Below are 144,179 nucleotides of genomic sequence, written 5' to 3' on the forward strand. Positions count from 1 at the left end.
GCATGCTGATATTTTGTAATCCTAGCTTCTTGACCAGGTAATGCTCAATTCTATGTCAATTTTTAAAAATCCTGGTCTGAGCCCAGTAGATTGACTTCACAACTCACTAATGGTTCATGGCCCACAGTTTGAAAAGTGCCACTCTTAAGGTTTGCAGAAACTGCTTGCATTGTTTAAATGGTTGTTAAAATGTGTCATAAATTCTCCAGGAATTTAAGAGGGAAATGTGTAAGGAAGTGGAAGTTGGGTTAATAGAGGGTACAAGGTCATTAAGGGGTGGTACTTGCCACTTGTGACTCAGAAAAAGCCTTGAGAGAAGACACTTTTGAGCTCCAAAGTGGGACTCCAGCTTCAAGTAATGAGACAGTCCACTGGGACTATCCCCCTGAATAGATCAGATTTGGGACTACAAGGGACTCCCCTGGAGTGGCAGTATGGGCATGCGACACAGCTGGATGCCCTGAGCTGTTTTGTTCTACGATTTTTCTTAGCCAGAACCCAACTCCAACCTCTGAGCAGACTTCTTCAATTCTTTGGAGAGTATGGTGAGCAGACAGAGGCTTTCTTGGTCACGCTAGGGCCAGGCTAGTCCAAGCACCTACTGTGAGCAGGGCAGTGTCTGTGTATGTGGAGGATGTGCAGGAGGAGTGAGGATAAACAGGCCATGTACCCATTTATATAAAGTTAAATGACATACATAAGTAAATCATATATTTTTCAGGATACATTCATATGATAAAGACAAAATTCAGAATAGTGGTTGAGATTGAGAGAGAAAGATACAGGGAAGGGACACAGAGGGTCGTTCAACAGTTATGGCAACGTTTCATTTCCTAATCTGGTAGATACATGGCTGGTTGTTTTCTTATTTATTAAACATTAACAATGCAATGTAGACGCATTGTGTATATACATATACACACACCTATTAGGTATGTATGACAAAAAATATAATAAGCCATGAACCCTATGCTTAATGAGCTCACAGACTTAAGTGGAAGACAGCCATAATCACAATGAATATATTACACATGAGATCATAAGAAATATAAAGAATCAATTCATTCTGGCTAGACTTATGACTTTGGGTAAGTTATTTTATTTCTTGAATCCTCAAGCTTTTCAGATACATTTTACAGATAGATAGATGTTAGATAGGTAGATAGATAGTAGACAGACGATAGCTAGTAGACAGATGATAGATGACAGATATATACATATACACATATATAATAGGTTTATTGTGAGAATCAATTGATACGTGATGCTTGAGAAAATCTTTGACAAACTGTGAAACACTTTAAAAACGTGAGGTAATATTATCACTTTGGGCATATTTTCAACTGTGCATTTCTTCTGTGAAAGCACTACCCCACAGTTTTGGGCTCAAGTGGCAGTCTAAAGGAAACAGGTTGTAAGCAACTGTGAATTATTCTCAATCTAACAAATTTTGTGTCTAGCACGATAAAGATGCAAATAAAGACGACATTGGCTACCAGTGAATAGCTTGTGATTGTCAGATCAGGGACTTGGAGCTTAAGGGCTCCATTGGGACCCAGGACTCGGACTAGCATGCTACTGGGGGTAGGGGAGGGTGTCAGAGCTGAGAGGAGCGTGCTGTGCTTCACCTTCCCTGGGGGCTCTTTCGGTCAAGTCAGCAGACCCCTGCCGCCGTGATCACACTGGGCCCTCGCAGGTGCTGCGTCTCCCCAGTGCTCTGGTCTGAACGTGGACACAAATGCCTTCCCCCAGCTCTCCTCAGCCTCTGAAAGCACAGGAACACGCTGGCTTCTGATGCTGCCAGAGTAGGCTCTCTTTCAGGATCGCTGGACCCTGTCCTCTATTATATGACACACCTAACATCGGCCAGATGCCCAGCCCAGCTCTGCAGGTCCTGATTTCTGGCTCCTTGCCATCTCCTTTCCACCTTCAGGTGTCGGAGGCTTGTTCTCCAGAATAAGGTTAGAATTTGTTGTTAAGACCTAAGAGTTCAGGCTCAAGGACCCTACAGACAAACTGACGCCTAAACTGAGGCTCCGAAGATTCTCTCTCCCGGGATAGAATATGCCCCAGAGCTTGGGGGAGACTGAGACCCCAGGTTGGAATCAGGTAGTTTATCAGTCAGAGTCCCAGCTGGACAGGTGGCACACTCAAATGGGGTCATTGGAGGGGAGTTTCATAAAAGGATTATTTTCAAAGAGATGGCCAGGTATGGAGAAACCACAAGGGAGAATGCAGAACGCCAAGGGCTCATGGAGGCACTGGTAACAGAAGGTGCTCTTACCAGCACAGGCCTGAAAAGGGAAGGAAGAGCTACTGGTGCCTGGAGAGAGAGTCCTGTGCAGGGAGCTGCTTGATGGGAGCTGAGCTTTTCAATGGGGGAATGCAGCCAGACCTAGAGATCCCATAGACAGGGAACCCGGCAAATAAGTACCCTAAGTTCACTCTTCTCCCTCCCTCCTATCTCCAGCCAACTGGCCTAACCTAACTGGACATCACAGGGCAAGAGAACCCACTGCTGTATTCCAGATGGATCAGGTTGCAGGGCACAGAACCAGGTGGGTCTGGAGGAGCAACTGGCTCACAGCCTCGCTGTGAAAGTGGGGGCAGCTCGACAGGCCTGCAGAGCCCAACAGTCAAGATGGGGAACCCAGAGGGTACCAGGTAACAAAAACACAGTCAAACAGTAGATTTGGGAAGACTACCTTCAGACCACAGGGATTCAGAGACAAAAAGGCCATTGGGAGGTGAGGGCACATCCTGGATGGCTGAATTCAAGTGTCCCGTGTTTAAACCAGGACGAAGTTACATCTTTGCAGAGATATTTTTGGCATGCAAGAATCGAATTCATTTAGCAATTTCACTTGAAGCAGCAGGCTGAAATTTCCCATCAACTGCTTTCAAGGACACTTACAAGCAAATTTGTAGCAGACACTCCCTTATAAGCATCCTTGAGTGACTTAATAGAAAGATCTTCGTGCAACAATTCAGAAGACCTCAGTGATAGACTTCACTCTGCCTCTAACTCACTGGGTCCTTTAAATCACCCCCCTTCCCCTCTCTGGGCCTCAGTTTCCTTCTCTGTAATGTGAGAGGGTTGGCTATGATCTCTAAGATCCCTTCTGATTCTGGCACGCTAAGATTTTAATAGAAACTATACGATCAGGACAAGTCTTGACACATTGGTCTTGGCAGTAATTTTTTTGGATAGGAAACCAAAAGCTCAAGTAACAAGAACAAAAATAAACAAGTGGGGCAACATCAAACTGTCAATAAAAAGCTTCTGCACAGCAAAGGAAACAATCAACAAATGAAAAGGCAACCTATGTAATAGAAGAAAATATTTGCAAACTATGTATCTGGTAAGGGGTTAATATCCACAATTTATAAGGCACTCATACAACTCAATAGCAAAAAAAAAAAAAATACAAACCACAATTTTAAAAATGGTCAAAGGACCTGAATAGAAATTTTTCCAAAGAAGATATACAAATGACCAACAAGTACATGAAAAGATGCTCAACATCACTAATCATCAGGGAAATGCAAATCAAAACCACAGTGAGCTACCACCTCACACCTGTTAGAATGGCTATTATCAAAAAGACAAGAGATAACTAGTATCAGAGAGGATGTAAAGAAAATGGAATCCTTGTACACCATTGGTAGGAATGTAAATCGGTGCAGTTGTTATGGAAAGCAGTACGGAGATTCCTCAGAAAATTAAAAATAGAACTACCATATGATTTAGTGATCCCTCTTATGGGTATATATCTGAAGGAAATGAAAGAGGTGTCTACATTTCCAATGAAAGAGGTGTCTACATTTCCATGTTCATTGCAGCATTATTCACAATAGCCAAGATATGGAAACAACCTTAGCGTCTTCCAACAAATGAATGGATAAACAAATTATATATATATATATATATATATATATACATAATTCAGTCTTTAAAAAGTAGGAGATCTGCCATGTACAACAACATAGATGGACTTGGATGACATTATGCTAAGTGAAATAAGCCAGACACAGAAAGACAAATGCTGTATGATCTCACTCATATGTGGAATCCAAAACTGTCAAATTCATAGAGGCAGAAAGTAGCATGTGGCTACCAGGGGTGGGAAGGTGGGGGAATGTTGGTCAAGGGATACAAAGTTGCAGTTATATATAATGAGTATGTTCTAGAAATCGAATGTACAGCATGATGACTATAGTTAATAATACTGTATTGTATTGTATACTGGAAACTTGCTAAGAGAATAGATCTCGGGTTCTCTCATCTTACACACACACACACACACGAATGGTAACGATATGGAGAGATGGATATGTTAACTAGCCTGACTATAGTAATCATTTCACTATGTATATGTACATCAAAACACGTACTTTTTTTTTCTGGCTGCACCACTTGGCTTGCGGGATCTTAGTTGCCCGACCAGGGATTGAACCCAGGCCACGGCAGTGAAAGTGCTGAGTCCTAACCACTGGACCACCAGGGAACTCCCAAAACATGTACATTTTAAATACATATAATTTTAATTTTTTATAAAAAGGAGAACCAGTCATGATGATGTATCAGCACAGCCAACTTGGCAGTTACTATGTGATTCCATTTTGCAAGTTACAAAATTGTTTCTTTGAATTTGTTTCTTTCAATTTCTTTAAAATTGCTCAATTTCTCTAACGCAGCAAAGAGGCAAGAGAAAATAATTGCTTTGCAGTGGACTCATGCCCATGAAAACAAACCCGAGTGTACTGCTGCTAAAAAGAACCCAGTCTGCCACAGTTCCTATTTATTTGGTTTTGGAGCATTGGACAGAGCAGAACTGAGGGAGGCGTGATACACCGCACTGAGTCATCACCTGAAATGGCTTCCACCTCCAAGAGCCTCCCGCAGGCCGGGCTGCAGGGTAGGCCTCCTCTCACAACTTCCCCCTTAGTGCTATTTCTCCACGGAAGAAGACCCCTGCGCTCACTTCCTCATTACAATTCCTGCCCACAAAGTTCACTTCTCTCGTCTCACCTAGAAAACAAAACCAGCGTTTGAATGTGTACTCTTTCTCTGGTTCCTGGCATTAAATCTGACTTCCTACGAGAGGGATTTGCTGTGTTTCCCTGTCCACCTCCTCCTTTCTTAAGGGAGAGCACACTCACCTTCTTCCTTTAGAGATCTGCTCCTCCCCTGCTTCAGCCAGGCCGTAGATTTTACTGAGGCTGCCAATCACTGATTCTTGACCCCTGTCCGCACAGATGATGATGCAACCTGCGCCTGACCAATCACAGAACCCCATCCCCGGCCTCCAGGACTGAATGAGGAGACTGATAAAAGCTGGGGCGATCAGCTGGGACTTACAGCCAGTAAAGCAGGGGGGAGGAAAGAGACACCTTCTCATTGCCTAGGCATAACTGAGCTAAATAATATAAGCCAGGAGCTTCCGGTGGTCGTAGCTTCTGTGCCCTGTCCTTGCCAGGATGAAGCCAACTCAAGTAAGAGAAAATGAGGCCCGAGCACAGAGAAAAGTCAAGGTGAGTGATGGAGGCAAAAGGATGGGAGCCGGAGGGAGAGGACTTGACGATGTTATTTGTTTACTGGACACAGTGATCTCAGTGCCAGGCCCACCTTTCTTTTTTTTTTTTTTTTGCGGTACGCGGGCCTCTCACCGCCGCGGCTCCTGCCACCGCGGAGCACAGGTTCTGGATGCGCAGGCCCAGCGGCCATGGCTCACGGGCCCAGCCGCTCCGCGGCATGCGGGATCCTCCCGGACCGGGGCACAAACCCGTGTCCCCTGCATCGGCAGGCGGACTCTCAACCACTGCGCCACCAGGGAAGCCCCAGGCCCACCTTTTACAGGAGCCAATAACTCTTCTTTTTTAAAATTAAGCTAGGTATAGCTTGATTTCTGTCCCATAACCAAAGAAGTCTGAATAATACAGAAATTGATACCTGCAAAGGGGGACCTGTAAGTAATAATAGACTCTAAAACGTGCAACTGGCGAGGCAAGGTGGTGAGGAGCCAGGAGGATGGGGAGAGGCTGGCCTTCCAGGCCACGGGCTGGTAAGCAGCCTGGCAATATTTGCCAGCTGTGAGGAAAGGTCTAGGTCAAAAGATGTCAGGGTGTCAGAGTGGGTTGGCTCTGCGCTACCCAAAAGGATGCTTCCGTCAAAGCCGGGCTGTTTGAAAGCAGTAGGGAACAGCAGGGAGATAAAAGAGAGGTCCTTCTCCTTGCAGCAAGATTTCCAGGGTGCAGAGATTTTGATGATTCTTCCTTAAAGTAATTCAACAGCGGAAATCTGTCGTTGGGAAGAGGGGTACCCTGGGGAGCTGGAGTAAGAGGGAGAATCTCATCCTGAAACCCCACTGAGTGGAACACAGCCCAAGGCCTGTGGGGACCTTCATCACCTTGTGGAGCTTCAAGTCAGCTCAGGCCAGGAGGAAGAGTCCCCAGAAAATGGACCCTGTGGTGAAGAGCAGAGATCCCTCCACTCTGGGGTCCAGATTGCCACTGCTCAGTGGAATTCTCCCAAGTCCCCCAAGAGGTAGGACCAATAGGAGGACAGAAGGAATTTGCTCCTCTGCCAGAGAAATGAGTTTTTGCTGTCCCTGTGCAGAAGAATGGGATGTAGCTACTCGGCAAATGACAACTAACTGGAATTGTTTCCCCTTCCCCCTTTTAAATAGAATTTCACAAACATATATGGAGTGGTTCAATGTACCATTTAATCACAGGTGGCAAGAACGTGAGTATGGCCAATTGGCCTCTCAACTAGAACCTGATCAAACTATTGCTTTTTCAATTATTCAACACATAGTTACTGAGCACCTACTCAGATACTCTTCTAGACCCTGGAGATATGATAATAAAGAAAAACAACCAACCGAAACCAAATCTTGCCCTCCTCTTCCTTCCCATACCAAGAATAGTACCACCATCCAGGCAATGGGCCAGGCTCAAATCCCAGGAATCATTCTCTCATAACTGAGACCTTTCAGCCAGACTCCTCCTAAATTCATCCCAAATCTGCCCACTTCTCACCATCTCTACTGCTTCAGCCATAGCCCAGGACATAATCACCACTCAGCTAAATCATGGCAACAGTTTATTAACTGGTCCATTTGTCTCCACAGTCCACTCAGCACACATAAGTCACAGTGGTCTTTTCAAACAAAAATCAGTTCACATAGTTTTAAACCTAATAGATCTGGTGAAATCAAAAATCTAGATAGTTGTATCTATCTCAGTAATAAAATGAATGCTAGCTTCAGGAGGTATGTGCTTGTGAGACTCTCCTTGTGTACTTAAGGGGTCCATGCTGGTTTTGTATTTTCTGATGGTGGATAATGTCATGATGATACTACTGCCTCAAAAAATAAAAATAAAACCAGTTCATGTCCCTCTCTCACTTAAAATCCTCCAGTAGCTTCTCAGAGCAACCAGACATAAAGTCCAAACCGTTTACCTTAGTCTACAATGGCCTAGGTGATCTGCAGCTGCCTACCTAGACTCCCTTGTCTTGCTCTGTCTTCTCTCCCATTTACTCTCCCTTCAGCTCCTTCCAGCTTCTTTCTGTCCCTTAGACACACCAAGTGAGCTTGCATCTCAAGACCTTTACAAAATTTGCTGTTCTTCCTTCCTGGGACACTATTCCCCCGGGTCTCTGCCTCCCTTCCATTGTTCAAAGGTAACAGGATGGGGACTTCCCTGGTGGCGCAATGGTTGGGAGTCTGCCTGCCAATGCAGGGGATGCGGGTTCAGTCCCTGGTCTGGGAAGATCCCACGTGCCATGGAGCAACTGAGCCTGCGCACCACAGCTGCTGAGCCTGCGCTCTAGAGCCCGTGAGCCACAACTGCTGAGCCCACATGCCAGGACTGCTGAAGCCCGCGCGCCTGGAGCCCAGGCTCTGCAATGGGAGAGGCCACCGCAGTGAGAGGCCTGCGTGCAGCAACGAGGACCCGACGCAGCCAAAAATAAATTTATGAAAAACAAAACAAAACAGAGGTAACAGGATGTTCACTGGGACTTTTCCTGTTGTCCGGGAGTTCCAGCTAAAGCCCAGAGATGAGAACTGGAGAATGGCCCTTTCTCAAGACAGCGGCCCACCATGACACCAGGTTCCTTTCCCAGAGCTCATGGAAAGGTGTCAGACAGTCCCTACCACCCATCCCTCCTTTCTAATCTTCATGAGATGACGGGGAAGGAGAGAAGGAGGGGAGTTAGAGTAAGAATCATCTGCTTTGTGGGGAGTGCAGTGTTTGTGATGAGAGGTGACCTCCCCCTAAGCCAAATATTGGGGAGGCTCCAAAGAATCAGCAAGAGAGAGGGGTCCCTGAGAGAAGGGGAAATGAGCATGCTGTCCTCAAGTCAGTTAGCCTTTTCTAATTTGCCCTTGGACTTAGCCGAGTAAGGTAGAGGAAGATCGACTTTGTTTCAAGATGGGAATTGGGGCAAAAGGGGAGCTACCTATCCTCTACTGTTGCCCTGGTGAGATTCTCAGTTGGGCTAAGTGGACATTACAGAAGGTAGTTGGTCCCACCTCCTGTAGGAAGGTCCTCCAGAGGATTCACCAGCATTTGAGTGCCTGCCACAGAGAGGGTGTCAGTGGCCACTGTAAGCTAGAGAAATAGGAACAGCCAACCTAGAAAGGACGACAGCCCTGGCCAGGTAAGTAAAGAAACCCTTGTCCTGTTTCCTCTCCTCCCTCCCACCACAAACACACCTGAAGGGCTGAGCCTTGAAGAAGGAAGGGGAGAATATACCTCAGAACTTGATCAGACTCCTTCCCCATCTTCATTCCTAGAGGTCAGGATCTCAGCTCAAGAATGCTCTGCGTGAGGGCAGGGGAAAGGGAAAAGAGATTGAAATAGAGTTTGTGACTGAAGTCTTTTTTTTTTTTTTAATATATTTCTCTATTTATTTATTTATTTTTGGCTGCATTGGGTCTTCGTTGCTGCGCGTGGGCTTTCTCTAGTTGCGGCGAGCAGGGGCTACTCTTCGTTGTGGTATGCGGGCTTCTCGTGGCGGTGGCTTCTCTTTCTGTGGAGCATGGGCTCTAGGCACGCGGGCTCAGTAGTTGTGGCTCGCGGGCTTAGTTGCTCCGTGGCATGGGGGATCTTCGCGGACCAGGGCTCGAACCCGCATTCCCTGCATTGGCAGGTGGATTCTTAACCACTGCGCCACCAGGGAAGTCCCGTGACTGAAGTCTTAAAGTAGACTTTTAATACCCAAGAAGTCATGGACTCTTCCTGTGTCTCTCCCGGGCCTGTTTGCCCTCAAGGTGCATTTCTCACTCTTTCCCAATTCTGCCCTATGTTGGGGGTGGGAGCCTGATCCCTGCAGGCCATGCTGCCCAAGCTACTGGCTCAGATGACTTCAGACTACCTTTGGTAGGTGAGGGATTGGAAAGCAGGAGGAAGGAAGGAATCAAGGCATTTTTCTTCCCCCTATCTGCCTCTAGTGCAGTTTCTGGCTGTGGGCTCTTCTTCCTTTATGACTCCAGGCTCAGCCCGTTCCAACTTCTGCTGCCTGATGCTCGTTTCTAAGCTCTGGTAACACACTCTCCTCCCTTTGTCCCTCTTTTGATAATATCTGGTTAGTCTTACTGTGTCCTATTCTGTTCCTCAGCTTTCCCAACACTCATGTAACTAATTGTCTGCATCAGATTCCCTCTGTTTCAAATACTGAGAGTGCTTTTTGTCTTTTGGATGGACCTTAACTCATATACTTCCCCAGAGGTTCTATACTACAAAGGACTGTGCCCCAAATATAGTATGGCCAGGGATAGCATCTGTAGGAAGTCAAATAGTTCTATGTTTATACCTTAATCAAGACATCTCAATACACCAGTTGCTAACATCTCAACTCAAATGTCATCTCTTCAGAAAGCTATCTCAGCATCCCCCTGCCCAAATCACACCTCATTATTTTGTCTTCTTTTAGATATTTTCAGTACCTGATTTCATCTTATCTATTTATTTGTTTGCATGCTTATATTTCCCCTCCCACTGGAATATAAGATCTTCAAGGGCAATTACTCTTCTTCTATACCCCAATTTGCTCAATAAATAATAATTTAATGACCAGCATCAGGACCTGGTGGAGTGGAATGTACATCAGCCAGAGACCCTCAATTTGCAGCAGCTAGATGTGATAGCTGAATGTCACTTTGGTTGTCAAATCTTAAGGAGGGGGTGAGTGCATTTTTATTGTACGTGAGTTAATTGTATTGTACATATGGGGGAGAGAGAGAGAGAGAGAGAGAGAGAGAGAGAGAGAGAGAGAGAGAGAGAGAGAGATGGAGAGAGAGAGAGAGAGAGAAACCCAAGAGGGCGAATGTAATAGGCATCTTTCATTTTCATTTGCCAATTTAATTTTTCTTTCATCTGTAGCATCATCCTTTCTTTGAGGAATTGCTCCTATCCCGGCCATAAAACTATCTAAGAATGCAGAATTTGGGGAGATGAGATTTTTTTAATAATCTTTTACATTTCATTTGTGGTTAGAATATTAAGATTTTCTATGTATTTTTGCATCAGTTTTGATCATTACATTTTCATAGCACATCATTGATTATGATCCATCCATAGATGGACTTTTCCCCCTTCTCTGTCTCACTCTCCCCATTCCCTCTCTTTTGCTTCCTGGGATCACCTGCATCAAGTCTTGTCTTAGGCTGTGCATTTGGGGACACCAAAACACTCATCATCACAGTCTGGGACATGTTTGATGTGGATACAGAGTAGGATTAATGGTGGAACTTCTAAGTCAGCCTCCCTCCTGCTGGTGGGGATGCCTTGAAGAAGATTGCACTATGGATGAACACAAAATGCCGTACTATTTAAGAGCTGTGACACTGGGGACACCTTAAATATGAGAACATTGTGAGAAGAAGCATCCTTGCTTGAGTTCTGAGAAAGCACCATGGCATGGATTGGCAGAGATCTGTATTGGTGGCAGTGGACGGGGAAGGTGGTCTAGGTGTCAAGACACCAGAACAGGGTGGTCATGTCAGAGCCCATCTCTTCAAGACCAGCATGACTTCAGCACAGTTCTCAGCATCATAAGCTCCCTGCTAACTGCCGGTGGAGCACTGACACCGGGGAAGTGAGTCTGGCACAAGGGACATCTCTGAGTTCCCCTCTCCCAGCAGGTACCCACAGGTAGAAGATGAGTAGACCTGATTCCTGGGGAAAATATAAGCAAACCTTATATATTTGAAGGTAGAATTATTGAAGAATATTTGGGGAAGAAAAGGACTTTGTGTTAATTTCCCACCTAGGAGATCAGACTTATAATTTGGGTTTTAAAGGAAACATGAACCTATTTTATCATCATCGCAAGTTGGTAAAGTCTGGAACATATTTTACAACCCCACTATCAACAATTATTTAGTCCAACCTTTCCCCAAACTCACTCATTTGCCTACTATCTTAACAATATACCGTTTGTACTGCTAGTTACCTAATATTTTTCTTTAAACCAACATATTTTTAAAAACTTAAATACCCACTTAAGCTTCATATTGAATAAAAACAACCATGAAATTATTGATTTGGTGCTCCCTATATATTTCTAACACATATGAAAATAAGTATATAACCATTAAAGGAAAAATCACCTCAATCTAGATGTGGTACACACATTACAAATTGGGAAACACTGATTAGACCCAACTATAAATTACCCTGACTCTCTTATTAGATTTCTAGTGTATTACAATGCCCTCTACTTTGTGAGTGCCTAATTCTCTGTTCATTTATATTGGGTTATAATTGTTCCACTAAGTTTGTTTCTCACAAAGGGTACTTGGGTGTTATAATTTCGAGTCTTGACATTTCTGGAAATCTCTCTCCTTTGTTCTCAGTTTGGCTGCAAAATTTTAATGTCATAATTCTTAATCTACAGGATTATTTACACATTGCTCCATTGTATTCTAATTTTTAATATTGCAAACGAGAACTCCAATGCCAGTCTGAATTTCTTTCTGTACTGAAAATTTATAGGATTTTTACACTATACTTGAAATTCAGAAATTTTACCAGATGTGCCCTTGGGTGAATTTTTTTGCAACACTTCTGCCCAGGACTAATGAATCACTTTAATCCATAGCTAAAACTCTTTCAGCTCAGGAAATCTCCTTTCATTATTTTGTTAATTGATATTTCACTTCTTATCCATTCTTCTCTCTTATGCTATGACTCCTCCTGCTATATGAATATTGGGACATTATATCTATCACTCTCTTTTTTTTTTTAAATTAATTAATTTATTTTTGGCTGCATTGGGTCTTCATTGCTGTGTGCAGGCTTTCTCTAGTTGCGGCGAGCGGGGGCTACTCTTCGTTGCGGTGCGTGGGCTTCTCATTGCGGTGGCTTCTCTTGTTGTGGAGCACAGGCTCTAGGTGCATGGGCTTCAGTAGTTGTGGCACGTGGGCTCATTAGTTGTGGCTTGTGGGCTCTAGAGCGCAGGCTCAGCAGCTGTGGCGCACAGGCTTAGCTGCTCCACGGCATGTGGGATCTTCCCGGACCAGGGCTTGAACCCGTGTCCCCTGCATTGGCAGGCGGATTTTTAACCACTGTGCCACCAGGGAAGCCCTCTCTCTTTCTTTTTTTAATCTCATGAATTTATCTTTTTGTCTGTGTTCTGAGAGGATTGTATTAATTCTTATGAGTTTACTGATAATTCACTAAATCAGTTTTCAACAGTATATATGCTGCAGTCCTATTTTATTTGGGGGCTCATACAATCATGTATTCTATTTTCAAGTAGTGTTCCTTGTTCTCCTAGTATCCCATCTGATGCTTCTTTTACCCTCTGACATTTCACTGAAACACAAACTTGAATTTTTCAAGTTGGCTCCTGTTTTCTGTAATAATTCTTTTTGATAAAAGCCATTGGCTCTGATTGATCTGCTGGTTCCCTTTTTGAGACTGCTTAATCTCCTCAGATGACTGAGGAGATTCGTCAAATCAAATACATGTTGCTATTTATAAATATGAAAGCCTGTATTGAACAGGATCGATAGCTCTTCTGAGTGCTGGCAGCAATCGCCACAGGTCCCCATAAGCTTTCCCTCACGGGTCCCAGAGTATCTTTGCCTCCAGCCCTGGCTGGCATAGTGCTGTGGGCGCCAGCATCTGGACAGACTCACAAGCAGGCCCTGCCTTTGTAAGATATCCAATCACACTAGGTTCATTCTTCCAGAAATTCTCAAGACTTCTGCCTGGTTGATGTTGTTCTTCCTTTATAACAGTGGTGTTTCAGAGCTCTTTCTTCTTCTTATTTTTATTATTTTCATCATTTCAATGAGATTTGGGGAAGTTACTCTAAGCTCAAATTATTTTCTTGAAATAAAACCCGCGTGGCTTCCCATTAGACTGAGCCTGATGTAACTGGCTCTGTGGTGCCGGCCCGAAGACCTCCAGCTTCCTATGGCCAGTGTTTACATCTCTTTGCCTGAGACCTTTCTCTGGCAGCCCGAGCCCACTGCGACTGAGCACGGCAGGTCAGAGGTACTGGAATGTAATGCCCCTCTGCCTTTCAATGACTGGTGGATGTTGGTGTATAAAAACCACAGTTCCTTGTCCCTTAGGTGGGAAACTCTGAGGTGCCTGTTCTACACTGGATCCCAGAGTTCCTAAAAGGAGAGGATGATCTGGTCACCCGCAGTGGTGACTAGATGCCCCCTTTAAAGCCTGCCTTCCCTTCCCTATCTCACTTCCCCATTCCCCTACTGGTGTATCCTGGGATCACCTCCCACATAAACTACTGGCAAATGAATCCTCATCTAAGGAGGACCCCAAATCAAAACACTGACAGTGTGGGAAGTTTTTTTTAGAAAGTTCTGTCTCCTGGTGTAGAGAATGAACTGGAAGGGAGAAGCTGTGGGCCAGGAGATCAGCATGGAGATGTGAGACGCAGTCCTACAGAGGTAAGACAAGAGCCCGCTCTTCATCTCAAAGGAGCACCAACACATGCAACAAAGCAAGAGTGCCCCGAGATATTTTAAAAAACACTTTGGGGGCTTCCCTGGTGGCGCAGTGGTTGAGAGTCCGCCTGCCGATGCAGCGGACACGAGTTCGTGCCCCGGTCCGGGAGGATCCCACATGCTGCGGAGCGGCTAGGCCCGTGAGCGGTGGCAGCTGAGCCTGCGCGTCCGGAACCTGTGCTCCGCAGCGGGAGAGACCACAACAGTGAGAGGCCCGCATACCGCAAAACAAACAAACAAACAAAAAAACCACTTTGAGATTTGGAAGAAGTAACCACCATGGAAATATCCAGACTTTGCTGAACTTCCTCGCACCTACTTTACATCTCATTATTATTGTTGCTGTTATTGCTAAGAAAGCACTCAGAAAATAATTGTTGAATAAGTAAGTAAATGACTCCTAGGCTACTGGTTGGCTGGTGGCACCATTCCCCGAGAGAAGGATCAGAGGCGAAGGAGCAAGTCTGGAGGAAGGGGTAGGGCCGGCAATCTCCTATGAACATATCAGATAACAGGGCATTCTGGGTCCTGCTTGGAACTCAGGGTGCTGGGCAGGCTTAGGCAGGGGAATAATCAGATTATTTCACTGTCATTGTGCCACATGCTCCTGTCAATCAGAAGGAATATAGCCCCAGTGCCAGAGCGGAATCATGGAGCCTGTACTGGGCCAGATGATAACATTTTAGTTGTAGGGTTATGCGGAGGATGAGCAGAGGGGCAGGGGAGCCAGGACACCCAGGGACTTGGGACAGTGGATATTCAACAACAGGTACAGCTGCACTAGTGTGTACAGGTTGAGCCAGAGCTCTGGGCTTGAAGGCAGACAGAGAAGCCAGGCAGATTGGAGGACGCCATCCAGCAAGTCTAGAGAAGGGGCCCCCAGCTCATCTTGAGAGACATCTAGGGCAGGCCAAGGACAGTGAGTACTTACTCAGGGTCACAACCCCACTCCCAGAGCTTCTAACAACTTAACTCAGTGGAGAGTAGTTTCCTTTACTACCTCTATTTTACAGATGAAGAAACTGAGCTGCAGGGAAGTGTTGAGTGTAGGGTATGATTTTCAGTAACTTACAGATGATTACACAGCTAGTGGGTGGCAGAGTCCAAATTCAAACCCAGACAAAGGCCTGCCTACACTCGACTGCCCTGTAAGTTGGAGTACAAGATGGAAGACAAAGGGGAGATCAGCCAGTGGTGATCAAAGAACTTTGAGGATGCTCAGCGGTATCTTGGTGACTCAGGAGCTCAAGGAATAACCAGAGAGGTACTCCCCCAGCGCTGGGTTAGGCAGGGATTGCACACATACACTTGCCCCAACTGGTAAGGTCTTTGAGGAGTTGGAGGAAGAGGAGGTACACATGGGATTTGAAACAATCCGTGGCAGGAGAATAGGCTTGGTGGATTTGAAAAGTGGGGCACCATTTCTCCAAATTCAAACATGGTGCTGGCTACAAAAGCATTATTGAAGAAGTATCTCTGAATGGATGAATGAATAAACAAAAGACCTGCTTGATCTTTCTCAAACACAGAACTGATCCCCATCCCATATCTCAGCTTCTTAAAATCTTCCCAACCTGCTCCACCAGCAGCAGGATGAAGTCCACATACCTTATCCGAGAATTCAGGGCCAGCATCTACCATCACATCCCCTACACTCAGCCCTTCCCTGCTGCTGGTGCTGGAATCTCTTTCTCTCTCTTTGGTCTTTTTCTCAACCTCTTGAGCCCTATTTTCTGGTCATTGCAAACCTCCTCACATTATGGGTGGAGGAATTATTTCTTTTGCAAAACTCATCTTCGATGGAGCTGCCACCCATAGTCATAGACACACAACACTAGTGGGACCAACCAGAATCCTTTTCAGGAATTAATATAGTCCCAGAGGGGAGAGGGAGTCTTCTCTTTCCTTTGAGGCCACCCTCTGGGGTCTGGAGTAACCTAATCCTGGAGCTATGAACGACCCCTGGCACACGAAGGAATCTTGTTCTCGCTGAAGGGAAAGAAGACACATACAGAGAAAAGCAGAAGCAAGACAGACAGACACACACAGAGAAAAAGAGAAACAGACTAAGTGACGATGTTGCTTGAATCTCTTGGATTCCCTGTCCTTCTTCCTGGTTTCGTGAGCTAATACGTTCCTTTTTGTTGTTGGTTGTTTTTTGGCTTATGAATTTGCCTTGTGTTTCCCTCACTGATCGCTATTCAGCTGGACTGCTGCCACTCCCTGAGGTCCATGCCGTCTCCTACTTGCACTCCCTACAGGTTCAAGCAACATGGTCCAAGCCATCTAAATGCAGAGGGTGCAGGAAATTTGAGACTGGCTCTTGTGATCCATTCTCCTCGTTCCCTCGCTTCTTCCGAGGCACCACCACGCAGCCACGTTGACTTTGGCAGAGAGCTTGCCCTGGACTTCCCCCTTCATTCTGTGTCTCCCCCAACTCCCCTTCCTTCCCAACTTCTCGGCTCCTTCGTGCCTTCCAGAGTCTGCCTCCCCCATGGAACCTGGCCCCTGATGTGAGTGGATATGGGACAGCCACTTCTGTCTTTCTGCTTCTGGACAGGGGACCTTGGATGAGAGTCCACAATATGGACTCAGAGCAAGTACCCCAAGACCTCTTGCACTGTAAAGACCACTGTGGCCTCTCTTCCCTCCCCTATTATGCCTGAGAGTGCTAGCCTCCTCCCCAGCCTTGAAGGACATTCAGGGATAAAGTGAAGGCTGGAGACCTTTCAATCATTGCATTTCACTTGTGTGACAAGATCTAGGTGTGAAATACACCAGGTGTTCAGAGGAGGAAGCATGACAAAAGGTAGGCAGGTTCAGAGGACGGGGGGATGTCACAGAGGAAGCAGAGTCTGCATTGGCTGTTGGCAAGAGGGCCAGGCTAGACCTAGAGTGGCTAAGGCTTTCCCAAGACGGGGCAGGGCACGGACAGCAGCCTGGTAGGGGGGCCCATGTGGCTCACTTAAGTATTCACGAGGCCCTCAGGCTAGTGGCCTTTGGCAAATGACAGGAAAACTGATGTTCAGTGAAGGGCCTTGAATGCCAGGCCCAAGATTTTGACTGTCATTCTCAGAGTCTAACCAGGACTGGGGTTGATGCAAGGCCTCTTCTGGGAGGGCCGGTTGGTCATACCCTCCTTCGGTGCACAAAGAGGACTGAGAAGCCAGGGCATGAATGTCAACCGCCTTCCTGGGGTCAGCAAAAGGGGTCTCCCCTCTTTTTGGCTCCCCCAAACCCCACCACCACCCTGTGCCTTCTGTGGCCCACAGCCGCTGCGGGCTCTGGCTAAAACGGAAGGCACCTTCTTTTCATGACCTCAGCACCCCCTGCCCCCCTCCCCCCTCAGTTCCTGTCCATGCTAGGCACCCCAGCCACTGGGTAGGTGAGTGAGTCCCCAACAATCCCTTCTGGGGCTTTCCAACCTATAACTGTCTTCATCCCATGACTCAGATTTTCACTGCTCTTCCATTTAGGAAGCCCCTAAGTGGAGGTTCTGGGCTGTCTGCCTTTATTTGGTCCTCCATTTCCTTCCTACCTCAAGGACTATTAGGGTGGATTCACTTCGCTGAGTTTCTGGGCCAGCCCAGCTGAATGGGAGGAAATATCCCAGCATGCCACTTGCCTGGTGATTCTGTTTCTCCTGCAGCATCAAGCCAAGAGCCAGAGAGTCACAGCCTGGGAGCTGGGAGGGAGCGAATAGGCAGCCTTTTGCAGTTGCTTCTTGAAACGATCCTGGGCACTGGAGTGAGATGGACCCTGGGCCTGAAACCAGACCCACCATTCAGCAGCCTTGTGACCTGGAACAAGTGACTTCCTGAGCCTCAACTTTTTTTTTTTTTTTTTTTTTTCATTTGTGAAGTAGAGATAAAACTACTTACCTTGCAGGGTTATGAGGAAAGATAAATGGGACTTATGTTAAGTCTGATATTTAGGAACTGAGAGCTGATATTACTTATTTTATCCCAACCTCCTTGAGAGAAAAAGGCAGATTTGCCCAAAGTCATGTGTTGAGACACAGTTGATCCTGTTTGTCACACTGGGGCTCTTCTGCCCCCACTGAGTGGAAGACAACAGGCAGGAGCAGAGGAGCATGATGGGAAAATCTTCCTGTTCTCTGATCATCTCCTGAGGGGTAGCACAAGTGGCAGTGACAGGGTTAGCAAACCCACCCCAGGGCCGCTTCCACATCACTGGTGAAGAACAAAGGAACTGGGGGGAAAAAGTCAAACAGAAGAAAGCGCCTGGAAAAGATGTTTTTATGTTCACTTACATGGAAAAAAAAGAATCAAAGTGTACAGCATGAAGGTATACGTGTCTCAGAAAATTCATCCTCATGAACCTGTTTGTTGAATCGCAGTTATAATTCAAGCATTGCCAAATGGAAGTTATAAAATCAGGGTGGGGTGTGGGGAAAGGGCCACCACAGGAAAGGTAGTAATTATGTGCTATTTCTTCTCTAGTTTCAGATCATTGGGAGTTTAAACTTTTCCAGCAAGTCATTTATATAAACAGATACCATACTAAAATACGTTGTGTCAAAATATAAAACTCCTAAAGCAAGATGGCAATAATATTTTAGGAAAAAAACATTAAAGTCTGGTAATATCAGAAAATACAAATAGGATCATTTTGAGCAGTTCTGTTTCTCTGTATGAATAGCAGTTGCAAACAATGGATGTATATTAAAGAACAAAACATTTGGTCTGCACATAACTTAGAAAGGGATACACTTCTAAACACTGACTTTGTAAGAAAACATGAAGGACATCTTACACTCAACAACGGTTAAAAGAAGGAAATCACTTTCTGAAGGATGCAGTGGGCAGAGTGCCAAGGCCTTTGTTTTCAACTTGCTGTTAACCGTGTTGGGATGTGTTTACACTGCATGGGTTTCCTGCAGAATCTAGCACCAATAGATGGATCAGATTTTATCTTTGATCTGAGTCCTTTCTGTCTTCAGTTTTGAGTGTATTGAGGTATGTTTTCTTTGGTTGCTGTTGTGATGAATGTGTAATAAAAAACTAATATTTACAACGTTTAAACATTTTAGATTTCAGTGTCAACTCTTCACATAAAAAAAAAAATTGGAAAACTCTTAAGAATCATGGGAAGGTCATTACTTCCTCACATCTGTCATGAAACTGTTTTCGATACACAGAACAATTAGCCTATTAGCACAGCTGTATGCTTTCTGGTCCAGAATCTTCCCCGTGCTCAGCGGGGAGGCCAAGCCCATGACTGCCATGTCGGCGGTTCGCCACGCTTCACAGTACTGATCCACGAGACGGACTCCGTGGGTGCTGGAGCCATGCCAAACAACCTTCTGGGGCCTGAAAAGGAATTTTGTTGTGTTACTTTTTGAAATGACCCTTCTTTGTGGCATATCTCGGTGAGCAAATTGGCATAAGTCTAGTGAGTCAAGTCAAACTCCTGAACCCTCCAGGGTCTGACTGCACATCACCTCTCTGTCTTTATCACTGTTTCCAACTTTCTGAACACACTGCATTCCAACCATATCCAGCTTGTACTTGCTCTGAAATCATACTCTCTGCTTTCGTGAATCTGAACCTTTGCTCATGAGGCCCCTTAGTCTGGAATGGCCTCGCTTTCATTTTCAGTGATTCCTTCTCATCTTTCACAAGTCCATTAAACGCCCCCTCTTACAGGAAGGCTTCCTGATTCTCACCACCAAGGAATAATGACTCTTTCCTCTGTGCTCCTACCATCTTATCTGTTTCTCCATTTTCCAATGACAATATTACGTCTAGAATTGTAGCTAGTCTGTGTCTATCTTCCCACAGACTACGAGCTTTGAAAGGAGAGGGGCTGTGTAGGTTTATTACTGTGACTTCCAGGCCTGGCATTAGGCCTGGCATAGAGTAGACACTGAGGAAAAGTTTACTGAGTTGTTCTATTCTTAAAAGCATACATAATTTTCAAAGAATTAGAGTGTAACTCACAGTATAGGGTTAAAGAATCACCATGAATAGCATTACTTACCACTTATTAAGTGCCTACTGTATGCTAGATGTTCTCACACTTACCTTTTAATTCTCACAACAGTCTTATCCATATGGATATGATTATCCTGCCCATTTGACAGGTGAGGCAACTGGGGCTCAAAGAGTGGAAGTGCCTTGCTCAAGGTCCCATATTAAATTACTGGACCCAGGTCTCCTGGTTCCATGGCCAGGCTCTCTCCATGGCCCCTGGCTGCCTCATTGAGGCTTTACGCTGGCAGCACCCCAAAGGAGCAGCTGATAAGGGCATCCCATTGTTAGACTGTCTCCTAAAACTGTCTATCATATGATATACTTCAAGGGCTTCCACCTCTACTTACCAAGAAGGATCTGTCATTACGTCTCGGCCATCAAAGGAATATATTGGAACATGTGTATTGAACTGACCTCCATGGCCAGAAAAAATTGAGTCCCAATTATCAAAAAGTACTTGGCCCTATGGAGACAAAATGCCATGTTAGAATCATACAAACAGCCTGCAAATATTTATCCATTCTTCAAGGCCCAGAAGTCCCTAACCCCAATCCCAGATCCTGGACAGAGTGAGAACTCAGGAAATACTTGTGGTTTGATTTTATAATCTTTCCTTGAACCCTTTTGGCTTTACGGTCTTATTTCTTGAGGTAATTTCTTTTACTATATGTGTATAAAGTCGCCTCCCTATCAAAAGTGTGTTTTAGGTTTTTATCATTGCTATTTTTTTTTTTTTTTTTTGCGGTACGCGGGCCTCTCACTGTTGTGGCTTCTCCCGTTGCGGAGCACAGGCTCCTGACGCGCAGGCTCAGTGCCCATGGCTCACGGGCCCAGTCACTCCGCGGCATGTGGGATCTTCCCGGACTGGGGCACGAACCCGCGTCCCCTGCATCGGCAGGCGGACTCTCAACCACTGCGCCACCAGAGAAGCCCTATCATTGCTATTTTAAACGTATATACTGAGCTTCGAATTTGTGCCAAGCCTTGTGCTAACCTACAAGTGGATGATGTGGAGATGAACTTCTTACTCCTTTTCCTTCGGTTATTTGTATTCCAAGAATACAGTCTAAGTGGATGAATGTGGTGGAACAGAACCTTGGAAGACGGGATGGGAAGTGCTGGGTGTGGGGTCAGGATGGACTTGCCAGCCTCAAGGTTCCAAACTGGAGTACTGGGGTTCACAGGGACCAAAGGGTCTCGAAGCACCTTTGAGGTCTGGTTAGGGGTCAGGACCCAGGATGTGTGTGAGCAGCAACAGAGCTGCCCCTTGTAGCCTTAAAGAAGTAGGCTATTTCCATGGTATAACTGAGGGATGATGCGGGGCCCTGCCTTGCCAGTGAATGAGGGCAGAGAAATATCTGAGGGTACCAAACCAGGGTGCAGGACAGAGTGGCTCTGCCTTGGGACCAGGGCTCACCAGCTGTTCTCTGGTGCCCCTCAGCCAGTGCTCTACAGAAGGCATCCTCAGGTGGAACTAAGAGGGGGTCGAGGAAACTAATTCCAGTTTGTAGTGACTTTGAGTAAACTGCTTTCTCCCTGTGAGCCTCAGTTTCCTCAACTGACAAACAGAAAAGAATAACTCCCATTTTTATCGGGTGTATCTATTAAGATAATGGATATGAAGTGCATTGTAAACAAGCACAAAAGCTATATAAATGAAAGAGGTCATTACTATCCCTCCTGTCTGCTCCAAGGGTCATAAACCATCCAAACAGGAAGGGCCATTGTAAATATAAGGCAACTGAGGTCCAGAGAGGGAAAGTAACCACCCAAAGTCACACAGCTAATCAGGGCCTTGAAACAACATACTTCTGATGATGTCAGGAGTGGCAACTGCCTCTAGTCCCCGTGGAAACCAGTCCATCCAGGAGGCAATGGGAACGATATTTATTTTTACCTTAAGGTTCACTATTGGAAGGCTATATCTCTCTGCTTTCCTCACAACTGTAGAGAGATCTTGCAGATGGGAGGATAAGAATGCTTCGTAGGTGGACAACAGTCCTGCTGCCCTGGCCTGCTGGAAGCACTGAAAATCAGCTCGAATGTCCCCAGAAAATGGCGTGTTCAGAGCGACCAAGTGTAGCTGAAAAAAGTGAGAGAAAAGACGGTGCAGTTGAAGAATTAAAGCAAACTCCAACCCCATAACCTTCACATGTTCCTAATAAGATCCCAAACTTGCTGCAACGGAAGGCACGCTGGAGGTCACCTTACTCAACCTCTACCTGACATTGGAATTCTAGCCCCTGCTGGACCATCTCCAGGGAAGGAGAGCTCAGGTGTCCCAAAGCAGCCTGCGTCAGCAATCTGAACAGCTCTAAATAGTAGAAATTTCTTCCATATATGAGGAAAACAAAACAAAATAAAGCACTTCAGAGATCTGAATCCAGCCTGCAGGCAGGCCATCTGTGGGTCTGCCCCTCATTGAGTTTCTAGGAGGTTTTTAAGCTGGCTTTGGTCCTAGATCTCAGAGCTACATCAAGCTATCTGCCTCCTGCCCTTTCTTCCACCTCCTGAGTAGGCCTGGGGCTGATCATGAGGGACCAGAGGGAAAAGGCATTGAAAGGAGAAGGTCATGACATTTATTACTAAGACTGCTGGGATAGACCCTTTTGGAAACTAGGGGTCATACAGTAATTCTAGCCTCACATTCCTGCCACCTTTGTCAGGAGCCCAAATAAAAGCCATTCCATAATCTGCTTTCTCCCACTCTTTCTCTCCCCAAACCCAGCCTTCTTTTGCGGCCCTCTCTCCCAGCCCTTTCTGCTGTACCCTCGGAATTATACTCAGTACTCAAGGGGTAGTCATCTCCCTCCTCAATCTCATGTCAGGAGTAACTTTTATCTCATTAGCATAGAGCTGGTGCAGGACCCGGGCCCATGTTGCCAGAAAAGGAAAATATTGTTAAATATCTTAAACACGTCTTCCTCCCTCTTATGTGTCTGAAGACTGTGGCACCCGAGGGAAGAGGCCCTATGGTCTCATCACCTTTCTGCTGCCGTGTTTCTGGGGGCTACACCCAAGGGCAGTCGCAAGAGGCCCTGATGGACTGCGCTTCCCTGATACCAGGGGACACCTAGGAAAGGGGCAGCGGTGAGTGCAGGTCTCCCTGCCACACCTCCAACCCCACCACATCCACCTCTCCTTCTTTAAGGAGATGCACAGAGAAATGTCTGCAATGATGGCTGCTTCTGAATGGTGAGATTGGGGGCTTTTATGTTCTCATGTTTCTATACCTTTAACCGCTGGAACATTTCTATCATGAATAGATATCATTTTTATGAAGACAGTGACATTTCCACAATCAAACATTAAAATGGCTTTTTGAAGATGGTTGTAGTTGTGTAAAATTATAAGTGATTTACTATTTTCTTTCCCATTCTTTTTTTTTTTTGGCCGTGTTGGGTCTTCACTGCTGCGCACTGGCTCTCTCTAGTTGCGGCAAGCGGGGGCTGCTCTTCGTTGCGGTGCGTGGGCTTCTGCTTGCGGTGGCTTCTCTTGTTGTGGAGCATGGGCTCTAGGTGCGTGGGCTTCAGTAGTTGCAGCACACGGGCTCCGTAGTTGCAGCACATGGGCTTAGTTGCTCTGCGACATGTGGGATCTTCCTGGACCAGGGATCCAACCCGGGTCCCCTGCATTGGCAGGTGTATTCTTAACCACTGCACCACCAGGAAAGTTCCCTTCCCCATTCTTTTTATTCATTGTCCAAATTTTCTACAATGAATATGTATTGCCTTAGAATTTATAAAAAAATTTTGTAGCTACTGCCCTAACGTCTCCCCTCATAACTAAGCTTTCTGAAGGGTTACCTATACTTGCTTCTCTATTTCCTCACCTCCCATCTACTCTGCAACCAACCAGAATCTTGTTGGCATCTCTCCATGCTACAGAAATGCTTTTCTCTAGTTTCTCAATTTGAACAACACCTTTTAGTCCTTTCAGTGGGCCTCTTGGCAGCATTTGACACTGCTGGCTTCTATCTTGCTTGGCATTCTTTCTTCCTCTCTGGCGATGGCTTCCCGGTTTCCTTCTCGTATGTCTTCCATCAGTTCCTTTTTGTTTTTGCTCCTCGCAATCCAATCTCTTCTCACCATATAGATTCTCTTTTGGGAATCCTACCATCCCCAAGACAATTTCCATAGCTCTGCTGAAAACTCCCAAGTCTGTATCTCCAGACCAGACCCACTGCAGGGTTGCAGACCTTCTGATCCTGCTTCCTCCTGCTGCTCTCCACTCAGATATCCTACAGGTACTGCAGGCTCACCAGGCCCTACATCAGTTCCTGCTCGGTGGATGGCAGCACTAAAGGAAACGTGTTTCTGGTGTCCGCCAAGTCTATGCCTTCTTCTTTGAAAGTGTCCCCACAATACTTGCTAAACAGAGTGGCCTCAGGCCATTCAATTTCATTCTCTTGGCTGCTCTATTTTTTTGTTTTTACATTAAAAAAAAATTGGGGTATAGCTGCTCCACAATGCTGTGCTAGCCTCTGCTGCACAACGAAGTGAACCAGCCGTGTATACACATATCCGCTCCCTCCTGGACCCCACTCCCACCCGCCTCCCATCCCACCTACCTAGGTCACCACAGAGCACTGAGCCGAGCTCCCCTCACTACACAGCAGGCTCCCACCAGCCATCTATTTTACACATGGCAGTGCACATACATCAATCCCAATCTCCCAATTCATCCCCTCCACCCCTTGTGTCTACACATCCACTCTCCACATCTGCATCTCCATTCCTCTCTTGGCTACTCTTTTTTTTTTTTTAATAAATTTATTTATTTTTGGCTGCGTTGGGTCTTTGTTGCTACGCACGGGCTTTTTCTAGTTGTGGCGAGCGGGGGCTACTCTTCGTTGTGGTGTGCGGGCTTCTCATTGTGGTGGCTTCTCTTGTTGCAGAGCACGGGCTCTAGGCATGTGGGCTTCAGTAGTTGTAGCACACAGGCTCAGTAGTCGTGGCACGCAGGCTCAGTAGTTGTGGTGCATGGGCTTAGTTGCTCCGCAGCATGTGGGATCTTCCCGGACCAGGGCTTGAACCCGTGTCTCCTGCATTGGCAGGCAGATTCTTAACCACTGCGCCACCAGGGAAGTCCCTTGGCTACTCTTGATTTGACTGGGAGTAGGCAACTGACCCATGTAGACTACCTCTCCCAAGACTGAGGTGGTATTGAGCTCTGCAGCCGTAAGATCCCATAGAGTTGAGGCCAGGATCAGTGCCATGGCAACCCAAGGCTGTGCGCAAGCTTTGCAGATGTAACCTATGTCTGTGTGCTGGGGTGAGGGTGGAGGGGAAGCAGGAGGAAAGACCTTTGCAGAGGCTGGTCTGTAGAGATACTAATAGCAGGAACAAGAGTCCACAGGCCCTGTTGTACTTCCTGCAATTGAGTTCCATGAGGTTCCTGCAATTATCTGAATAAAATCTTCATTTAAGCTAGTGAAGAAATAGAGTGAGAGTTTCAGATCTAAGCAACAAAATGATCCCTGGAAAAAAAAATCTATCACCACTCAGTTACCCAAGCAGAAACCTGGGCATCATTCCTGATCGCCCTCATCCTCACTGCCCCATACCCGACCAATGACCAAATTGTCACTCCTGCCTCCTTAATTTCTCTCCCATCTGCCCACTTTTCTACATGTTCACGGCTGTGATCCTAGTTCAGATAATACAGTAACTACTTAACTGTCTTTGGGTCCCTGGTCCTGTGCCCTCTAATCCATTTGTACATTATAAGCAAGGTAATTTCTCTGATGCCCTTCTCATATTTACCCTTGTCTTCCTTAAAATCCTTCATTGTTCCCCCACTGCCCAGTGGAAAAGGCCAAAGCCCTTGGCCTGGCTTTCAGGTCCTTGATGAGTGACCTTGCCCTATGCAGACTATACTTTTCCCTTACCTGCCTTGAACTCTACTCCTTCAGCAAGACTGAAATACTTGGAATTAGAGAAATGTACAGCACTTGCCCTTGCCTGCCTCTGTTCCATACTCCCTCTGCCTGGGACTCCCATTCCCCTCCCCTTACCTGGCTCTCCCCTGTTCTCAGCTGTCCTTCAGGTCGTGATTTAAAGGTCACCTCCTCCAAAGAAGGCAGACTTCTTTGACCTTCCTAACACTCCCAGTGCCCTGTGTTTGCCTCACCCAAACGACTTCTCACACTGTATTGGAATTACCTATCTTTTATTTGCCTCTCTGGCTAGTCTATACGCATCTTGAGGGCAGGAACTGTGTGCCAAGCATGGGGACTGGCACATGACAGACACACTTTCGGCATCTGTACAGTAAATGCATGAATTGTACTTACTGCAGGTCTGTCATAATTAGCACTTGAAATAGACGCCAGTGGAAGCTGAAGGTGATGAGACTGTCAGGTAAAAAAGGAAAAAAAAAACAGTCCTGAATATGCATTCAATCTGTTCTTCACCGTACATTAAGGTACAAGTGCAATGTTTCTTGAAAAGCTGCTTTAAACAGTTTGTCACGGTCTTTGGACCACTCTTAACTGTGAAGAGTTTCACACATGAACGAAAAATTATCCTCGGAAAGGGAGTGGATATTCTCCAGACTTTTAGAAAGAGTGCTGAATCAAGGAAGAAGTCCATGTTTTACAACGAACTCATTCACTTAATAGAGCAAGGCACCTCTTGAGAGCCTCAGCTTCCTCACCTGCAAAGTGGGAATGCTATCACCTGCCTCAAAGGGTAGCTGTAAGGTTAAAATAGTGGACAACGCAAGCTGCTGGTGTTCTTATCAGGCAAGGAAGTCTCAGTGTCAAATATTAAAGGGCTCTTCTAGATTGCTTATGCCAACCGTGTTTTCACAGATCAATAAACTGAGGCCAAGAGAAGGGAATTCCCTTGCCCAAGAGGATTCAGCTACGACATGGGAATGGCAGGTCTCCAGCGTCTGGGTCCAGCTCTCCCTCCAGCTGTTGTGAGAACGTTCTGTTGGCACTTGGCAATTTTGGGGCTTCTGCCAGATAGTGAACCATGCAGAGCTGGCTGTCCAGAGTCTGGAGAGCTTGATACTGGATGCCAAGGGGATTCAGCAAGTGCTGGTGAATGAAGGAGTTAGAGGTAAGGCAGGGAAACGACTCACATTGCTGGAAAGCGCAGGGGGGGGTGGGCTGTCATCCGGAATGGGGATCAGTTCTCCCAGCTTTAAGGAAAAGAGCACGTTGAAAATGAAACGTCAACTAGAAACTGTTCGCCTATTTTCAAATCGGAAAAATGGCATTTACAGGAGTAGGATGTTATTTTTACAGGGTACTTGGAGGCGGTTTGTTAAAGAATTACCTGCAATTTTTTCCAACCATCTCTGACACGAATGAAAAACTCGGTGCTGTCCTTCAGGTAGATGAATGTCCCTTCTATGACCAAATGGGCTTTCTGCAACATGTCAGCCATGTTGCTAAATGCTGTAACCTGTCAGATAATTTCAAATTGCAAACATTGCGGTTATCATCACAGCGACGGCACAATTTGAAAAACTGGCCTCTCTGTAAAGTCAAATATGAGCCATCCCCTCACAGCCAGGGGAAAGTCTTATTGTGCCACAGAGAGATATATAACTTCATTAATAACCAGAGGACTTTCTTTCCGATAAAACGAAAACATGCATTACCTTGAAACACAAATCTCAATTACAATAAACAAATTAAGACAAAGAAGATAGTATCCTGAGAGTTCAAAGACATTTAAAAACTGTTAGCAGAGTTGGCTCTGTTGGACGTTGGTACTGGCAAAATCATGGGTACGTTTTCCCGCTTCCATTGGTGTGAGCTGCACAACGGCACCGACATCGTTACATGTGTTTTGTTAGCTCACGCTGCTGCAAATTGCTTTTCATTTGGAGTAAGAAATGTAAGCGAGTGAGTTACTCTACCCACGTCTTAAATCTTTTTTGCCTGGCTGGGTAGTTCCAGTATTAAATACACAGCAGAAAATGGGGGCCTGTAACTTCTCTGTCTAGAAAATTGCCAAAGATCAGACAGCCATCTCGGCCTAGCCAGGCACAGGCATAAAAGCTGGAAAAATCTATCGAGAAGTGTCAAGTCTCAAGGAAATATCAACCTTTTCAACTGAGAAAGATTATAAAAACTTAATTTTCACCTAGCTTTGAAGATGACTTTGTGATTAAAATGACTCAGGCATCCCCCAAAGGTACCAAATATCGAAATTCCATCTACTGTTGGACAGTTCTTCATCTGGCAGCCCAAATTTCCAAATAAAATCTATCAAAGACCAAAGAGCATTCCTAGGACTCCTGACACCCTAATGAGGTATTTGTCCCTTTTCTGTGCATCACAACGATCTCTGTGTGCCATATCCTGCTCCAATGATCTGCAGGGTAACAAGGTACAAGAGACATCCTTCGGTAGAATGGAGAAGGCTGCATTACCCAGGGGAAATGTAACCAGCACAGGGCCTCCTGTGAGGTTCTTTAAGCTCTTGTGCCTGTGTTTTTTGATGTAATATGATTGGCTCTTGTTACAGTTTAGTCAATTAACGATTGGAAAGGTGGAACTTAAATCATAAATGATTTTGTAGTCTGTATCTTTTTACTTAATAAGTCATCCAAAGAGATAATAAATACCCTGTTTGTGAAATTATACCATTTCTATTGTCATGGAGGCCTAACTCCAACAGAGAAGGTGTGCCAGCCCCTAAACACTGCAGCCAAAGTTCTAAGGAAACCCATCCAAAGCAGAAAGATGAAGACACACTGATGATAATACTGACCAGGTTCCTGGATCCGGGAAGCCCTGGCTGTCCTGGAGGGCCAGGTGGGCCTGGAATGGCCACAGCTAAGACAAAGCAGAAAAGAGAAGTTACAAAATAGCATACTCTCTGCAAAATGCCTCCGACGTTCAGCTGGTCACCGAGGGGAGCGTTCACCACCCCACTCACAGTGCCGCAAAGTGTTGCACCTCGTAGCCGAATCTTAGGAGCTCTGTGCCCAGCATATGACTCAGCCACATTGACTGGTTTGGGGGAGAACTGAGATTCTTGACTGTAGCCCTGGATGAAGTCATGCCTAAGACTTTCCAGTTTTATAAGTGAATAAATTCCTGTTATTTCAATTGTTTGTATAAGTCAGTCTGAGTTGAATTTTCTGTCACTTGCATCCAAAAATGCTCTGACTCATACAACTTATTTCTCTCAAGAGACAAACAGGTAATTACTGAACAGAGGAAGCAGGCTCAGAAAGAAGAAGAAAAGGTGCTGGGCTACAGGGGGGCAGGGTAGGCCAGTGACAGGGGCCCTGGCCGTCCAGCCAGGAGACTCAAGTTCCTGATTTGTCAGTTCTCAGCTGTGTGATCTTGGGGAAACAACAAGCTCTCTGAACCCCAGCTTCTTCATCGGTGAAATGTAAACAGGTACGTCTTCACTAGCCTGTGTTAAGAACTGAGAACACAAACTAGGAATGTGCTTTGCAAATTGTATAGCGTCCAACCAGAGATTCTTACCTTTTGAGGAGTCAAAATGCCCTTAAAAATCAAATCAAGGCTATTGCCCTCTCCCCTAGAAAAATGCACATATGCATATCTGCAAGTGTGTGCGCGCGCACGCACGCACGCACACACACACACACACACACACACACACACACACACTTCTACTTAGAATGTTAGTGGGATGATAGCTCCCTGAGGCACATCTTTGAATTTTCTAGGAGTTTATGGTTCCCAAATGAAGAGTCCTTACTTTAGGCAAACATAAAGAAATGTTATTGTAGCAATTCCTCTGCTCTCCTTCTACCTCTCTGATCTCCAATTCCCCCCCAGAATCTGCAAAACTCTTGGTAGAGTTAAGGATGTTTGTACAAGTCCCAGTAAAATTACTGTATGAGATTTTTGAGGTCACTGCAAATAAGCCTGTAGTCTGACACAGGACCTGAAAATTCATACACAGGTGGTGAATGTCTAGTGGAGACAAAGTCTGAGGACTTGGATTTGGACCCCAGCCATGCCTCTTCCTAGGATTTGTGACCTTGAGTCAGACTCAACCTTTCTGAGCTTTGGTGCCTTCATCCATAAAATGAGTTTTATAATCTTATGCATTTCATCTCCCTCCTGGGGTTGCTGTTAAGATTAAATGGGATAGGGGCTTCCCAGGTGGCGCAGTGGATAAGAATCCGCCTGCCAATGCAGGGGACACGGGTTCAAGCCCTGGTCCGGGAAGATCCCACATGCCGTGGAGCAGCTAAGCCTGTGCGCCACAGCTGCTGAGCCTGCTCTCTAGAGCCCACGAGCAACAACTAATGAGCCCACATGCCACAACTACTAAAAGAGCCCGCGCACCTAGAGCCTATGCTCCGCAACAAGAGAAGCCACTGCAATGAGAAGCCTGCATACCGCAACAAAGAGTAGCCCACGCTCGCCACAACTAGAGAAAGCCCAGGCGCAGCAACAAAGACCCAGCACAGCCAAAAATAAGTAAATTTAAAAAAAAACAAAAAGATTAAATGGGATAATGGATATGGGAGTGTTTTGTAAACTGTGAATTGCTATATATTATGTGAAGGGTAATCCTTTTCAATGGAGCAAGGAGTCCTAGGGCCCCCTAGTTTAGGGCTACTGTGGACAACAGAGTCTCTGAATCCTGTACTCACCCTGCAATGCCCCTTCACCCCTTGTAATTCCTATGTATCCCTCAAGGTTGTATAGGCACCTATGGTTTTATCCACCCAGCACCTTCTCTCTTTACAGGACCAGCATCCTCACTTGCTCCTGAGATCTTCCCCTTCACCTCTATGACCATTCAGGTCCAGAAGGAGCTGTCATGGTCTCATGTGATCCCACCTCCTGGCCACAGATGACTGGTCCAAGGTTGGGCATCTGGCCCAAGACAGGTCAGTCAGTGTCCTTCCCCAGAACATCCCCACCCCAGGGCTTTTCAAACTAAAACTGAGAAACAAGGTCAAGATTTCTAGATGACAGTGGAAGCTGTAGGTTGTTGGTATTTCTCGCCATGCAGAGGATATGGTTTATGGTGAAGAAGCGTGATGCTGCAGTCAGAGAGCAGCTGAGCAAGAGATGGCCAGAGAATCCTCACAGGGACTGAATCCCTGGTTCCGGCTGCACCTGAAGTCTCACTGCATGCCTGCCCCTCTTACAAATTGCTTGTTCACACCCTCCTGCACATCCAATAAGTTTCCCTATGCACTTGAGCTAGTTTGAGTTCCATTTCTGTCACTTGCCCCAAAGTCACCTCCTGTGTAAAGTTCTCCCGGATGCCCCAGACATTGTAGGTCTCCTCCCAGGTGTGCTTCCACCACACCTGGCTCATGCCAACCCAAACAACAAAAAATGATGCATTCATGCTATTATTGCTGCTGCTGTTATTTTCCACCATGGGCACAGTGGAAAGAACACAGGCTTCGGAGCTACTCTGATCTGGGTCCTAATTCCATTTATGCCACTTATTAGCTGTGTGACCTTGGAAAGGTTCCTAAACATCTCTGGGTCTCACTTTCCTCCTCTGTAAAATGTGGATGCTAATACTTTCCTTGAAAGGCTTTCTGAGAATCTAGTAAGATAATGTAATAGAGTGACTGGCAGAGTGCCCAGCACTTGGTAAGTACTTGATAAATGGAGATTTTCTTCTATTTCACCCATTTTTCATTTGAGGAAGTGAGGTACAAGGGGTGAAATTTTTACATAGAAGGGTAGAATCAATGCTGGTCCTTAAGTCCCTTAAGGCCCAGGCATTGACAAAGCAGCCAGGAAGCTTCCACCCACACGTGAAAAGATGTTCATCATTATTAGTCTTTAGGGAAATGCAAACCAAAACCACAATGAGATATCACTTCACATGAATGAATGATGACTAGAATAAAAAAGATATGATAATAACAAATGTTGTTGACAATGAGGAGAAATTGGAACCTTTTGTACACTGCTAGTGGGAATGCAACATGTTGCAGTCACTTTGGAAAACAGTCTGGTGGTTCCTCCAAAAGTAGAGTAACCATGTATATGACCCAGCGATTCCACTCCTGGGCATTATACTCAAGAGAACTGAAAACATATGTTCACATAAAACGTTGTACACAAATGTTCACAACAGCACTATTCATAGTAGCCAAAAAGTGGGAACAACTCAAACGTTCATCAGCTGCTGAATAGATAAACAATATGTGGTATCTCCATACAATGGAATATTATTCAGCCATAAGAAGGAAGGAAGTACTGATACATGCTACAACATGGGGGAACTTCGAAAACATTATGCTAAGGGAAAGAATCCAGTCACAAAAGGTCACGTATTTTGTGATTCCATTGATAAGAAATGTCCAGAATAGGCAAATCCAGAGAGACAGAAAGTAGATTCATGGTTTCCAAGATCAGGGGAAGATCAGGAAAAAGAGGAGAGACTGCTAATCGGTACAGGGGTCCTATTTAAGGTGATGATAATGTTCTGGAATTAGAGAGAGGTGATGGCTGCACAACCTTGTGAATATATTAAAAACCATTAAATTTTGCACTCTAAATGGGTGAATTTTATGGCATGCAAATTATATCTCAATTTAAAAAGAAAAACGAAGAGAAAGAAGGCTCCACCCAGGAAGCAGCCCTCTGTCGGATAGTGTGGCTCTGACGTGCCACCCAGGTGTGGTGACGCTGGGCACCACTCGCAGTACTGACCTGCTCCTAGGATAGCCGGAGGTCCTGGTGGCCCCGGGGGTCCCTGTGGCCCAGGGGAACCAGGTCTCCCAAAGCCAGGTGGCCCAGGCAGGCCAGGAGCACCTGGGGGTCCCTGGGGCCCGATGATGGTCTCCCCTTTCTGGCCCTGTCAAGTGCACAGTAACAGAAGGGAGAAAGCACCATTAGTCACTAGAAGTCCCATCTGTTCTTTTTGTTAGGACATTGATAAGAAGTCAGTAAACATCCTCTATTGTTATCATCATCCTCAGTCCTGGCACAAGCCAGGAGGTGGAAGACCTAAAGAGCGGTGGCCCAGTTGTTACGTTGAATGACAGCAGAGAAGCCTAGGGAGCCCTGGACTCAGAAGGGCCCCTGGAGCTCATCTAGTCCAGCCTCGGCATTTCATAGATGGAGAAACAGAGGCCTAGAGAGGGGCAGGGCTTGCCCGAGGTCCCAAAGCAAATCAGCAGCAGAGCTGGAAGGAGAACCCTGGTCTCCTGGCTTTGCTCAGTCTATGCTTATGGCGAGTTCCAGGTCCAGAATTTGCTCCTGGTCCCTGAGGGTCAATGATCTGATCATAGTCTCAGTGGAGGCATAATTTGAACTTCTCTTTTGTGATCTGGAGAAACTTCTCATCCTAAGAAGACCAAGCCGATCTACAGGCTCCTTCTTTGATGAAATTTCAGAAGAATCAAATAGCCCCCTAAAAACATCTCCCTCACCTTCCCTTCTGCCTCTGTTATCTGATGTGTTTACCATTAACAACTCTTTGTGCTGAGTTTTCCACCGCCGATGTGAATAAGGCACGGTGGTGGGTTACGTGGAAGCAACCTGCGTGCATGTGGCCTTGGCTAGCTCCCTTTCCTCTGTGGCCTCTGCCAGGCTCCCCACCCATTAGCAAGTATGGGGGAGAGAGGCCAACGCCCAAGGCCTGCCTGCAGCCTGTGGTACTGTGACTGGCCTTTGCTCCCAGCTGCCTCGTCACACTGGGGGGCTTCAGGGAGCGCCGTGACTCCCCGAGGAAGGGGTGTGGAGGGGTTGCTACTCACCTCCAGGCCTGGACTTCCCGGCAGGCCCGGGGGCCCTGACACAGAGAAGCCGCTGTCAGAGTCTCCTTTTTCTCCTTTGATCCCCTTGTCTCTGTTCTCCCCCTGGAAGCAGAGAACATCCAGTAAGAGTCAGATGAACCAGTCTCTGACATAAGCCTGAGAACTTGGAAACACAGGCCAGATGTTGAGAAATGCTCACCTTCAAGCTGTTCAGAAAATGTCTCAGGTAAGTTGGATCCACAGCAGGGCCTGAAAAAGAAACGCTTTTTAAAAATCCACAATCAATCTCAGAAATTCAAACACCAAAGCCTCCAAGTTGGCAACCATGATGAGTTCCTAGCAGAAGTGACCCCACGTTGGTTTAGCTGACAGAGGGGGCACTGGGCTTGGAAACGAGCACTAGTTCAGATCCTGTGACCCTGTGGCATCCTAGGCTTGTCCCTGGTCCTCTCCAGGCCTCGTTCTGCAGATGAAGCTGGAACGATCAGAACTTCCAGTCTCTCTTGACAAAGTTCAATCTTGCACACGTGTTGCCCATGACTGGGTCTCTCTGGAATTCCATAGAGCTTATGGACAGGGTGGTAATGTAATTAGCCTTACTTACTGGCTCAATTGGATTTCTCAGAAACAAAAATCAAGGACAAGATCCAGAACAAGAGTTGGGATACCTGGTGGTCCCTGCGCCCCCTGGTCGCCTTTTTCTCCTTTTGAGCCGGGAAGACCCCAGGATCCTTTCTCTCCTTTAACACCTGCCACCAAATACACACACATTAAAAAAAAAAAAAAAAAAAAAGAGTGGAAAATCACCTTCATTCTATATAAAACATTTTTGAGACAAGATTTGAAACTCAGCCCCTTGAGCTAAGTCTACTCAACAACAAAGGCCTGTTGAGGGTATAAAATCCTTTGCTACAGGATGGAGAGGCAGAGGTAGATGCAGCAGACACAATTCCTGACCTCGGAAAGCTCTCAAGGAGACAGACACAGTGAGGGTAGCGCGAGGCAGGATGGAATAAGTACCATCCTCAAGGTGCCAGCAGTGCATCATGGGAGCCCAGCAGAGGCTACAATTAACTCCCCTGGACGGCTTCATACACGTGGCCTGAGACTCAACACCAAGTCAAGCTCCCGGTCCCATCCCACCTAAGCCTGGGCAGCACGGTGGTGTAAGGGGAGGGGAGGACTCTCCGGGAGTGCCGCAGAGGACAGCTAATGGTGCTACTAAGTATTCCACTCGCAAAGTGCGGTACGCCACTCCCCACAGGACTTGTGAGAAGCAAACTCTTTATCTGGGAGAGGGGCTCAGAGAAAGCCTCCTGGGAGTACAGAGTTTGGGAAGGGAAGCAGTCCCCTTTCCCCACCTAGATGAGTGGGTGGACACTAGATCTTTGAGTTCCCAGGTCCCGAGAGAGATCAGCTGACCAATGTGTGCCTACACACTGGGGATCCAAGAAAGCAAATCGAGCTCCACCCCATCTCCTCCCCAAGGTCCACCTTGCACCAGGGGTAGGGAGAGCCTTGAATTGGATCTGAACAAGCAGTTTGAGAACAGCCTGGACTTTGTCACCAAAAGTGGCCAAAAGCCCATGAAGCCAGATACCAGCAGGGACACCACCACCTAAGCAGGCCAGGAGTGACAGAGCCAAGCCAGAGGTCAGTACTCGGGGAAAAAAAAAGGCCTTTCCCTGTTTAAACTGCAAGCGTTCAGACTTCTCAATCAAAAGGGGCACACATGGTGTGACAGCGTGTGTGGGGACAGGGAACCAGAGTCACTGCTTGCCTGCAGGCTCCCGTCTCCTGGCCTATCCCCACTCTAATGTGTGGTAGATAAGCTCCTACAGGCCATGAACATGCTGATGTTTACTAATCACTAAGAGCCGGTGCGTCTCACACTGCACTGTGTATACACCTCGGAGGGAGCTTGTGAAAATGCAGCTCCTGGTCTAGCAGGTCTGTGATGAGGCCTGAGATTCTGCATTTCTAACAAGCTTCCAGGAGGTGCTGACACTGCTGGTCCAGGAACACTCTGAAGCAAAGGCCTTCTGAGCTCCCACGGCCTCCCCTGCATTAGCTCTTGGCATATTGCATTGTAACGACTTTTTAAAGAGTTTCACCCAGCAGAGTCTAAGGGCCTGGGTGACAGGAAGAGCATGGGATCCATCTGTCTCAGCCCAGTGCATGGGATAGCACCAGGCAAGGAGAAGCTATCAGTGGATGTGTTATGAGCAAACTAACATGAATGGAAAAATGGAGTGCAGCCTGCTAGCTAGGAGACTCAGCCGAGATGCACAGAATAGGGAGACGGGTGACAAGCAAACAGAGGTGACCAGTCCCACAGCCTTTGTCCAGCTACCACCCTTCCCATGACACCCAGACAGATCTTCCTGACCACCAAGTCTACACCCAGCACTGGACAATTGGAAACCACCTCTGCAGAGATAGGAGGGTCAGGAAATGTCCCAGAGAAACAAGGTGAAGACAAGAGTGTGTACCATGAAAAGTGATGAGTTCTGAATTTCCAGGATACGTGGTACCAACCTAGAGAGAGAGAGAAAGCCAAGGTCATACACTGCAACCCTGTTCTGGTGTTTGCATGCACAGGGAGACACAGTCCCCTGTCCTGGGGGCGAGGGGTGAGGTCATGGAGTCAGGCCTTCCTTGGGTGTTGTAGCCCCCAAAGGCCCTGAGTTTCCCGGTATCCCTCAATGCAAGGCATCCCAGGCCTTCAAGTGGGGCAGGGTCGGGAGGTGGGGGCAGGGAGGGCATCATGTAGCTGAGCTGGGCTGAGACCTACTGGCCGAACAACTCTGCAGAAGGAAAGCCCAAAGCTTTAAGACAAAAAGTCATGGCAATTTTGGTCTGGTCAACTGTGAGTGTTCTAGCCCTCCCTTCTGATCAATCAGGATTGATTCATGTGAGAGGTCAAGCACTCGTGCAAGTGATGTACTCAAGCCACGAAGCTGGGCCAGCCATTAGCTTTGCTGCCATGTGTAATCAAAGATGAGCACACTGAACAGGAGTTGATGGTGGTGCTAATTAATAAAGGGGAGTTATCATTAGACTGGGGGGCTATTCTAGACTTCCCATTAAGTGCCAGGGGTCTGGAGTCCAAGCTATTCAAGATAATATTCCTTCACAGTTCATCCCCAGATTCCTGCATTTCTTTCTTTTTTTCTTTGTCTGTTAACACAGAGCCACCTGCCACCCTGCTTTTAATAGTCCACCTTCACCTTTTTCCCAGTTAACATGCAGAATCAGAATGATCCCTCTCACACCAGATCCCCCCATGCTTTTGGGTGCAGGGTCACAAGATGCTCAGGGGTCACCAAGAGAAGATGAGGGGAGGGGACAGGAATTTTCCAGGAAGAATATTTCTAAGTTAACAATAAAGGCAGCAGTGCCCAGCTGATATCTGACAGCTATGCTGATAAAGTTGCTCCACTCAGGGGTGGATTGTTAAGGGTAAAATGTTAAGGTATTAGAAAGGGGCTGAAATGAGAAGGGGCTTGTGAAGTGCTGGATGTGAGAGGAAGCATTGCTTTTTCAAATGTCCATTTTGAGAGCTGGTCAAGAAACATCCATGCCCCAGCCTGCATGGTGTCCAGACAGGCAACATGAAATCAAAACCCAAAATGCTCTGAGTTCATCTTTGGCTTATTTTAAGGAACATCATGACCCCCAAAGGCCATGGTCACAGCAAAGTGTCCTAGCACAGGTCACGGTAATTGCAGTAGCATTTTTACAACGCTCTTGAGTTTTTCAAGTACTGTCCCATGGCCGGTTCATTTGAAGCCTGATATCATGTTTGCTGGGAGGGGCTTCGGGCACTAACTCACGGTGGGACCTTGCCTCTCTGGGTTGAGGTCTCCCCTTCTCTATGGCTGGGAGGCAGCCATCTCCCAGGAGGGTCTCTCCAGCCCTGACGTTTTAGGATTCCTTTCAGGCCACTGATGTAAACGTGACCTGGTTAGCTGTTGTCCTCATGTAGTTCTGGGAGCCAGCAGGCCCCTTGGTCACCTTACGCAAGTGGGTCCTATCCTCTGCCTTCCATGCCAGAGTTCCCAGGCCATGGGATGCAGACTTGGGTGTCTCAAAGTTTAGACATGGACAGATGTCTGGGCAAACACTCAGCCAAACTGCGTCATTTTAAAGCCTCTGACCCAAGTCTCATCACCACCTCCAACAGGCATCAATTAAGAACCCACTTCAAAGAATCTTCTAAACTGTAATTTGCAAGCTCCCAAGAACAGAGGCCACGCCTGTCTAGTTCACCCCTGTGGTCCCTCACTTGTACTTGACACTTGGTAAGTCCTTGATAAATATTTGTTGGATGAATGAGAGAACAGTTATGCACAGTTCCATGACTAATGCCTGTGCATGGGGAGAGGCCCACCCTCCCTGGTTTTCCCCACACCTAATACGGGTGACACCCCGGGGACACTGCACTGACCAGCTGGATGACCAGCCACGAGTCTGACCCCTTGGGGTGCCTGTACCTGCTGCCTGGTGGTCAGGGGACCTGCATGATAGCCCCAGCTCTGTCCGTCCTGTGACCTTAGACAAGTCAGTGAGCTTGTCTGAGTCACAGTTTGTTTCCTCATTACAAAGGGGGAGAGAAAGTCCCTCCTCTCAGGGTTGTGTGCTGTGCAGTAATATGACAGTTGAGAAAGGACAGTCATAGATTTTAGCCCAAAGCTCCCAATGTAAAGAGCGCTGGTTAGAATTGCCTTTTTATTCTCATCTGTATTTTAAGGGGTCTATTTCCCCGCTTCTCATACTGCTCCAAGCATGAAGCTAACATGCTAACAAAAGACACTGCTTTTTGACTGCATTAAAAGACACACTCTGTCCACATGTGTGCCCTTAGAAGACCCAGTACATTTCAGTGCCACAATCTATTATCTAGAAACCTCGAGTCACTCAAGGGTCTATATGCAGGTGATAACAAGACATCAAAGAGGACACTGACAGACAGAAGGGGCTCAAGACAAAAACTCATCTTCTCTGAGTTGCTTTCTATGCCAAAGCCTTTCACTGCCAAGGCAGTGACTATACGCTACTTACTGGAGTTTTGCAGTGTGGCCGGACTGGAACTGGGAAGACGGCCTGTGGGAAGTGAGAATGAGAGGAGGGAATCAGGGCACCCGACTCCAGCTTAGGCTGGTCTGGGGCTGTCCCCCGCTCCTCCTTCAGGTCTCCCCCACCTCCCCACTGCCAACTTACTCCTTTGATGTTAATCACAGCTCCAGGTGGTCCTGGGGGGCCTGGAGGACCAGGTAGGCCAGGTGAGCCCTAAAGGGAGGAAAGAAAGGCCATCCCTGAGTTCGGGTTGTTATGAATGCAGAGGCAGCTGCAGGACACTTCCCCAGGGTTTGGAGACACAGTGAGGAAAGGAGGGTCCTCTAAAGCCAACTAACTCTTCCCATGGGTAGGCCAGTCTCTTCCCAGAGCACACCTATATCCGTGGCCTCGCTGCATCTTCACGACAGCAGAGCAAGTATCATCGCTGGCTTACAATTGGACATAATGAGGGCCAGAGAGGGGAAGTGACCTGCTCAAGGCCACACAGCAATTCATGGCGGAATGGAGACTGGAAGCCAGATTCTGACCCCAAGAGCAGTGCTCAGAGGATACTGAGCCCACCACCTCTATCGACGCATCCCTCATATGGAGCGGCGGGTGGAGTGAGGCCTTCCCAGGATACAGTGCCTGGGAGAGCCCCTCATAAATGTAACAATAAACGCCAACTCCTGTTAGATGGCAGAGTCACTTTCAGAGCCAGGTCAGCCTGGCCTTGACACCGTGCAATGTTTGCTCCGCCAAGCCTGGAGCCCAAGCTGGACCTGCAGCAGAAGCTGCAGGAGGGGAGGGGGAGGGGGAGGCTATGGCCACAGGTGAGAGGCCTCCGGCCCACGAGGAAGCTCCATGTGATCACTCAAGTGCAGGCACCGGTGTCTGCTGTACCTGGAGCCCCAGTAGGCTTGGTGAGTGAGTCGGTGCCCAGTGATTCAATACGATTGCATTTCTGCATTTCTAGGCATATAAAGCGGCGACCATGGGGTGGAAACAGAAGCAGCAACACACTTTGAGCTGCATTTGCATGCAGCAAATGGGGGACCTTCAGTGAGTCACTAACTTGTACAGGCCCTAGTTTCCTCCTGTGTAAAACAAGAACACCACTGAGTTTCTCTTAGGAGAGTTACTATCAAGACTGAGATCCTGTCCTCAAAAGCACTTTGTAGAGTGTCTGGTACACAGTAGGTGCTCAATAAATGCTGGCTTCCTTATTGCAGACGTGGGACCCTGTTGATGCTCCGGTGTCTGTCATCTTGTGAGGCCCTGCCTACACAGCTGATCGACCGTCTGTGTTCTCTCCAGAGCGCTCACCGAGCACCCCCAGCAACATGCGAAACCCCCAGGACTGTGTAACCCAGGAAGGATGGGATATTACCCGAGTCAGAAGACCTGGGATTTGAAACCAGACTTCTTGAGAAAGCCCAGATTGTGTTCTCCTACCCTCCCTCTGGGGTCTGGACAAGGAAGCCTATGCTCCACTAAGGTGGATTTGGTGGCAGGGACCTCCTGAGAGCAAGCCGGAGGACAGGGTTGGGCTGGAGGATCTTTGGAAGTGGCAGCAGAGGAAGAAGAATAACGTTCCTGAGCATTCTGTCCACGAGCCCTGCTCACTGGACCTGGCACTTGTCCGCCCCTCCTCTGGACACTGGCTCTGGGGCCGCGTCCCCGGGGCAGCATGGGGCTGGGTCTCTGGTGTGGCACTCACCGGCATCATGACCCCTCGATCTCCTTTGGCGCCTTTGAGGCCATTCAGTCCTGGGCGACCCTGAAACCCACAGGAGAGGCCTTAGTAAACCCACTGCCCGCAGGCCAGCCTGGCCCACATGTCCTCCCTCATATGCAATATGAGAAACCCCAACACCTACGGGTCGTCCAGGAAGGCCAAATTCTCCTTTGTGTCCTGGTGGTCCTTTGGGCCCCTGGAGGCAAAGTAAATACCAGATTAGAAAGAGAAAAATACTGTATGATGTCACTTATATGTGGAATCTAAAAAAGCCAAAGTTGTAAAAACAGAGTAAGATGGTGGTTACCAGGGGTAGGAGGGTGGGGGAATAGGAGAGGTGAGGTTTAAGGTACAAGCTTGCAACTAGTAGACAGCTAGGTCCTGGAGATCTAATGCACGGTATAGTGAATATGGACAGCAACGCTGTATTAATATTATAATCCTCAAACTGCTAAGAGTCTAGATCTTTATTCCAACCACAAAAAAGAAATGATAATTATGTGATGTGAGAGAGCTGCTATCTCCACAACAGCAATCATATTACAATATATAAATGTATCAAATCAACATGTACACCTTAAATGTACATAGTGCTGTATGTAAAATATATTTCAATTAAAAAGGAAAGAACAGAAACTCAAGGGCTAGGGAGATGGGGGGCATCCAGCCTACCTTTGTGGGTAGTGGTGACAATGAACCACTAATAGGAGGATGGAGGGCAAGGAGAAGTTATGAAATGTCCACCTGCCTGGCTCCTTTGTCCCCTGGCCTCTCTGTCCTCAGCTGGACCCACTTGCTCAGTCCCTCCTGCAGGGCTCTACCCTAGTCCAGACGCTGGACCCAACCCTCTCAGCCAGTCAGAGCTAACAAAGAAGCAAGAGGTCAGTAGCTCCTGGCCTTAGCTCCCAGGTAGCCATGTGCTGGGCCAGCTCAGAACGTGGACCTTTGCCTTAGGTCTTATGTCCCAGGGTTCTCCATGTCCCCCGTTGGAATAATGCAGTCCTGCTTCACTCCTCATGTCAGCCAAGCCCAATAACCTGCTTCAGGATTTGGTTCCTAACTTGCTCCCACCTGTCCCGAAGGACCAGAATCTTGGCCTGGCTCCCCAGTTCTCCAGATGAGCCCCTGCCCATGGACCGCATTCCAGTACTTGCTTCCTGTGTCCCCATGCTCCCAGAGCCACTGCCCTTTTCCAACCTCCTGCCGGAACCCTCATGCCTTCCAGTGTCTAGGATGCATACAATGTACCACCTCTTCCCAGAACAAGCCCTACTTCCAGTTGACACCTTTCCTGTTTTGTAACTGGGTCTGTCCTGTCTCCCAGGGGAATGACTGGTTTAAGCCTGGGGCCTATCAAGCCCCTTCTTCCTGCTCTCTCTCTATAAGTCTGTATTCAGACTTACTCTGAAGAATGGCAAATAGACTGTGTTGAGACAGGCTCTGTATGTAAAGTACCCAGACCAGGTTACTCTCAGGAAAAGAAATGCAAGTAGTTAACAGGCCACAGGCCACGTGGCGGTACGTTCTAGCGCAGGGCTTCTCAAACATCACTGTGCGCAAGTCACCTGGATCTCATCAAAATGCAGATCTAGCGGATCCGGGGTGGGGCATAAGGCTTTGCTGTTCCAGCGAGCTCCCAGGTGATGCTGATGATGCTGGTCCATGGGCCACACTTCGAGTAACAAGGCTCTAGTGTGGTAAGCTATACTCATCATGAGGGCCATAGACAGCCCATGTGACACCTTATGCAAATTACAAGAAGGTGCCCCCTTACTGTCTGTGCTTGGCAAGCTATGCACAGCTGGGCTTCAGTGGCAATAACTACCCTGGCCATCTGCAGCAGCTTGCCGGCCACCATTGCTAACAATTAGTGTTTCCCACCATACTGGGTATTAGTAAGTGTTACCCAGTGGTTAACACAAGACTCTCCCAGTCTGCCTTAGCCTGAAGCTAGGGCCAAGGACACCTCTCTAGGGCATCCATTCTGCCTGACTTAAGGGACCAAAGGCTTTAGAAGGTCCTTTGAAGGATGCACCTTGGAGGTTATGGGCCATTCATCAAGGACACATGCCTGTTAGAGAAATGTGAGGTCCTTTCTCCCCAGGCCTGAGATCCAGCTCAAACAAACCCCGCATTCAAGCCCCAGTGTGCAGTTCTCCAGCTCAAAACGTTTCAGAAGAATGAAGGCGTCAACTGGAGGCAGTGAGGTGTGCTGGGAAAAACCTGGACACAGAGTTTGACAGGCTGGGTTCAAATCCCTGCTGTGTCACTAACAAGCTGTATGGCAGTGGGCTAGTTACTTAACCTCTTTAACCTCGGTTTCCCGGTCTATAAAATGGGGGTTCAGACATTAGCCTCTTAGGGTGGTGAAAATGCAATGAGATGATCTGTGTTGAAGCATCACTATCTGACCCGTGGTGGATGTTCTCTGAGTTTTCTTTGTTCTTTGGAAAGAAATATACGAGGGACAAGTTTAGGGTTCATCTGGAGAGAACTGGTAGCTTAAAAATTGTTCAGCAGCCCCCCAAAATTATAGATTCCTGGAGCAGTAAGGCAAGAAGGACGCTATGATGTCATCTAGTACTCATTCAATACCCTCACTTATAGATGGGAAGACAAAAGCCCAGAGAGAGAAGAGGACTTGTTTGAGGTCATACAGCAAATGGGCAGCAGACCCAAGACCAGAAGCCAAAAGGCCCAGGTTCCCTGGGTAATGACAATCTTTAGCTGGCAAGACCCATACAACTGTGGGTCTCACCACCATCCACTTCCCCTCTCCTTCTGGGCACACAGCTAAACCACATTTCTGAGACCTATCCCCACCCCCACTTCCACCCCCACCTCCTGCATCAGAGGTCTGGCCAGAAGTGGAGTACATCATCTTCCATGGTCTCTTTCCCCTCCCCAACCTCAGCCTATCAGCTGGAAGATGCCATTGTGGCCCTGAATCCACCAGAGGGCAGAGTCACAGGATGCAAGCATCCTGGGTCCCAGAGTCACTGCCTGGAGGGGAGATGCCCAACTGGGAACCACCACAGTGGACTCTGCACAAGTGAGAACTAAGCTGCTATCGTGCTGAACCACTGAGATTTTATTTAATTGCAGTTAGCCTACCCTTGACACAGATACATTTTGCCACATCCTTTTTATTTTCACAGCTGGGACAACTCAATCTAGTTGAGCCAAAGTACGATAAATGCTTCAAACCCCAGTCCAGATGCAGGGGCAAGACGCTCTGGCTTACCATCGGTCCCGGGGCTCCACGCTCTCCAGGTTCACCCTAAAACAGGGAGACACGGACTTGTCACTCAGATGCACACGGTTTGTGACAGAAGCAAAGATAGGATGTAGAAGATGTGTGCCTTCAGGATCTGGTGACATAGTTACCTTTCGGGCCCTCAGCCGTTCCAGAGGAATATCCCCCGTCAGGATGGCGCCCGGCTCTCCCTTCTCACCCTGCAATTCAGAGAACCTTTTGATGAAGCCGGGCCTCCGCCTCACCGCCTTATCCAGAGGCTCATCGCCATGATTTCTCTGGCCTTCACGCTGCCTCTCCAGCCCCACTGCCCGACAATGACCTCTTGCTAGAACACTGCATAGCCTCCTAAGTCATTAAATGTTCTCTGGACTGTTCGCTCCATGTACCATCAGTTACTGTCCGAAAGCACAGGTTGGGGTCCTGCAAGCCCCTCTGGGGCTCCCTCTGCTGCCAGATCAGCATCCCCACTCTCAACCCTCCAGGAGTCAGTCCCAACAAGGTCCGTCCCACCTCTGGCTGTGTGGCTACCCCCTGAGAACCTCTGGTTCCTAATGTATTTGGTGGCTTGCTTTCCTAACAACTCGACTTGAGATCTGTTCCCACCTAGAATCCTTAGTCTTGTTAAAACATCTAAAATTGGGAAAGTGATGACAGCATGAGCAGTGGAGGCCTCTCCAACACAGGGGCCCTGAGTCTCCGTGTGAAACTTTGCCTCCAAACTCCAGGCTCCTGTGCAAATGCTCACTTGATCAGGCAAAGTTATCTCAGTTGCTGGGAAATAGGGGAGATGGGTAGACAGGTGGCAGGGACACAGGATCCTGCCCCCAATCCTGTGCTCAGCAGGGCCACCTGCTATCCCAGGAGGTTTCCAAGAAGATATATGTCCAGAGAAAAGGCCAGGGAGAGGAACCATTCAAGGTTCTGGCCCCAGACTTCAATGCTAGCCCCTGGGGAACTGGGCTGGACCACAAGAAAGTCTCCCTTCAACAGGGCTGGAAGCAGCCAAGGCAGTGGTGCCAAAGCAAGCCAAGCAGCCTCTCCTCTCCGTCCCCCAAGCCCACACCTGGTATTTGGATCTTACCACTTCGCTGGTGAGGAAAAGCGGTCCTGAGCACGCCAGCAGCAAGAAGAAGCAAGCACAAAAGCATTAGAGGCAGAGCGAGAGAAAGCGCGTTGGCTGCGAGGATCAGAGCAGACCTGCCTGGGCGCTCTTCCCAGTTTTCAAAGGGGCAGGGGATTAGGGGAGAGATGGCACGTAGGTCCCTCTAGATTCACCCGGCCTCGCCACATAGAAAACAGAGCGTTTAAAGCAAGAGCCAATCCTGCTTGACCAGGCCTCCTCCCAAGCCAGAACTGCCCTGACCCCACGCCATCTCTGTAGGCCCGTGGCAGCAAAAGGCATCCCAAGACATGGTCCCATGTAACGCTAAACTCAGACCCAGCACACTGAACCCTCCACCTCCTGGAACTGTGGCCCAACAGACACTGGAGACTCTCTCCCCCTCCATGGGGCTAGTGGAAAACGGTGAGGGGAGGAAGGAAAGAGAGTAGCCTAATGCTCCCTCCTCTTAGAGACACACACACCCTCCTTGACTCCCCAAGGCAGGCTCAGGGCTGGGCTGCTCCCACTGGCTTTATACAGACCCCTGTTACAGCAATGACCATGCACTCTGCTGGCTGTCTGCATGTCTGTTCCTCACATCTTATTTCTCTATCCCTAGTGCCTAGTACAGGAAACTGGCTGGCACACCTTAGGGAATGGATGTAACCTGGATGAGTATATAAATGGATGGATGAATAAATGAATCCAATCCAGAATAACTGCAATCCATTTATGGACGTCACTCTCCCCTTATCTATAAAAACCAACTGGGAAATTAATTCTAAGAGGCAAATGTGGAAGGGTACAAAGGTCACTTCAATGCCCTTGGAATTTTCAGGAAATGCTCTGCATGCTAAATATTCCACAACTTCTGGACCAAGACTGCCATCCAAGTGTGGAATGCCCCCGCTTACACTAATAATAGTTTAATAAAATAATGACTTCTAAATATTAGCATCATTGTATTCATTACTTATACATCTTTTCATCCAACAAATGTTTTAAGTGCCATTTGTGTACCAGGCGCAGTGCTAAGTACTGGAGCTACAGAAAAGAAAGTGGATGTGCCTGCCCTCGGGGAGTGCACACTCTAATGCAGGTGCCCGCGGGCAGTTAGACAAAGCATAGCGTTCAAGGGAGCGTTGGGTTGAGTTCTCTTTCCAAACTATGATGAAAATCTGCTTCTCCACCCACCCCACCTTCACCCTGGAAGAACCTTGAGATCATGAAAGTTAACAGCCGGGGAGTGACTGCTACTAGATACAGTGTTTCTTTGGGCATGATGAAAATATTCTAGAATTAGGTAGTGGTGATGGCTGCACAACCTTGTGAATATACTAAAAGTCACTGAATTTCACAATTGAAAGGGGTGAATTTTATGGTGTGTGAGTTATATCTCAAATTTTTAAAAAGTTAACAGCTACTTTCAGCCCATTCGAAATATTTACCGGGTTCTAGAGCACAATCCCACCCAGATAGCTGGGCCCTTCTTACCTGTTCTCCTTTTAGTCCTGGAAATCCAGGCACACCAGTGTCACCTTTTGGTCCTCTGGGTCCCTAGAAGGAATCATTGGAGGGTATTCGGTGGTTTGTTAAGATTAAAATGCTTTAACTAAACAAAGTTGTTGTTCCAAAAAGTAAAAGAACACAGAGTGCCAGTGGAAGTCACAATTAGTCACGATATTTTCCTAATATTAAGTGGTCTAGAAATTGTGGTCTGGTGGAAAGAAGACAGCACTGAGCGTTAGGCGGCCTGGAGGCCCCACTCCTCTTTGAACTGTGGTTTCCTCCAATGGGCACCATTGAAACTGCCTGCTGCCTCTGCTCACCCATGGGTCCTCGGGGCCGTCCTGCAGCCCACCGCCCCCATCATTCACCCTCCATGAATCCTGCCCCTTCTCTGGCTCCCCACTACCTATGGGATGGGATCCAAACATCCGAGCCTGACACCCAAACTGATCCCAGCCGGCCTCAGCGCCTCATCTTCCACTCCTGTCACTCCACCAGGGGCGAGCCTATCCCCTTAGCCTCTCTGCACCCCTCACCTGCCCGCCACCGCCATTCCCTCTGCAGAACCAAAATTCTGCACACCCGGTCAGAGGTGACCTCGTCTCAACTCCAACATACACTTAATATCTGTGACAATGACTCACACTGCCAGACGTCTGCCCCTAAAAAAGAGGTTCAACACTTTATTGCAATTTACCTTTTCACAAGTCCCTACCTTCTGGGTTAACGCAGTGGCCTTCAAATATTTGTTACTATTATTTTTTAGCAGTGAAACTCTTTTCATTCTCCTTTTTCAAGTAAAGTCAAACAAAAGCCCAATGTATAAAATACATCAAATGGAGCCTCAGCAGTGGCCTGGATCCTGCCTACTTGGCCCCCTCCTTACTCCTGAAGTGGTCCCAAAGGCTCTTCTGGGGAGCCTAGGGCTCCCTCGGGAACACAGAACCAGTCATTTAGAGAAAAATGTGTCTGGAAAATGCTCTGGCTTTGGAGCAGCCAAGGTGGGGCTGGAGCTCAAGCTCACAGTTCTGGCCTCTTCTCTTCCTAATTAAGAGGTCTTCTCCATGGCTGCCACCCTCTCCTGTTTTTTAATGTCTAGTTCCCATGTATTTTTAGTGTCAGCATAGCACATGCTCCTTTTAAAAAATGTAGAAGTTCAGAAAAGTATTAAAAAAAGAAAAAGAGATCATTATAATTCTACCATCAACAACAAGTTTCTATTACTTTTTTTTTTTTTTTTTGCTGTACGCGGGCCTCTCACTGTTGTGGCCTCTCCCATTGCGGAGCACAGGCTCCGGACGCACAGGCTCAGTGGCCATGGCTCACGGGCCTAGCCGCTCCGCGGCATGTGGGATCTTCCCGGACCGGGGCACGAACCCGTGTCCCCTGCATCAGCAGGCGGACTCTCAGCCACTGCGCCACCAGGGAAGCCCTCTATTACATTTTTTGATAAATTTCGTTCATTTATCCTGGAAGCAGCGCGTGTCACCATTGGCATTAGGCGTTTCAGAGCTGCAATGTATGGAGAAATTGTGCAGATTTCACTCTGGAGCCTTGGGCTTCAGTGCAGGCTCAAACTTTTAGACTAAACTGATCACTTGCTACACAGAAATGCATTTTCACCTTCCATGGTGGAAGCCCCATAGCGTGGTGCACACAGACTATTAATTTTGGACTTCCAGGCTATGATTCCCCTCTCTCCATCCTCCATCGCCACCGTCCTCTCTCTCCAGGGATTTTATCTACTCGGACTCTATCTATTTGAAATGCTTGATTCATCCACTCATTTATAGGAAGCCAACCACCGACTCCAGCTCTGGCTCTGGCTGCCCTGGGCTAGAAAGAGATGAACAAGACCTGACCCCCTGCAAGCTGGTCACAGTACAGTTCAGGAAAAAACAATAAGGGTACAAATAACTGTTATTCAAGACAGAAAAGAACGACAGCAGAGGTGAAAATAAAGCCCTATGGGATTCAAAGGAGGGAAGGATCACTCCAGATGGGGGCAATGAGGAAAGGCTACATGAACAAGACGGCGCTAGAGGTCAGTTGTGCAGATGGAGAGGAACGGTGTTCCAGGTGGAAGGAACAGAATGCATACAGCCTCGGGGCACAAAGGAAGATGGCTACTGTGCTACTCACTTGAAATCCTGGCAGCCCAGGCATGCCCTCGGGGCCCTGTGACACAGACAGACAAAGCAGGCAGGTTAGGAGCAGCATTGCCAGGCCAACAGGAACCTGTACCTCAGGGGCCCACTCCCTCCAGCACCTTCCAAAGGCCCAAGCATGTTCCCACACAGTGGGGCTCAGGATCCATTTTGCAGAGGATGCCGCGGCCAGGGAGGGGAAGGAACCGTGCAGTCACACACTAGTCAGCACAGAGTCAGGAGCTGCTCAGGAGTCTGGAGCCTCTGCTCCCCCGAGCCAGGACTCTCGGCACTTTAAGTCCCACCCTCCTCTTCCATGAAATCACTCAGCATCAGAAACCTCTGGGGCAATGAATGCAGTGCTCAACCTCCACAAATATTCTCAGAAAACAAGTTCCTAAACTCTGAGGAGTGGGCCCAAAGGGTGTGCTGGGGTATTTGGGGGTGGAAGTGGGGGCAGTTGGTGAGACTCAGTTCTTTTCCCTCAGTAAGAGGGAGGATTTTAAAGGACCAGCCATTTTAAAGGCTCCAGGAAACAGAAAATTTGTGGTTCACTCCACATGGGGCCAGGACTCTTTTTCCTCCAAGCCCAGATACCCACATACCTATTAAAGACATAGAGTTTGGCAGAATATATATATACAGAGAGATATAACTGAACGGCAACAACTTTCTCAATATACTGTACAGTCGTCCCTTGGTATCCGAGGGCTATTGGTTTCAGGATCCCCTGTGGATACCAAAATCCGCAGATGCTCAAGGCCCTTATATAAAATGGTGTAGTGTTGGCATATAACCTACATACATACTCCATATACCCATACACTTTAAATCATCTCTAGATTACTTATAACACCTAATACAATGTAAATGCTATGTAAATAGCTGTAAAACCAATGTAAAAGCTATGTAAATAATTGCTAGCATGCAGCAAATTCAAGTTTTGCTTTTTGAAGCTTTCTGGAATTTTTTTTTTCAGCACTTTTTATCCAAGGTTTGTTGAATCTGAGGATGCAGAAGTAACAAAGGACTAACATATGTGTGTGTGTGTGTGTGTGTGTGTGTGTATACATATAATACACTATATACATATATCTATATGATGTACATATAGTAGAGTGGAAAAGTATAAAGGTACAGCTGGGAGGGAACTGCCTCTGAGTTGGAAAATCTTAATCTTCCCCTTCAGGGCCTGGATTTGCCAAAGAGGAGGTCAGGGATTGGAACAGGAGGAGGATCCTCAGGTGGGGAAAAGAGAGAAGGGGTGGGGGCAGACAAGGCCCAAGGACTCTTAGAACGGAGATGTTGATTCTTAGATCTTAGGCTGTCTGTGTTTTGCTTTAGAATTAAGCCACCTAACACTCTAAACCCCCAATAGTTTGGGAAAAACTTTTGTGAAATGACTTGCTTGTTTGCTTTAGGCTTTGCTTACTGGGGTGTTCTGGATGATTTTAGTAGAAATCAAGGAAAGGGAGACCCACTGGATGTAGTACAGAAGAGACAGTGAAATGACCCACCAACAGAGGCCACTCAGCAGGAGATACCGGCTCTAAAGGAATCGTGCAGATATTTGCAGAAGCCTTGGGGAGAGCACTGAATTTTCCCTAGGATGTGGATGGCAGAGGTTCAGGCCAACCTCATTGGGGACTGCAGGGCGGGTGGCCCCGGCAGACATCTGGACTGCGCAGCTGTGGAAGTATAAGCCTCAATCTCTGTGTCGGCTTCCACAGAGTGCCACAGTTTGCAAAGCAGTTTCGCATCCATCACCTCTTATAAGCTGCCCCAAAGGCTGGTGAGGTGTTATCAGAGAGATGATGAGAGTCTCAGAGCATTATGTAGAGGAGATGGGGCTGGAACCCAAGGCTCCTAGGGCCAGAGCTCTTTCCTCTCTTCCCAGCTGTCACCAGCAGATATGGAAGATGCAGTGTGGATTCACTGCACAGACTGCAGGAGGAAGCTTCCTTCCTCTTAGGTCCTGTTGTGTCATGGACAGACTCTGTGGACTTGCAGAAATAACGTAGCTTCTTTGTGCGTTCCTAATCTCTAAACGCCAGAAAGGGGCCAGAAAGACTGAAGCCAGTCACATTCCCTCCTCATGCGCCAGTTTCCCCATCAGCACAAGGATAGGTCTCTCTAGGCTCCTCCCATTCTGGGAAATGAGATCATGTAAATAAAAGCATGCCCAAAGCACTGCTCAGACATCTATCAATTTGTTACTTATGATTCTCTGATTTCCATTACACATATTTCTGATGCAAGGGACTGGAAGCTTCCACTGCATTGGACAAAACTCCCTGCACAAATTAATGTGACAGCAACTTCTCAGAAATGCAAAGCTCTCTTTCTATTCACTACTTCGAGACACTCTAGCTCTATGCTTCAGGAGCTCAAAGGATTCCAAACCAACCCAACTTAGTTTCAGCTGGGGTGTCTGGGTAGGACCCTCACTCTAGGGCAGCTGTGGATACACACCGGAGGCCCGACGAGCTCAGGAATGTCCGAAAGATTCATGAATCCATGGGTGATGTTGATCAAAGGCTGAAAAGAGAAAAATCAGACAAAGAGACAGAGGGTGGCACGTGTCCCACCTTGCTCCTGGCTGTGAGGCTTTAACTGAAGTCACCCCGCATGGCAGACACAAGCAGACACTGGCAACACCCACCCACTACCAACACACCCATCCCTCCCACTTACGACACAGCCCTGAGCCGCCTTATCACTTTCCTCTTCGATGAATCTTAAAATTGCACCATACGTAAATGCCTCTTTTCTTTTATAATTTTAAATATATATATTTAAATATTATATTTATGTTATATAATTATAAATTAATATTAATACCCACAGAAAACAGTGTTGCTGGGTGTGTGTGTGTGTGTTTGTCCACGTGGTTATTTTATATAAATGGCATCAGGCTGCAGGTATTATTCTTCAACTTGCTTTTGTCACTCAGTCATACAGCATGGAGGTCTTTCCATATGGAAGTTTTCAGTATGAACATTTTTAGTTTTAGCAGATTGCCAAAGAGCTGTCTAAAGGGGCCGTACAACTTACACTTCCAACAAAGTATGTGAGATTATCTATTTCACTACACCCTTACCTATACTTGATATTTTTTAATCATACTTTAAAAAAAAAAAAAACTCTAGTCATTCTTTTTTCCACTTATTTGGGACTTTTTGTCTCTCTGTCATGTCCCAGTATGACATTATTTCTCTTGGAAGGGCAAGAGTTTTTCACAAATGTGATGTTCTAATATTCAGTGGCTGTGATCGTGTCCCAGCCCACATCCCAGTCTTCTCTCCAAATTTCCATCGCTCTCCACCCACCCCCATGCCCATCAGCTCCCTGTGCCTTGGACACATCCATGTTTTTCTCTTCTGCGCTTCGGCTCAGAGTGTCTTGACCACCTGAGTTCTGGAAGTCCTGTCCTCCATACTTACCTGGTAAATCCTTCTTAGCTTTCAAGTCCCTGCTCAAGGAGACTTCTTCCAGAAAGTCTTCCTTGATTTCTCATAACCTAAACCATCTTTCCTCCCTCATTCCCCCACTTATGTTCCTTGCCTCTTGGTTACAGCTCTGTTACACTCAGTCTCCTGACTGCAAATGCTGCCAACCAGAAGAGAGGGTTCTGGACACACTATGTGTGACAATAGTGGTACCAGGGTAGGAACAGACAGGTGGGCCATGCTGGCAGGTAGGAACTCCAACACCAGACGCCAGCTACGTGCCCCCTGCATAAAGAGCAGCCCTGAAGGCCCTGAAGTTGTGGACAACCTTCCCTCCCCTTTAGCAAAAGCAGCCATGCTGGTGATACTCACACTAGATAAGACCTCGATGCGCCCTGGTAGCCCCCTGGGCCCAGGGGGTCCCACAATGCTGGCTCCATCCATCCCTCTTTCACCCTGGATATAGCAGTGAGAGTGGAAAAAAAATTCACTGTATGTGGATAATGCCCCTAGAACCAGGCTGAAAATTTCTCTCACCCCCACTTCAGATCTGTGACCTCACCTTGGGTCCCTGGTCTCCTTTTTCTCCTTTGGGACCCTGGCAAAACAGACAAACAAATATTCTTTGGGTTTTTTTCTATTCACTTTGTCCACGCTCCATCTATCCTCCCATCTTGCCATCTCTCCCTAAGCTCTTACAAGGATTTTGTCCCAGATAATGGGAGCAAAAGATGAGGGGCAAATTCCCCTTACAGAGTCAGAAGGAAGGAATATCTCCCAGACAGTAAGAGGACCAGAGGCCCTCTCCCAGCACGGGGTGAGTGTCCTTTTGACCCTGAACCCAGAGCACTCTGCATCTGGGGTGTGGGGGAGGTCTTCCTATTCAATCATGGAGGGGGCTGTGCTGCTCCCCTTGGTGAGGCTCAGCTCCTCTTGCACTGGTGTGCTCAGCTCTGGGTACCACTTGGATCTCAAATATAATGAGATCCTGGGGATTGGTCCTCTTGAGAGCAGGTGTCATAGAAGAAGATGGACAACACCTCCCTAGGGGGTAGATGTAGTGGGGGAGGGTACTTGTTGGGAGCGAGGGATTCTGAAACGGGGCAAAGTGTGAGTCTTGAATGGGCGGCAGGAAGGAGGCAATGAAGCAGAGATGCTTGATGGTAAGGGACTGCGGAGAGAGAGAAAGATAATTTTCAAGTTTTCCCACATGATGTTTTGTGCAAAACCTCTGTGCTACTCCTCAAAGAAACAAGCTATAAAGAGCACCTGGTCTCCCCACCACACAGCTGGAAGCTGGAGGCGCAGAGCGGGTAAATTAGAGAAAGTAGCAGAGCCAGGATGGCACCCCACAGCCTCTCCACTCCAGCGTGACAGCATGACAATCCTCAAAATGAAGGTGTAAAAAGTCAACCTACACTTGAAGCCGTTGGTCCAGAGATTCTGGGCTCCTGCAACATCCTGATGCTCCCAGAGCCTTCAGTATCCTAGGGAAGGAAGAAGAATGAGAATTTCAGTACTGATTCCCGAGCACCTCCCTGTGCCAGGTGTGATGCTGGGAGCTGGGGCTCAGTGGGGAATCAGCACCACCTTGGCGTTCAGTTAGCTGGCCTTTCCGGTAGTCCTTAGCGCACGTTGTTCTTTAACCACAGAAAGGAGGAAACGCACCTCAAATCCAAGTCCCATTGTACATCCAGGACCTCGGGGCCCAGGGGGTCCAGGGGGCCCTGGGGGTCCCATGACCCCAGGAGCGCCAACTTGTCCATTTTTCCCTGGGGGTCCTGGTAAGCCTCTGTTGCCGGGATCACCCTGTAAGGAAGGGGACAGGCTGATTATCTAGCCTTGGAGTCACTCATGGAAGGAACAACATCCGCAACCGAGTCAGAAAATTGTTCCTTGAACTTAATTAGATCGTTGGATTCTCTGATCAGTGCTACTTGATTGTACAGAAACAGCCATCTTGCCAATTGACATTTCACTTGGAGATAAGCTAATGGCGCTCATTGAATGAATTAGGGTGGGGTGGGTGAGAAAGGAGAAAACCTGGTGGGTTATTCACTCTGCTCCAGCTGTTCTGCCTTTCCCAAGCAGTTCCTTCCAGATGTTTCTCTCTGATCCATGACATTTATACATTCAATACTCTAGCCCAACAGTTCAATTATACTAAACTCAGAGAGAGGGGAGGAAGGAGGAGAAAGCTTTTTCTTCTTCATTTTCATTTTTTACCTTTTCACCAAATGAGCCATTACGTCCTCTTGCTCCCTGAAAAAAAAAATCGGGGCCAATTAATATATATTTCATTAGGTACGTTTAAAAGAAAACGCAGGATTTCAGACTCTTAAGTAACAGGACATTAAAATGGGACTCTTCCTGCTCAGTTTTGACTGATGTCTCAAACCTGAGCCCATTACAGTAGTTGTGAGTTTGCTAAGCAGGTCATGCTGAAAGCTTGTGAAACCCCTCTTCCAACTATTGTCTCATCACCTACCTCAAGAGTGAAAAGGAGAAGTTGAAGATTAACCAGGAAGAGATTGTAGAGGAAGAATTCCCTTGGAGAGCTGTCAGTGTACTGGGTGGGCCCGCTTCCCCTCCTCGAAGCCAAGGGAAGGGACTTCAAGAATTTGATACGTATTCCCTAGGCTTCTGGGGATATGTGGATGATGGCTGGTTCTCTTCTGGAAAAATCTAAAGACCAAAATCTGGCTGGAATAGCCCCAAAATGGGGGTGGGGTGGGGTCTCTAAAGCAGGTTGCGTGTCCACCGCCAATGGGAGACACAGTACAGGTTTCCTGGGGGGTCAGATGTGGATCCCAAGGAAAGGAGTCAGCTGCGAGCTCAGATAGAGGGGAGGACCGATGGGGGCTGATGGTCAGGAGTGGCCAGCACAGGAGACACTGCACTACATCAGAGGACTGCAGTCGGGGGCTCCCCGCTAGAGAACCTCCAAGGAAACCACAGAAGCACCCACAAGAGAAGAAGCCAGCAATTGCACGGCCACACAGAAGGCCCTGACACCGTGATACACCCGCCATCTAAGGCTGTGCCTTCTCCCAAACCCCTCTTTCCCTGGGCCAGATTCCCCTTCCTATATCAAATCCATAGCAATGACAGAGTGGATAGTTCCAAAATAGTCATGCTCAAAAATAAGATGGCGAGTGATACTGAATCTGAAACAGTGAGGAATGGCAAAGAGAAAACATGGGAAGCTAAAGCCAGAGGCTCCAGTGGTGGAGAGGAACCACAGGTAGAAAAATAGCAGGCAAGGGAGGAGCGGAAGCCAGGAGCAGGGTGTGGCTCTGACAGGGAGATAGGTTGAAACTCTGGAGCTAGATAGCCATGGAGCCCTGCCCATCTCCCCTCACCTCCCACTTCCACTCCTGCTACAAGGATAATAAGAGTTGTTTACTGGAGCAAAGGGATAGGGCAGAGCCCCAGGTGGCTAGTGGACCCTGGGAGGTCCAGGGGTACCCCAAACACCTAAGATCAGCTGTTGAGGTACCCTGCCTGATGGTACATCCTACTCTTCCCGTCGCCTTCCTGAAACCTGCAGAACTAGCTACCACCCAACTCCCTAGTAATTTGTACAGAGGCGGGAAACAGACTAAAGAGGGATTCCAATTTCTAAAGCAAACACACAAACAAGAAACACTACACATTTGAGGAGAGGCAACACTCCGAAAGAGAAACGACAACATCAACCATGGAAGGTTTCCTGAGGAAACAGCTAAGAACACGATCCAATCAGGAGTCTAAGTAAATACTATATATTCTCAGGGAGAAAAGGGAGGATATTACAGCCAAGAAACAAGGACAAACTATTATGAAATAAGAACAGTGGTTATAGTAAAGAATCAGGGCTTCTCTGGTGGCACAGTGGTTAGGAGTCCGCCTGCCAATGCAGGGGACCCAGGTTCGAGCCCTGGTGCGGGAAGATCCCACATGCTGTGGAGCAGTTAAGCCTGTGCGCCACAACTACTGAGCCTGCGCTCTAAAGCCTGTGCGCCTAGGGCCTGTATTCCGCAACAAGAGAAGCCACCGCAATGATAAGCCCGTGCACCACAGTGAAGAGTAGCACCTGCTCAGCACAGCTAGAGAAAGCCCGCACGCAGCAACAAAGACCCAACACAGCCAAAAATAAATAAATTTTTTAAAAAAGAAAAAATCAATTAGAGACCTTAGAGACAAAAATATATAACTGCTGAGAGAAAGTACTCTACAGAAGGGTTGAATAACAGAAGAGACACACCTGAAGAGAGAATCACAGAAAGAATCCCGTTACTCTATGGGATGGTGGGAGGAGAGGGGTGCTTGCAGAAGGAAGCAAGGCTGGCTGGCTAGACTCTGTCACTTCCCCGCCTGCTGGCCTGACATGGGAAAAATTAAGTGTGACCTTTTATCCCAGGCAGAAACAGAAAGAATCGGGTTCCAGTTTTGTTGCCCAATCTGCAGGCTACAGTTTCTTTGTCTGCTTTTCTTGGGTGTGACCAGCCACACCATCTTCTGCTGCCTGACGCAATCTGTCCTTGAAGGAAGTACCAACCTTATGCATTTTTCAAGTAACAAGTCAAATCACAGTCAGGGATATTGTGAAATAGAAGTTAACTTAGTCCCATCTCTTGACTTTTGGACTCTATCCTCTGAAAACATTATTATTGTGTTGCCAGTTGACCCCGTTCAAGGAAAAGGTGTTCATAAGGTAAAAAACTGTACTTTTTCAATTGCTTTCCTGACTCTTTTCAAATCAAAAGTACACCTTGTAGCAGTTTCAAAGGAAGTTCTAGAAGATATGTGGGACCTTGATTTATCTTTCTCAGAAACAGATGATTTTATCCAGCTTGTACATATAAAGGCAGGAAATGAGTCCCCTGTCACTGAAGGTGTGTAAGCTGAGCAGAGATTGTAGAGGGGCATCAAGGATCAAATGTATCATTGGATCTTATGTGGTGTTACATCCCTGAGATTATTCATTTTCTTTAGCAATTTTTGTTATTTCACATTCAGACTATTCTCCTTGGTTTACTTTTGGGGGGGGCGTGGGGGTGGGGGGTAAATGTCATGTGCGAGGCTTTCCTCCAGCTCTCCAGATGAAAATTTCAAAGTCCTTCTAGAGCCTACTTTTCCTTGACCAGAAAACATCGTATACACACAGGGCAACAAATTAGGCCTCACAGCAAATTCCAGGAAGAAAAATGTGATTTATCTGCCACAATTAGTCTGGGCAAGCCTGCTGCTCCGTGCACAGCCGAGCGTCTGAGCAGCTGCAGAATGCGCCTGTGAGGGTGTTTGTGTGCCGATGTGGGCATGGGCGTGGGTATTTTTAAGTCTGAGACCAGCCAGGGAGGGGTGTGTAGGGGAGGGGTGTGTGGGAAGGGGTGTGTGGGAGGGGTGTGTGTGGGAGGGGTGTGTGGGGAGGGGTGTGTGAGAGGGGTGTGTGTGGGAGCGGTGTGTGGGGAGGAGTGTGTGTGGGAGGGGTATGTGGGGAGGGGTGTGTGTGGGAGGGGTATGTGGGGAGGGGTGTGTGGGGAGGGGGTGTGTGGGGAGGGGGGTGTAGGGGAGGGGTGTGTGGGGAGGGGTGTGTGTGGGAGGGGTGTGTGGGAGAGGTATGTAGGGAGGGGGGTGTGGGGAGGGGGGTGTGTGGGGAGGGGGCTGTGTGGGGAGGGGTGTGTGTGGGAGGGGTATGTGGGGAGGAGTGTGTGGGGGAGGGGGGTGTGTGGGGAGGGGTATGGGGAGGGGGTGGGGGGAAGGGTGTGTGTGGGAGGGGTGTGTGGGAGGGGGTGTGTGTGGGAGGGATGTGGGGAGGGGTGTGTGTGGAGGGGTGTCTGTGGGAGGGGTGTGTGTGGGAGGGGTGTGGGGAGGGGTGTGTGGGGAGGGGTGTGTGGGGAGGGGTGTGTGTGGAGGGGTGTCTGTGGGAGGGGTGTGTGTGGGAGGGGTGTGGGGAGGGGTGTGTGGGGAGGGGTGTGTGGGGAGGGGAGTGTGGGGAGGGGGCTGTGTGGGGAGGGGTGTGTGGGGAGGGGTGTGGGGGAGGGGTGTGGGGGAGGGGTACGGGGGAGGGGTGGGGGGAAGGGTGTGTGTGGGAGGGGTGTGTGAGGACGGGGGTGTGTGGGGAGGGGGGATGTGTGGGGAGGGGTGTGTGGGGAGGGGTGTGTGGGGACGGCGGTGTGTGGGGAGGGGGTGTGTGGGAGAGGTGTGTGGGGGGGTGGGGAGGGGGGGTGTGTGGGGAGGGGTGTGTGTGGGAGGGGTGTGTGTGGGAGAGGTGTGTGGGAGGGGTGTGCGGGAGGGGTGTGTGGGGAGGGGTGTGTGTGGGGAGGGGGGTGTGGGGAGGGGGTGTGTGGGGAGGGGTGTGCGGGGAGGGGTGTGTGTGGGGTGTGTGTGGGAGGGGTGTGTGTGGGGAGGGGTGTGCGGGGAGGGGTGTGTGGGGAGGGGTGTGTGTGGGAGAGATGTGTGGGAAGGGGTGTATTGGGAGGGGGGGTGTGGGGAGGGGTGTGTGGGAAGGGGTGTATTGGGAGGGGGGGTGTGGGGAGGGGTATGTGGGAGAGGGTGTGTGGGGAGGGGTGTGTGGGAGGGGTGTGTGTGGAGGGGGTGTGTGGGGAGGGGTGTGTGTGGGGTGTGTGTGGGAGGGGTGTGTGTGGGAGGGGGGTGTGTGGGAGGGGTGTGTGGGAGGGGTGTGTGGGGAGGGGGTGTGGGGGAGAGGTATATGGGGAGGGGGGTGTGTGGGGAGGGGGCTGTGTGGGGAGGGGGCTGTGTGGGGAGGGGTGTGGGAGGGGGTGTGTGGGGGAGGGATGTGGGGAGGGGGGTGTGGGGAGGGGTGTGTGTGGGGAGGGGGCTATGTGGGGAGGGGGGTGTGGGGAGGGGTGTATTGGGGGGCATGTGGGGAGGGGTGTGTGTGGGAGGGGTGTGTGTGGGAGGGGTGTTTGGGAGGGGTGTGTGGGAGGGGGCTGTGTGGGGAGGGGTGTGCAGGAGGGGTGTGTGGGGAGGGGTGTGTGTGGGGAGGGGTGTGTGTGGGGAGGGGTGTGTGGGGAGGGGTTGTGTGGGGAGGGGGCTATGTGGGGAGGGGGGTGTGGGGAGGGGTGTATTGGGGGCATGTGGGGAGGGGTGTGTGTGGGAGGGGTGTGTGTGGGAGGGGTGTTTGGGAGGGGTGTGTGGGAGGGGGCTGTGTGGGGAGGGGTGTGCAGGAGGGGTGTGTGGGGAGGGGTGTGTGTGAGGAGGGGTGTGTGTGGGGAGGGGTGTGTGTGAGGAGGGGTGTGTGTGGGGAGGGGTGTGTGGGGAGGGGTGTGTGTGGGAGGGGTGTGTGGGGAGGGGGTGTGTGTGGGGAGGGGGTGTGGGGAAGGTTGTGTGGGGAGGGGGGTAGGTGGGGAGGGGGGTGTGTGGGGAGGGGGGTGTGTGGGGAGGGGGGTGTGTGGGAGGGGTGTGTGTGGGAGGGGTATGTGGGGGGGTGTGCGGGAGGGGTGTGTGGGGAGGGGTGTATTGGGAGGGGTGTGTGGGGAGGGGTGTGTGTGGGAGGGGTGTGTATGGGGAGGGGTGTGTGGGGAGGGGTTTGTGGGGAGGGTGTGTGTGGGGAGGGGTCTGTGAGGAGGGGTTTGTGGGGAGGGGGGTGTGGGGAGGGGGCTGCGTGGGGAGGGGTGTGTGGGGGAGAGGTGTGTGGGGAGGGGTGTGAGGGGGGTGTGGGGAGGGGGGTGTGGGAGGGGTGTGGGGCGGGGTGTGGGTGGAGTGTCGGGGGCAGGGAAGCTGGTAAGAAGAACAAGGAAGATGAGAGTAAGTCTTGTGATGTTTCCTGCAAAATTTAATTTCTTATGAAACAGTATGTGTAAAATGAGTTCTATAAAGCTCGACTATTTCTTCTTTTTCTGAGAAATGAGCTTTTCACGAAAATCGAGTTACTGTTTCAATAAAAATACTCCTGAGAGCTGACGGAAACTGGAAATTCAGTGACAAGGACGGTGTCTAGGGAGTCAGCACTTTCCAAAACTCCGTCCAGGTTGGGTACACAGAAGGCCTCCAGTCCCCACCCCAGAGGGGAGGCCCCTCCCTCCTCTGAACCCCAGTGAAGCTCACGGCTACATCTCTAGAAGGAAGCTCACCTTATCTTTATTTCCCCCATTTGCGGAACATGGGAGCACAGCAGGGGCAGGAACCCCGCCCCACAGCACCACGTGGCTTAACCTTAACGGAAGACTATAGGGGCTTACAGAGAAGAGCGAGACTGAGGGCGTGTGAGACTCAGGAATGGAGGGCAAAAAGGGCGCCTGAAGAAGTTTCATTCATGCATCAAACTGCTCACAGAAGCCTGGGCTAGGTTCTAAGGATACACAGACAGCGCTCACACCCTGCTTGAAAGGCTGGGCTTGGGAGCAGACTGGTAAGCCAACAGCTTCAGTGACCCTGGCTGGAGGGGTCCCGCAGAATCAGTACTGTGCTAACGGGAAGCAGAGGAAGGAGGGGTACTTTCTGCTCACAGAGTCCAGGAGAGCTTCCCTGGACTGGGAACTTCTGAGAATGAGGAAAGGGAAAGGACAGGCCAGAGAGGAAACCACAGGCCAGGGCCAGGAGGCTGTGCAAGCCCAGAGCCTTTCAGTAGTGCTGGCTGGCTGGCCTGGAGGCCAGGTGTGTAAGGAAGCGGCGGGAGGTGGAGCTGGAAAGGTAGGCCGGGAAGGGCCTTGAAGGTCTGCACATAGTGAGGGCTCTGTCCTGCAGGCAACGGGGGGTTGCTGGCGCTTTCTCAGTGGAGAGGGCAGTGCGTGGTGAGAGCCTGCTCTAGGAAGATGGACTGGGCAGGTAGCTGGAGGCTGGATTGTGGGTGGAGAGAAGGGGGCACCAGCGAGGAGCCTGATGCCACACTGCAGGCGAGGAGAGATGAACGTCATGTCAGGGCGGAAAGAGAGGTGGACATCAGATTGGCCAGTCTTGGCAACAGATGGTTCATGGTAGGAAAGGGAGAGGAGGGAGGAGTTAGAGAAGACTCTGCTTTCGAGTCCAGGGGGCTGGACTCGTGGATGGCAGTGCCATTCACGGAAGCTGGGGACATGCAGTAGTGGGCAGGGGAAGACGCTGAGTGCAGGTTTGGGCATAAAGAGCTCCGGGATGGGGAGACATCCAGCAGCGCGGACCAGGATGGGATCAGGCAAGGTCAGGCTTGGACGTCAGAGAGGCAGGCTGGGCCTGGTGATTCCCCGTGTTGGAGCCCGCCCCCCTCTTCTCCGTACCTTCTCCCCTTTCATTCCAGGAAGGCCAGAGGCTCCATCAAGTCCAGGCTTTCCCTCAGGGCCCTGAGGAACATCAAGGATAATCAGCCCACAACATCTCTGAGAAGAATCAAATATGAACCCTCTTTGGAAAAGGAGGCCAGGGCTGGGAAGACCAAGTGGGTGAGGCCAGTGGGTCCAAAGCCTTGTGTCAGCCCATAGCAGAACACCTGTCCTGGCCCCAGTTCAGCCACGGCCGGCTCTGCATCTGTGGACGAGGGTCCTTCACTCTCTGGGTTGCGTTTTCTCTTCTGTGGGGAGTCGGGGGCAGGGCTGGACGAGGTAGTTTCTGGGGGCCTCCCACCCCGGGCCCAGCACTGGTGCTCTACGATTCCGAGATTCTACGGGAGCCTGCATTTCCTACACTAAGATAAAGCAGCGGAACAATGTGCAGGGTGATGTTTTTCTTGGCTGCTGCTTTTTTTAAAAAATAAATTTTATTTATTTATTTTTGGCTGTGCTGGGTCTTCACTGCTGCTCGCGGGCTTTCCCTAGTTGCGACAAGCAGGGGCTACTCTTCGCTGCGGTGCACGGGCTTCTCATTGCGGTGGCTTCTCTTGTTGTGGAGCACGGGCTCTAGGTGCGCGGGCTCAGTAGTTGTGGCACACGGGCTTAGCTGCTCTGCCGCATGTGGGATCTTCCCGGACCAGGGCTCGAACCCGTGTCTCCTGCATTGGCAGGCGGATTCTTAACCGCTGAGCCACCAGGGAAGCCTGGCTGCTGCTTCTTATGAGTCTTAGTAATGTTTCAGCCGAGGAGGAATTTGTTTACAAACACTAGCTAGTTCCTCGCTCCCTGTCGTAAGCCTTAGCGCTGGAGTCTGCAGTCTGTACCCCCTCCCTGGCTAAAGGAAGCCCCATAGGCACGGGGGTGGGGGCAATGGCTTCAGCAGCTTACCGGGGGACCAGGTTCACCAGCAGGTCCATCTTCTCCAGGGGATCCAGGGGGTCCCATGAAAACATCAGTTCCTGGTTTTCCTGGAATCCCAGGTAAGCCAGGTGGGCCTGGGGGACCTGGAGGACCCTAAAAATAGACACCTTGTTAAGAAACAGTGCAGGACGGGACAAATATATATGTTCCATTCACTCCATTTCTGAAAACAACTCTACAAGTAGAGACTGGTATTCCTACTTAGAAGATGGGGAAACTGAGGCTTAGTGACATGATGTGACTTGCCCAAGAGCTCACACACACAGCTAATTAGGAGAAGAGCTGGGATGTGAATCCAGGTCTTTTTAAGCACATTATATCATGGTTTCTCCCCAGATGTATGTACATAATAAAAATATAATTTGTTGGAATTCTCAGAGTTGCTCTAATTTAGTTTTCTGATTACCTGAGAGGTTAGTCCAAAATTGCCTATTGTTAACCCTTATTAAAAACATCCCTGCAGTGTACTAGTCTCTTTAGCCTCGGGCTGGGTTGGCTGATGCCACCAGCTTGGAAGTCCCAGCTGGGTCCCGCTCCACTCATCCAGTGAGTCCTGAACCCTTCCAGCCCTGTCATGATGAGTGAGCAGAAGGGCAGCCCAGTGGAGCCTTCTAGGTGGGGATTCAGCACAAGGGCTCAGAGGAAGGGATGGAGATGAGGTTGGGGCCCTGGGGACAGAGGCGCGAGATGCAGATGAGAAGAGAGGTGCTCCTGGGGGAAATCTAGAGGGACCAGTGGGGGCCCAGCCTTGGGCAAGAGGCTGGGAGAGCAAGAGGCGCCAAAGAGGCAGAATGAGTGGTCTGGAGACGGAGGGAGGGGGCCGCCTCAGGGTAGGAAGGATTTTGAGAAGGGTCTGGAAGCCAAAGTGTGAAATGCTATCTAGAGAAGAGGCCAGCAGGTCTCTGTAATGGGTAAGGGGGTGGGGGGCAGAGCCAGGTGGTAGAGGTGAAGGTCATGGGCATACCTGCTGTGAAAGAGCCTGCTGGAGAAGGCTGCCGGGGGAAGGAGGCAAGTGGCCAAGTGGGGCTCCTGACTATAAACTAAGGCTCAGACTCACTTAAAACTGATGGAAGACGGAAATGCCAAACATACAAATATAGAGGGGAAAGGATAGTGAGTCCCAGGAGCCCACCATCAGCCACAAGAGTTATCAACGGTGGCAATCTGCTTTCATCTGCTATCGGCCCCTGTTGTCCCTCCCTCCTGGATCCTCGTGAAGGCTGCCCCCGACGCTAGGCTGTTTAACCCTTCACACTTACTCTTAACAGCTCCTTGCTGGGCACTGGGTCACCAGAGCCGACGTCCACGCCCCAGCCCAGGCTGGAGCCCTCAGCCTCCACTCCCACCTGTACAGAGAAAAAGTTCCCACGGCTTGGTTTCACCTGCTCCTCTCCAAGGACAGCTGTGTCACTGAAAGTTTTCCCACATTCTGTGGCCCTATAACTGCTGCTGCCAACTTTCCTTCTGGCTTTTTCTCCCGGTCCCCTCTACAGCTGCCCTCCTCCCTCTCCTCCTCCCTGCTGTGCGGCCAACACACAGCCAGTCCTCAAACACAGGACACTCTTTCACAGCCTCTTCTGCTGCCTTTCAAATCCCTACTCATCCTTCAAGGCCCAGTTCCATGGTCACCTTCTCCATGGAGCCCTGCCCAACCCCATTTTCAGAGAGAATTCACCTCTCCTACTCTGTGTTCCCACCAGCCACTGCGAGGGTCTGGATCTGGCAGTAGGACCACCTGACTTGAAGCTCAGCTGTGCGTGTGTTGGTCCCACTACGCTAGGACTCCTCCAGGGTCGGCCCAATCCTGAGATACCTCTGGGTGCCCAGTGTCCAGCATGAGATCTGACACTGAGAAGGCACTCATTATGTACTTGTTGAATACCATCAAATTCCTCCAAAGAACAAAAGGAAACTTCCAAAACACCTTTCTGGTACTCAGTTCCTGAAGATGGGAACCGGGCAAGGCCTAATTCAATCATCAAATAAGGAAGAGCTGGGTTAGGGGTTAGAGCTGAGTCTAGGCAGGTTGTGGCAGTGTGGGCATGTAGGTGGGAGAACGGGGGTGATGACATAAAGGTGAGGAGACGGAGGCTGTTGCCAGCATCCAAGGGATGAGGAGGTGCTGCACAGCTAGACTCGGGGGCTTCGGGACTGACTGAATTGAGGGGGGGCACTCGAGGATGTTTCTTGGCTTCTCTCTTCATGATCAGGAAGATGGGGTACCATTCCCAGAGCAGGGGAACCCTGTGGGGAGAGCAGGCCTGGGAGCATGGTGACAAGTGCAGTTTGGGATGTGCTTAGTTTGAGGGACCTGGGGGTCTTTCAGGGCACAGGATATAAATGGGATGTAAATAGTTTCTGCTCCTGGACTCTCTGAGAGAGTCCTGCTACAGGAAAGAGAACTGAGCTCTGACTGGAGGGCACTTGGGGGCAGACAGGAAGGATCCGCCTGTGGCTGTTTTGTGCATCCCCATCCCCTGCACACTGTGCATGTGACAACCCCGGGTGGGAATCTCACCGTGGGTCCAGCAGGTCCAAGGGGGTCAGGAAGCCCCTCCCCAGCTTCACCCTAAAGAGAACAAGATGTCAGTGGAACACTGGACACCCCTTCCCACTCCCCTCCTCTCTCCAGAAACTGTGCTTATTTCAAGAGGAGGCTTATGCAGGAGTTCTATATACCTAATTTGTTGAGCGTGTACTATGTGCCAGGTAAAGTTTTCCATGTATTCATTCATTTAATCCTCACCACATCCCAGAGAGAAGGTTCTACAATCCCCATTTTATACATGAATAAACAGAGAGAGGGGTGTGGCAGAGCCAGACATGAATGCCCCTCTCACCCACTGCCTTCGGTGACTCTGAGATTCAAAATGATCCAAAAGATATTCCAGAGTGGGTACTCCCATGACTGTCCCTACTGTGTTATTAAGCTGTCTGCTCAGGAATTGGGGCACCCATTTCAATTCATCACAAATTCCTGACACAGGCACTTAGGGTGATCTGTCTTCATTACTTATGTGCCGCGATGAAACCCTGCATGTTCATCTCTCTCTTTCACCTTTCTCCCCACACCTCTCTCCCTCTCTCTCTCTCTTCTTGGAGCTTTTTAAAAATCTCATTGGATGGGAATTCCCTGGCGGTACAGTGGTTGGGACTCTGTGCTTCCGCTGCCGTGGCCCGGGTTCAATCCCTGGTCGGGGAATTAAGACCCCTGCAAACATGGAGAGGCCAAAAAAGAAAAATTAAAAAAAAATTTTTTTAAACATCTCATTGGAAAAGTCAGAAGCCCCCTTGACGGAAAAACCACCATGTATTAGGAACCTACCAACCCTCACAGTTCTACTACTTTAAGGCCACAACTGCCGACATTTAGGGAAGGTATTTCCTTCCAGGGTTTTTGCATGTGTCTATTTTTAAATAGTTAAGACCACCGTAGGACCACCTGACTTGAAGCTCAGTTGTGCGTGTGTTGGTCCCACTAGGCTAGGACTCCTCCAGGGTTAGCCCAGTCAGTATACTGAAGTTCATAACCAGCTTTTTTTCCACTTAGCATTATATGGTAAGTATTTTCCTCCATCATTAAATACTCCTAATAAGTATAATTTTAATAGCTGCATAATGTTCCATTATTTGAACATCCTTTAATTCAGTTAACTCCCCTATTGTTGGCTAGTTAAACTGTGTCTAGTTTTTTTCCATTATGGACAATACTGAGATTAACATCCATGTACACAAAGCCTTTTTACACAACAGACTATCTATCTCCTTTAGGATTGATTCCTAGAACAGAAGTGTCTGGGTCAACAATATGCCGTTTTATGGTGTTGATATGTGTTGATCAAGAACTTCTCAGCAGTAGTAAACCACTGACACTGTCACCAGCATAGCTGGTCTCACCAGGCCCTCACCAAGTGCCAGCTTCTGAAAGCACAAAATATAAAGGATCCAAGGACAACTGAACCAGGTTTCCCAATAAATCAATGGCAAAAAGAACAAAGTAGGTGGGAAGCAATCATAGACCAAAAGAGACTTAAGAGACACATCAACCAAACACAAAGTAGACCTTGTTTGGATGCAAATTCAAACTAAGTGCGAAAAGGCATTTTTAAATAACTAGGGTATTAGATAATATGAAGGAACCTCTGTCAATTTTGTTAGATAGATAATGACATCCATTATTACCACTGATGGATGACACTGTGGCTAAGGGGAAAAAAAGGTCCCAGATCAACCTATTAACAATGCACATTAACACGTTTATGAGTTAAATGATACAGTGTTTGGGATTTGCTTTAAAATACCCCAGTCTTCCCCTTCCCTCCACTCCAAAAAGATGGCTGTAGGAGGTGGAACAGATAAAGCATGACTTGCGTAATGTTGCTGAGTGATGTGTATGTGGGGGGGTTATTATACTATTCTAAGTCCTTTTGTGAATTTTTAGAGTTTCCATAATAAAAAGTTTTAGAAAAAGAAAAAGGAAAACTGGCTCTACGTGAAGGTGCATCGCCAGCCAGTGCTGCTGCACCTGATGTGGCATCACCGTGGCGAGATGCAGTCTTGGTGTTTTGTGTGTCCCTTGGGGTGAGAAGCAGAGGAGCAGGGGGGCTGTTTAGCGAGCCCAGGGCCACAGGCATCACAGCCAGCCTGGTGGCTTCCATGTTTGTTGCCCAGTAGAGTCTCCTGGGAGCATGAGCCCCAGCACCAGGGGCTCCTCAACTGGTCTGGCAGTGAACTCGGACACCTGCAGCGGCCTAAGCTTCCCAGGTGTCTCTAAGATGAAGAAAAGGTTAAAAACCAGAGCTCTCGCTCGCTTCCTCTTTTTATAGACAGCAACACCAAGACTCACCACAAGTCAGAACCTCAGCCTCCCGGCTCCCGTTCTGGGACCTCTCCACCATACCACACTCTCGGGGATGCTCTAGGGCATGAGCTCTGCAGGCCAGCACGCCTGCGTTCAAATCCCAGCCCTGCTCTTAAGGGTGTGCCACAGCAGGCAGGTTCCTTTACCTAAGTCTCACTCCCCTCACCTGGAAAATGGAGACGATTCTCCTTGTACCAGAGAGTGGTGGTGTGCATAGAATCAGATCAAGTTGGAACCCAGAGTGCTTAATAAATGTCAGTGCAAAAGGCTTATTTCCAGCCCCTTGACTGTGAGTTCCTTGGGGACAAGGACGAGGTCATATTCATCTCAATCTCCAAGTGTATGGACTGAGGGCCCTGAGTTGCTATGCACTGAGTCAGGGAGAACATCAATGAGTGAATGAATAAAAAATAAAGAGACCAAGCAGTGCTTAATGACCGCCGGGCGCTGCAGCCGTGGGCATTCAGGATTCACAGCCAGCTCTCGGGTGTCCTGTCCCACAGCCCTCCCATCCCAGGTCAGCCCTGGAGCACTGTGGCCAAGGGACCACATGTCTGTAACTTGAGTCAAGGCTCTGAAAGCATGTGTGACCAAGTATTGCTCGGGGAACTGGCAGGCCCAAGCTGGTCACCAATCGAATTCTTTCCTTTAAAAATATTGACACTTAGGGCTTCTCTGGTAGTGCAGTGGTTGAGAGTCCGCCTGCCGATGCAGGGGACACGGGTTCGTGCCCCGGTCCGGGAAGATCCCACATGCCGCAGAGCGGCTGGGCCCGTGAGCCATGGCCGCTGAGCCTGCACGTCCGGAGCCTGTGCTCCGCAACGGGAGAGGCCACAACAGTGAGAGGCCCGCGTATCGCAAAAAAAAAAAAAAATATATATATATATATATATATATAGAGAGAGAGAGAGAGAGAGAGAGAGAGAGACACTTAAATGGCAATTTAATTCCCCAGTTCACACAAGCCCATGCTGAGGACCAGCTCTGGGTTTCCCACTTCTAAAAGACAAAGTCACAGCCCTTAAGTGGTGACAACCTCACACCTGTGCATAGAACTTTCCGAACATTCCCTGACCTGCATTCTGACTTGACCTCACAGCCACCCTCTTCTACAGATGAGGAAACTGAAGCCCAAAGAAAGGGATTTGCGTGAGGTCGTACAGTTGCAACCCAAAAACTCGTGTTGGAAGGGACCTGAAGGTGACCCTCTGCCCCCTCCCCCCCACACACAAACACACCTCTGATGCTTCTATTTCCTCTACAGTCCCTGCCATGTCTTACAAGCTTCCCCACCTCCAGGATGGAATCTAATGACACTTGAGATAGGCCTTTGTATCTTCAGGCAGCTCTGCCTGTTAGAAAGCTCTCATTCCAATTAAAGAAGTGGGCAATTTGGGACGCAAAGCCAGGTGCCCTAGGTTTTTACCTCTTGCTTCTTCTTCTCCACAAACTGCAGCTTCCTTGTGCGTTCCTAGGTTGGAGGACCCTCAAAAGCCCAAATTCCGCATTTTGCGAACCAAAATGAAAACCTCCCTCTAGGAAAGCCAGGAGCAGGCCCTTCCCATGCCTCTGGTCTTTCGTTTTCTCCTCTGTAAGACCAGCCAAGTCAAATCTTCATGCCTCTACGCAAAGTGAAATTTTCACTTACCGGAGGGACTCCTCTTTCAGGAGCTACGGTGGGTATGGGAAGCGGGGGCCCCTCAGGGAGAGCGCCACCCAACTCTTCTGCCCCAGCCGTGGGAAGGGACTGCTCTGTTGTGGCTGCTGCTAAGTCTTCATCACCAGGACCCTGAGAAGCCAAACCAACACGATGAATCAAGTCACCTCACCCATGATGCAATGTGCACACTGCTGCTGGGGAGTTTCGTTGACTTTCCTTTCAGTGGCACTAGCCCAATTTCAAAGCACTTCCCTACCTACAACTGTCATTACACCCAACACACTCACAGAAGCACAGACTCATAATCCCCTTCTGAAACATGCATCTCCTCTAAACCCCCTCCCCAGTCATGGTGCTTACTGCCTCTCACCCCAGCAATGCTGTCTAACTTTGGACCACATTCCGAGAAAGTTCTCCTTGGACAAAGATGGGGGTAGAGGGTCAGGACAAAGCCTGCTCCCCTGACCCCCTCTGCTCTGCTCCTTCAGTTACATCCTGCCTCCCTCCGGTTGGTGCCGACCCAGATAAATGCTCTGTGCACTTGGCTCTGGGAAGGCCGGCAACTGCTCCTGTCTCGTGACCCTGACCTCTCTCCCCACTGTGAGCCAGAGAGGATGCTAGGAGACACTTACGGAAGTGACTACTTGCTTGGGGGCCGCTGTGGGTGTGAGGGGAACCAGGCCATCAGTGGGGAACCCGCTGGCCTCCTCTTCCTCAAAAGTGCTGAGGAGCACTTTTGCTGTAGCTATTGTTAAGCTTTCTTCACTGATTGGACCCTGAAATGAAATTGGCATAAGGGATCGTGACACTTCATCCACACCCCTGGTTGGTGGGTGTGTGATTATGGGGAGGAACCTGCTGAGGCCATCACACACCTCTCAGGTCGTCCCCTCCCTGCCCCGGAGTACCCTCCAGCACACCTGTGCCGCGTGCTTTGGCCCAAACCTGCGCATCCTCAGGAACTGGCACTGCCTACCTCCGCAGGAAGCCCTTCTATCTCCAGACAGCTCTGCTAGTTAAGTTCTAGTTTCTGTTGAGTAAAGACTTGGTAGAACTGGGACCTGAACCCTAGTTTTCTCACCCTGTGACAAGGGATTTGCCTTTAAAGAAGAAGGAAAGGTAAGGAGGCAGGGAAGAGAGATGAAGGAGAAGAGAAGAGGAAGAAGAAGCAGGAGAAGGTGGTGGCGACGATTTGTTAATTACAATAATCCATGTAACTGCCAAGTGGCCTTGGGAGCCCCGTCACCTGGCCAGGGCACACCTTCCCCACTGTAAGGTTTCCTTGTCTGGACATTAGACCAGAGGTGAAGGGCTGGGAGTGAATGTGTGGAATGATCTCAAAGGCCAGTGTTGACATGTGATGGCCTGACAAGCCCCTCGTTTCACTCACTCAGCAAACATCTACTGAGTCCCCAGCATGAGCCGGGATGAAGACAGATCAGTGAGCAAGACGTATGTGATCCCTGGCCTCACAGAGCCTCCAGCCTGGAAGGGAGCCAGTTGTGATGAGGCCTTCCGAGGAGACGTTTGGGGTACTGTGAATGTGTCTAACGGGGAGACTTCACAGCCTGGGAGGCACCTCCCTGATGAAGTGGTGTTTGAGCTGAACTCTAAAGGATAAGCAGGAATTAAAGGAGGGAAGAAGGAGAAGGAAAAGGTTCCAGGCAGAGAGGGGAGGGTGTGGGAAGATTCTAAGGCAAGAAGGAAATAGGTATGCTCAAGAAACTGAAAGGCCAGTGAGGCTGGAGCGCCAAGAGCAGGGACAGTGGCCCAAGATGTGGACCTAGAGGCTGGCGAGGCCAGACCCTGCAAGCCTTGGAGGCCAGGTGCGGGAGCGGGGTCTGCAGTGAGGACAATGGTCCACAGAGGGCTGCCCCCACCAGGAGGAGCCGGGGGCAGAGAGGATGGAGGAGGCCAGGAAGGGCCTTAACCATTGCCCGGGCTGGGGATGCGGTGTCTCGGTACAGGGGGCTGGCGTTGGAGAAGGGTGGAAGGAGGCAGATCTGTGATGTGCTGGGGTAGAAAAATCAACAAGACTTGACATGTGACAGAACGTGGAAGTAAGGAAGAGGGAAGAGAATTCTGGATTAGGCAGCTGGGGGATGATGGTTCCATCATCTGAGATGGGAACACAAAAGGAGTGGAGACAGGAGTCTAGGTTTGAATCTGTTGAGTCTGAGTGTCCTAGGATACTTGCATCCTGTCTTCAGGAGTTGGGAGCAGTGTCTCCGTGAGGCCTGAGGAGAGGGCTGAGAAGGCCTGGCCATGCCCTTGGACCCCGCCAGGGCCTGCCTGCACCTGGACCCTCCACTGAGCTCTGAGAACCTGTGCTTGCACCCAGAAACGGGCATGGCGGTGCCCGCCATCACCTCCTCCACTCACACCCAGCACTCCTCCACCCCGGCTCCCGAGCCCTGCATCAGCCTGCTCTGTCCCCACGCCTCCAGGGCCCACAGTACACTCACCAGGCACCGGCAGACTCCACCTCTGAGGGAGTATTTGGTCAGAGAGGTGTCCCCTCCCCATTCAGGTTCTTCTGGATTTGCTGAACAGAATGGAGACCGGCCCCCTGAGAAGGCCAGGATCCGCTCCCAGCTGTGACCTCAACTTTCCAGCACGTTATACTCCTTACCAAAGTGAGCCCTTCCCCAGGGTCCTGAGTGGGCATGGAGAGGGTCAGTCCCCCGGTGGGCACACTGCTGGCCTCTGCTTCCCCGGCACTGCTGACGGGCACCTCGGCCTCCCCTGCTGCTGTCGCTGCTGAACCTTCTTCGTTATCTGGACCCTGAATAGGAAGACGTCACAAAGGGGCCCCATCACTGATCCGCTGCGCTGTGGCCAGGGGAAGCTAAAACTGCCCTCCCCGAGGTTACTGATCATTGTGGTGACAGGTCCAATAGATGCTTCCCAGGCCTTTACTCACTGGGACTCTTGGCAGGAGGTGACATCGTTGGCCACTCCCAGAGCAAGAAAACACCACCCCTGACCCAGACCTAGACACAGCCTCCAAACCCACCACCCTCGCCCCGAGGCTTGCTTCCCCCAATCCTTCTAAGATCCTACTGTGACTACATCACTTCCTGCTTTAATACCCTTCATTCCACATATTGCATTGATATACGATATTTGCTTTTCTCTTTCTGACTTCATTCACTCTGACTTCTGTATATACAGCAGAAACTAACACAACATTGTAAAGCAACTATACGCCAATAAAAAAATTTTTAAATAAATAAGTAAAAATGAGAGCAAAAAATATTTTTTAATAAATAAGTAAAAATGAGAGCAAAAATAAATAAAATTTATATATTATTTAAAGGAAAATGAGCTAAGATCAAATAATTGAGTTTAAGGTCACTCATGCTTTACTGAAAGCTGAAATTAAAGAGCATGTATAAAATCTGGAAAAAAAAAAAAAAACACCCTTCAGTGACTTCCCATTTCTGCTGGACACTCAGGCTCCGTCTCACGGCGTCCACGGTCTCAGAGGCTTCTCTAGCCACATTTCCCCTCCCCATTGCTCACACCGGGCCCCACAGCCATGCTGCGCTTGTTTAGGTCTGTGTGTGCTCCTGTTGATGCCTCCAGGCCTTTGCTCCTTCTGGCTCACCTCCCGAACACACGTCTCACCCCATCACTTCTAAGCATCCCCCTGGTCTCGCCTTCAGCCTCCTTTCCCCAGGAAGGCTTCCTGGTCCCCCGAGTCTGGGCTCTGGGCCCCTTTTGATGCTCCCCTGTGCCTCTATTGTCCCTCTTCCCTCTCTGTTCCCAGGAGCTGGGTCTATCCTATTCACCTGGAGCCCAGCACAGCACTCCACAAACACCTGCTGAATGAGTCAACAGAGGCCTCGGCCTCCAAATCAGTGTCTACTGGGACTCGGCCCCACAAGGATGTCACTCTGTCCTTTGCAAAGAGGTGAGGAAGGCCAGTGACTGCTCCCACCTGAGCCGCAACCAAACTCCAGAAGCAAGTGAAGCGGAGCATGTGCTCTGAGCTAATTACCAGAGTGACCCCTTCCCCAGGGTGCTCGGTGGACATGGAGAGGGTCAGTCCCTCGGTGGGCACACTGCCGGCCTCTGCTTCCCTGGCAGTGCTGATGGACACCTCGGCCTCCCCAGCTGCTGCTGTTGCTGCCAAACCTTCTTCCATATGTGGACCCTGGGAACAAAGGCATCACTAGGGACCACGTCACTTGCCCATGCCCCCGATCAAGGTGGCTGTGGCTGGAGAAGACTGACTGCCTGTGTCCTCCGGCCGCTTGCATTTCTGTAGCTTCTTTCCTCAAGGCACTTTGTTATCTGTGATGTTACCCCAGCTCCACAACAGTCCCAGAATCCCTGTGGCAGGAGAGACTGCAAGGCACATGTGTCTCCCATGTGATTCCAAGCATCTGTTTGCCACACCAGTGACTGGGAGATCAGTGCCTCCTGAGACACATATAGCTACGCCTCCTGCTATAGCGCTAGACACTTCAATCTAGACCTGTCTTCCTCCCTGTGACCTCCCCTACGTGCGCATCCAGGAGCCATAAGAACAGGGCAAGTGTCTTCGTCCATGATGGTGCTTCAGAGGTACGCAGGCAGCAACCCCGCCCTCCTCAGCCTTCTCCAGACTGGACACCCCCCCTCTTTCCCTGTGACTCAGTTTCTGCGGGAAATTCACAGGCAGATTCTCTGAAGGTTACACAGCAGATGCAGGAAATGGCAACAGAGAGCAGCTTTGGCTGTTGGTGTCACCAAACCGACTGTTTTATCTGTTTCACAAAGGTTTGTTTTTAAAAAAAATTTGGGTGGGGTTTTGCTTCGTTTTGCTGCAAAAAGTAGTTCTTTGGGTTTTTTTTTTTTTGTTTTTCAGCCACACCTCATGGCTTGCGGGATCGACCAGGGATTGAACCCTGGCCCCGGCAGTGAAAGCCTGGAATCCCAACCACTAGGCCACCAGGAAACCCCCCAAAAATGTAGTTCTTTTGGATACTAAAAACACTAGGCTCATCAGAGTTAGACATATTTCTTTGCTGAAGGACTTCTCAGAGCCTTCTCTGTGAGAAGAATACAGAGTGGATCATTCCCCAAACTTACTGGCCTACAGAACCATTTTTCCATATAACATCAAATCCTTACAGAATTACTGTCCCCCCAAAACAGAGAAAAGATGATATCATAGGATTTTAAAATGAGATTTTTTTTCTGACTCAATGTCAGCTAAAGCCCCAAAGTACAACTCCATAAGCCTCAGGTAAACTCCGTGTTCTAAAAAAAGGAGCCAGACGACTTACATGGGACAGGCAAAGAGAATGAAATGGAATCAGTTCTATCAGCATTCGCCCACCACCTGCCTTCGGCTATGTAAGAAAAGGTAAAGAATTCATTTAGGGGTTGAGTGCTTAGAGACTTTTGTAAGAATTCCTTTGGAGACAATTTTCTGTGTGCTGTGGCTCCCCACTGGCCCCCACCACAAACCATTTGGTGAGCTGGGTATGTAGTGTTTGGACTTTGGGAGGCAAAGGGACTGGGGTTTGATTCCCTCTAGGGAACTACCAAAGGCAAAAGCAGGGAGCCATCCAGACTGAGTCAAGAGAGAGAGACAGAGATATCTGCTCTGCAGTTGTTTTCCTAGTGAATGACTGATATGACCCTTCCAAAGGGAGCCAGCTAAAGCCATCTGGAGACGGACTCCCACCCAAAGGGCCCCCTAGAGGATCAGGGTGACCAGCACAGGGTGGAAGCCCAGGCGGAAGTTAAAAGGCCAAAAATGGACTTGGGTCCTAGATTCCCTGCAGGAGGACCTGTAAGGAATCACAAAAGCCCCCGTGAGAGAATGTTCCAGCAGCCAGATATCTTCCCCACAAAAGGCCCAGATCACTGTCTGACCAGCCACATAAAACTATGTCGTGGGGCTTTCCTGGTGGCTCAGTGGTTGAGAATCCGCCTGCTGATGCAGGGGACATGGGTTCGTGCCCCAGTCCGGGAAGATCCCACATGCCGCGGAGCGGCTGGGCCCGTGAGCCATGGCCGCTGAGCCTGCGCGTCTGGAGCCTGTGCTCCGCAACGGGAGAGGCCACAACAGTGAGAGGCCCACGTACCGCAAAAAAAAAAACAAAAAAACTGTGTCGTTTTCTCCAGGTGGGCCAGACTTTCGGGTCAGGGGGGGAGTGATGAGAGGGAGGAGAAAGAAGTAAGCAAACAGAGAGGAAATATCCCTAACCATGCTTCCTTCCCTGCCTGGTTCCTGGTTATATTTGTATTGAATTTTTGATATTATGCTGCAGGGATTTTGGAAATACCTGTGAAAATAGGTTGTTACCAGATAGTAACTGGAAGAGGAGAGAAGTGTCTTGAGTTTTCACCCCAGGATAGGGGAAAGAATGAGCTGACACAAGGGTTTTAGCAGAGGCCACAGGTGAGAAACATAATTTGCTTTAATTTGGCACCCTCCCTGTGTCCAGCATTGAAACAACTGGCTTTGCAAATGTAAAAGCCAATTACCAAACAATAGAGCAAACACACCTGCAATTAATCTCATTCTCTCTTGAAGGGGCTCAAAGGGCAGAAGAGGCTGTGCATCTTCACAACAAGAGGGATTGAGAACCCAGCATGCATCTCCCGGCAGGTTTGAGGACCTGCCTCTCCTCCCCTGTCCTGGTGCATCCCTGGGGAGACTCTGGGGCCCTGGGACTCCCGCCTTCTCTGTACCAGCAGGAGGGAGGCAGTCTCCCTGATATTCAACTAAAACCCTTGTGACTCTCTATGGTGCCCAAGACAAGTCACCATCAAGTCTGAAGTAAGCAAGCAAATGTACTACTGACTCAGACGAAATTTACCATTCACTTACCTCTTCAGTGACATGAAGGAAGGCCCCATCCCCCGAGCCAGTGTCAGTAATGGGGGAACCATCCACAGTATCAACTGTCTCCAGTGTGTCATTCAGGATCTCACCAGACCCTACAGGAAGCAGGCATTTTGCACTTAATAACTGCATTTTGCAAATGAAAAAGAATGTGGTCTCTCTTCACCTATGACTTGAAAAGATGTCCATAATACAGGATTAAGAGGGAAAAAATGTTGCAGAAAATCGGACAACGAAAGGCAGTATTACGTGGTGGTTTCGATCACAGGCTCTGGCACCAACTATAGGGTGAGAACACTGCTTTGCCGCTTACTAGGAATGTGACCTGTGGCAAGGCATTTACCCTGTGGCTCAGGTTCCTTGCCTATAAAGAGGGGATCATAATTCCTATCTCCTAGGGTCATTTTGAGGATTATGTGTTACAAGGATTAATTAAACTAATGCAAGAAAGGCACTGAGGACAGTGCCTGACATATAGTTAGCAAGGGATAAATGTTCATTGTCAGTGTGGTTCTACATTTGTAAAAGGAAGAAAAACTATATATGAGAATACACGTTTTATCATCATTATATATATTATCATTATATAATTAATATATTAATTATTATATATAACATAAAATATATAGATAATTATGTATATACGTGTATGCAGATAAACCACACATACTAGGCTAAACCACAGCACTTAACAGTATTGGTTTCTTCCAGAGGACATCAGAGGAAACTATTTTTTTGATTCATACAACTCGGCATTGATTGAACTGTTACCACAAGCACATATTTCTTTGGCAATTTAAAAAAACAAATGGAGTCCTAAAGCAAAGAAAAAGACATTATACTAACATGAATGCCTGCCTGTTACAGGCTGGGCTGCAGGCTAAGCACATCCCACGCACTGCCTCCTGGAAGTCTCCGGCTGGCCCATCTGTCCTACCCACAAGCACCTCCATACCACCTCGCAGCAGGTGGGCAGAACCAAGGCAGGAATCCTACGTTTTCAGTATCCCCACTGTCACCCCACGGTGTGTGTCCTGCTCTGATCTGCACACTAGCACCTTGTGATTATTAACCCCGTTTTGCAGAGAAGGAACAAGGTCCCACATAAGAGGCTGCGAGGGGCCTGAAGCCAGCCCTTTCCACACTCACTGTGCTCATGCACGTCCCATGGTAAGGACACTGTCGAGGGGGAGGTGATGAACTATTCAAGGGACCTTGTGCCCACATGCACTTAAAAGACTGAATGCCCAGCAGTGGTCAGTCTCTCACTGCTCTCTCGTCCTCCCTGATCTGACCACCAGGGGGTGCTGTGCTAGCAGGCAGAGGGACCCCAGGCCTCTGAGTCCCCACCCCTTGGAGGACCCAGTTTTGGGGGGGGGACCAAGGTCCTACGCCAAGATGGTGTCAGGGACCCTTGGGATAAAACTCCTGGGAGGCTTTCCCTAACCAGGGACAGGGCTCGGGGTTCAGCCCCTTCCTCCTCACTGAGCTGTCTGCTCAACAAGAATGAGGATCTCTAGCCAGCTCTGCTGTTTCTGCTTGGCCTTCTGTCTGCCACAGAAGTAATCTGGCACATGCCGGGGAACAGGCGAGCTGTGCTTAGTCTGGGTCCCGCCTCCTATGCACTCACCCCTCAGTCTAGGGGAGGCCCTCGTCTCCTGGCCCTGCAGCCTCTGCCCCCTCCTAGCCCCTCTCTCTGAGATCCTAATTCCCCCCAGGAGAGCAGCATGTGCCATTCACAAACCACTTCCACACCCGCAGCCACAGCATTCAGTCCTCTCATCCAGCCGGGAGGCAGGGGTTGTGAATGCTCGCAGTGGACGCTGGAGGAATCCAAAGCTTGGAAATGCTGAGCAACTTGCCCACGCCCGACAGCAAAGAGGTGTCTGAGCAGGGTTTCCGTCCAAAGGGTCTCATCCAGCGGTCTTTCCACGGCTACACCCTGACTCCTTGCTGGTATTGTAACTTTATTAAATTATTATACAATTGTTTTCTATTCAGTACTATATACCTTCTTTCACAGACAGACTTCCCAAGTTTAGTTGTTAAAATAATATTCATTTACTGAGGGCAGAAGTAAAAGGAATAATGATGCATAGGATTGTAGAAAACAAAATACCGAAGTACAAGAGAAAATAAAAGCCACCTACAACCTGCCACCAGAGATGACCACTCACAGCATTCTGTTGTATATTATTCTAACACACACACACACACACACACACACACACACACACACACACACACACACACACACAGTGCTCTACATGGTTATATATAAATAGATATAAATAACATATATTCAAATTTAGGGTCACAGCACACATATAGTTTTGAAAGCTGCTTTTCTTGTGGAGTACACCATGATCATGTCTCTGGGTCATTAAATTTTCTGTGTCACCAGTTCCAGGGCTGTACATGTGAATGTGGGCAGTCTGGGTTGTTTTTGACCTTGTACCTAAATCTCAGTGCTCTGGCGTTGGCTGTAACCTCAGTTTGAATGGTTACCCCTCTGATAAGGGGCAGAAAATGCAGGCCGATCTCCGGCCATGCTGCTGCCTGGGGGATCCTGTCAGATCCTGTGCAATTGCTTCTGCCAGGGCTCCTCTGTATGGCTGGGCAGGGGTGAGAGCCCTGGATGGGTAGTCAGGAGGCCAGCACTGCCCCCCAGGGCCTGCCAATGACCTCCTGGGTGTCCGCCCCTCTTTGGCCATCAGTTAGTTTCCCACATGTGCCAACAGGAGTTTAGATGGCCTGATCCTCAGAGAGTCGGCGAGTTTGTGGCCAAGGCCGGAAAGAGTAGGGATTCTGGAGTCAGGCCTGGGCGCTGGCTCAGTCCCACCACTCACTAGCTGTGTGACTGTGGGCACATCACTCACCTTTCCAAGCATCAGTTTTTCCATCTGTAAAATCCTAGCTAATACTAGCGACTAGTAGACATGTTGTCAGGATTGGAGGGGAAGTATGTAAACACTTGGCACACAGTAGGTATTTAATAAGCAGCCACAATTATCACAAGCTTTTCACACCCCAGGCCCTTCTGGAGGGGTGGAGTCTGGGGGTTAAAAGTTCTGGCATCCAAGATTAAACACCGGCTTTGCCATTTAGGAGCCGTGGAGCCTCGGCTGGGTGACATAACCTCTCTGTGACTCGATGTCCCCATCTTGTTTGGGAAATGAGGGTGATTATAGTCCCTTCCTCAGGGGGTTGAGGGGAAGCTCAAGTGAGATGCTCTCTATCACATACATCACCCAGTCGTCACTCAACAAAACCCACTGCGTATGAAGGTGCATCGGGGACTTGCCTTGCTTGGGGCTGCTGTGCGGGACGGCGCTCACGTTGGTGGTTTCCTGGGGCCCCTCAGGTACAGGTTCACCGGAAAGCTCTGCATCCTCAGAGGGAGAAGACAGGATTGGAGGTGTGTTGATGGGGCCAACTCTTGCTTCTCTAGACTGCAGGGGAAATGAGACCCAAAGGATTTACTCAGCAGGAGAGCAGAAAAGACGGCAGTGAGTATCACTGGAGAAAACAGTATCTCCACAAAAGCTGAATAAACCAGAAGAAAACCTAGACCTGCCTATTGTGCACCTGGGCGATCACTGGGCCACCCAGGCCCTAAAAAAGGTGTATGTTAGGGTAATTAAACTTTGTTCAGTTTACAGCAAGACTCTGATACTCTTGGCTGAAGCTCTTTGAGCACAGAGACCATATCCCTGGGATCCCTGCATCCCAGGCCAGCACAGAGGAGGTGCTCAGTAAAGATGCGTTAAAGGGAGGGAGGGAGGGAGGGAGGAAGGGGGCTGTGCTCAATAAAAGCTGTATAAATCCAATCCCAGAGGTACACTGGCCCTGTATACCTATGAAAAAAAGATGGGTGTGGTTTCCTTCCTAGGAAACTTCAGCTTCTGCGTAACTTTTCCAAAGCCAGTCAATGTCTTCACCACCTTTACCAACTAGGAAAAAGCAAACAAACCAAAAACCCCAACAGTTGGAAACAGAGCAGTTCAGAGAGCTAGGCAGAAATCCTGATAAAGGGCAGCAAAGGTCATCCCCAGACCCAGGATCGGGGAGCAGCTCCTGTGACCCAGGGCTCGTTAGTGGTCAGATAGTCTCATCACTTTCTGAGCTCAAGGGGCTAGGGTGGATGGAGGGATCCTACCGACCAGTGTGGGACCTGTGGTATGAACACGAAACAAATAAGACGCTAAGATTTCAGGGTAAATTTCTTACCATACCTATCACTTACCTATCCTGACTAATAACAGAAGGTTATTTCCTTAATGTCAGAACCTAGTATATAAATGATGACTCTCTGGTCCATCAGAACAAAGAGGATTCTTATGCGCCCCAAAACTTAGGATTTAATGGTTCAGTTCTTATAACCAAACTCGAGTCAAATCCCAGCTCTCCACTTACTAGCTATATTATATTGAGCAACTCATATAACCTCACTGAGCCTCAGCTTCCTCCTCTGTAAAATGGGGCCAATAATAACTACTTAAAAGTTATAAAATGCATGGAGGTGCTTGGCATAGGGCCAGGCCCATAGTATGAGCCCATAAATGGTAGCTATCATCAACATCCCTAGATGTGATTTCTCTGGGTGTTAATATTAAAGGTGATTATCGTTTTGCTCAACTGTACTTGTAGTTTTTTCCATAATGAATATGGAATACTTGTGTACTAAAAAAAAGATATAGTCTACTGTACCTTAAAATCTCCAGGGTGAGGGCAGAGATGGAAGGCTTCAAGAAGTTGAGCCTTGAAGAATGAACAGTTTCAGAGAACAGGGATGGAAGGAGGCATTGAGGTGAGAAAGGACACAGCACTGCCAGGGCCTGACAACCTGTGCTTGGCCAGGGTTCGAGGATGGAAGCAGGGGGATAAAGCCTGGGGAGGCAGAGAGAGGGAGGGGGCTGGCTCTTAGGTGAGAAGTCTGGCCTTAAACCAGAGGCAACAAACTGTGTCCCTTTGGGTATCAGGATGGGGGAGATATGGGCAGGTGTGTACTTTAGGGAGTTCACCCTGGTGTCAATGAGAGCATGGATTTGGGGTATTGAAGTTTAGGCCAGGAGACCAGAGGGTGCACTAAAGAAGCCCAGTGAGGCAGGAACCAAGGGGGTATAGTGGGAGCAGCAAGCAGTCACCGCCCCCCAACCAAGGAGAGGCTGTGAAGAAGACCAAGTTAGAGCTCCCCATTCCCCAGCTGCATGGTGGTCTAGCAAGGCGGTAAGGACCCCTGCCCCAGGCAGGTTCCTCTCCTCTCCCTGCCAAGGGTTGGGGGAAGCCACTTCACCATGGTTCCCTAGCCTGGAGCAAGACTGCTGGTGGCTGGAAGCCAAGTTGCTTTACAAGGGGCTTGGGATTTGAGATGAGGCAGGTAGGGCAGGTGAGCGTACGGGAAACACAGGACAGTCAGGTAAGGGTGGGCTGAGCTCAGTAACTCAAGGTGGCAAAGTTTGACTTATATGAAATCACCAACTCCAGCCTCTCAGCTAAAAACCTCTTCTGGCAAAACCCCAACAAGGCAGCCATGAAGCCTGGGTTCAGGGCAGAGCTGGTGAGCTGACCCTCGGCAGTCAGGGTCAGGTGTCCTGTCTCCAACAGGCTGCTGCTGGTTTTCAGGCATTAGTGTGGATGGAGAACCAGTGTGGCCTGTGACAAAATGGGAATGTCAAGCCTTAAGAGTTTTTAATTAAAATGTGGTAATTTGGGCTTCCCTGGTGGCGCAGGGGTTGAGAGTCCGCCTGCCGATGCAGGGGACACGGGTTCGTGCCCCGGTCTGGGAAGATATCACGTGCCGCGGAGCGGCTGGGCCCGTGAGCCATGGCTGCTGAGCCTGCGCGTCCAGAGCCTGTGCTCCGCAACGGGAGAGGCCACAACAGTGAGAGGCCCGCGTACCACAAAAAAAAAAAAAAAAAGGGGTAATTTGCTGGCCCACGTTCAACACATATTTCCTGAGGCCCTACTGTGTGCCATGTCTTGGCTAATCCCCAGGATATAGAAGTGAGTAAATAAGAAGGGCATCTGTCCTTAAACTGCTGGACTACGGGGAGATGCAGACCCAGACCCAACTAACTGTGATGAATGTGACACTTGGGATTGCCGGAGTGAGAGTCACGCGTGAGGAGGGCAGCGTGGCCGTGGCCTCCAATGATGGGCTATGGACTGGATCCTGAAGGAGTGGGAATTGGCCAGGCAGAGACAGGGGTGGGCAAGGGCCCTCCGGGCAAACAGAACCTGCAAGACCCAAGGCACAGATGAGGAGTGAAAGGGTGTGTTGTTTGGGAATCTGTGAGCATTTGGGTGTGGGTGGAGGAGAGGTCCTGGCTGTGGCGCAGAATCACCTGCAGAGTTTTGTGTAAGTACGGACCATCAGATCTTACTCCAGACCTACTGAATCTGAATGTCCAGGTATGCAGCCCAGGCAAGAGGCTTTTTTTAAGACCCTCCCCCAGCACACACACCCCTACACGCACACATACGCACAACACATACAAGCACACATACATACACACACAGACATATATACACAGACACATATGGACATATAAATAAACACACACACACACACACACACACACACACACACACACACGTTCAGGACTTTGATGCACAGCCAGGGCTGAGAACCCTAAGGTATTAATTCTAACTCGTCAAAGATAGAGCTTTCCAGAAATGGAAAGGTGTGTCAGCACATGCTGACTTAGCAGGGGGAAGAATCGGGGAGCAGGGACTCCTACCCTAAATGGGGAAGGAGGCCAGGAGGGCCTGGCTTTTTAAGGCCCTGAGTGCTCAGGCAGTCCATGATTCAGTTCGCTAGTCATGGCTTGTGTCCTGGAGGGCGGCAGGGCTGGAAAGGCTGAGGACAGGGAAGTGAGATTCATTCCAAGAGAGAAGCCAGACAGAGAGGGGAGGGGAATGTCTGAGCCGAGGAGAGTAATTCCACCACCACCCCCCACCCCCGCCCTGGAGGGGGCGGGGCAAGGCCGGTGGCCAGGGAGGGGAGCCTTCCAGGAGAGGGTGAAAGGGAGAAGTCCCTAGCTGGGGGTGACATGACTGATAGCAGCCTGGGTCCAGGCTGGAGACCTGGCTCTGCCACCTCCAGGCTGGGCAGCCCCGGGGCAAAGCACTTCACTTGCGTTTACCTCAGTGCCTCCTCTGGGGAATGAATGGAAAACACCACCCTGCAAAGAAGGTTACAGCCCTCCCTGACCAGCACCCGCCTCCATGACATCTCATGCTCCTAAGCCCCACTCCCCTTTCCTGTCCGTCGCTCAGGGCCACCTCGGGTTATTAGCCTCTCTGCTCAAGTCAGCCTCACTCCTAGCTGTGAACTGGTACCCTGGGGGCGGGGGGCAGCATCAGGCTAGAAAGCCCAGGGGACCACGGCTCTGTGCCCTGCTGCCCTATGCCCTGGACATGCCAATGGGGTGGCCAAGGGCTGATGGGCACACAGGATTGCAACACTGCCCAGAGAAGCCACCCGCCAGTCACCACCTAGGCGGGCACCTTGGACCCTTGACTTTCTCCATCTCAGCTACCCCCAAATCGGCTGTGGTCCTGAGGATGCACCCCTGCGACACCGCCCAGGCCGGCAGCACAGGGTCACGGCCTGAACCCTCGATGGGGCATGAGGGGACCTGTGCTCTAGCCTCAGCTCAGCCACACACCCTAGGGCCAGTCTCCTGCCCTCTCTGGGCCTCAGTTTGCTCATTTGTACAAAGGGCAGTTTTCTGTACGCATCTGAACAGAAAGAGGTGACCTTTAAGTCCCTCCCACACTAACAGACTCTGGTCCTGTTCTGCACCATCCACCCCTCTGTCACTGGAGGTCTATAATTTAGAGCCCCACCTTATTTCTAGCTCCCTGCTTTCTTCTATCAGAGATGAGTCTGTAGACTGAGCCAGACCAGTCGAGGAGATGGCTGGGGCTTCTGTGCTCAGTGACTCAGACAGTGCCGGCTGTTTTCATTACAACAGGCTCCTTGGTGCCTCCACAGTCTGATTCAGTGCTTTCAAAACCACTTCCTTGTCTTGGCCATGGGGCACATTCCCAGGAGGGAGGAGGCCCACACCACTGGGAGGATGGCTGCCTTTCCCATGGGGCCAGAAACGAACTCCTGGGAGGACTCTGCATCTCATAGGAGTGGGGGTCCCAACTTCCTTCTCACAGCCAGAGCCCTGAGCAAATGTGACAACAGCCACCGTTCAGGGCCACCTCCCTTGTGCCAGGCACTGGGCCGAGACCTGCCCCTGCATGGCCTCATCTAACCTCACAAGGACCTCATGAGATAGCACGCTGATTATTGTTTTATGGGAGAGGGGCTGAGGCTCAGAGAGGCTGAGTAAGTCACCTAAGCTCACACAGCTGGGAGGTGACAGAGCACAAAGTTCACCTTTGGACAGCCCTCTCGTGGCCACAGCACAGGGTGGCACCCAGGTAACGGTGTTCCCCTGCAGTTGGGATTTTGCAAAGTGCCCATTGGCCAGTGTTTTCCTGACCTCCCCAGGTGAACTGTCTAATGAAGTCACAGTTCTGAGAACAGAGACGTCAGACCAGGACTCTCTGATATCGCCTAGCCCCCTAAAAGCCGACTAAGAGGACATGGCACAGCATCCAGTACTCACCGGGGCTTGAGTGTAGGTGACGGCTTCCAAGATCTCAGCTACTCTGTCTGTATCCTGAAGCCCGCTGGTCTCTCCTGACGCCTGTGTGGAGACAAATCATGCTGGGCAGAGGGGGGCAGTTTACAACTGCGGAGTCACAGAAATGAACTCCTGTGGAGGAACGGTGCGTGTGTGAAAGAGAAAGAGAGAGATGGAGATGGATGGAGACAGAGGGAGTGGGATGGAGAAGACAGCATACGTCTTGGCTATTCTTTCTGTTTCCTTCCACATTTTATTGCTCAAACAAAAAACTACAATCAGTGTAGTCTCTCTAACATACCTACCTGCATTTTGCCCAGGTGCCCTTCAATCTCGATCAAAAGGCACTCCCTCTTTGTGCGACTGTCGCCAGAATTCCTCACTGGGAGTCGTTACATTTGAAATACATCCTCCCTTTGCTACCTAGTCTTCAGGGTTAGCCCCCTAATGGCAGCCAAGACACCGTATGCCATGATTTTGTAACTTATTTGTGGACGCTTGTGTTGTTTCTGTTTGTTCAATAGCAACACGGAGATGAAGGAATAAATACACACAAAGCTTCCCTTCTTTCAGCGTCATGCGAACGCCAGGCTGGGATCACAGCCTCAAGGAGAGCAAACATTCTCACAGATCCAAGTTCCACCTTGGAGGGACTTTCCAACGACACTGGCAGCAGTTTTTACTAAATGAATAAAATCAGCTTATTTTAGCTTTGGGGCTGACACCACCCAAAGAGGGGCAGAAGCTCTAGGAATACGCCACGCTCTGCCCATCTCTGCCTTTCCTGCATTATTGCCATGGCTTCTGCCGGGAACACCTCTTCTTCATCTGGATGACACTTGCCTGTCACCGGTCAGGCATCAGCTCCGGCCTGACCGGCTTCCCACTGCTCCTCCCCCACCTTCCTGTCCTACCTGACCTCTAGAATTTGGGTCTGAGGGCCACTCACACTCAGCTCTGTCACTGCAGTTTGGGTGTGTGTGAGCATCTGGAGGATAGAGACAGTTCCCAGTTCATCCCTTTATCTCCAGCATCTCCCCAGGTCTGTCACCTTGCAGGTGCTCAGTCAATTCTGGCGGGGGGGGAGGGAGGGAAGGAGGGGGGAAAGGACCCATCTTTTGTCCCCTGCCCACCACCACTGCCCCCCAGCTGAGGAACTGATTCATTTGCCAAGCATAAAAGCTAAATTTAGTTTTGCTTTTATAAGAATTTACACCCAGAATGTCTTTGAGTTTTTACTTTGATTTTAGAATCCTGACACCCTTTCTTGGCAGGAAGTCTGGAAACCACGCCATTGACTGGCACGGCCACGGAAGAACCTAACACCTTAGAAGAAACGCAACTCCTCCCCCACACACACCAAAGACATGGCTGAAGTTCTTAAAAATAATAATAAAGCCAAAAAGCCCAAAATAGGACTTGATGCAGTGCTTGCCAAGATGAGAGATTTCAGAGACTCCATGACGTTGGGAATGAAAAATTGCCTGGGCGCCAGCTTCTCTGGCTGCCGGGGGGAGGTAGGGGCTCACCGAGGATTCTTCAGCTTCACACAGCTCCTCGGGAGTCCTGGGGTCACGGTGGATGGTAAGCTGCTGTATAGACCCCTAGGGAAAAGCAGAGGGGTCAGAGGCCACGTCTACAGCACAAGCAGCCGTGGGAAACATGACTTTTTTGTAACAGAGAAGAAGCCGTGAAAGGACAGGTGTGAGGAGTGCCGCCCAGAGCCGTGACAAGGAAACCAAGCCACCTCCAGACCTGTTCTCATTCAGGGGCATGCTCCTTGGGCCAATGTACTATGAGCCCCACTAACTAGAGAGGTCCTTGGAGAGCATGGTGTTCAAAGCGTAGACTAACAGCAGCCTCCTAACTGGTCCCCAGGTCCCCAGCTTGTCAACAACGAGCCCTAAAATGCACGCCTCCCGCACCAGAAAGCGTCTCTCCCCCATGGCTCAATGCTTCCCAGCTGGAAGGAACTGTCCCCAGAGTAGGTGTCCACCAACCTCCCTGCTTCCACTCTGCCTCCCCTCTCCACACCTGACAGCCCGTTCTCCATGACTATCCCCAAGCAAGCGTTTCAAAATTATTCATCGGTTTTTAACTTCTTAAAATCCATCTTCCACTGTCCTACAGATAAACCCAAACCCCAGGCCACAGGCCTGTCCTGAATCAGTTGGGAAGGTATCAGTAAGAATAGTGCTGACTAAATGAATAACTACAGTAACTTAGGGATCTGCTTTAGAAGGGCTTATTCATAAAAAACATTTTGGGCTTCCCTGGTGGCGGTGGTGGAGAGTCCGCCTGCCGATGCAGGGGACACGGGTTCGTGCCCCGGTCCGGGAAGATCCCACATGCCGCGGAGCGGCTGGGCCCGTGAGCCATGGCCGCTGAGCCTGAGCGTCCGGAGCCTGTGCTCCGCAACGGGAGAGGCCACAACAGTGAGAGGCCCGTGTACCGCAAAAAACAAAAAAAACATTTTGACAGCAAAATCAGTTTTCCGGTATTTTTTTCAAGTCGCATTATCCAAAAGGAGAGAGAGAAACTACCTCACACTCTGGCATCCCAGCTATTCCACCTTTGTAGAAATTACATGCAACTGCCACCCTTTTCCAAAGATAAAATCACTGAAGGATCTAACAAACCTTACCCTTTCTATAATGCCTTAAAACATACAAAGTGCTTTCACACAGGCTAGCTCACATGACTCCACAACCCTGTGGCCTAGGTTTTCTTATCCCTACTTATAGATAAGAGAACACAGAGAAGATCAGAGAATCCAGATACTGTCTAAAATCATCAAGCTACACTGAAAACTCAGCGCTGGAATCTAGGTTTTGTGTTCTGGGCCTAGCTTTCTCCCACCAGCATACATGCCTCTTTGAGGACATAAGAATAAGATAATAACAAGAATAGTTGCTTGTGTTTGTCGCACGGTGTCCAGAGGCCCCCCTGATCTGCAGGGCTCGGACTCACAGTGAATCTCTCCAGCCCTGTGGCTCCTGCATTGCCGACGAAGATTCCCGCGCTGGGCTCGAAGGCCAAGACCCGGGAGGACCTCGGGAAGGAGACGTGGCTGTGTTCTTCGCAGTCCACAAGGAGGGTCACTTCCTCGCCCTGGACAACCATGGCAAAGCGGTTCCACCTGTGGGTCATCACGGGCACCGGGAAGGCGGCAGCCTCGTGGGACACCTTGGAGCCGGGCTCCGTATAGTACAGGATGACCCGCTGGCTGCCGTCCTCCACTCCTGAGAGCCGCAGGCCCAGGTAGATGACCTTCTGGAAGGCATCTGTGATAGCAAAGAGCACGCCGCCTCGGGCACTGCTGGGCTTCGCCATCACGCTGATGGCAAAGTCCCTGAAGAAGGTGGGTGGGATGAGGGTCCTGGCCGGGCGGCCGACGTTGGCACCAGGCCCGAAACTGTAGGCCGGGAAGCCACCATAGCCAGTGACAAAGGACACGGACGAGGGCAGCGGGACGCCGATGAGCTCCGTGAGGTCCAGGTGGCCCTTGGAAGCCAATTCTGCAGGGAGGGAGAGAGAAGGCCATGCTTCACATATATATTCGACTACGCTTGGAAATGAGGAAGACATAAATTCAGGAATGAAATGGGATCCTTCAGGAACCCCACTGTTGTGTCTTAATTATTGTTTTTCAAACTTTTTTGACAACGACCGACAATAAGAAATGCATTTACATGGCCACCCAATATGCACGTTTAGACAAATATATATCTGTAACAGCGAAACAGATGTTTCATAAAACATTATTTACTTTTAATACTTACCAGGCACTATGATATTTTCCTTTCTGTTTAACAATTCTTTTTCTCTTTTGTTTTATTAAAAACATGCTGGAAACAACCTACTGAATTGATATCATTACCCATGAACAAGTCATGATTAGCAGTTTGGAAAACATTTAAAAATATTCCTAGAATATCCCTACAGTGTTCCCCCATCAACTTAAGGATTTTTTTCCCCATTTCTTTCTTTAAAAGAGGATAGGTTTGGGACTTCCCTGGTGGCACAGTGGTTAAGAATCCACCTGCCAATGCAGGGGACACAGGTTCGAGCCCTGGTTCGGGAAGATCCCACATGCCGCGGAGCAACTAACCCCGCGAGCCACAACAACTGAGCCCGCTTGCCTAGAGCCCGTGCTCCGCGAACAAGAGAAGCCACCGCAATGAGAAGCCCACACACCAAAACGACACTCGCCGCAACTAGAGAAAAGCCCATGCACAGCAACGAAGACCTGACGCAGCCAAATAAATAAATTAATTAATTTTTTAAAAAGTGGATAGGTTTATTTTGTTTTGTTTTATTTTGAATGAGGTCTACTGTTTAAGTGCCTCAGGGTGTGGGGAAAAAAGCAGGGACAAAACCAAGTGTTCTCAGACCTTAGGACAACTGAAATCCGTATCATCGTCATCGCCCTTTGTCACTGTCGTCATCATGGTCAGCATCACCCGCATTCCCCGGGCTCTCACTCTTACCAGGCTCTCATCTCTTCACATACATTAGCTAGCTCATTTACTCCTCACAACAACTCCATGAGGGTAGGTACTATTATCCCCATTCTACCCCAGAGAAAACTTAGAGAAGGTAAGAAATTTGCCCAAGGTAAGCCCCTCAGGAGAGCATCCCACTAATGAGGTGTGTTCTTAACAACTACCCCTTGGGGGGAGAAATAATAGGCCTCCATTGTGGTGGCCTGGAAAGGACCCCAGGTTCATGAGCCTTGGTCCACCCAACCACTGTCCCCTGGGAGAAGGCTGCAGGCTGGCTTGCAGTGACGTGCACCCCTGTGCACCTGCGGTGATGAGATAGGAAGGCAGGTCCCAGAGAGAGGTGGGCAGGAGCTCTGCAGGCGGGACAACAGATGCAAACTGGATTTTGAAAAAGGAATGCTTGAAAAAAGGAATGTAAGATATTCATTTTGTTTAATATGTTTAGATTGATTTCATGTTGAGATGATAATTTGGGGAAATTCTGGGCTAAATAAAATATATTATTAACATTTTTAGAACAAGAATAACATGAGGAACAGGCATGGGCCCACCACTCCACTTAAGAAAGAAAATATCAACTCAGCTGAAGCTCTCATGGACTCTCTGATCCTATTCTCCCTGCCTATGCCCCAGAGGCAGCCACTCTGGGGGTCTGGTGTTTATTATCCCCATGCATGCCTTTGTGTGTTTACTACATGACTATATGTCTCTAACAGAATGCAGCACTGCTGTGCCTGTCTACTAACCTCATATAAATGTTGGCATGCTGCATGTATTCTGGAACTTTTTTATTTTCCACTCAACGCTGTATTTTTGAGATTTATCCCTGTTGAGACGTGTGGTTCCAGGTCTCATATTTTCACAGCAGTACTCTAGGTATACATAAGCCACTATGGATTAGTTCACATTTCTGCTGATGAGTGAGGTTACCATCACTATTACAACCACTACTACTATGGACTTTCTTATACACATCTCCTTGTGCTTACCTGTGCAGGTAATTCCACCACTTAGGGTAGAATTATTGGATGATATGGGTATATGCATCTGCAACTTCACTGAGTGTGGCTAAATTGTTCTCTTAAGCAACTGTGCCATTTTTAAAAAATTGAGATATAACAGACATGTAATATTGTGTAAGTTTAAGGTGAACAAAGTGTTGATATGATACTTATATTATGTATTGCAGTATGATTACTTCCCTAGCATTAGCTAACACCTACATTATATACCATAATTATCATTTCTTTTTGGATGCAATTATTATCTTAACTATCATTAAGATGCAACTGTGCCATTTTACATGTCCACCAGAAGCATGTTCTTGCCAACATTTAGAGGAGGTAGAGAGATGAGATTTAGGGAGTGGTCCACGGGGCTTTTCAACTACAGTGATGATGTTTATTTCTTTTTTTTTTTTTTGTGGTACGCGGGCCTCTCACTGCTGTGGCCTCTCTCTTTGCGGAGCACAGGCTCCGGACGTGCAGGCTCAGCGGCCATGGCTCACAGGCCCAGCCGCTCCGCGGTATGGGGGATCCTCCCGGACCGGGGCACAAACCGTGTCCCCTGCATCGGCAGGCAGACTCTCAACCACTGTGCCACCAGGGAAGCCTTTTATTTCTTAAACTAGATGATATTCAAAAGTATTCCTTGTAGTATTCTTTATAAAAATGCCATGGAAAATATTTCACAACACTCAAATGAAAACGATTGTCCCATCCTCAACAAAGGGCAAATCTGATCATGTTGAGAAGGCTTCTCTGGCCATCTGTGCTCTCAGGGTCCGCGGCAGCCTGGGCACCTGGCTGGAGAGGCCTTTGTGGTCTAGACCCAGCCGCACTCTGACTACCCAGCACTCCCGACGCCCCCCCTCCAGTGCCCCAGGCCATCACAGGTCCCCTTCCCTCCTTGTCAAATGCTCTTCCCTCTGCCACCACCCCACCTCACCCCACCAGTTATTTTTACCAGAATAACTAACTCCTCATTCTCCAAGACTCCCTCCCATGAAATCTCTTGTTTCACCTCCTGACCTACATCTCCTTCCAGGCCCGCATCAGATGCCGCCTCAATATATACTGAGGTCTTCCACTTCCACTCCCAGCACACTGCAGGTCCCTGTTGGGTCACTTGTCTCTCTCCCCATTGTACCACAAGAACGTGGACCACACCATTTATCTCTGTGTTCCCAGTATCCAGCTCAGTGCTGATGAATGAATGCATGAAAAGATGAACAAATAAATGAATGAAGTCCAACCCCTTCAGTTTACAGAAAGAAGGCAAAATTGAGGTTAAAGGAGGGAAGGGATCTGGTGGCTAAAAGCAGATCTGATTCTCAATCCAATGCTTTTTCTGTCCAGTTTGCAACTTGCAATAAAACAGAAACTAAAGTATGACAAACCCCAGAAGGCAAAAATAACAAGATTTATAAATTTCATTAAATTTAACAACACATAAATTTTTAAAGTTCTGCATAGCAAAAATAAATCCCCACAGTGTCAAATAAAATCCCAACCTGGACAAAAATATTTGCTACATATATCACAGGCAACAGATGAATTACGCTAATACACAAAACAAACGAATAAGCAGGAGGCCAAAAATCCAACAGAAAAATGGGCAAAGAACAGGAAATTCTTTCCACAGTAAAAGAAAAAAAAATGGCTCTTCAACATATGAAACAATACTCAACCTCATTCAGAACAAGAGAGATAACAAGTAAGATTATGAAGATACCATTTTCCCTATCAGATTGGCAAAGATCAGAATGTTGGATAATATTCTGTTTAGCAAGAGTTTGAGGAAACAGGCCATCGCATGCATCGCTGGTGGGACTGTAAACTGGCACAACAACTGTAGGAGGGGCACTTTGACGATATTTATCAAAAGTAAAAGTGCATATGTACTCTTTGACCCAGCAGTTATACATCTATGAATTTTTAGAACAGATACAGTTACAAATGTGACATATAAAGCACTTACAAGAATATCCATTGCAGTACTGTTTAAAATGTATCTAAATGTATCTAAACCATTCTGTCTTGGAATTCTTGGGGAATGGTTAAATAAATAATAACTTTTGGGACTTCCCTGGAGGCACATTGGTTAAGGATCCACCTGCCAATGCAGGGGACACGGGTTCGAGCCCTGGTCCGGAAAGATCCCACATGCCATGGAGCAACTAAGTCCGTGCACCACAACTACTGAGCCTGCGCTCTAGAGCCTGTGAGCCACAACTACTGAAGCCCGCGAGCCACAACTACTGAAGCTTGTGTACCTAGAGCCCGTGCTCCGCAATGAGAGAAGCCACCACAATGAGAAGCCCGCGCACCGCAACGAAGAGTAGCCTCCGCTCGCCGCAACTAGAGAAAGCCCACGTGCAGCAACAAAGACCCAACACAGCCACAAATAAATATATAAATTTCTAAAAAAAAAAAAAGTAACTTTTGATATACCCATACAACGAAATACAATGCAGTCTTTAAAAAGGTATGGTTCCTTAGGTTTTAATATGAAACAAGATGTATTAACTAGAAACAAACATATAAGAAAGACAAGGTGCAGAATAGAATTGCTATCAGTTGGAAATACATATATTAATACATAAATATATAAAATATATTTTAATATATATATTAAATACATCTAGAAAGATACACCAGAAACTGGGACCAGAGATTGTCTCCAAGGAACAGTGTTGGTGGCTGGGAGACGACAGGAGACTTTGTTTTCACTGGATACTCTTTTCTACTTTTTGAATTTTACCCCAAGTACATGATGTGAAAAATAAAGACATTTACATATTTTTAAAGATGTTAACACCCTACATCCCCTTTTAGAAAGTATAAAACCTTTTCTTCATGTTTCTCCTCACTCAAATACAGCCCATCTCTATAGAAAGAAGAAAAAGTGAAAAGAAAAGAAATAGAAAAGCAAGCAACCCACTGAGATTTCTTTCCTCCCCTCCACAGTTTAAAGATAAAAACAAACAAAACCATGAGTACCCTGCTGATAGCTTCGCTTTCTTCTCCATTTAATCCAGTGAAAGCTTTTCCTCTAGCTCCTCTCTCTCTCCTACTGAGAACAGGAGGAGAAGTCCCTCTCTGGTGGGATACTCCAGGTTTGTAGAATGTGTGGTTCCACAGGGAGTGAATGACCAGGGCCTCTCATCCAGCGGCTTGTTTCTAAGTGGTGTCCTGAGAGTTCAAGGAACAGCTGGGGTTCCAGGGTACCCAAGGACAGGGGCTGAGAGGTTCCCACCCAGAAACCTGCTTAAACCAGCCCAGTGCTGCCATGGCCAGTAAAGCCCAGGCTTCCATGTGGCCATTCTGGGAATTCTTAGTTCCAGGAGGATTCTGGTTTGGGAAAAAAAAAAAAATCACCAATCTATCCAATCTCTTTATCTTATAGACAGGGAAATGGGTGGTCAAGGAGAGAGTTCCAGGACGAGGAGACACAGCCAGAAAGCAGTAGATGGAGCAGTGAAGCAAGGATAGACAGAGGGGAGGTGTGATTCTGCCTTAGGGGTGACTTGGAATGACAGATGACCCGGAACTGGTATCCCTCCCATGACCCCTAAGCTGCCTCAGCCCTGCCAGGCACAGACCACTGGTTGGCCAGCCGGACAGTGGGCAAAAAAGGCAGCCTGCAGAGGAGAACTACCTTGGTGTTGGATTCAGATCCAGCCTTTGCCAATTACGAAGCGGGCAGCTTTTGGGCAGATAACTTACTGCTGACGAGGGGACATCCCACCCATCTCACACATGGGGACCAAATGAGATGATGGAGGAAAAGTGCAAGTGCTCAACAAATGGTAGAAATTGGTCTTCTGTTTGATTCAAAGGTATAAGCTTAGCAAAAAGCAAAGTCTGCAAAGAGATCATTTCCTAATCCTACCCCCCCCCCCCCCCCCCCCCGCTGCCCAGACCTCAGCCATGAGACAGGACCGGAGTGCAGGCATCAGGCAACAGGCCTTGCTTCCACTGGGTCGGCCACAGGGGGAGCCAAGCCACAATCTAGAGGAAGTCCAAGTCGGCCCAGCCATGCTCTCAGCAACCACCACTCCCTCCACACGCATGGTCCCACAGCGTGGCGTGGCAGGGAGCGACCCCTGGCCTGGAGTGACCCATACTCAGGGCTGCGCCTGGGCCTGCTGGCTCATTTCTCCTTGGCCTCCAGCAGGAAGGCCACCTGCTCAGGCAGCCACCAGGGAGGGGAGAGAAGCCAGGGAGCCAAGACAAACAGGCCCAGCAACTTGGTCCATACACTTGTCCTAGGATGGCTCTGTGCTGGGTGGGAAGCTAGGGGTGGAGATCACAGCTGGTGGGAAGACAGCTCACCATCCTTGAGGGGCAAGACTGGAGGGGGCAGTGCTAATGGGGGACTGACTGCAGAATTCTCTGGCCTCAGGAACCTCGGGGCCCTTTGTGGGAGGTGGCCACACTTCGCCACAGATAACTACTTATCTCATAGGACATCTGACCTCAGTCTTAATCTTTCACTTCATTAATGCATAGGGATAGCTTCATTTCCAATGGAGGTTCTTCAACCCACTTTTCCAGTTCATGAATTTGATAACATTCATAAAGCCCCCACCTCACACCTTATGTGCAGCTGGGGATATGGAGCTGAACCTAGAATGTAGGCTCTCAAGAAGCTCATGATCTAGGTGTCTCAGTTAGCAGTCTTCCACTCATGCTACTCACAAGCTCCAGAGCCTTCAATGGCTCCCCAGCGCCCTCAGGATCAAGTTGAAATTCCACTCAAGACACCTTTTGCTTCACTGCTTCATTCGCTCCCTTTTCCTGTCCCCGTCTTTGCTCAGGCTGTTCCTTCTATCGGTAACATCCTCCCGTATCTTCTCACAGCCAAATCTTTCTAAGCTCACTCAGCTGCACCCCAAGACACTGGAGCTCCTCTCCCACCCTATACACAGAGCCATAGTCATGACTCCCTCCTTCAAATACCCACATCAGGGCTTGGCAGAGAGCAGACCCTTGGCATTGTGGCCTGAGGAAAGGAAATAGAGAGATGCCACTGGGCCTCACTTTCCTCAAGTCTTTGGTTTGGGCTCCTAAGCACAACTTTGGTGCAGCCCCTCCCGAGGGCACAGGGAAGGGAATCAGACGGCTTTAGAGGCGGACTGGGCAGAGGAAAATGTGAACAGTCGCCACATGGTGCAACTTTCCTCCCAGGGGTCCAAAGCCAGTTTCCATGGAAACCAGGGCAGAATCCTAGTGCTGAAGAAACAAACAGGGCAGGGTTCAGGTTTTCCTTCCACAGAGATGACAGTGACCTGGCCAGAGGAGGTGAAGAACTGGAACCCTTCCCTCTCCTCCTCTCCAGGACAGCTGACATCTCTCCTCCCCAGGCAGGTCTCAGTTTCTCCTTCTATGTAATGGGCTGGTTCAGCCCTTCCATCTGTGGGGTCCTGAGGCAGTGCCTGGGGCTAGCCTGGGCTAGCCTGGGCTCTGGAGCCTTGCCTCCTCAGGGAACTGTATCTGGCTTTGCAAAGCTCCATCTCACAGATGATTATCTGGGACCTGAGCCCAGCGCTCTGCGCTTGTTAGCATTTAAAGCCCCAAGGGACTAAGGAGCATTCCTCTGGCTCTAGGTCAAAGAGGGTTGCAGAGAAGCCAGACAGGGTGGCTGAGGACACTCCAGGAACGTGCACAGCAGCGGCCCCTGGCGGCCACACGGAGAACTGCATCCATGAAACCCAAGGAAGGCTTCCTGGGCTGCAGCTGCGAGGGTCACCACCTGTGCCAGAATCACAGTCAGGTCTGGAAGTGACCCAAGAGAGCAGGTCTGAGGTCAGTGGGGAGCTGTGAACAAGCCAGGCCTAGAACCCTGGTGCCTCCCTCCCATCCTCTACCCCTTTCCTACACCGGCTGCCTGGGAAAGCAAAAGGTGTCCCTTCCCCACATCCCATTTCCACTTGCCGTTGTGAAGACTACAGAACACTTCAGTCAGCTTAAACGGGGACTCACTGATTCCTCTTGCTCCCACTGGGGGCAGGGCTCAGGGAGTCCAGGTGTTCCAACCCTGATGGAGCCAGCAGGCTAAGTGTGTAGGTAAAGTGGGGATGACTGCCCTTGGGACCCCAGCAGGGCCCCTTCTCCCCTGGATTTCCCTGCACTCACCCCTTGGGAGAGAGGAGGTCCCCAGTGCCTCCTTTGTTGCCTGCTGGGAGTTCACCAAGCCACAGACTCTATGCAGAAAGACTGCTCACCATTTGGAGAAGGAGTTTCCTCTGCCACATCCCTCCACGCCAAAGTCTATCTGGTTTCTGCTTGCACATCTACACTGTCCAGGAGCTCAACGGCCCCAGGACAACCCTGGCCACTGCTGGGCAATTCTAAGTCTTCTTTCTCCCAGTAAGCTAAGGCATGTCCTCCTGTAGCTCCCACCTTCCTGGCTGGGCCTAACTCTGCCCTCTGGACTTCCACACCATGGCCTCTCAGACACTGCATGGAATGGTGGACAGGGCCCAGCCTGGGAGGCAGATTCTGCCACCAATGCAGCGTATGATCTCGAGCAGTCCCTTCTCTCTGAGCCTCAGTTTCCTCGTCCATGAAATGAGAGGCCTGCATCAGATGGTTTCCAAAGGCCCTTGCCAGGTCTGAATGTCTTCAGTTTTGCATCCTCATCTCCCATCTGTTTTCCAGTTTCTCTAACCACCCTTAACTGCCGGTTCCTTCAGCCCACAGCCTTCAGGCCTGGAAGGAATGACTCCAATGGGGACCAGCACAAATCCAGCTCTCCCTCTACAGATGTCCTCATCTTTGGACAGTGTGGCCTGGCCGGAGGTGGGGAGCACTGTGCCCAGGAAAATGTCATAACTCTGCCTGTGAGGAAACATCACCGCACCCGGGCTGGAGTCCCTGAAGGAGCCCAGATCTACCTGACTCCCTTCCCGAGGAAAATGGACGCAGCAGAATTCCTCCTGCAGGGGCTCAATCCACACCCAGCAAAGATGCAAGAGGTTCTTAGAAAAACCTACCACCCAATGCATTTCTTAGAAAAAAGAACTGTTTCGCTGCCAGGGAAAAAATCCTGGATCAACTTAGAAGGAAGACCTGGGCTTGCCAACAATCAAAGACCTCATTTTTCTGAATTACAGAAGAGCATTTTTCTACATGTAACCTTAGAACGCCTCTTTCCCTTTTCCGGTTTTCATATATAGCGCAGGAATTTTCCTGCTCAATGAAGTTACTGTATGAGCTCTCCTCTCTCTCTTTCTTTCAGGCCTCTGACCTCAAGTGAGAAAACGATGGTTTTGAAGGGGCCTGGAGGTGGTCAGAGTCCTGGCAAGGTGTGGGCCCTGCAGCTTGGTTACCCTGCCTAGCAGCTGGAAGGAGCTGGGCCCAGCTGGGTGCCCCAGCAGGAAGAAGTCTGCACCCACCAGCACCCTCTCTGGTTTCGAAGCATCCTCTCACCTGTTCCCTCTCCAGGGGGGAGAGAGGGAAGGTGGGGCTCATACTCTCATTTGGCAAAGGGAATCAAGCCCCAGAGAGCAGAAGTAACTCACCTGAAACCCCAGTGCGGAAGCCAACCTATTACAGCCCACTGCCTCCTGGGCTTCCCCCTCGGCTCTCCCTCTGTGTTTCCACAGTCCCCGTCCATCCCTCCACCGCTACACCCTCATCCCTGCATTCTGGTGGTTAGCTCCCTTCCTTCCCTGATATGCCTAGACATGGATCACGCAGACTCAGCTCGCAGTCCCTGGCACCAGCACGGAGTCTGGCAAGGGTGACCTATGAATGGATGACAAGAAACAATAACATCTGTGGCTAAGATTTACTGTGGGCTTGCTGCGTGACAGGCACTATTTGAAGAGCTTTCCACCAATCATTTCACCTTCACCCTTGATTCTTTATGAAGGAGATAATATTATTATCCCCATTTTACAAGATAGAAAACTGAGGCTTGGAAAAGTTAATTACTGCCCCACGGCCATGAAGATAATAAGCAATTGCAGTCAGGATTCAAATCTGACTAGGCAGTATAATGTTTTATGAAGGTTGCCGTCCTAGCCACACGTCAGAGTCACCCAGGGAGCTTTTAAAAAAACAGAGGTCTGCCCCTCCTGCCTGGCCCTATGGAATCAGAGTCTTCCAGAGTCTGGCCTGGGTGAGTCTGATGCCCTCTCCTGGTTGGCAGCCACAGGTAAGGGTTAACCTCCTGGGGTTTGGTAGCAGAACGATCTGGACTTGAGCCCTGGATCTACCGCTAACTGGGGTGTGACCTTGGGCAAGCCAATTCGCTTCTCTGAGCTGTGAACTAATTTGTACAGTGGGGCAGCAATGAAAGCTGCCTCCCAGAGTCACCACGAGAATGGACAACACGATGGGCCAGGAACACTCAGGACCCAGAGACTAGGCAGACTCTGGGCCGGGTACCCTCATGGTCTCTGCAGTTCCCTTCACAGTCATCCTCCAACTGTTATAGCCTTTACAGAATTAATAATAGAATCAGATAAGTAGGCCCAGAGACTAGGGAACTGAGGAGCTGAGCCTGGAGAGAGTGCCATGAGTCCCTCATTCTGTGACCGGGCCCTGCAACACACACACACACACACACACACACACACACACACACACACACGCACGCACACACACACACACGCACACACACCCGGCTAGGCAGAATTGGCTCCAGTGCAAGAGCCATACGCAAGCCCCAGGAAGCAAGCAGTGGGTCTTGCTGTGCTGCTGCGGTGAGCGTCTTCAGACCCCTTCCTCACTGTCTTCCCCAAACCTGGGTTCACAGCCACTGCAGGGACCCCGTGCACCAGGTGGTACAGTAAAGGCTAGCAGGTGTGGGCAGGCATGAGGGCCACGGGCATCTGGGAAGGGTTTTGTAGTAACTCCTCTCAGTTTATGGCCCTTCCTTTTCCATTTGGGGAACAAAGACTCTTTGAGTGTGATGGAGGCCTTGACTCCTGGGGATGACATCAACTGCGGTGAGTCATCACTCCCGGCAGCAGCTCCAGAGGACTCAGTCCGGGGCTCTGCAAGGAAAACTCACAAACTCACTGAAGCGGGCCTGGAGGAAAAGGGGCCTGCCCCGGGCACGTGAGGGGCACCAGAGAGGAACAGGTGGGAACCTGCTGGAAGTGGGCAATTTCAGGATCTCCTGAATATGCCAGGCTCCGCGCTGCAAGGGGACACAGAACCAATGCTGGCAGGGCAGATGACCAGACAGTTCCCAACTCTTCCCCAGGGCCAGGGATGGCAGGAGGGCAGGGAGGGGCACAGAGGAGGCCACCAGCAGGAGAGGGGAGGCTAAAGGAGGCCTGCCCCTCAGCTCCCTAACACATGCAGATACAGTCACACATGCACACACACACACCCATCCAGATTCACGCTCGTAAAACCACACTCATACACACTCTCACCTATTCACAACACTCCCACGAACACTCACGCACACCCTGATACAGATATCCATACACACACGTTCACACACTCACACGTATATGCACACATATCCACACACACCTTCCCCCACTCTCATCCCATACTAACACACCCTGACACCTTCACACACTCACATCCACACACAAATCATCCGTGGAGACTCTCTCACACATTCACACACCCACACATCTACCCTGATCCATACACTCACACCAAAGCAACTCAGACTTAATTTGCTTGATATTTTGGGTTCCAATTACAGCCTCGTTTGAAAAGGATTCTGTGGCTAAAAACTAGCCCCCCCAACATAAAGCCACCCATGAGAAACCCTTCCACGTTACAGATGTCGAAGTGGGGGCACTGCTGGGGCAGATGTTTGCCTGGGGACCCACAGAGAGTCTGCAGCCCACTCTTTCTCTCTAGCTTCCTCTTTAAAGGTCTGGAGATCTTCGGCTCCACTTCCTACACACAGGGTTTCAGTTTCTCTGATGTGGGCACATTTTCTGGATTCTGCCCTTATCAGTAAAACCTTCTTCTCAGAATATTAGATTTGGGTCATGTCTTCACACAGCATCGAACCCAATTAACTCATTCTCTTGGAAGCAGTGCTAGAAATGGCTGAGCAAGAAGTATGAACTGCAGGTGATATGGGCACCTGGCAGAGCCTGGCACAGGGAGGTGCCCAATAAATGTTAATTTCGTGAATGTATGAGGAAAGTGTAACAATAGCTCGTGTGTAGTGAGCCCTTATCATGTCCTGGGTGCCATGTACTTTACCTGCCGAGCAGTGGTTCTCAACCCTGGCTACACAGAATTACCGGGGAGATTTTAAAAAAATATTTATGCCAGGGGCCCACCCCCAGAGATGTTGATTCAGTTTGTCCAGGCATGGCCTGGGCACCAGCCTCCCAGGTGATCCTGATTCACAGCCCCGGAGCTCTCCACGACAACCCCACTCTTACTGTTCCCAGTCGACAGATGAGGGGACAGAGGCACAGAGAAGTTAAATAACTTGCCCGAGGGCACACAGCTATCAGGTCCTAGAACTGGCGATTTTAAGATATGAACCTTAAAGGTCTGAGGCAAGGAGTTGAGTCTCCCTCTGTTCCTCTCCTCTCCAGGAATGTCACTTCAACCCAAGGCTGCCCCACTCCAGGGAGCACACCTTGACTGTCCCGGCCCTCGGTGACCTTGGGCCTGTCTGCCTCCCTCTTCCCATTGCCCTGCTGCCGATCCCCACTGCTCTGAGCATCAACACTCAGCACCTGCCTCTCAGGAAGGAGCTTTGCCACCAGCAAGAGACAGTCTCTCATGGGCTTCATCTTCTGAGCAGATCTGGGAGGGAACTGGACCGCCACTGCTCTCATTTTGGCCAGCGTGACATATGTTCCAAACTAGAGAAGGATCTCCAAGCAGCACAGTATTAGGGAGAAAGAGTCAGCCAGGTCTGGCTTCAAATCCCAGTTCAGCATTTAAAAGCTGTGCAACTTTGAACAAGACACTTCATCTCTCTGAGCCTTGGTGTCTACATCCATAACACAGGAATAATGCCACCTACTTCAGGAGAGACTTTTGAGAATGACTTGAGATAACAGACGTAAAATACTAGGCAGAGGGCCTAGCAAAGCATACATTCAATATAGCACAGTGGTTGTTGTTACTGCAATTATCATCAATGATATTAGCCTTCTTTTCTTTCCCCTGAACTGTTGTCTATAATTGCCAGGAAAGATAGGTTTGTGCAATTTTCCCTCTGGGTCTCAGTTTTCTCACCTGCAAAATGGGGTGAAATGACCTCCTTCAGCTTAGTTGCAGTGAAGGTCAAATGTGGTTCTGCATGTGAAAATGCTTTGTTAAGCATAGCCTGCTCAGGTGTAAGGAGCAACTAACATGGACAGAGAGCTCCAAACAGGTGTAGGGGCCTGAGAGGACTGTTTATCTCAGATTAGTGAAATTTGAATATGTGGAAATGCTACAATGTGGCCAGTGGAACTTCATAAGCAGAATTTCCTGTCCCAGCCTGGGAATGGCTTGAATAAAATGGGGCTGACCAAGAGGAGCTGGAACCTGGAAATTGGTTTAGCATTCCCACTCCATCCCCCTCCTGACCCCAGGGCAGGACGCTACGGTCAGGCTAACTGCAGCTGCTGGAAGAAACAACAACTAAACGATAATAATAATGGCCCATGTTCGCTGTAGTGGGTTGAACGATGGCCTCTAAAATGATACGTCCATATCTTAATCCCTGGAGCCTGTGAACGTGACCTTATTTGGAAGAAGGGTCTTTTGAAGATATAATTAAGGATCCTGAGATGACGAGACCATCCTGGATTATACAGGTGGGCCTTAAGTCCAATGACAAGTGTCCTTATAAGACACAGGGGAGATTTGACAGAAGAGAAGGCGACATGATTATGAGGCAGAGATTGGAGTGAGGCAGTCATGAATCAGGGAATACTGAAAGCCCCCAGAGCTGGAAGAGGCAAAGAAGATTCTCCCCTAGAGCCTCCACCGGGAGTGCAGCCCTGCCAACACCTTGACGTTGGACTTCTGGTCTCCAGAACTTTACCAGTTTGTGGTAATTTGTTAGAGCAGGCAAAAAACCTAATACATTCATTGAACCCTTACTGTATGCCAAGTCCTATTATAAGTGTGGTGCCTGGACTGACTCGTTTAATACTCACAATAACCCAGTGAGGAAGGTATTATTACCTGTATTTTATACATGAAGAGATTGAGATGCAGAGGGATGAGGTCATACAGGTAGTAAGTGGCAGAGACAAGATGTGGACCCAGCCTGGGTCCATTCTCTATGGACACAGGGTTAGGCAGGGCCCTAGCTGTGATGGGGCTTCCCACAGATCACAGCACAGCCACAGCAAATGAGCTGCCTCCCAGACAGGCTGACGGGAGGCCGAGTCCCCTGAGTGACTAGATCCCACCGATTGACAACAGGGAGAGGCAGCCACGTGGCCCCAGCTGGGGGAAGGAGGTTGGTGATCTGTGGGATGCAGAGAGGCTTGGGAGGTGCAGCCCAGGGGGCCTGGGCATGTCTGCGAGGGTTCTACAGCCAGGAGGAAGCTTGTGGCCTCCAAGGGAGCTGCTCCCCAGAGAAAGCCTGTCCCAAGCCGGAGGAGGCCACACTTCCAGGAGGGGCAACAATAGCTACTTCCCTTGCCTCCCCACCTTCCCCTTGCCCTTACCTGGGGGAAGTCCTCTCCAGCCACACTGGGAAACTGGGCCTCAGGGTTGATTTTTTTCTAAATGCCTGCAAATGGATCACCCCATCTTGCCAAGAAACCCTCCTTTGGTAAGTTTCCCAGGAAGCTCCAATTCCTCACTTCTATGTTATTATCTGTTTATTTGCCTATGTCTCCCACCAGCCTGTGAGCCCTTCGGGGGTCAGGCATCATCTGTTTCATGTTTATATCTCCTAACTTCACCCTCACCCCTCTAGCACAGGGCTTGCCTGAGTTAAGCAAAAATTGAGCATTGATGGAGGAATGAATGAACGAATAATGCACACATGAGTGAATGAATGAGCTTAATGGATTCTGGAGAAGAGTGACCGTATGCCTGTCTTACCATATTACATTTATTGTCATCAATACATACAATCAATCGTCTTTTTCAGCAATTACAAAGAACTCTAATGAACGCCAGCTGTTTGTCACAGTGATCCCACCAGCACCATTTAGCTCAATATGCACTTAACAGCCTAGCTCTCATCTGATCCAACTGTTGAAGTATAATATAATATTAACAGCCAAACAGAGGCCTGATGTTAACTTTTCTGAGGGCTGCGATCTTCCATCCTTTTGGCTGACCCTTAAGCAAGAGGGTGCAGAATGACCAGGCTTCTGAAACATGCCTGCCTTGGCTCTCACCCACCAAACTGAGCTGGGGGTGCCGCTCTAAAACACACTGGCCTCTTAGACTTCAGTGTGCATTCCAGCTGCCTCCCGGAACAAGGGTCCGGGTAGGGATTGTGGGCAACGTACGCTTCCCCTTCTCGTGATATACTATTAGCTTCTTGAGGTTTGGCTGGAGAGCTCAGAGAGGCTGCTCGTCGCCTATCTGGGGGCTACAGCATGAGCTGGGGCCACTGGGCAAGATGGGGCGGGACAGGCCAGCCCTCGAGGTCCTGGGAGAAGAAGGGTAAGATTCTTGCTCCTTCCTGCATCCCCCCACCTCCAACCTCCAGCCCCACGTTGTAAGGCATTGGGGTGGGAGGGGCATTGATGGTGGGAGGAGCTTGAAAGAGTAATTCTGGAGCTTTCTAAGTCTCTAAGTAAGGCATGTCCTTGGGTATTTCTTGAGTTCTTTCGCATGATTGACACCACGTGGTCCATAAAATCTCTTACAGAGTTAGAGGTGCTAACCACATGCAATTCAGTCATAACTTACATTGTGCCAGCCCCGAGAGAAACGCAGCCACAAGGGGAGGATGGATCTCGGAAGGCGAGGCAGGAGTGGACCTCCCTGTCTTTCACTCTATCCTGGTCCCAGTCCAGGGTTCTGGCATTGCCCACAACCAGCATCCAGTGGCCACACTTGTCTGGACTTGGGCCTGGGGTGGACTCTGGAAGATCAAGAAGACTCGGGCTCTGGTCCCCGAGTAGCTCTCAGACTAGTAGGGAGGGCAAGACACCAACACACAGAGCCCTGATACAGGTGCCTGAACTGAAGGACAGGGCGATGGAGATGCGCCTGGAAGGCTCCGCACAGGTGAACATGGTAGAGCAAGCAGAGCATAAGCAAACCTATGGAGTTAGGAAACTGAGGGGTAAGTGGGTAGTCCCGGGGGATGGGAGCAATGGGACTCTTAGGTAACCTCCAACATTAGCACAGAAAGGAGAGAATTATGAAGCCAGGTTAGAAGCGTGAAGCCAACATCAGCTCATTTACTCTCAGGACAATTTGGTAAGGTGGGAACAATTGCTCTCCCATTTTGCAGATAAACAGACCAAGGCTGAAGGAGATCAAGGCCACAGAGCTGGACTGGTGTGGTTGGGACTCACACATGGGTCATCTGAGGTCCTTCCCAGCTCTTTCTACTCTTAATCACTTTTTCACTCAAGAGACTGGAAACAGATTAGGGAGAGCCTTGAATGTCAAGCCAAGGAGACTAAAATTTATGCAACAGGCAATGGGGTGCCTTGAAAGGTTTCTGAGGAAGGCTGCCACTGACCATTTTAGGAGGCATCACTACTTCACCTCGAGCTGCTGCCCCTGCAGTCGGGCCCCTTCCTTTCCCTTGCCAAGCAGAGGGTGGAATTGGGCGATTTGGAATGTGGAGCGAAGGCGGTCGTTTGGCAACAGCAGGAGACATATTTTCCTGCAGCCTCTCAGCACTTGTCATGTGATGCCCTGGGCAAAATCAAGCTGCCCTGGGAACGGCCCAGGGCGTCCCAACAGATGAGCTTGTATGAATTCAGCCAGGGCAGGGAAGCAGCTGGCAGAATGAGTTCACAGCCTCAGCAGGAGCTGTGAAATCGTGCCTACACTGAACAGGCTGATAGAGGCCTGGAGACTCGAGGTGACCTTCAGAGCTGGGAAGGACTTCAGTCCAGTGTCCCCAAGATGAGAAAACTAAGGCCCAGACTGACGATGTGACTTGCCCAGCATATCGTGTTCCCACAGTTATCGACTATCCAGGCCACTCTCACCCACTGCCCTAAGAAGGTGAGGCACAGGGAAGTGCTTGGTACACAGTAGGCACCCAATACAGGAACGGATGCGTAGTGGGGCCTGTGGTGCTCACATATAACAACTCGATGCCATGGAGTAGGGGGAAACGAACGACATAAGAAATTTGTCCTACAGCTGTTATCAAACACACTGCTCCTTTCTACAGATTTTCCTGCTCCACTGTGCAGAGACCTGCTCCCTGCGGGATGCTGGAGCCCCATTTGGCTCTGAGATGGGATTTGAGTTTAAGGGAACAGCCAGAACAGATGGTGACCCTGAAGTCATATTTTGAAACAGGCTGACTCTTGTTTAATCTAGATGAAAGTACAGCTTGATGGCCTCCAAATGTCAGCTGGAGGAAGAGCCTGTGCACCTCCAGAGTAATGGCAGAGGGAACCAGACCCTCCAAGGTGCGTACCAGGAGATGCCCCTAACTGGAGGCCTGAAACTGAGGGTGACCTCGGGGGCACCCGAGGAGGATGAGCCTCGAGCCTCGCCCAGCAGATGCAGGGGAAGGACGTGTAATTCTGTGCCAGAGAGACCTGCACGCCAGGCCTCATCCACTTACTAGCCTTGTGCCAGTTCCTTAACTCCTCTGAGCCTAGTTTCATTATCTGGACAGAGAGATGACAATACCCAGCTCTCAGGGTGGTGGTACAGGGTAATGTCAGGTGCTGAGCACATCTTATTTATCTGTCCGTTCGTTCATTCGTTCATTCACCAGCCACCAGGTGCCTGGCACTGCCACTGTGGGAGATTCACGGGTGAACAGGACAGATGCGTCCCCTGCCCTCCTGGCGTGTATGCTCTAGCACTGTGTTCCTGGATGGGCAGAAAAACCGCCTGAGGGCTTTAGAAGTCTGATTCTCGGCTGCATCCCAATCAGGACCTCTGGGGGAAAGGCCTAGGCCTCCACATGTTTTAAAAGCTCCCCAGTGACGCTGTTGTGCACAGGGTGCGGTTCATGGTTTCGGGGAGAGCTCTCCCCCACCAAGGGCTTGTCTTCTCGGGCTCTACTCTGAGCGCCTCACGCAGCCTGGGAGGTGGGACCTCCACTACCCCCTGTCCAGATAGGGAACCAACCCTCCTTCTGAGCAATCTGCCCAGGTCACACAGCTGATAAATGGAGGAATTGGGATTTGAAGTCCAGCTGATGTTTCCAAAGCTCAGCTCTAACCATATGCTGCCGGGCACAGGAGAGACCCTCAGTGTATGTGAATTCCTGTCCCCCGTCTTTCCTCCCACATCCCTGATGATGGGACAGACGCACATGTCTACACCCAAGCAGCAGCAAAACTTGGGCATTTGAGGGTGGTGTGATGCCACCCACCTGGACATCAGAAAACCCAATTCTAAATCCAGTTCTTCTATATTCTGGCTGTGTGACTCTCATCACGTCCCTTGTTCTCTCTGAGCCTCCATCTCCCCCTCTGTAATTTAGGAGAGCCAGAATAGAGGATCCTGAAAGTCCAACATTTTCTGGGTCCTCAAGGTCCCCGGTGGGTTTTGATGGGAGCGAGGTATTTGGGGGACCCACAGACCCTAAGAAGGGAGCTCAGGAGCCCCAGCTACCCAAGGTGCATGAATGGTGAACTGTGCTTCTCCCACAAGGAGCATGGACCACACAGGGTAGGAGGCTGCCTCCAAAGAGATTCTTAGAAACCTTGAACTTGAGTGGGACCGGCCAGTCTACCGCATGCATATGCATGAACAGCATTTTTCACATTCCACCCAACCTTCCCATGCTCGTGCACCCACACACTTATTCCTGGAAAGGTAAATGCAGATTGAGGAGGGAAGTTTCTTACGGCCACCAACACACACACATCTATTCATTCTGCTAGCATTTATTCAGCACATGCTGTGTGGTACCACTGTTCTAGGTGCTGGGGATCCAGCAGTGACAGACAAGTTCCTTCCCTTGTGAACCTGAAAGTTCTAGTACAAGCGCTATGGAGAGCAGTGACCTCCATCTTGTCATAGCAAAAAACCAAACATGTCAGTAGCCCCTTCCACACACAAGTGCGTTAGGTAACTATTGATGGAGGAAACGTTTATACAAGAACGGGTTCTTGTACCCGCTACCATAATTCCAAGCCTCCCCCACCAACTGGGGACCTCAAATCTATATATAACATCGTCTCCACTAAAGCATCACCATTAGAGAGAGGGGACCCTATACCTGAAGGCCTGGGTCTAGCCAGAGCCCCACAGAGCTTGGAAATTTAATTAAAGCCTCCTGCCCTATCTTTAAAAGCACTTAAGTTTTGCACTCCATAATAATTGTGGGCTGTTTAACATAAAAATATTCTAAATTATTTTCCAGTTGCTACTGGACTCCCTGAGTTATCAACCGCTGAGTAAAATGGATGCAGGAAATAAACAATGTAGCTTTGCACACTGCTGTCACACAGCCAAGGACCACGAGCACACCCAGTTTGAGAAGCAGGTCTTTAAAGGAATGGCCTGGACAGGAGTGGGTAATGAATCACCCATCTCCCACCATCTCTAAAGGAATTGCTTCCCATGTGAAAACACCTAAGGACTTCCCACCCAAGTTATTCCCCCACAAGACCTCTCTGTTCCCTGGCAAGAGAATTCTGCATGTACTTGTGGATACACGTTCTAAATACAGAGATCCAGAGAGAGAAATCAAAAGAGATAATATAAGATCTGGATGAGCCTCAGAGCTGGTCCAACCCCTTCATTTCACAGACAGGAAGAAGCTTTTCAAAGCCGAGACTAACTGCAGAGGGCAATTCTTAGAATCCTTTTCTTGTGTGACCTTCACAACCTCTCAGCCAGGCAGCTATGATGGCCTGGGAGGCTCTGGGTGGCCAAGGTAAGACCAGAGACTCTGCTCCAGGCTCTCACTCAGCCCTGCTTCCCTATCATCCTACTGCAAGTCTCTCATATACACTTCTCTTGGGCAACACAGAGGTGGAGACACTGTGCCCCTCCCTGAAGCCATAAACTCTCGGGTAAGTAGAGGCAAGAGCAGGGCAGGAAAGAGCACCCAGAGGCTCTCAGCCCATGGACCCTGGGCTATGAGCACTGGGCAGGACCCAAGGGGCAGTGGAAGCCGAGATGCTCACCCAGGGCCAGGCTCGGGAAAGCAGCTACTGGAAGGAGGTCCTGCTTTCATGCTGGAGACCCCCCACTTCAGCCCCATCCCATCCTGTCCTGTCCCATCCCAGCCTCCCCTCCTTTACCAGGCTCAGAGAATTGACTGCTCAGGCCACACCAGCAGCTGCTTCCATCCTATCCTCATCCTGTTGCCTCTATCTGGAACATTCCACTCCTCTTTTAACCCACCAGCCCCACCCCCTTTCCTGGCTAAATCTATTCACACCTCAGATCTCATCTTAAAGGTCACAACTTGGGGAGACTTTCCTGACACCACAGTATTAGAGTGGCCAGGCACATGCTTTCATAGCTCCCTGCACTTCTTCATAACACTTTTTACTGTTTATAGACATTTAGGGTTTTTTCTACAACCCTTTATTTAGTGTCTATGTCCCCCATTAGATTCTAGGCTCCATGAGGAAGGGAACCACACTTATCTTGTTCATCATTTTATAGCCAGCATGTACCACACTGCCTTGCACTCAGTAAGCAGTTAATAAATATTTATCAAATAAAAGTGAGTGAACAAATGAGTGAATGAAAAACCTACCAGGCTATGACAGGCAGGATGACCATTTATACCTAGAAATTTTGGCATTAATTCTATCCAACTCACCCACCCATACTTGCAAAGTCCTTGCTTGCTTGTCTCCCTGCACTGGAAGGTCAATGATTCTGGACCCTGAAAATGAATGGCACTGTCCCGGCTCTCCCCATCCTTAGGTAGATGGGCTTGCAAGTGACTCTGATGGAAGAAACCAGGTACAAGCAATGCTGAGGGAGGCCATAGGAGGGTTTAAGAACCATGTCAGTTAGCACTGAGGTTGAACCTCGTCACCATGGCCATTACCCTTCATTGACAGATCGTGGTGTGCCAGGCACTGTGCTAAGAGCTTTGGGGACATGACTCCATGTACTCATCCAAAGAACTCTGAGATAAGTACTATTATCATCTCCACTCTACAGATAAGAAAACTGAGGCTAGAAGAGGACTAGTAAATTGTCCAAGGTCACCAGCTAGTACGTGCAAAGCCTAGAACCAAACCAGCCCTGCCCGACCCCTAGCCCCAGCACTTGACCACCACGCTACAAGGCGCGCCCCTCACTTCTGTTTCACTCCCATCAGCCAGGGGGCGAGGTAAGGTGTAGATTCTGATGCAGCAGGTCTGGGGCTGGACCGGGGAACCCTGCATTTCTAACAAGCTCCCCAGTGGTGTTGATGCTGCTGGTACAGGGACCATACTTTGAATACCAAGTCTATAAAGGAGAAAGAGGATTTCAACAGAGCAGGGAGAGTATTCCAGACTGTGGGGCAGCGCTAGCAAAGATAGGAGGAGGGAACATACTTGTAAATTCAGAGACAAGTGGAGCTCAGCGTAGTTGGAAGCCAGGGCACCGTAGCTGGAGCCAGGGCACCAGGAGCGCTGGGAGGGGAGAAGACGCCTTGAGCTCCAGCTCGAGGAGAGTGGAATTTAAGGTGCTGTAAGGGAAAGCAGGGAAGGGTTTTAAGGGCATGTGACATAATGGGACCTGCCACTCGGGTTGCTGTGAAAAGATGCACTAGAGGACAGAGAGATGGGAGGACCTATTGGCCAGGACAGGAAGCTGCTGTGACAGTCCCTTAGTGAGCACGACACAGGCCTGAACCCAGTGGGGCAAAGGGATGAAAGGAAGAGATTGGAAGCAACAGACCTTGCAGGAGCAGAATCAGTTTCTTCGAAACAAAGCTACAACACTCTTTCCAGGTGCTAAAAATTTCTCAACCAATCCATGCACTGCAGTGACAGTGCGGAGATGACAAAGCTGATGGCAGATATAAATTTAGGTGCACACAATTCCAATAAAGTCTCAAACAAAACAACTCTTAGAAATGGGGCTCACCAACCAGTTCTTCCAATCGTCCATACAGTCTCCGTGGTGACCCAATCTTTTCCTTTCTTTGCAGACTAAGTATCTGAGTCCAAGAACAGAAGTGACTTGGTCAAGCTTCCCATGGAGGGTCCAGACCCCAGGAATCCTACCACTAGCTTAGTGCTGTGCACCTGAGAGCACTTCCTTCAGCAGAGAAAATGAGGACATTCAGCCGTAGTTTGATAGCAGCCCACACTTGCAAATATTAAACAAGAAAAACCATTCCACTTCTTCAACTGGAAGCTCATATTCTAATAAAAGGGGAGGGGGGAGACACTGAAATGAAGCCATCTACTCTAGACAGTTAAGCTTGAAATAAAATTAGAAAATGTGTCACGTGGAAAAACTCTGCAGTGAGAAATGCTTTCTTTTTTCCCTCCCTTTTTCTTTCTGTGGGAGAGTGAGCAATTTGGCATTTTAACTAGACAGGGAAGGAGAGCAGCTGTGGTCTCCATTATGTACCAAATACACACAGCCGTTGGGCACAGTTCTGTATCCTGACCTATGGAACAGGATGTCAGTGAAGGATGGGAACTGGACCGAGCGCTGCTGAGTTGAATCACCTCCCCCAACCGCCGCAAAGTTTGGGTGAAGTGAATTCAGATATCCTAGAATGTTCTCGCTAACAGTGCTTTTAGGATTCACCTGGTCCAACCCCTTCATTTCCCAGATAAGAAAACTGAGGCCCAAAGAGAGCCAGTGATTTGCCCAAGACAGAAGAGCAGGGGGACAGCAAAGTAGAGCCCCTCCAGTGCCTCCAGTGTACTGGGGCCCCACCATGGCTGGTGGTGACCTGAATGAATATAGCAGGCTTCCACTGGGTTATTTGTTTAACAAGCATTGACTGAGTACCTGCCGGAGCCAGACATGGGGCTAGGTGCTGGGGGTGCAGGGAGAATAACCTTAGCTTGGACTCGCAGGGTGCCCCACTCCTGACATTCCAGCCACCCTGGGGGCTGTGAGCTTTGAGATCAGGCTACGAGGAAGGATATTCTTGGAGATGAGGCCAAAACAGCACACTGGTAGGACTTCAGAGGGTCTCAAATGCCATGCTAAGGAATGTTAAAATCATTTCCTATGGCTGCTGTAATAAATTATTGCAAATTAAGTACTTAAAGCAACACAAATGTATTACCTTACTGTTCTGTAGGTCAGAAGTCCAACACAGATCTTGGATAAAAATTAAGCAGATCGTGCTCCTCTCTGGAAGCTTTGAGGAAAAATTCTTTTTCTTTTCTTTTTCTTTTTCCAGGTTCTAGAGGCTGCATGTATTCCTTTGGCTTGTGGCCCCTTCCTCCATCTTCAACACCAGCAAAGACTGGTCAAGTCCTTCTCACCTCACCTCCCTCTTCCACTTTTAAGGACGCTTGTGATTACACTGAACCCACCTGGGTAACCCAGGATCCACTCCCTTTTTGAAGGTTAGATGATTATCAATAGTAATTCTATCTGCAACCCTAATTCCCCTTAGTCTGGTAACCTAACATATCCACAGGTTCTGGGGATTAGGATGTGGACACAGTGGGAGGGCCAGTACTCTGCCTACCAAGGTTGGTTAGCACAGGAAGATGACAAAAGGTTCTAAGGCAGGGGGTGACATAATAAGAGCTGGTTTTACACTGCTGCTCAAACTTTATCGTGCATGTGAATCACCAGAGAGCTTGTTAACATGCAGATTCTGATAAATTGGGTCTGTGAGTGGGACTGGAGATTCTGCATTTCTACTAAGTTCCCAGGTGATACTGATATTGCTGGTTGGTGGACCACACCTGAGTGGCAAGAAGCTAGAAGACTCCCGTGGCTGCAGTATAGGGGGTGGGTGGAGAGAATGGAGGCCAGGAGACAGACCTGTTTGCTGAAAACAAAGACAGAACAAGCTAGGCACTAAGACTGTGCCGCTGGAAGGGGGGAAGCAGCTGGCTCACCTAACTTCAGATGGTTCTTTGTGTGACGCTGTTGAAACTGCATGGATTTAGGTGTAGTTTGTCATCGGCTTTTGGACTCTCTGTTCTACAGGATGCAATGGTTATAACTTTCCAGCACTGGAAAGGCATACCTTCACTTTTCTTTCATGAAATGTATTCCATCCCTGACGTATCTGTTATACCCAGCCCCTGCTCCCACCCGCTCTGGCCCCTCCACCATTAGCACCACCGTCATCATCATCACCATCACCATCATCACAGTGGATGGCTGGGGGTGGTCTTCCAGCAGAGCTGGAGGCTCACACAGACTCTGCTATGGTCCAGGGTTCCTAATGCTAGGTTTTCACTAAGATCTCCACAGCCCCAGGCTTTGAATATTCATTCATGAATGTATTCAAACACTCATTGTGTCCATTTGGTGCCACGTCAGACGCTGAGGAAACATGGATAAATAACATAGGGTTTCTGCCCTCAAGGAACTCACAGAGATGCGGGAACAGGAAGGAAAGAGGTACAGAACTTGTCACCAATTACAGGCCCTATGCTTCCCTTATTACTCCTCATAGTAGGAATTATTGTCCCAATTTACAGATAAGGAAAACATGGATAAGAGAAGTCACTGGCCCCGGGTCACTCAACAGACCTGAGATCTGAACCCAGGATGTGGGTTCTGGGGTCCAGTGGCAGCTCTGCCTCTCACCTGTCTTGCGACCACGGACAGGACCTTTCCTTTCTGGGACTCAGCATTGTCACTTTTGAAAGGAAGCCACTGGACTGCATTGCTTGTTCTCAACCCTGGCTGCACTTTAGAATCATACCAAGAGATTTTGACATCTGCCCAAGACTGGACCCCAGGCATATTAGGAATCCTGGACGCGGGGAGGACTGGGCTTCAGATTCCTCTTGAATCCCCGAGGTGATTCTAAGGTGCAGCCAGGGTTGAGAACCACCAAGGTCCTTGTGACCTGAGCTCTTGCATTCTAATTTCCTGAAAAAGCCTCTTCTCCTCTAGCCCTACCACAAGGCCCGTGCCAAATGGATGAATGAATGGTAGGGGCGAGGGAGGAATCCCCAACTCCATTTAACTAAGGGCAGTTTGGAGCAGTAATGCTGGCACTGTCCCTTGCACTGTTGTCATTTTCTCCTTTCAGTTAGAAAAATAGCATCAGTGGACAAAGGTGCGGTAAGTTAGGTAGGTGTTCTCTTATGCTGTTGCAGGGAGTATAAATTACTATGCCTTTCCAAAAAAATGCAATGAATGCCTTAAGAAAAAAAACGGGCAAGCACTAGACCCAACAGTTTGTTTTAGGAATTTGTGCTAGGAAATAGTCACGAGAATGGTCAAGTACAGAGCTACAAGAATAGGGTCACCACAATAGTGTTTATGGACGTAAACAACTGGAAACAGCCTAAAGGCCTAAAAGAGGCCTAGTTTAATTATGGGACATCCACATAATGAAATACTATTTCAATTACAAAGGATTTAGGGAAGAATATTCAATGTTCCAGAGGAAGTATCTAGGTAATTGTTAAGGAAAAAAATGCCAAGCAACAAAATACAGTGCACAGAATGATCTATTCGCATTATAACATATGTGCACCTTTAGGCACAGAAGATAAACTTGAAAAACAGTCCACCAAATGTTAGCAGGATTCATCTCTGAGTCATGCGAAAATATGCAACTTTTTTAAACTCCTTTTTTTTTTCCAACCTAGATTTTTACAATGACTATTATTTTTATTATCAAAATATTTTAATGTTCCTGAAAAATATAAATCTCTTCTTTCAAAGCTTGCTTACCTCCCTCCGCCTCCTCCACCTTCTGGTGGAGATGGACATCTCTGCTTTAGTGTTGAGGAGGCTTGCTTGCACCCTCATTAGGACACTCAGGACAAGGTCCACAGCAGTCAAGCCAGCTGCTGGTCCCTACTACTAGATTGTGAGTCCTTCCAGGAAGGGCACTGGGTCCAGTGTGGCTCTTCATTCACCCTGCTACCTATCCCAGTGGGCCTCAGAGAGGGCAGGCAGTCAGGAGATATGGGAGGAAGACAGAAATCTATAGTAGTAGCCAAAACACAGAACAGGGCAGACAGTTTTGAGGACTTCAGCAGACGTTTGCTTTGGGAGGAGACTAGTTGCAAAGACCTCCTGGTGGTGGAGGGGCCTTTTAAGCTGGGCCTCATTTGAGTCCCTCAGTGATAGGAGGGGTGACTCCCAGACAGACCTAAGGCAGGGCTGCTCTCTGCAAGCCAGACTCTAGCCAAGCTCCCCAAACCAAAAAGGGGGCTGCCCTAACACCTGAAGTCAAGGGTCCTGCTCACTTAAGAGAGATATGAGGGCCCTCAGAACTGTTTTCTGCCCTGTCCAGTTCTTTAAGTCATCCATGGCATGCAACAAGTATGAAATGAATTGGACTGGATAAAGTTGGGTTGGGATGGATTACACTGGATTAGGTTGGGTTGGGTTGGGTTGGGTTGAGTTGATTCTGATTGGAGGTAAGGGGTGGGTTGCACTCAATAGGTGACCTAGGCCTCATTTTTGCCTCATTAGATCTTGCCCAGGAAGAGGTCTGGGGTTTCTCGAGGTTCTGCTCTAACCCTAGAAATTTTCTCTTAAATTGTGGTAGCGGAGGAAGGTGGTCAGTCAGCAAACTGGGCCTCTCCAACACCTCTGACCCACCTCAGCTCCCTGGGCTCTGTGTCGACAGCAACAGCTCAGGCCCTACAGCTGTTCCTCTGACTTTGAAGCCTTAGTTGCTCATCTGTTCTCCTTACTGCATATTAATGTCTTAAATTGAGTCTTATTGTTAAGATTGCCTTGCTTTTTATAACCCTCACCTGCCCACCACCACTATGACACTCCCAGTATCCAATCATATCATGAGAAAATTATGTGATAAATCAGTCTATGCTAAGGAATTCATAGCTTAATGGAGGAAGCAGGGGTAACTTCCCTTACCAGATTTTAAAACACGTTACAAAGCAACAATTATCAAGACCATGTGGGATTTTTTAAAAACAACACATACGCACAAGAAAGCAACCAATAGTATGTATAAAGATTCCACAAAAAAATTCTATTATTAAAAGAAAAATTTTATATGATAACCAGAAGCAATACTAGGATGGAGGAATAGTTTACATTTTAATTAGTATTTCAGGGAATCCTGGGTACCACTTTGGAAAAGAAATGAACTCAGAATACACTCTATGTAATCTATTTAATCAATGGTTCATTTTAAATGGATCAAGCTGTAGACATTCAAACAAAACTCGAAAATAAGCTCATATATTTAGCTAGCACAGAAAGATAAACGTGCAGCTTTTGACAAAATAGAGGCTTTCAGGAATAAGATGAGTGGGATAAGCTAGAAAATAAATTGTTTACACAAATAGATGTAATGAAAAAAAAGATAAAGAGCAAAGTAACATTAGTGTAAATTCCAGCCTAACCAGTTATTAAAGTCATTAAAGAAAAGAAAACTAAAAGCCCTATAACGTGCCCTGATTACTCAGCCATGGCCACTCCACAGCTGGCAGAGCCATGGAAGACTCAGGATGACTTAGACACTGCAGAGGACATGATAAATCGGCACATTCTCTCTAGACCACAGTCTGGACCTGCCCATTCATTCCCTCTTTGATTCATTGAAAGATTTGGGGAGCATCCACTCTGTGCCAGGCCCTCTAGGTTCTGGGGTTCAGAGTCGGGCAAGGCCCAGTCCCCACCTCACAGAACTTCCTATGTAGTGGTGGGAGCAGACAAGTAATCAATGATCACGGTCCAGTCTGGGAAGCCCTGTGACTGAGAGACGGTGATATACAGTGTTAGCCCAGAGGAGAGACACTCAATATGCCTGGTAGAACAGGAGGACTTCCCAGAGAGGAATCTTAAAGGATGAATGACGGGGTGCCAGGTGAAAAGGGGGAAAGGCATTCTCAAGAAGGGACTGGCCCATGCAAAGACACAGAGGTGGAACAGTGAATATCTCATCCAGAAACCTGCCAGCGAGCGGCTGGTGTGAGCCCAAGTCAAGAGGGACATCGTGTGAGTAGAGAACAGGAGGTAGGCGGAGGCCAGACCACAAGGGGTACTTGGGGGCAAGGAGCATGACTCCATCCTAGGTACGTGGAGAACCCAGAGAGCGCAATTAAACTAAGGAGCGGCATGATTCAATTTGTATCTCAGAAAGATCCATCTAAATAGATAATAAGAACTATCCAACTCGTTCTGTTATTTGATGGGCAAATCTGTTTGAGGGAATCTAGTCAAAGGAAATAATCCCAAAAGAAAACAAAGGCCATTTGTCTGAAGATGTTTCCAGCCGCACTATTTATCATAATGACAAAATAGCCAAAGTCCACGTGGCCAACTCTGGATGAATGAGGCATGATCCACACCCTCAAGGTGCTCTCATAGGAAGGAGAGAGAAATAAACATACTGTCAGTACAGGGGGGACAGTGGCTGGTGCCTGGAGAGACAGGTGAAGGGCTGTGGCGGTTTAGTGATGAGAAAGCTTAGCTGGGGAGATCCAGGGAAGGCACCCTGGAAGAGGTGCCATTTAAGCTGGGAGGTAGAATAAGGCCCTAAAGAGAAACAAGGCGAGGGAGTGTATTTTAGACAAGGGGATTCATCACACCTTGTGAAAAGTCAAGGAGACTGCAAAATCCCAAATATACATGGGGAGCTGTGTGTGGTTCAGTGTGTCAGGGGTTATCAGCCTTAACTCTGCTTTAAAACATATAATGACAGGACATTATGCCACTACAGGCATTCCTAACTTTAGAGAAAAACAGAAATTTAGCCAGTAATTAAAACACTACAATCATTCATATTCATCACAACTTCTAATGGTATGTGAGCAACATGAGCTCATTACAGGCTGGGGCACAGGTAAGGTGGGAGGCCAGTGATGTAAAATCTTAGGTGTGACTCTTACCCTTTTCTCTCTCACGCAGGAAAGCACATCAGCTGGCCACCAGCAAGAATGAGATGATTAGAGGGAAAACCTGAACCTGCCCTGACTGGTACTCAGAGTTTCCCCCAAATGGCCAAGAAGCACATGAAGAGATGCTCAACATCATTGGTCATTCAGGAAATACAAATCAAAACCACAGTGAGATACCACTTCATACCCACTAAGATGGCTGTAATCTGAAAAGTAGAAAATAACAAGTGTTGGCAAGGACATGAAAAAATTGGAACCCTTGTACACTGCTGGTGGGAATGTGAAATGGTTCAGCCACTGTGGAGAATAGTTTAGGAGTTCCCCACAATTTAAGCATGGAATTATGATATAATCCCGCAATTCCACTGCTAGGTATACAACTGAAATAATTGAAAACAAGTACTCAAATCCATGTACCCAAATGTCATAAAAGCACTAATCATAATAGTCAAAAGGAGGAAACAGCCCAAAAGTCTCCATCAATGGAAGAATGGATAAACAAATTGCAGTAAACAACAGACTATTATCTGGCCATAAAAAAGTGAAGTCCTAATACATGCTCCAACATGGATGAACCTCAGAAACATTATGCTAAGTGAAAGAAATCAGATGCAAAAGGTCACATATTGTATGATTCCATTTATATGAAATATCCAAGATAGGCAAATCCATAGAGACAGAAAGCAGTTTCGTGGTTGCCACAGGCTGGTGGAGTGGGGATGGGGGGAATGGGGAGGGACTGCTTGATGGGAATGAAGCTTTCTTTGGAGTGATGAAAGGGTTTTGGAACTAGAGATGATGGCTGCACAACATTGAAAATGTACTAAATGCCACTGAATTGTCATTATGAAAATGGCTAGTTTTATGTTACGTGAATTTCACCTCGATTTAAAAAAGTAAATCAAGATATCCAAATGTCCAATACATATACGAAAAGGTAATCGACTTAATAATCAGGAAAACATACATTAAGATGACAGTAAGATTCTAACGTGCACCCATTAGAACTGCTGGAGTTAAGCCCACTGACAACACCAAGTGCTGGTGAGGAGGTGAAGAAACAGAGGCTCTCCTACCAGCTTGACGGCCGTGAGCCCCGGCACAACCATAGCGGAAGCCGTGCTGCCATTGTTCATTTGGAGGGCCTGCCTGCCCTGTCGGCCAGCACCGCACTTCCACGTGTACAACCAACGGAAATGTGTGCACACGTGCACAAAGAGACGTGGACAAACAGCATGTCAGAGACACGCTACAATATTAGCCCCAAATGGAAACCACCCAAATGTCATTGGAAAAAAATGGATAAATAATGGACAGTAAGTTAATACAGTGGGATACTGTACAGAAAGGAAGATGAATTAACTACAGTGAAATGCAACAGCATAAATGAATCTCAAAACTTAATATTCAGGGAAAGAAGCCAGACACCAAAGGAGACACCCCACATGTATAAAGCTCAAAAAAAAAAAGAAAAACTGAACTTCAGAATTTGGGGATCCATGCTTAGGTACTAACATTATTTTCTAAAAGGAAGGAAGGAATCACCATAAAAGTCAAGGGGATGGTTACCTCTGAGGGGAGGGAGGGAAAAATCACAGCCAAGGGGCACAGGAGAGCTTCTGGGGGCTATTCCATTTCTTGACCCACTTACATGAAAGTTTGCTTTGTGAGAAATCATGGGACTGTATTTTTGTGCGCACTTTTCTGCATAGATGTTATATTTCACAATAAAACAGTTTAAAGAAAAGTAGATCATTTGTACATATTAACATTTTGTAATCAGGAACAAATTAGTTATGACACCACTGCCCCCGTCTCACAACAACTTCCTTATCTTCTAAAAGAGCAGGCATTCCAGTGACACTGTAACTTTACCAGCTCAGCCCTCACCCACTAGGGGCACAAGGATTGATGTGAGGGATAAGGGGCCAACTGACAAGGGTCTCTTTAAACCGGGTGAGCCAGAAAACCCTCAGGAGCTGAGAAGCCTGGGGTCTCTGGACCACGTTTCCTCACCTGAAGCACAGTCCCAGTACCCAGCTCCTGGAGTGATTGTGATGATTGAGTGAATGAAGGATGAACTTATCACACATATGAAGAGGTTTACAAGTGTTAGCCTTATTAAACTTCATGCCAGATTTAGTTTACAGGAGGATATTTCAGGTCTAGGAAGATTCTACCCTCGAGGGACACTGAATATCCATCAATCACCCATCAGTAACGGGTATTCCTAACTTTAGAGAAAACCAAAAGTTTAGCCAGTAATTAAAACACTACAATCATTCATTCTTCTCCTGAGGGTTTCCTGGCACTCCCTTTTTACATTAAGGATAGGCACAGGACTTCCTCTGTGTTAGAAAAACAGCCCTGACCTGGCATCCAGAGAGCCAGCCTACAAACGCAGGAGGAGAAAGAAACACCAAATTTTCTTTCCCCAGACCTTCCTCATTTTGGGGGTAGGGCTGCAGCAGAGTTCACAAAGACCACAGAACCTGAAGCTGCCTTCTGCCGCTGAGTTGGCAGTACCTCATATTACATGCAAAACTGCAACGTTCCGACACGGGCCACGGTGCTGAGAAGCCAAAACTGTGCTCCAGCTGCCCTTTGGTCTGCAAGAAATGCCAGGCTGGATGCTCTGGCAGGAAAAGTTGTCATTGTGTTTGAGTCTTGCTCCCAAGGAGGCAAGGATCTGGGCTGTCCCAGGCTTCCTTCAGCACACGAAGAGTTAACCATGGCCACTCGACAGTCCTCAGTTTCCTTCACAGAGACAGAGGTTGTGTTCATTCCCCCCCACCCCAGACCCTGTCTCCCAGCACACTTATTCTATGGAGACTGTGTACTAATCTCCTAAATCCAAAAGCAGTCCGAGGCTACTATTTGGAGAGTGGTAGCTCTCCTGCAGAACTGCATGGAGAAAGGGCTGAGCAGGGAAGGACCAGAGTCTAGAGACCTTGGCACCCAAGCCCTGCCTTTTGCACAGGCCAGTTCCTAAGCCTCTCTCACCCTGAGTGTCCTCTTCTGTAAAAATGTCTGCATTGCTTTCCAACACAGCTATTGCAAGGATCAACCTATAGTTTCGATCACTTATTTTGTGCCCAGTATGTGCCATGGTGTGGAAAGCATATTATTTCTAATATCTCTTTTAATCTGCACAGCATTCCTAGGAGGAAAGGTCGTCTAAGTATTCCCCTTTTTCGGATGGGGAAACTGAGGCAAAGAGTGGTGAAATTCATTGTCCAATGGCACCTAACACAGCCACAATTCAAGCCCAGGAAGCCTGAACACACTTTAACTCAAAACTGTTTTAACTCAGACTCCACTAGTCATGCAACCGCCTCTGGGTCCTGGCGGGGAAAGTGAGACCTGGGAACAGAAGGTGCCAGATCCCCTGGTCCCCTGTCCATAGCTCTTCCCATCACACATGGAGCTACTGCCCACGATGGATGGGACTCTCCAGGTAACTCAGGGCTAAGTTAGGCATCAGGGCAATTCAGTCCCGTTATTTCTTGCGCGGCAAAGCACCAGGTGTCTCAGCTGGCAGTCGTGCTTCCGCACCTGTGTACAGAGAGGGCACCAGCTCTGCCCTTACAATGAGCCAGCCAGCACGCGCGACCTGAGCGCGGGCCCTGGGTGAGCTGGAGCTAACTGTCCCCGCGGAACCGCTGGCGCTGTCACTGGGCTTCCAAAGTCCCCCTCTGCCCAAGATTGGAAGGGCTGCGCCTAGCTCAGACACCTCGGGTGCCCGGACAGCGCTCCACCCGCTCCGGCCGCCCAGAGACTCCCATTCGCCTCTCGAACCCCCGGCAGCGCCCGGGGAAGCCGTGGCAGAACCACCAGTGCGCACCGAGAAGCGAGGACTCCCTTTTATGTCCAGGAATGAGGCGCGCACCGCAGCCGCGCCCGCAGCCAAAACCAACTTCCCCCGGGTGCGGAGGTAGCCGGTGCCACCCTCGGGCCGGACTGCTTACCTGTCGCGGAGCGGGTCCGGGTGACAGCGGGGAGAAGCACGGAGATGGAAAGCAGCCACAGCAGGCGCCAACACTGCATGTCCCTCCTGCGAGAAGTGGCGGAGAGAGAGAAAGTGAGGCGGCCGGGAGGGGCCGGGGGGAGCCGGGGCGCGGGGCAGCGAGTCCTACCTTTGCGCCATCCCGCAGTTCCGCGAGCCTCCGAGGGCACCGGGCCGCCGAGCTCTAAGGACGGCGACGGGCTCTGCGCGCGGGCCGCTCGCCCTTCCTGCCGGGAACAAAGGCGGCGCTGGGCAGGGGCAGCGGCAACGGCAGCGGTGGGCAGGATCCGGCCCGCGCCCTGAGTCACCCGCGCTCTGAAACCCGACTCTGCCGCGCCCTGCGGTCCCCCGTGCGCCGCGCCGCGCCCCACCTCGGGCAGTGCCGCAGCGGCGCACTCACGTCCCGTGGCTCTTGGCCGCGCTGACCACCTCCCCACGCCACTCACCCCCTCGACAGATGCGCGCCCCCCAGCCGTGGCTTCCACCCGGGTGGCCTTGTGTAACCGAGAAAAGCCCCGCGCCCGCGCTCTTGTGGGTCAGAGGGCAGCTTCCTCCGGCCCTCACGTCTGTGCCTGTCCGGGCTGCTTCGCAGACAAAGCACTCTCTTTACGGGCCAATGAAATCCTCTCACCAGCCCAGAAAGGCTGGAATCGCTCTGATTTCCCTAAATGACAACGAAGAAACTGAGGCTCAGAGAGACGCAGTGAATGTCCCAAATTCACACAGCTGGATTGGGCTCCTGAGTGCTGTGCCTCGCCCTGCACGCTTGACACACAACCCCCTTGAATGCCCAGGAATGGCCCCCTTGGGGCGGCATAAGTGATTCATGTAAATAAACGCAGCAAAGAGAACCCTAATAAAAATTTTAAATTTATCTACTATTGCAAGGTTTTCCTCTTTATACCTTGCCGGCACCACCATCCTCCACCACCAGAATGTAAGCTCCAGAAGGGCAAGAATTTATATTTGTTTTGTTCTCTTCTAAAATAGTACCTGGCAGTAGGAGATGCCAATAAACAGGGGACGAATGAAGGAACACAATTCTTAGGTGAGATACCACTCCAGGCACTGTGATGATCGGGGACAGAAGAACCAGCCTCAGCCTACAGAAGCACACATGGGTAGTGTGCATGGTTGGCGGGGAGGGAGCAGAGGGCAGACTATTCCACCTCTACAGATCTTAGCACAGGGCCTGGCACTGGCTAAACCCTCAAATGGTGGCTTTTTTTTTTTTTTTTTGCGATACGCGGGCCTCTCACTGTTGTGGCCTTTTCCGTTGCGGAGCACAGGCTCCGGACGCGCAGGCTCAGCGGCCATGGCTCACGGGCCTAGCCGCTCCGCGGCATGTGGGATCTTCCTGGACTGGGGCACGAACCCGTGTCCCCTGCATCGGCAGGCGGACTCTCAACCACTGCGCCACCAGGGAATCCCGGTGGCTTTTTATTATCGTGATTACCACCAGGCCCAGTAGTGTAAGATATCTGGGGGAGATGAGGCACCACTGAGATCAGCTGAGACCTGGAGAGTTCTGAAGCCAGGGAGGCCCAAGGGCGTCTCTTCCTGGTGCACCAATAGCCACAGTGGGCTGTGACTCTGCGGTCAGTTCCTGGTTTTCCTTTCTAGATGGCAAGTCACCACCTGCAGAGATGGGATGGGGATGGACATCGTAGCTAACATTTATTGAGTGCTGATTGTGTCCTGGCCCTGTGCTAAATGCTTTACTCATGACAATCAATTCCCACAACAGCCCTGGATAGGTGATACTTCAGTGATCCTTATTTCATAGATGAGGAAGCTGAGGTTTAAAATGTGCCCAAGCTAGTGCATGACAGGTACCAACACCCATGCTCTTCACCACTCCATCACACTACCTGTCTGTGAACAAGAGGATTACACCCATTTCCCCACCCTTGAAAGCAAAATTGCACTGGAGATAATGGTGCACTCATGCATGAAGGGGTTAATGCCAGCATGGGCAGTGAGGGCTCCAGCGGGAGCTCTGGCCTGGGGTCAGGAGCCTGGATTCCAGTCCAGTTCTGGCCCTAGCTACAGAGTGAAGTTGGGCAAATCCTTGTGTGACTTTTTATTTCTTCATCTATAAAATGGACGTAATGATCCTGCTGTGGGTGGGTGGCTGGAATGTCGATGAAATCACTTGGATGCCACAGTGCTCTGTCCACTGTAAAGTGCTGTACAGATGTGAGGGGTCAGCTCTGGGATTAATGCACACAGTCTTCAAAAAAGAAAGAAAAACCAGCATGGTCTGGAGAAGGCAGGAGAGGCTTCAGCCTGGTAGTGAAGTTAACCCAGACTCTGGGGTCTATGGAGGGTTTGCAGGGGGCAGGGGGGGTGCAAATAGGAGGGAGGGGAAAAGCAGCCAATGCAGCTCTAGAGCTAGGATGGCCCCCCATGAAGCTAACACAAAAGGCAAAGTGCATTCTAACAAAACGGTTAGGCTTCTTTCTTATTCTGTGAATATGAATTCTTCTCCCACTTGCAGCCATGCTGTGCTGGACATACCTTATTTTATTATGAATTACTAATCATAAGGAATTTGCCTTATTAGTTCTATATCTTTTATTGCTTATAAAGTACCACATCGACTGGGAATGTAACTGATTTTCTTAGAACTATAGGAGATAGGTATATGTATAGCTGATTCACTTTGTTATACAGCAGAAACTAACACACAATTGTAAAGCAATTACACTCCAATAAAGATGTTAAAAAAAAAAGAACTAGAATTCTATATTGCTTCGAAAGAGCCACATCAACTATGATTATATAATAGTTCTATTGTTCTATTTGATGCTCAAAACCACAGGTTGTGAACTGGTGGCAGTGGGCTCAATTTGTCCCACAGGTATGTTTTGTCCAGCCTGCCTGGTGTCAACCTCCAAATTAAATTAGTTAGCAATATATTTGATAATTAGTTGATTTTACATTAAAATCCAGAATTCTGGCTTCTTTTTAAATTTTTGGAAAACCTGGCAACATGGGGCTTGCATTCCCTGTGCCAGTGATTGATTTGCATGAAAAGTGGGTGGCTGCCTTCAGTCAAGGCCATGTTCTCCAGTTTGCCATGATCCCTACCATCCCTATTGTTCCCCAACACCAAGTCTAAGAATCATTTGCCATTTCTCATCACATATGCACTCTGCCTTTTCTTATAAGAAAGAGAAAAGTGGAAGAGATTGAGCATTCATATCTCAGGTAGAAATGGGGGGAAAACATAAATAGATAGAGAAGGGGAGCATGTTTCAAGAAGGATGTGGAAGAACATATTTCTACACGTTTAATATACAAATTAAGAATACCCACATTGAAAAAATGAAAACTAAAATGCCATGATGAAAAAACCTGGTCCCCCTCAGTTATGCATGTTACCTGATGGATGAAAGGATAGCTGTATTTTGATTGGTGGGCTTGACTGTGGTCCAATTTATCAGTCCAAGATACATATGCATAAAGCAGCAGTTTCCTTTATTATTCTGACAGGGAAGTCGTTTGTGCACATTTCATGGTTTGTTGGTTCTGTGTAAGTATCTGATAATATCTAATTCACTAGAATCTAAAGATATAAGTCCCCAGAGCACATTTCTTTCCTACAAATGACTGGAAATGGATGCATGTTAATATTGTTAATTTTGTACCTATTTCACCTGGGAAGCCAGACCATGTTCCTAGGTAATCAGGGCTCTCATTTTTAAAGTTGGGCCTGGAGGTGGGAACTGTGAACTCAGACTGATGGAGGACAGGGAGGGCATCCGGCCTGGGAGCTGAAGGGGGACCAAATGGTCCCAGCTGCCGGTGTGGGAGGGATGGGGGCAGGATGCCAAACAAGACGTTTCGCCTCCTGCCAGACTGTGTTTTGAGGGTTTAAGCGATTTCCTTCTATTCAATATGAAGTTGTAGAAATAGCCAAGAGGAAGCTTTGTGTCATATTGGAGCTGGTCTAAATTGTTTACCACGGCTTTAGTACAATCTGCGAGATCGGGACGTGTGGAGGTGGGGGGATCTATGTCCCAGCTCTTGAAGGACTCAACTAAATTAACGGGCTGTTCCATTTTCCTATAAACCACCCAACTGTCCCAGTAAACTCAATCTCCAAAAGCATTCTCCAGACTGTCTCAAGCAGCTGGAAGGGGCACAAAAATCAGTGAGAAGCATCCCAGGTTGTGGTTTAGGAAGAAGTTATGAAGAACATAGCGCATGTCTTTCTGAACATGTTTCCTCGAGACGTGGGGACACGTGAGGAGCTGTGGTGGGGAAGTTCACAGGAGACACTCAAAGCTTGCATCTTCATCTGGTTTCAGGAGCAGAAAAAGCAGAATAGACCTAACTAGCTGACTAGAAAAGAATTAACTGGAATATCCAGAGAAAAGGGCTGCCCTTTGGGTAAACAAGAGAAAACAATGACAGCGTAACCCCACACGTGCCTTCCACGGAGGATGCTTTTGTTCTGATGAGCACCTTGATGTGTCTGGCTATGCCAAGGAAGACCATGGGCTACTAAGAGCTGATTTGTTCTGCATGAGAGATGAATATGAAAATCTGACAATCCTAGTGGGAAGAGGACAAGAAAAAAAAGGAGGGAGGGTGTGTCAAACACCTCTTAGGTGCCACTGCCAGTGCCCGTCCCTACCCTCTGCCTCCATCATTTATGTGCACCATAGGCAAGGTCATCCAGCTGCCAGCAACTGCTTCCCTTCACCTGAGCACTTTCTCTGGCTGCTGGAGCCTGCTCTGCCCACAGCATAGCGGACTGGAAGTGCTAGGGAATCAGTGCTGACCCCCCAGCTGCTCTCAACCAGTGGCTGACAGGATAAAAACCTGGGCTCCCTTTCCCATTTGGTGGGAACGTCTAGACACCCAGAGTCCCCGTCCCCGTCACAGCCCCTTGCCCCTTACCCACACTGAGCACTTCTCCCTTCCTGCCCAGGGCCTCCCTGCAGATGCTGACCTCTGACACACTGCCTAATCCACTCAGCCCGAGCAACCTGGAAGTGCAGGAGAAATAACACCACACAAAGCAAATATTTAGCCAATGGAAGCCAGCAAATACATTTCTCTCCTTTCTTCAACCAGATGCACTGTCCTGAGAAAGTCATTTATACGCCATCTGAGAGATGCTCTCACAAGACCGAGTGATCAATCATCTAATGCCTCTCATTGGCTCTTCCTCCTTCCCTGCCTCACTTCTCTTTTCTTCACTTCTGCTCCCTAGGATTTTACTCCCTAATACCAAAGAGGCACCTAAGACTAACACCTGAGTGACCCAGGATAAGCTAGGTGGTGGAGTTTATCTCTCACACTCATGATCTTAACAGGGTTCCTAGAGTGGTTGTCACGTCCATCTCACCAGGTCCCATTAGCATGATGTTACCAAATAGGGGACCAGCATTATGATCTGTGTCATATTAGGATGACAAGGCCCCTATGCACTATAGTATAACAGAGAACAGGAGAGTTAACATAGCCCTGGAGCCAAAAAATGAACCTGGACTATTCTCCTTGCCATATGAAAGCAAATTGCTTTTGATTTCCCCCCGCATAGAGGCTGTGACTGCATTTGCCAGACCATAGTGCATCCCAAGTGTCAAAGGTTGTATTGATATATTCCAGTAGCTACCACATCTGACATGGCAGCTTCAATTGAGGCTACCATCTGGCCAAGTTTATAGCAATCCACTATTATCCACCACAATCCATTTGGTTTTTTCAAAGGCCATTCAGGAGAATTCGTGGAAATACAATGGGACCCACTACCCCTGCACCATGTAACTGTTAACAGTAGCTCTAAACTCTGCAATACTTGCTGGGATGTGGTATTGCTTCTGATTTACTCTAGGAGGTAGAAAAAGGAAGGTAGTTTCAAGGACTTCCACTAGACCTTTTCATAAGTCAGGGAGCTAATACAAAGGTTCTGCCAGAAGCTAAGTATCATGTGATTACATAGAGGAATGGGCACAAAATGTGTTGGTCTTTGTATCTCACAATGCTCACCAGAGAGCATCCGTCACAGAGGAGACATGCAACAACCAGGTGGACAGAGTGGCTCATCCTGTGGACGTTAGCTAGCCTCTTGCCCTGGCGACCCCAGGGCTGACATGGTGGAGCCTTAAGAAGAGTGACAGTGATGGCCAGGGTAAATGTTAGGCAAACACGGCTCAAGAACAGGGGCCCCATCCTTCTGAAGCAGATCTACCTCCTGACATTGTGGAATGGCCAACCTGCCAGCTGCAGAGATTGACACAGAGCCCTCAAAATAGTACCATTCCTCGAAGAGGCCACCCAGCCACTTGATGGCGAGTTGATTTCTTCGGACCCTTCCTGAGCAATTCTTCCTTACCAGGATCGATACCTATCTGGATATGAGTTTGCCTTCCCTGACCAAGTACCTTTGCCGGCACCATCATTCAGTGAGTAGCAGAATGCTTGATATATCAGTGTGGTGTCCCGTACAACATTGTCTCAAATGAGGGGACTCATTTTATGGCAAAAGAGGTGTGAAAATTGGTGAATGACCAAGGAACCCACTGGTTTTAGCATTACCACATCACCCAGAAGCCACTAGCTTAATACAATGGTGGAATAGCCTGTTAAAGGCTCAGCTAAGGCATCAGCTTAGGGGCAATACAGTGCAGGGTTGTGGCACTGTCCTCCAGAACATGGAACCCATGATCACTGTATGGTCCTGTGTCCCCAGTAGCTACAATACTTGGGTCTGGGAATCAAGGGATAGTACTAGGATTGAGCCCTTTCTCTCTCTCTTCCAGTGATCCACTGAAACCCTAGGCTCTTTTGGGGTAGAGGTGCTGATTTGCAGGGGAAGAATTCTTCCAAGGGATATAGTAAGGCCACTAAACTTGAAGCTGAGAGTACCACCTGGTTACTTAGAGTTCTTCATGCCAGACAGCCAGCAGACAAAGAAAACAGTGGCTGTATTAGCGGGGGTAAGAACTCTGATTACCATGAGAAGTGTTAACAGTGACTACCTTATGGGGTCAGAGAGGAACTCAGGTAATTTCTTGGGGATTTCTTGGTGGCTCCATATTCCATAATGATGGTAAATGAGCAAATGAAATAGTCAAGGCAGCTAAGAGAACAGACCCTTAAAGGATAAAAGTCTCAGTCACTCTGCCAATCAGCATTAGTCAGCCCCAGTCCAGACCAGTGTTTCCTAACCTGTGGCCCACGTGCATCAGAATAATTTCATGGGGAAAATGTTAAAAGCATAGCTTCCAAGTCTCTACTCAACACCTACCAAATCAGGATGTCTGCAGGCATAATCAGGGAACTGGAATTTTATGAAGCTCCTCTGGTCCATCTTATGTGCACTGAAGTTTCATTGCCACTGGCCTAAAGTTTCACATCTATATTTCTCACAGCACCTGGTTCTTGACCTCTATCTTGGCATTTCTTGCCTTAGGACACTTTCCTGTTCAAATATAATCCCCCACAGTGATGCATTTGCAGTTTCTAGCTCAGACAGGCTGCCAAGACCTCTCTTGGGTGGATTTTCCTATTTACCATACCCTTGAAAGAGCAAGAGATCATGCATTCTGTTCAGTTAAGACCTTTAGAATCCAAGATTTTGGAAACAAAGCAGCCCAGAAATGGAAGGGACCTTGCACATGATCCCAAATCCAATCTAATCCATCTCTGCTGTGCAAATTCAAAGAAATAAGACAACCAGGGGATCCCCTGCCTGCCATTTGGCTAGAGAAGGGGGCCTGTTGAAGAAGATGTGTGCAAACCTCTCTCCTGGGGGCTGTCTGCCTTCCATCCTACCCCAAATCCCTCATCAATACATCTGATAATAACTGTCCTTTCCCCAATATCTGTAAAGAAGGGTGTGGCGAAGATGGAAGTATTCAAGTTAACAGCTATTTTTGTCTCAAGGAGGATGAGGGTTGATAAATGTGTCTTTGTGATAAGCCAGAGAGGGCAGGATGTGAAATCTGCCCAAACTGATAGGAGCTTTATCACTGACTAAGGACCGACGTCCCCAGAAGGCAGGGCCACACCTTGCTTTTGAGAGTGGTCAGTAAGTGGTACAGCTTCCAAAAAATACAGCCCCTCTCTCTCCCCACTTATGTGCCTCACTGCCTCCGGTTCTGGCTCTGTTGGCCTTGACTGCAAATCCGCAGGAGAGGTCTTGAATCAGCAATAGATTGCATCTTCCTCTTTACTCAACCCTATAGGTTCAAGTGTTTGGTCAATGGCACCCCTAGAGGGTGTCCAGGTAAGGAAGTTTCTTTTGTCACAATGAATGGGGATGCTACTGGCATTTGGCAGGCAGGGGCCAGGGATGCTGAATTCCACAATGCAAGAGGCAGTCTACACAACAAAGAAATAGCCCAGCAAAAGTACCAACTGTGCCCACACTGAGAAATACTAGCAGATTGTGACTTTCAAACTTTTTTTGACCAAGACGCTGGGTCTCACAATCCCATAAACACATACTTCTGAAACAAAAGTTTCATGCAACAGTATTTGCACTTATTACATGTAATGAGCTCAGGTATTTTCTACTCTATTCTGTGCTATTCCACTGAATTAAAAAAAAAAAAAAAGAGGCTGGTCAAAACCTACTAAATAGATTTCATGACCTACAAATGGGCCAAAACCCATATTAGGAAGTAATCATTTCAAAACTTTTTTTTTTTTTTTGGCGGTACGCGGGCCTCACTGCTGTGGCCTCCCCCGTTGCGGAGCACAGGCTCCGGACGTGCAGGCTCAGTGGCCATGGCTCACCGGACCAGCCACTCCGCGGCATGTGGGATCCTCCTGGACCGGGGCACGAACCCGTGTCCCCTGCATCGGCAGGCGGACTCTCAACCACTGCGCCACCAGGGAAGCCCATTTCAAAACTCTTAATCAGCACCAGCGGTGGGAATATAGAGGGGCCCTTACTGTAAGAATCATTTGTCTGTTCTCACCCACACTACTTGACTTAGTAAATTTCAGGGTAAAGTGAAAGCCCCAGTGACTTCTGATGAGCTAAACTTGTCTTGCTCTGTCTCCCGAAGAGATGCCCAAAGAGAGACAAACAATTGTCATCGTTGAAGCGTGTGGTTTTCACAGGACCCTGCTCTGAGCCAGGCGGCCCATGTGTTTTGCATTTCCCCACAGTAGGAACAGATGGATCTGACCATTCAAAAGCTTTTGCAGGGTGGGGCTGAGGACCCTGAACTCGGCTGAAAGGCTTTAAGAGAATACTTCTCACCTTCTTTGAACTACAGCGTGACACCTATGGCAGAGGGCAGCCTGGCTCTCCAAATCAATCCCAAACCTCCCTGCCACTGTGTGCAAGCAGACCAGGTTCTAATATGGAGGAAGAAGTGCAAGAGTAGACGCCACCTAGGAGGCTGAGGGCAGAGCCAGGTTCAATGGGTGGGGCTGTGACACTGGCTGGTGGGATACCCAGACACCCTTTGACACCTCCTGACCACTAAGGTCAGTCACAAACTGATCCCTTCTTCCAGCTGCTTCCTCTAATATTTTTACCACACTCTTAACAACCATCATATCAACATATTACTTTAAATGGTCTAAATGCTACCGCTTTCAGAAAAATGTGGCCTTCCCCCTGCCTCTCCATGGACAGTCCCTCCCTATATAATCCCTTCCTATATGGACAGGAAAAGCATATATATATCCTGGATTTTGCAACTTGTTTTTCTCACATGTAGAGCTCTTGAGAAAAGCATCTCACTCTCTCTCCAGCACCCCAGTGCCACTGAGGATTCAGACAACCCCTCGAATACTCCCCACACCTGCTTCATGCTCTGGGAATCCCAGCCCTGCCAGGCCTCTCATTCTTAATGACGCATGAAACATCATACATTTTCCCACCAGAAAGCTGACAAAATAAAATGTTGGCTTGCTCTGGCCTGAGCAGGTCTGTATTCTTACAATCTAAATAAGGTTATGGTGACCTGCGTAGGTAGGGGCTTTCATGGCTTCCTTACCACTTATCTCATGTCATTATCACAACAACCCTGGAGGCGGCAGGGCATGTCTTATTATCCCTTTCAGAGATGAGAAAACTGAAACTTAGAAGGGTTAAGTAACTGACTTTCTCAAGGCCAGTAGGTAATGAAGGGCAGAGCTGGAACTTCAACCTGGGTCTTCTGGCCGCCCATGCATATTCCACTCACATTTCACTGTGTCCACCACCACCTGGGTTAGGCACCCAGGTTTTATTCAGAACTCCATTCACCTACCTCGTTATCCAGGGGATACACGAAAAGACAACTGAGAGTTTTTCACCTTCACGTGGGAAGTTGCAGGAGTTTCACAGGACTTCAGTGGGAGATGCAAGTTTCCAACGGCAAGTCCAAGGAAATCCCAACGTGCAATTTTCACCACCTCAACATTTGTGCTTCACAAATAATATTTGCCAAGAAGGATGATTGCTGATGTGGGTGCCTTGCTGTTTGGTGGGAGCTGGGCCTTCAGGCCCCCAGTTCCAATAGCTGCCTGTGGCCTGTGAATAAAGAGGAAAGATCAGAGCTGGCATTGGTGTCTTTGGCCAGACAAGTCTGTGTCTGAGAAGGCAGCAGCTCACTACAGGTAGCCAGCGACTCAGTGCAGAGCCGTGAAACTAGAGACTGGGGTAGGTCTCTAGAAGAGCTCCTGGTCTGTGGCTGTTTTGTGAAGGAGCGAGTAGCCTCTCCACCTGAGAAATTCCTAAAAGTCCTCCGGGATTCAGCCCAGGGAAATGGCTGATGGTTATACTGATCACATGAGTCATCAAGAAAAGGTTAAATTGTGCTCTGTGGGTTCTTTTTAGAAAAGCTCCGCAGTGTAAAACATCTTAGCAAAGACTCTCATCGAAAACAAACAGAATCAAAAGTAACTTTTTTAAATTAAGAAGGGCACGCTTTAATAATTTAGAAAACTATTAGAACCTCTCTTTGCCCAAATTTTTACATAGATGTGTTACACGGGATTTTTTTGAAGCCGAATTTCCTCTTTTATGTTTGTGAACCTCATGAAATGGAACACCTACCTTCTTCAAAAGATACTTTGGAGCCATAAAAATGTTCATACACTATGACTCCATAATCCCCTTCTGGGAAGCTAGCCTAAGAAAATACCCTGAAATATGGAAAAACCATATGCAGAAAAATACTCATCAAAGACTTGCTTAGTGAAAAACTGGAAGCAGCCCAAATATTCAAAAAGGGGGAGGAGGATGATAAAATAAATTAGGGTATAAGTCTTGAATAAATATTCTATAACCATTAAAAATGATGGTATGAAGTTTATGAAGGATCAGAGAAAATACTTATGATAAAGTATTACGTAAAAAAAAAGTCTGGAAAAATATTTGCACACACATGATTTATAAAAACAAGCAGGGAACATAAAAATGTACTTGTCACTGTGTCAATGTGGTAGCATTATGGATAGTTACCTTGTTTTCAAATTTCTCTAATAGTATTACATCTCTTCTTTTTTAAAAAAAGTTCAATCCCTAAAAAAAAAAAAAAAAAGAAAGGCAATAGATGCTATTAATGTTTTAAGTAGGAAGAAACACCATGAGTAGAGGTTGGGGGGTAAGTTAAGATGAGAAACTGCCCATCTTATTGCCCAAATATTGTGTCTTTAGAATGGTTTCATGTTTTATGAAATAAATATAAAATATATGCAAAAAGCATATATAAAAATATAGTTTTGTTTAAGGCACAGAAAAGTCCAAATTATATTACTGCAGAAACCATTCAGGGTCTAAAGCTTCTTTTATTTCTATGTTTTCAGGTTACTATGGAACTACTTACAAGGGGCTTCTTGTCAAGGAGCACTGAGATGATGTTTAGTGTCTCTTACAGTTTTTATTTCATCTGCAGCACTCGATATGCCATGATCAGGTGGATATGGGTGTTGGGTTTAGAAAACAAATCTCATTTTCTCCCTCCACCATCCAGGACACTTAGAATCATGGAAGAACTGGAAGGAAACTTCAGGTCATTCAGGTAGAAATCTCCTTAGCAGGATCACATGGCCCAGTGAGGTTGGGGGGAGGGGGGACATGCAGGGTCCCTGACTCACTATATAAGTGTGACTCCAGAGTCAAAATTCTGCTCGGGGGCAAAACAAGGTCAATTTACAAAGGTGAAAAAAAACCCACACGAATCCAAATCCAAATCCCTGGGAAAATGCAAACTGGAGTGTAAATCAAAGGAACATAGTTCTTGACACAAGAAAAATAAGGGGGAAGGCATAAAGACACCTGTTGGTACCTATTACTGCATAACAAACTACCCTAAAATTTAGCAGCTTAAAACAAGAACCACTTTATTGTATTTCACAATTTTATGGGTCAGGAATTCAGGCAGGGCTCAGCAGAGAAATGCTTTTGCTTTTCATGGCATCTGAGGGCACTCAGTGGTACTCAGCTAGCAAATGAGTCTAGAGGATGCAAAGATTCCCTCGTGTGTCCGATGCCTGGAGAGGCTGGCAGCCTGGGCTGGGCTGGATCTGTTGACCACAGCTCCTACACCAGGCCTCTCTAGCACAGCAGTCTCCTCGGTATATTGGAGCTCTTACATGGTAGCTGCCATGGCCCAGAGCAAGCATTTAGAGGCCTAGACTTCTTGCAAACTGGCTGGAAATTCCAGAACATCACTTCTGTCATATACTATTGGTCAAACAATCAGTAAGGCTAGCCCAGGTTCAAGGTGGGGAGGAGGCAGTGCAAAGTCATAGAGGTGGAGTTCGTGTGTACATCACTGGTGATGATGGAAATTGGTACAACATTTTGAGAAGGCACCTTGTCAATATGTACAGAATACATAAAACCATTCATCCGTTTTGGACCCCTGTCTCAGTCCTGGGCATTCATCTACCCTAAAGAAATAACTATACTAGAGACATGAAAAATTTACTATTATCTATCAGAGTGACAAAAATACACAAAACCTAAAAGTCCAACAGTAGGAAAATGACTAAGGCTTAACACCACTCTGGAATAGTAAGTAGCTATTAAGAATGTTAATTATGAAAGTTTTACATAGAAACAAGGAAAATATTTACAGTGTGGTGTTAAACAGAAGAAAACACCAAAGGTTATATGCATGTAAACAGGGATCAAAGGAGAACAGACAGGAATAAAAATAGTTTTATTAGGGTAGTGACATTAGATCATTATTTTTCCTATTAGATTTTTTTCTTTAAAATACAAGGAACAGAGAATCATGTTAAACAACACCACAGGGGATGCAAACAGCAAAATCCAGTTAGTGTGGGACACTAACTCTACAGGATAAACGATCAGTTTTTTTCAACAAATAAATTACAAGGAAAAAAACAAAAGGAAGGGGAATCTAGAGGTTTAAAGAGACTTGTCAACCCACTGGAATAATTGGGCATTATTTCGATCCTGATCCAAACAAATGAATTGCAGTGACAATATTCAAGAGACTTAGGGGAAATTTGAACTCTGGGCTTTTGTTTATCTTAAGGAATTATTGTTTATCTTGTTAAAGATGATAATGGTATTGTGGATACTTTTTAAAGTCCTTATCTTTTAGAGATAACTACAGAAACGTTTACAGATTAAATGATACGATATCTGGGATTTGCTCCCCAAAATATGGAGTGGTGGGAGCAGTGGATGGGGTGAAGATGAAAGGAGATAAGGAGTTGGTAGTTGGGAGGAAGGGTGGTATTATACTGTTCTCTTCTGCATTTCTTTGAAAGTTTCCGTAATAAAAAAAGGTGTTCGTTTTCAATGTCATTTAAGGTTGCTGAATGAAGGGACAAGCCAGGCTGTGCCTTGGAGGGATGCATCGGACATTGGTGTGGAAAGGATGCCACAGGAGCCTGGGGGTGAGGAAGGCCTGAACCTGAACAGTGGGGGACTTAGAAACCCAAACAGGTTCTTACAGACAGGAGACCTGGCCCTGGTCCCAGGTGGCTGCTTCAAGCCTTGTGCCCAGTCAAAGTCTCAGTTTCCTCAGCCATTAAGCAAGGATAAAGATCCTACCTTGAGATGCACCAGTGAAGCTGTCTGATGCCTTAAAGATTCTGGTACCAGTTCCCAAAGGTGGAGGTGTGTTGGGAGGGGTAGGTTCCCCCACACCATCAAGCAGGTCTCTGCACCTGGGTGTCCTAAAATTCAACTCAATTCTGACCCTGCTAGCAGCAGATCACACAGTGAAAGCTTTACTCCTACAAGATGGCTCCCCTCCCACCACTTCAAACGCCGTTGCAAGTCGATGTTGTCACCCGTGCTTCCGACCAACTGGCTATAGAGTGAAGGTTCCAACGACCTCCTTCTTGGGTTCGGTTAATTTGCTAGAGCAGTTCACGTAACTCATGAAACATTTTACTTACTAGATCAGTGGTTTATTATAAAAGGATATAACTCAGGAACAGCCAGATGGAAGAGAGGCATAGCACAAAGTCAGGGGAAAGGGTGTGGAGCTCAGAGCATCGAAGCCCTCTGGGAGTGCACCATTCTCCCCACCAACCCTGAAGCTCTCTGAACCCCATACTTCTGGGTTTTTATGGAGGCTTCAATCATAGGCCATTGGCAATAGAACTCAACCTCCATCCCCTCTCCCCTCCTCAGGGGTCTGGAGGTGGGACTGAAAGTTCCAACTGGCAACCAGCCCCCATTCTTAGGTGCTGGTCTAAAAGTCACTTCATTAACACAACAAAAGACACCTTTATCCCTCTCAGCACAGGAAATTCCAAGGGTTTGGGGAACTCTGTGCCAGAAATGGGGATGTAGATCAAATATATATTTCATATTACAAATATCAGAGCCCATTTTGGGCAGCAAAGCTGTTGGGTGCTGTGCATACATTAGGAGCAGCATAAGGCACAAGCTCCAGCCAAGCTTGGCCAGGTCACCCAGGGCCCTGGCCTGCCCTGGTCTGTGAGAGGACACATGGTGACCTCAGCTGCTGATTACTCATCAGATTACAGGAAAGGAGGGGATGCCAGAAGCCAGAGTCCCAGAGAGAAGCCAGCAGGGCCCCTGTCATCCACCACCTAACAGCAAGTCCTGGGGGGGCAGGGATGGGAGAACAGTCCTGTCCTTGACCTTTAGCTACAGAGGCCTCAGAACTGGAGAAGATCATGAACTGTTTCCAAGCGGACACAGGGGTCCAGGTAGGACGGACAAAGAAGGGCTGCCTTGAGCAGGTGGGGGCAAGCAGTGGCTGCCACGGGCACTCTCGCCTCCTTCCTCCCTCCCGAGGAGGAAGGATCGAAGCCTGGTGCTAAGTTCCAGCTGTGCCCCCTTGGGCAAGTCACTCTACCTCCTTGACCGGCAGTGTGTCCTCTACAAAGTAGAGACAGTAATAATACCTGTCTCAGAGGGTTGTTAAGTGGCATCAGAAGACCTTTAACAAATAGGAGTTCACTCCCCATTCATCACCCCTCCAATCAGAGCCCTGGGCAGTAGCTGTCTCCATATTCTAAGCAAGGGTCTCACTTCAAGGGAGATATTTAAGATTCAGAAGCCTCATTAGAGATCTGACGTGCTTTGTCTGGGATGTGGCGAGGAGCAAAGAGATTTTTAGAAGCTCCCCGAGTGACTCCAGTGGGCCGCAGTGCTGAGAATTCCTTGTGATACTCCTGATAAAGATCAAGTGAATGAATAAAATCAGCTTTTTTTCTTATTGCACTTTAGGGCCAAGTGCAGCTGAATGGGGGTCTTGGGGTCCAAAGATTTGGGAAATTAAAGAAAAATTTAACCCCTCAGAAACTAGGGTCAACTCTGGAATGTTGTCACGTGTTTAAAGCTTGGCGATTTGGCCAAGCCTCATTTAAGTTCGCTTTTCTTATAACATGATGAATAGTTCTGTGTTGGTTCCCCCCCCCCATTATCTTGCAGTGGCCCTTATTCAAAGGCTTGAAAAATTTGATGAACCATGTCTCTCTGATACACATGTCTAAGAATAAATTAGAAAATATTCGAAATATATTTAGGAAAAAAATGCCATTTGGTACCACAAGAATTGAGGGTTTATAGAAAGACGCTGTTCAGAATAAATGTCAGGCATTCTTTTTGGATGAATAAGCCCCTGCAGAGGTCCCAGCACGACTGGTCCGTTCATCCCTCAGTTCGACTCGTAAGTGCTCATTGATTCTGTGGCAGGCGTTCTGGAATGGGGTTGGAACTCCAACACACGCCCAGAAATGACATGGAAACTCTTGGTCCAGTCCTGGGAGATGGATGCTTTCTTTCCTTTCTCAAAGCCAGAGGGATCTGGCAGTGTTTTCTCATACTTCTCTCTTTTACTCTTGGAATCTTCATGCCCCCGGAGATTTAATGAGTGGTTCTCAAAATGTGGTCCCTGGACTAGCTTGCTAGAAATGCAAATTCCTCTGCCCACACAGCAGACCTACCAAATCAGAAATTCTGGGATGGGGCCCAGCCATCAGTGCTTTCACCAACCTTCCAGGAGATTCTGATCCACTGGAGTTGAGAACTACTGATTACGAGCACAGACGGATCATGAATAGACTTTCAGAGCTTCCAAGTCAGCTCTGCCACTTATCATTCAGTAAGTCACTTCACCTCTCTGATCCTCTGTTTCCTCTGCGAAAAATAAGAATAATAGCCTACCACTGTAGGCTCTTTTGAGGATTAAGGGAACAGATGCAAGTGGAGTGTTTAGCACTGTTCCTTGCAGGGCTGGGATTAGGGTGAAGCGAATGAGGTGCCTACAGTCCTGTGGACACCTCCTTAAATTCTGCATCCAGAGATGGCTCACTTACCTCACCCTCGACCCAGCCCTGGTTCTTGACATTCCAAAAGTGCTCTGTAAATGGCTGCTACTATTTTATATTACTGAGGGGCCATCCATCTTCAGGGCCTTGACCATTCAAAGTTCCGGAGTCAAAGTCTTTAGACAGTTTGGTGTAGAGGAAAGAGCACTGGTTCTGGAGTTCGCAGGCCAGGATCTGACCTCTAGGAATGCCAGGCAAGGAGAGGGGTGCAGAGCAGAGGTGGGGCAAGCCCAGCTCCCCTAGACAGGCTCCTTTCACTGGGCAGGGCCCTTTCTTCCCTGTTTCCTTCATTCTGAGAGAAACAGAGGCCACTCTTGAGTTTGGACCCTCTCCCATCTGTGATCACTGTATTTTCTGTATCAGTAGATACCGAAAAAGCATTTGATGAAATCCAACATCCATTCTTGATGAAAATTTCAGCAAATTAAGAATTGAAGGGGAATAGAAGAGGACTTCCTCCTTCTGTCAAAGGGCCCCCACAAACCCCACTGCTAACATCGTACTTACTATAAGATGCCCCTCTCCATCTAGGATCAGGAACAAGATAAGGATGTCCACTTTCACTGCTATTCTTTGCTGCACCAGAGGCTCTAGTTAGTTGATTAAGGCAAGAAAAAGAAACAAAAGGCATCCACATTGGAAAAGAAGAAGTAAAACTGCCTTTATGCACAGATGACCTGACTGTCTATGGGGAAATCTGATGGAATCTACAGTAAAGCTACTAGAACTAAGGAGTGAGTTTAGTGAGGCTGCAGGATACCAAATCAATGTACAAAAATCAACTTTATTTCTATATACTAGCAATAAAAATTGGAATTTAAAATGTAAAAATAATGTCATTTATAATAGCATAAAATATGAAATAATTAGGTATAAATCTGCAAAAGATGTGAAAGACCGGTGCTGAAAACTATAAAACATTGCTGAGTGAAATTAAATAAGATCTAAATAAATGGAGAGATAACCCATTACCTAATCCAAGGGTGCAAAGATTGACCCCTATGTTTCTTCTCAGAGTCTTATAGTTTTCATTCATTTTGACTTCATTTTTGTATATAGTGTGAGGCAGGAGTCCAACTTTATTCTTTTGCATGTGGATATCTGGTTGTCCCAATACCATTTGGTGAAGACCCTATTTTTCCCCCATTAAACGGTCTTGGCACCATTGCAGAAAATCATTTAATCATAAATATGAGGGTTTCTTTCTAGACTCTCAAATTCTGTTCCCTTATATATACGTCTATCCTTATGTGAATACCACACAGTCTTGATTGCTATAGATTTGTAGTAAATTTTGAAATCATGAAGTTTGAGTCCTGCAACTTTATTCTTCTTTCTCAAGATTGTTTTGGCTATTCAGTTTGGACAACTGATTTTTTTTTAACATCTTTATTGTAGTATAATTGCTTTACAGTGTTGTGTTAGTTTCTGCTGTATAACAAAGTGAATCAGCTATATGCATATGTTTATCCCCATATCCCCTCCCTCTTGCATCTCCCTCCCACCCTCCTTATCCCACCCTTCTAGGTGGTCGGCAAAGTACCAAGCTGATCTCCCTGTGCCATGCAGCTGCTTCCTACTAGCTATCAATTTACATTTGGAAGTGTATATATGTCAGTGCTACTCTCTCACTTTGTCCCAGCTTATCCTTCCCCCTCCTTGTGTCCTCAAGTCCATTCTCTATGTTTGTGTCTTTATTCCTGTCCTGCCCCTAGGTTCATCAGAGCCATTTTTTTTTAGATTCCATATATATGTGTTAGCATACGGTATTTGTTTTTCTCTTTCTGACTTACTTCACTCTGTATGACAGACTCTAGGTCCATCCACCTTGTTACAAATAACTCAATTTCGTTTCTTTTTATGGCTGAGTAATATTCCATTTTATATATGTGCCACATCTTCTTTATCCATTCATCTGTTGATGGACACTTAGGTTGCTTCCATGTCCTGGCTATTGTAAATAGAGCTGCAATGAACATTGTGGTACATGACTCCTTTTGAATTATGGTTTTCTCAGGGTATATGCCCAGTAGTGGGATTGCTGGGTCATATGGTAGTTCTATTTTTAGTTTTTTAAGGAACCTCCATACTGTTCTCCATAGTGGCTGTAACAATTTACATTCCCACCAACTGTGCAAGAGGGTTCCCTTTTCTCCACACCCTCTCCAGCATTTATTGTTTGTAGATTTTTTGATGATGGCCATTCTGACTGGTGTGAGGTGATACCTCACTGTAGTTTTGATTTGCATTTCTCTAATGATTGGTGATGTTGAGCATCTTTTCATGTGTTTGTTGGCCATCTGTATATCTTCTTTGGAGAAATGTCTATTTAGGTCTTCTGCCCATTTTTGGATTGGGTTGTTTGTTTTTTTTGATACTGAGCTGCATGAGCTGCTTGTATATTTTGGAGATTAATCCTTCGTCAGTTGCTTCATTTGCAAATATTTTCTCCCATTATGAGGGTTGGACAACTGATTTTTGACAAAGCTGTAAAGGTTGTTTAGTGGAGAAAGCATGGCCTTCTCAATATATAGAATTCCGGAACAATTGGATATCCATATGTCTTGATTTTTTGACTCTCTTCTGCCCATGACCCCTGCTTTTGGCTCAACCCCTATTTTCTGAAATACTTGTATTCTTCTAAAGTTCTTTTTCTTATTCCTTTTCAAAAACATAAATTTAATTAATCTTAATTAAATTTAAATCTTCTCGGTCTGTGCTTTCTCTTTTCGCAGGCTATGCCTTATCTCTCCATTCATAGATGATTTCTGAAATCTGGGAGTGTGACCAGCTTAAAGGGCAAAACTGATGGAAGCCAAGGAAGCAGCCCGTGAATCTGTTCTCTGTGCCTTCCTCAGTCAGTGGCCTTCCTTCCCCCTGGTCAACTCTGGGGAAGGACCTGAGTAGCCACAGCTACAAGGATTCTGGCAACTGCAGGGCCATCAGGCACTGGGCAACTTCTCTAACTTGGTTTCTGAAGGAGTCAGGACCTCCTCAGCCTCCACGTCTACTTTGTCCATGAGCATAACATATGTCTTGTGACATAAATCAAGTATCTAGTGCATGGATGTCCAGCTAACCTTGCAAACAGGCCTCAGGGTCCTGATTTGGCCACTTGTATGGCAGGAAGTACCAGGAGAGCTCTGTGTGGCACAGGATTCTCACAGCGTGGCCCCTGATCCAGCAGCGTCGGCATCGCCTGGGAACTTGTTAGAAATCAAATTCTCACACCTATTGAATCTGAACCTCTGGGGTGAGGCCTAGCAATTTGTGTTTTATCCAGGCCTTCAGGTGATTCTGAGGCACCTGGGCAGTTAAAATGCTTACCTGCTGGCACTAAATTACCAAGATGTAATATCCTGCTTCTGCCATTTGCTACCTGTTACTTAAAATCTCTGCGTCTCAGTCTCCTCATGTATCCAGTGGAGATAATAAAGGTACTAGCCTCCTAAAGGCCATTGTTCAAATTAATGGCATGAGCCATGTAAATTACTCAGGAAGCACTTAATAATCATTAGCTTATAGATGTAAATTTCCCTTGCCTTCCCTGCTTATGAAAATTCATTGTCATGTGTAACAGTCATATAAAAATTTCATAAAAGAAATTTGTATGGGGGCTTCCCTGGTGGCGCAGTGGTTGAGAGTCCGCCTGCCGATGCAGGGGACACAGGTTCATGCCCCGGTCTGGGAAGATCCCACATGCCGCAGAGCGGCTGGGCCCGTGAGCCATGGCCGCTGAGCCTGCGCGTCCGAAGCCTGTGCTCTGCAACGGGAGAGGCCACAACAGTGAGAGGCCCGCGTACCGCAAAAAAAAAAAAAAAAAAGAAAGAAATTTGTATGTAATGGTCCTACTCGTTTTTATAAGAAGCGAGGTAAGTGTTATCATTACCTTCTGTCCACTTGTAGAAACCAAGACCCAGATGATGAACCGTCTTTCCAGGGTGACAGTGAGACAGAAACCACTTCTGACTTGAACACCTGTGTATTTGCATCACATAATGAGTTCTCAGAATGCAGGACTGGAATCTTAGTTGATACAGGTTTAACTGTTTTAACTGAGGTACTTGTATTTGTGTACTATGGAAAGAAAGATATGGTTAATGGTGATGCTCTTAATTATATATAAAGTGCTTTGCAGGACCCAGCTTAGCACCTTACTCATCACTGCTCCCTGAGACTCCTCTTTTTTAAAGGGGTGAGGCTGTGTGGGTGGACTCAGCTCCAACTTCTGGCTCCAAAATTTCTTAGCTGAGCATGTGACCTTGAACAAGGCACTTGCCTCTTGGAACTTCCTTTTCCTCTTCTATAATATGGGACATTATCCCTGCCCTGCCCAGCTCCCAGAGCAGCTTTGAGTCTCAAATGAACTAATAGATGTGGAAGCACTTTGCGAACTGTAAAGTACGTGCACAAGTAGGGAATTGGAAGTCACAGAGGTGATGAGGGAAGAGTTTGCTGAAGACGAATACCACTGGCCCCCACCAGCACTCAGCAGCCCTTTGGTCTGGCAAGGCCAAAGCTCTGTACAGCTGGTGGGAGGCAGGTGGGGACTGGTGGACAATTAGTCGGGATTTGCGGTCAGTCCCATAACAGGGAGCAGCCTGCTGGGACAGGGGGAGCTCAGAGACTCTGCCCGTCAGAGCCACAGGCTGATGCCATCAAAGGTATGAGCCACTAGCTCAGGAAAAACCCACTGCTGGCCTGCTTCCTGGCTAGCCAAGGTCCCTCTGGATTTAGGCCCAAGGAGTCCACTTGAAATAAAACAAGTTCTTGTCCCAGTTGCCAGTTCACAAGAAGACCTTGGGCGAGACCTTCACTTCACTGGGCCTTAGTTCTACAACACAAGGTGTCTGGCTCGCACTATCCCACTACCTCTGTTATTATTCCTCCTACGTCGAGTGCTTGCATCCAAAAATCTTCCCTGCCGGTACTTTTCCTGAGTAATGACGAATGTGTTTGCCCCTTTTGTGATATTCAGAGACACGTAACAGAGCTTCCAGGAGACTATTCCTAGTGGTTGAGGGTGGAGCTGGGAACCAGCTTGTCTGGATTGGAATCCTGGCTGGCTGTGTGGCCTCTGGCAGCTTGCTTAGCCCCTTTGACCCTCGGTTTCTCCATCTGCAAGATAGGAACCATAAGCGTACCCACCTTACCAGGTTGAAGATCACTGAGACGATGTGTGAAGGGTTTTGTCCAGCTCCTGGCAGGGGAGAAGCTCAATAAAAAGCTGTTATTATTTTCTCCAAACACGAGGGTGCACAGGGACCACCCTGAATTGACTTCAGAAACACGGAGACACCTGACACTATTAGGAGCCTATGAGCCCTCACACAGGAACTATGGACTCTCTCTTTTAGGATTTTGAAAGAACTGGACATAGTCCCAGGAACCCAACACCCAGGGACCCCCAGCCTGGAAACTACTGCCCTGGAGTCTTAACACTTCTTCCAGCTCTGACAATACCTCAGCTCTGCTGAAGGTCAGCCAAACCTCTTCAAAGAAACCCGCGTACTCAGTGGCAGCTGGGCCACTGGCAAGTCCAATGCAGACCCCAGGAGGAGCGGCCACAGCCCAGAGCCCTGTCTCCCAGAGGCAGGGCCCCTGGACAAGTGGGGCACATCAGAGGAAAGCCTGCAGCCTCCTGTTTAGCACGTCTGGGAAGTGAACCTCCACACTCCCTCCCACCTCTCTGATCTGAAAAGGTCAAGAGAGAAGGAAGTGGTTATTTCAAAGGCTGGGCGAGCCTGCTTTGCAAAGGGGCCTGAGTCCTGAGGCCCCCAAGGACTTGTTGAGAGAGAGAACTTTGCCTGTTTCCTTTCCTTCATTTCCTCCTTCTGCTCCTTGCAGAGGCCTGTTCTAAATATACATCTTAGAAGTCGAGATATGGGATGGCAAGAAGCAGAAACCTAGCCACCAAAGGTGGAGAGAAAACTCGGGTTCTGGGTTGGGTGGGAGTGATTTGGGGGGCCAGCCATGTGGTGAAGTCTCCCATGGCAAACACCACAGCTGGTGGGAAGAGCACACAACCCTCCCCTCTGTGGATGCCTCTCACCCGTTCTCTCTGGCTCCTCAAACATACCACCTGAGACATCCAAGGCAGGAGTTCTAAGTTCCATTATACAGAGGAAGAAACTGAGAGGCAGAAAGGAGGTGATAACACTACAAATCATGGTTAATTATGTTGAGTACTTACTAATTTGCTAATAAGGTACTGAGGAGGATCCCCGCAAAGATCCTATGAGGAAAGTACTATTATTCCTATCCCCATTTTACAGATAAGAAAGTTAAGGCACAGAGGAGAAGCTTAGTTTATCTAAGCTTACTTGCACATCAAGTAACTGTCAGACACCAGAGCCCACACTTGTAATCACTGGCTACACCAGCCCTGCCCAAGGGACCACACAAGTCCGTGGCAGGGCCAGGAGCCAAGCCAAGTTCAGTGGTGTTTCCCTGCCACCCCTCTGCTTCTGTGTGGTCAATGTAAGGCTGGCTATTCTAACAATCAGATGTACACAAAAGAGGGGCCAGCTGTGTGGGAGTGAGTGAGCACCCCATCACTAAGGGGCATACCAACCAAAAGTACATGACCCCTTGGTGGGGTGTTACAGAGGTGATTGGGGTTGAACTTAAGGTTCCTTCTAGGCACGAGCATCTACACAGGATGGAAGGGGATGATGAAACCCATTGTAGGTGCTAAACAAACCTCCAAAAAAGATTTCTAGGTCCCATCTTTTCTTTCCATTCTCATATCACTCATTCA

The 144,179-nt window shown here is 48.5% G+C and overlaps 1 protein-coding gene across 1 annotated transcript; it reads right to left on the reverse strand.

The window, feature by feature from the left end:
* Window positions 1-18,243: 18,243 nt before the first annotated feature.
* COL15A1 (collagen type XV alpha 1 chain) lies at window positions 18,244-120,893 on the reverse strand. Its single transcript, XM_082657472.1, has 41 exons — window positions 120,792-120,893; window positions 120,624-120,709; window positions 87,100-87,647; window positions 85,659-85,733; window positions 84,112-84,192; window positions 78,786-78,933; window positions 75,467-75,576; window positions 72,638-72,793; window positions 71,267-71,419; window positions 69,267-69,410; window positions 68,623-68,763; window positions 64,632-64,682; window positions 63,373-63,459; window positions 62,081-62,206; window positions 61,145-61,207; window positions 54,171-54,206; window positions 53,613-53,753; window positions 53,363-53,431; window positions 52,507-52,542; window positions 52,317-52,400; window positions 50,968-51,033; window positions 48,491-48,526; window positions 46,334-46,396; window positions 43,866-43,934; window positions 43,723-43,758; window positions 40,621-40,674; window positions 40,461-40,520; window positions 38,903-38,971; window positions 38,744-38,785; window positions 36,172-36,217; window positions 34,348-34,428; window positions 33,879-33,928; window positions 33,680-33,781; window positions 32,631-32,775; window positions 28,723-28,787; window positions 27,277-27,405; window positions 27,080-27,139; window positions 26,286-26,345; window positions 21,888-22,073; window positions 20,338-20,453; window positions 18,244-19,327 (listed from the first exon to the last, which is right to left on the reverse strand). Exons 1-41 carry the CDS (start codon window positions 120,800-120,802, stop codon window positions 19,114-19,116), a joined length of 4,095 nt encoding a protein of 1,364 aa, XP_082513598.1. The 5' UTR covers window positions 120,803-120,893; the 3' UTR covers window positions 18,244-19,113.
* Window positions 120,894-144,179: the final 23,286 nt, after the last annotated feature.

The sequence above is a fragment of the Grampus griseus genome, assembly GCF_964374135.1.
Source record: "Grampus griseus genome assembly, chromosome: 6".
Taxonomy (NCBI): Eukaryota; Metazoa; Chordata; class Mammalia; order Artiodactyla; family Delphinidae; genus Grampus; species Grampus griseus.

Coding starts and splice junctions, on each gene's coding strand:
- COL15A1 (XM_082657472.1), bottom strand. Junction 85,734..87,099: donor CAGGGCTGGAGAGATTCACT/GTGAGTCCGAGC, acceptor GCTTTTCCCTAG/GGGTCTATACAGCAGCTTAC. Junction 68,764..69,266: donor CCAAGCAAGTAGTCACTTCC/GTAAGTGTCTCC, acceptor TTGGCTTCTCAG/GGTCCTGGTGATGAAGACTT.